The sequence below is a fragment of the Amphiprion ocellaris genome, chromosome 3, assembly GCF_022539595.1.
Source record: "Amphiprion ocellaris isolate individual 3 ecotype Okinawa chromosome 3, ASM2253959v1, whole genome shotgun sequence".
In the NCBI taxonomy this organism is placed as follows: Eukaryota; Metazoa; Chordata; class Actinopteri; family Pomacentridae; genus Amphiprion; species Amphiprion ocellaris.
The window spans coordinates 13,890,568-14,000,122 of NC_072768.1; the positions used below are offsets into that span (position 1 = coordinate 13,890,568).

At 40.2% G+C, this 109,555-nt stretch overlaps 8 protein-coding genes and 1 long non-coding RNA gene across 14 annotated transcripts; 5 read left to right on the plus strand and 4 right to left on the minus strand.

The window, feature by feature from the left end:
• Window positions 1-4,043: 4,043 nt before the first annotated feature.
• Window positions 4,044-10,387, plus strand: saal1 (serum amyloid A-like 1). The gene is made up of 13 exons (XM_023293368.3): window positions 4,044-4,202; window positions 5,798-5,997; window positions 6,347-6,448; window positions 6,600-6,683; window positions 6,788-6,867; window positions 6,959-7,018; window positions 7,099-7,214; window positions 7,399-7,564; window positions 7,707-7,789; window positions 7,920-8,105; window positions 8,545-8,699; window positions 8,812-8,904; window positions 10,026-10,387. Exons 1-13 carry the CDS (start codon window positions 4,199-4,201, stop codon window positions 10,101-10,103), a joined length of 1,407 nt encoding a protein of 468 aa, XP_023149136.1. The 5' UTR covers window positions 4,044-4,198; the 3' UTR covers window positions 10,104-10,387.
• Window positions 10,388-20,775: 10,388 nt separating this feature from the next.
• tph1a (tryptophan hydroxylase 1 (tryptophan 5-monooxygenase) a) lies at window positions 20,776-26,260 on the plus strand. 2 transcript variants are annotated; one of them, XM_023293358.3, is made up of 11 exons: window positions 20,776-20,955; window positions 22,937-23,071; window positions 23,256-23,439; window positions 23,534-23,634; window positions 23,722-23,789; window positions 23,878-24,074; window positions 24,179-24,314; window positions 24,407-24,533; window positions 24,637-24,732; window positions 25,038-25,171; window positions 25,328-26,260. In XM_023293358.3, the coding sequence occupies exons 1-11, from the start codon at window positions 20,866-20,868 to the stop codon at window positions 25,500-25,502; spliced, it is 1,443 nt and encodes a 480-aa protein (XP_023149126.1). In that variant the 5' UTR covers window positions 20,776-20,865; the 3' UTR covers window positions 25,503-26,260. The 2 variants fall into 2 exon arrangements, with proteins under 2 accessions (XP_023149126.1, XP_035814540.1); XM_035958647.2 differs by lacking the exon at window positions 20,776-20,955 and adding an exon at window positions 21,891-22,164.
• A 1,549-nt stretch (window positions 26,261-27,809) lies between these two features.
• Window positions 27,810-36,103, plus strand: sergef (secretion regulating guanine nucleotide exchange factor). Its single transcript, XM_023293357.3, has 11 exons — window positions 27,810-27,887; window positions 28,163-28,301; window positions 28,683-28,835; window positions 29,729-29,823; window positions 29,989-30,049; window positions 30,136-30,249; window positions 30,369-30,431; window positions 30,756-30,914; window positions 31,018-31,184; window positions 32,507-32,543; window positions 34,958-36,103. Exons 1-11 carry the CDS (start codon window positions 27,846-27,848, stop codon window positions 35,149-35,151), a joined length of 1,224 nt encoding a protein of 407 aa, XP_023149125.1. The 5' UTR covers window positions 27,810-27,845; the 3' UTR covers window positions 35,152-36,103.
• kcnc1b (potassium voltage-gated channel, Shaw-related subfamily, member 1b) lies at window positions 36,094-48,125 on the minus strand. Of its 2 annotated transcripts, none has more exons than XM_023293355.3 (4): window positions 46,384-48,121; window positions 42,324-43,239; window positions 41,539-41,712; window positions 36,094-37,765 (listed from the first exon to the last, which is right to left on the minus strand). In XM_023293355.3, exons 1-4 carry the CDS (start codon window positions 46,945-46,947, stop codon window positions 37,656-37,658), a joined length of 1,764 nt encoding a protein of 587 aa, XP_023149123.1. In that variant the 5' UTR covers window positions 46,948-48,121; the 3' UTR covers window positions 36,094-37,655. The 2 variants fall into 2 exon arrangements, with proteins under 2 accessions (XP_023149123.1, XP_023149122.1); XM_023293354.3 differs by lacking the exon at window positions 36,094-37,765 and adding an exon at window positions 38,259-40,455 and having other exon boundaries at window positions 46,384-48,125.
• A 561-nt stretch (window positions 48,126-48,686) lies between these two features.
• Window positions 48,687-60,973, plus strand: LOC111584107 (CD81 antigen-like). Its single transcript, XM_023293367.3, has 8 exons — window positions 48,687-48,879; window positions 50,552-50,666; window positions 57,402-57,499; window positions 57,634-57,708; window positions 57,928-58,041; window positions 58,168-58,266; window positions 59,959-60,042; window positions 60,158-60,973. The coding sequence occupies exons 1-8, from the start codon at window positions 48,814-48,816 to the stop codon at window positions 60,221-60,223; spliced, it is 717 nt and encodes a 238-aa protein (XP_023149135.1). The 5' UTR covers window positions 48,687-48,813; the 3' UTR covers window positions 60,224-60,973.
• A 4,008-nt stretch (window positions 60,974-64,981) lies between these two features.
• On the minus strand, window positions 64,982-69,165 carry LOC118471866 (uncharacterized). Of its 2 annotated transcripts, none has more exons than XR_008601178.1 (2): window positions 69,026-69,165; window positions 64,982-65,907 (listed from the first exon to the last, which is right to left on the minus strand). It is a non-coding gene; the product is annotated as an uncharacterized LOC118471866 (long non-coding RNA). The 2 variants fall into 2 exon arrangements; XR_008601179.1 differs by lacking the exon at window positions 64,982-65,907 and adding an exon at window positions 65,948-67,792 and having other exon boundaries at window positions 69,026-69,139.
• On the plus strand, window positions 66,137-84,632 carry pkp3a (plakophilin 3a). 2 transcript variants are annotated; one of them, XM_023293351.3, is made up of 14 exons: window positions 66,137-66,293; window positions 69,257-69,434; window positions 74,308-74,399; window positions 74,914-75,674; window positions 76,877-77,000; window positions 78,219-78,423; window positions 79,209-79,413; window positions 79,884-80,001; window positions 80,094-80,258; window positions 80,347-80,523; window positions 80,614-80,767; window positions 81,401-81,596; window positions 81,752-81,839; window positions 83,450-84,632. In XM_023293351.3, the coding sequence occupies exons 1-14, from the start codon at window positions 66,291-66,293 to the stop codon at window positions 83,489-83,491; spliced, it is 2,508 nt and encodes an 835-aa protein (XP_023149119.2). In that variant the 5' UTR covers window positions 66,137-66,290; the 3' UTR covers window positions 83,492-84,632. The 2 variants fall into 2 exon arrangements, with proteins under 2 accessions (XP_023149119.2, XP_023149118.2); XM_023293350.3 differs by lacking the exon at window positions 66,137-66,293 and having other exon boundaries at window positions 69,114-69,434.
• A 207-nt stretch (window positions 84,633-84,839) lies between these two features.
• Window positions 84,840-93,455, minus strand: sigirr (single immunoglobulin and toll-interleukin 1 receptor (TIR) domain). Of its 2 annotated transcripts, XM_023293353.3 has the most exons (11): window positions 93,218-93,455; window positions 91,457-91,735; window positions 90,982-91,189; window positions 90,760-90,887; window positions 90,436-90,576; window positions 90,195-90,338; window positions 89,792-89,894; window positions 89,474-89,624; window positions 88,014-88,191; window positions 85,411-85,600; window positions 84,840-84,921 (listed from the first exon to the last, which is right to left on the minus strand). In XM_023293353.3, exons 1-10 carry the CDS (start codon window positions 93,285-93,287, stop codon window positions 85,431-85,433), a joined length of 1,572 nt encoding a protein of 523 aa, XP_023149121.2. In that variant the 5' UTR covers window positions 93,288-93,455; the 3' UTR covers window positions 84,840-84,921; window positions 85,411-85,430. The 2 variants fall into 2 exon arrangements, with proteins under 2 accessions (XP_023149121.2, XP_023149120.2); XM_023293352.3 differs by having other exon boundaries at window positions 84,840-85,600.
• Window positions 93,456-95,444: 1,989 nt separating this feature from the next.
• LOC111584104 (anoctamin-9) lies at window positions 95,445-109,305 on the minus strand. Its single transcript, XM_023293365.3, has 24 exons — window positions 108,840-109,305; window positions 108,159-108,224; window positions 107,951-108,073; window positions 107,719-107,855; window positions 107,430-107,479; window positions 107,288-107,346; window positions 106,355-106,434; window positions 104,441-104,575; window positions 104,263-104,356; window positions 104,123-104,183; window positions 102,367-102,449; window positions 102,183-102,287; window positions 101,050-101,214; window positions 100,932-100,968; window positions 99,550-99,661; window positions 99,390-99,447; window positions 99,174-99,271; window positions 98,866-99,062; window positions 98,626-98,778; window positions 98,388-98,535; window positions 98,186-98,302; window positions 97,823-97,916; window positions 97,489-97,601; window positions 95,445-96,036 (listed from the first exon to the last, which is right to left on the minus strand). Exons 1-24 carry the CDS (start codon window positions 108,858-108,860, stop codon window positions 96,021-96,023), a joined length of 2,322 nt encoding a protein of 773 aa, XP_023149133.1. The 5' UTR covers window positions 108,861-109,305; the 3' UTR covers window positions 95,445-96,020.
• Window positions 109,306-109,555: the final 250 nt, after the last annotated feature.

A 109,555-nucleotide genomic window follows, 5' to 3' on the forward strand; every position in this document is an offset into this window, starting at 1 on the left:
CAAAAGATCTTGTTCTTTTCCAGGGAAGTTACATTCCACCCAAATTACATTCTTGTATGACAACACAACACTGAAAAGTTGTAATAATCTGTTTACTAGTACAAGATTTGCAAAATTATTTGAATTTTTTGGCAGCTTATGCTGGTCCTTTAATACTTCTGTCATGTAGCTTATTGTGAGGAATGAATTAGCAGGTCTGCGATTTTCAGTGCTGAGTGAAGTTTAAAACACAAACTAAGGAATTTAAGGTAAAAACATAATCAGTCTGAATGTATTTTGTAAGTTTTTTGTATCTTTGGGGGGACTATTTTTATTATTCTGACCATTTAATATCCGGATGAAACTCAGGAAATGTTGAAATTGGTATAAATCTGTGGGTGACTATCTAAAGCTATACAGTCCATTAAAAAAGTCTGATGTTTTACACTAGTAGCCACCATTGCCTGCTGAAACCAAAAAATTAACCTATTTTAAAGAAGGCACAATTATCAGTAACATTAGTCTGTTTATGTTTTTTTTTTTCACACACCCATTAAAGCTAATTGAACACAAATTAAAGGCAACACAGGGAGTTTTTTGACCACTAGACGTGCTGTGGAGCTACTTTAAGTGTTTACACAGAAAACAAGGATGCTAACAGGGAAGTTTCAAATTATTTAAATAAAGACATCTTGAAGGAACTGCCCTAAACAGAAACCAAGATTATAAACAACACAGTCAGCAAGAATCTATACATAATGTTTCATGTCAATTTCTAATAACCGCTTGATAAAAATGAATCATCATAAACTAATCATTCATACCGTTTTTTTTTGAGTGTTAATTAGATGCTACACCATGAACTCGTGAAGTTTGCAGCATCGTGGAGAAATACAGAAATAATGTAAAAATATAGAAAAGATATTGTGGTTAACAAAAATGAACAGTCAATAATAGAACAGACAATAATCAATAGAATATATTTTATAGGAGTTTAACTCACAAATATGACAGGAGATTATCAGAGAATGAAAATGTAGAATTGAAGAATGTTTTCCAGAAGTGTTGTCAAATTGAAAAATAAGCTAATGCAATTTAAAAACATGTGTTTTATAAGCTTGGTGTAAATAAAAGCCCCAATTTTTAACTGGAAAAGTAAACCATGAGGATGAAGGAGGAGAATGTTAATTACTCTAGAATCTAAAGAACATTTTTAGTATAGAGGACACAATCTTTGTGTTCGTATAAACATTCAACCGAGGCAGCTGTCCACTCAATAGAAAAAAGATTTATGTCCGACAAATGTTTATGCATATTTTCTGTACATCTTCTAACAAGATATTAAGATTGTAACTTTGAATTTGTTTGTTGTGTGTTTGCTTCATGTAGTTTCTGTCATTTTAATGTGCCTTTATTTGAGAGTGTATAACATGTAGTAAAGGTGAGACTTGTTGTAGTTCTTGATTAATACTTAACCCTTAGATCATCATCATCATTATCCTTTTTTTTCTCTTTTTGTGGTTGTCGGGGTAAAATTATGTTTTAGGGATTTGTGAAATATCAAAAACAAAACTAAAACCTTGCTCAAATAAAACCAGAACACCTTTAATCAATACTGAAACCCATACTCAAAATATATCATAAAATGATAGAGCCTAAAGTTAATATTTGCTTAATGTGTTCAGAAGATATGCTGCATTATCTAAATTGCATGTGGATCATGAATAGCACAGGATGTGCAAATGAACTGACTGTGCAACATCCTTGATGAGCGTCATCCTCTGACTGCAGTGTCACGTTAACATGCAAGAGAGAAACTTTCTGACTCCCAGACGAAGTCATGACAGCCCGTTTGTGTTGTGCCAACAGTGACCTTGTATTTAACCTCCAGTTTAACACCTGAAACTCTTTTAACAGCAATTGCAGTGTCACAGCAGTTACACAACTTCAGAGGATGTTGACTCCTCAAACTGGTGGAGTGATTCTTTGAAATCCCATTCCATACATTTAGCATGATAAGTATTTTTACCGACTGTGATTATATCTTTTGAACAAATATGAGGTTATTTTGCATGTTCTCACACAGCTATCCAGTCAAAGCACCTCCAAGTGCAAACAGGGCTTCATACCACTCCCTCAGCAGGACAGCTGCACAATGAGGAGGCTCTGTAGTTCTTCCTGTCTAAGACTGTATACTGTGTTGATCCAGGGAGGATAGTGCACTCACCAAATTATCTCTAGCAGGTTTGATTAGAGGCGGAACTTTTCAGAATTTGCAATCCTTGTTAACATATTACTAGTTAACATCCAACACGTTTACATTTCCCATAAGATGGATTGCGTGTCAGAGTACAACACAGGCTTTAATTTCCACAAACAACCCAGACAAATAGACAGAAATTTGCGGCAGTGTTTTTTCTACATTCATTTAAGCTTTGAAGCATATTTTACACTATAAATTATTAGACTGGTTTTATATTGCCTGTAAAGTGCAATTCATACTCAAGAACTGAATTTAATCAAATTAATATTTGCCTGATGAATGTGCTGGCTGTTGAGTTGTTTTTAAGTAAAACTGTTATTAATAAGTAGCTACAACAGAAACATGTTTGTTGCTTTCAGTCAGAACGGTTAAATTAAATCAACACCAATTATAGGTCCCATTTCAATATTGTTGAATTTGAATTTTTTGAAATTCTAAAGGCATTAGAGAAATGTTTTCATAGTACTACCCTCTGATACATATGTAACAAATAAAGTATTTATTGACACTGAATGATGAAGAAGGCAAGTATAATGTAACTACAATAAGACCTTGACATAAAGGAAAGCTTTGTGAAAAGACTTTTAAGATGATATAGAGACCTACATGCTGAAAAAACCCCATTTATAATGCCTACTTTTACAGAAGAAACTCAAATCATAATTCAAATAGCTTTCATGAAATCAGTTTGTGAGTAACTTTTATCTAGCACCTTGAGGCAGCAGATTTGCTCTGATATTATTTATTTGTAATATTGTGTTATGGGACTTTTTGGGTGAACTTTATCTCCTCACCAACAACACCACTTCGTCTGGCCAATATAACAGGCCAGTCATTCAAATTACTATGAAATAAGAGCATTAATAAACATAAAATTACAAGTAATAAACTATAAGATATAACAACCTCACTTCAGCTGGTAGCTGTAATTGCTTGCTCAGTGGTTATTAAACCTTTTTTCTCACCAGACACTCCTTTATATATAATTATAGTTGTGCAAATCATAAATAGGACTAATTGCAAGTCACACAGTTCAAGAACCACTGCTCTAGCTATCCTGCACTAGAAACAGAAAGAAAGTTAGAGGACCTTACTTCACCTAGAGCACAGTTTATATTTTCATTTTACTGTTAAAAATCTTGGAAATGGTGCAATTATCAGGTTAAATTTTAAAGATTTTTAGGCTGTGCTAAGCTTCCAATGTTGTAAGATCCTAACAGTGTCTCTAATCGATTAATGCAAGATGAGTTCAAGTATCCCCTGACAAAGAAATCTTGATCTTAATGGACTTCTTGATTAAATACAACTGGCCTTTCTTAATCAAACAGTAGGGACATTTGCAGTGTTAAAGCAAAGGGGGATAAATGCAAATATTTAAGAAACACTGGGAGTAAAATAAAAATGAACAAAGAAATATTGAAATGCACTGGTTCTTCCAAAATTCCTCTGGATGTGGAAAATATACATAGTGGTATTGCACACATTTTTTCATGGGTAGAACGGCTGATGGAGAAGTACTAATGTGACACAGATTTGATCTATATTGCACAGATTCTTGTAGAAAAATTGGTATCGCACAGTTTTTAAATGTGCAAAATATTCATAATGAAGGCTAAATTTAAGTTTTAAAAATCTAATAAATGGTTAATAATAGCTAACATTTATTTTTCAGGTTAAACTATAACACATAAACACATGAGTTAAGATATGCATTCTTCTAGATTTAATTCAGTTCTCTCTTCAACTGTTATTCCGCATGCGCACTACAGAGGGCGATATTCAGTTTAACAGGCGACTGCGCAGCGTGTTTACTCGTTCCACGCATGCGCAGACGGGACCTCCTGCTAAATGGAGGCTGTTTGAAATATTATTGTGCACTGGTTGAAAAGTTTAAACTACCCCATGGTATTGCAGCGGATATTTACCAACTAGTTACGGTCGTCCAGAGTGGTCACTATGGGTGAGTACTTGTGAACCTGAAGAAATTAATGTGTGAGAGCTCACGTTAGTTAGCAAACCGACCTTAACGATGTACCGCTGCTAGCTTAACTGGTGAACGTTACACGTACTGACTGTGCTACAGAGTTTAGACTCCTAGACACACACGTGTATATGTGTGTATAGTAATGCTGCTCTGTCGGTGTCATTGTTAACCGAGGTTGTGTGGCAAAATATCTGAGCCCTTTCAGTTTATAGAAAGCCTTGCTCATTGTTGTAAATATTAAATTAAGACGTGCTAAAGCGGGTCATTTTGCCATATACATCCAGTTACTATAGTGGAGCTACACCTCAAACAGCTTTTTTGTTTGTGATATTTAGCTGGACCTAAAGCTATCACGTAAATGGAGTTAACAGAACATTTTACTTCCTATGCAATTCAACAGTTGAATCTGAATTTTATAACCCACATGAAGATAAGAGTTATAGCAGGGCCAATCTATTTTTCCACATTAGTTTAGGCTTTGTGTAATAAACTGGCAGGGAGGGAGAGTACAGTCCACGTAGACCAGAGCAAGATAGTCACACATCAGGCACAATTTCTATAACAAATGAATCAGGTCAGAGGCAAAGGTCTGTCTTTCCTGATATGTTCTATGAAAGGTCCCCAGACCTCAAGAAACACAGGCTGGGCACCAGCCAGTGTAACGAACTTCTTCAGGGTTGATACATGAAACCATGTCATTTAACCACCTTTTAGAAGAAGTGGGTTAGGGTGCCCTCCATTCCTGCTAGATGACACATCAGAGTATCTTCAGAACAGCCAATTATCACAGATAGATCATTAGGGAACAGCTGCCTATTATATACGTCACTATAAAAATGAAAAATACTATCCCAAAAAATCCTGAGCTTAGGACAGGCCCAAAAGAGGTGGCCAAGCATCCCATTGGCAGACTTACATCTATCAATCACAGGCAGGAGATACAGTGGGAAATATGCTATTTAGTTTGGTCTTAGAACAATGAAGGCGATGAATGACTTTAGACTGCATGAGTTGAAGTCTGTCATTGATGGAGCAATTCTTCACCCTACCTAAAGCAACTGACCATAGCTCATCTGAAATGTCCTCACCAATGTCATTAATCCAAGCTTCTTTAATATGAGAGGAGGGGGCTTCGGGAGGAAAAAGATCAACAAAATGGGAAATCAAATGTTTTGCAGTAGGGGATCTAGTCTGAAATACATAAAAGTTGTGTTGATTGGGCATAGATTCAAATTGATGAAATGACTGACAAAGTCTCTCATTTGGAAATATCAGAATAAATGGCTAGAGGGATGATCAAATCTGGCTTGTAATTGTGTAAATGATGCAAAGTGATTATTAATATAAAGATCTGCAATAACGGACAAGCCCCTGTCCGCCTCTCATGTAAACACTCTGTCCAGCAAGCCAGGTTTGAAACCCAGATTCTGACATATTGAAGTATAGATGGAAAGATCCTTGAGACCCAGCACACCCTTAATGTGTATGTCTGTTTTTGCTAACAATTCCTGTCATGCCACATTACAGTCATATTGCCCAACTTTAACATATACTACTGTGTGTTGCTCCAGACAGTGGTACTGATGGTGCTGAGCAAGTGGGACAAGAAAGATCTCCATCTTCAGCTGGTTCATGTTCTCCTGTAATGGACCGTAACCCATCACCACCCCCGGACACAGCTGATGGAGCAGACGATGAAGATGTGGATGCCATTGGAGACACTGTTTACAGCAAACACTGGCTTTTCAGTACCCTGACTCGTCTCATCCATGTATGTTGTTATTGCTAATGTCAGATTTGAGTTACTTAAGTCATGGGTTCTGTGGAAAATAGCAGCTAGGTGTAATCTGAGCTCACTGGAAAAGTTTGACAGTTTTGCCAAAGTTGTTTCAAACACAGGTGTAGCATGGATCAGGCAGCAAAAACACAATTGTCTTCTCTGACCAAACAATTTTGAATCCACAAGTTAAGCGAGCTTGAATAAAACATCTTTCAGTTGCTCAGTTGCAGTTGGTGCTTAGTTGATGGGGGCTTTCATGCTGTAGTACACATTGTCCACTCTGCTCCACACTGTTACAAATAACATTTCGTAACGTCTGGAAAATCATCGTGTCTTGCAGATGGTCACAGAGCATTCAGAGGAGAGCTCTGAGGGTCAGATGCAGCTCTCTGACGATGATGAGGAAGATCTGTGTAGAGTTTGGGATATGGCAATGGATAAGGTAGCGTTTCTATCCTGTGTCCCACATGTGATGTTCCTCATTGTTTGATTGGATCTGTTTTACTGTGTTTTTATTGGTCAAAGATAGGTAGAACAAAATGAAAAAGAGAAATTTATGCATTTACTAACTATTTATTACCAACTGTTTGTAGGATGTCGCTGGTTTTCTGCAGGAATTCAAAGCAACAGATATCCTTCTTGGAGTAATAGCTAAATCTCGTTGTCCACGTCTCACAGTGAGTGAAATCTTCTTCAGTTCATGGTTTCTGTGCTTGAATATTATCCTGTAGGTTGTATTTATTTTCTGATGCAATATTTATAAGATTTTCGTCTTCTCTAGGAAATTAGTGTAGGAATCCTTGGCAACATTGCCTGTTTTCCTGAAACTTGTGTGACTCTCAGCCAAAATGAAGATTTAGGGTGAGTAAAAGTCACCATCTGTAAATGTTCTTTTATAGATGTACACTACACTGATTTATCCTGACCAATGTAACTCCCTGTTTGTCCACAGTGCTGTGCTGTTGCTTCTTCTTGGAGATAGAGATCCTCCAACCCTTCTGGAGACAAGCAGGTGATTTTTATAATTCCTGCAGATGTGTGAAATGGAGAAACTTATAGAAAAATATTCATCTTTTGTGATGATGTTTTCAGATTGCTGCTGACCTGCATGTCTCAGAAAGACGTCTGTTCCTTGTGGCTTCAGCGAATACGACAGCAGACTTCTGTGTGCTCCAGCCTTTGTTTCATCATGTGCAGTTCTACCAACAGTACTTTGCTTTTACTCATTTCTTTCCCACAATAAGCCAAGAATAAGCTGATTATGTGTGTAAAAAAATGACTGTTTGACATGCCAAGATGGCTTACATTAACTCAAAGTCCCTACGCTGCTTATCTGAACTATTTCTGACGCTGAAAATTGTTATTGTATGTAAATACTTGACTGTTTCACAGCGGACCTGCTTGAGAAGGTTGGAGAGCTGGTTGACAAACTGTTTGACCTCGATGAAGAGCTGATGAAGAGCTGGATCACAACTCCGCCAAATGAAGAGAAGGGGGACGATGGTGAAAGCAGTTTGGATGTGACCTCGTGTCTTCTCGAGGCAGCCAAGCAGCTGAGGTGGGAATCTGAAACTGAATGAGAGAGCGTTATCATGTTTGTAACAGTTTCAAGATTATTGTGGCCAGTAACTGCAAACCTGTTGATTACTGTCAGGCTGATCCTCATGAACAGTATTAACAGTATAAACATTTTATCACAGAACAGAGAATCCAAATGGCGTAGAGGTTTACCTTCACATCCTCCAACTCCTCACTACTATAGATGAGGGCATTCAGGTATTTGGTAAGTCCAATCATTATAGTTTCAGTTGTTGGCTGTCGGCCTAACATTGCAGTAGTTAAAGGTGTTTACTACAGCTGCGGACAGATGTGAGCTCTTAGCAAATAAGTTGTTGTTTAATTGTTTCTTCCAGCTGCCCCTGATGGACCTGGCAAAGCGGTATGGGACTTTGTGTGTGATGTAGTATGTGAGGACCTCTGCCAGCCAAATGATCTTCCAGTTGTCCTGCATGAACAGAAGAGTATTCTAGTTCAGGCATTTGCAGTGCTGCAGGCTCTTTATAGATGCCAGGATCAGTGGAGCAGCACAAGTGACGCAAGTAAGTTTTCTTGGGTCACCAGTTTCACCACAGAGATGATGTCATCACTGAATTTATTTTATTTTTTTATGAACTATTGGTCCCCCAAAAGGGAGCTTCCAAGGGAGTAGCCCAAAACCCTAACCTCTGAGCTACTGCTACCCCATTTCCCTGATCATAATATCTACAGAGCATGTGATGTAAGCAGAGAGATTTACATTTAATGGTCTGCTTGCATCACTTGCCTGGTCATATGTTCAACATCACGTTTAAAGTGCTGCTGTTTGTCAGACATGGAAGCTGCTTAACTCATTGTCATGTTGGACATGTGCATACTGTGCAGTTGCATTATGCATGAAGAATGAAAATAGAACACACGGGACAATATCTACTCACCCTACAGAATGACTGATTTTCATTTTGTGTCTTGTGTAAACACGTGTCTTTGTCATGTGTCTAGGTCTGCCTCTGATTGGGAGCATCTTGCGGGTGTGTCAGTACCACAGTGAGTGCAAAGACGTGACAAACAAAGAAGACACAAAAGATGAACAGCTCCAGACCCTTGCAGAGATCACAGCCGAGTTTTTAGCTGACCTCTGCATTCACATTCCCAAGGTAATATTTCATAACAACTGCTTTTCTCACTTTTTACAGTTCAGATCATTTGAAGAGATTCCTTACTGCAGCTGGTAAAGGATAATGATGAAGTGTTTTTTGTTTACTTTAGGACACGGTTGCAGATTTGGTAAAGAAAGGCTACCTGACAGAGAAGACTTGCCTCACAGCTGCAGCCAGTTTACTCCCCAAGTTTAAGACTTCAGTAAGTGGTATACTGTTTTAAGTAAAATGTTCCCTCAGTAATGGAGTAAATGAGGTAAAAAAAAAAATCCCATTCTTTATAGGAGTTTAAGGAGCAAGGCTTTAATCCTCACCTACACTTAGTAAGCCACACACAAACACATACAGATGATTGAACAGTGGTTGTCAAAGAACATACAAATACCATATTGACCCAAATATAAGGCAGCATTAAAAGTGATTATTCTTTAGAAGTTAAACATACAGGAATTCTCCTGACTCTCCCAAGAGATGGACCAGACACAGAATCATTTGTCAAGCCACTAATAATTTGCAGTGTAACTGACGAATGTCAAAATAAGGAGCTCCAACAGACACTCTGAAAATGACTGGAGGCTCTCTTTTCTTCGTCAGATTGCTTAAAGAGTCAAGAGTGTTGTGTATATGTCTAGTAGACAAATCATATACATAAAAATGGAAATATTTCATGTTTTCTTTTACAAAAGAAAAGGCCTCGAGAATGAGATCTATATATTATTAACAGGACAATGAAGTGCAGCCACAGTTTGATGACAATCTGAATAAATGGAGTCCATAAAGATAATCCTGTTCGCTTTTAACTGTAGAGTTCACTATAAAATCCTGACTGTTTCCACTTCAAACATACCCTCTGATAACAACCTGTACTTTTCCATTTATATTTTTCAATGATTAGCTGGATAAGAAAGTTTATTCTTCCAAGCAAGTGTATGAATACAGTTAAAGTTCTTTATCGGGCACACATAGCAGATTCTTAAGTTTTGAGTTTCAGATATTAGTAAAATGGAATACAGTATCTGTGTTTTTTACACAGAATAACCATGTTTAAAATGTCATATAAGCTTTTCAAGATTCCAAAAATAGACAGATGCATTTATTACTTGAAGATCATTATACCTTTAATTCTCTTAAAATTTCTTGTCATGAGTAGTATAACTGTATATAAAACTGCTCCTTGTGAATCTAGTGCTACAGCAAGTGCTTGAAGATTTATTTTAGAGCCCATGTGTGATGAGGATGTGTGATGGACTGCTGCCATGCACCACCAGCTCCTGTGGAAAATAAACACCGTGTTTCCACCCAACCCTTCTTCCCCTTGTGCAGTTTCAGCACCTGCAGCTCGTGTTGTCAGAGGCTGATCCCCAACTGGCAGATGTGGTGAGGACACAGTTTCCTTCCTGAGGTTCCCTGCAGATCAGTGTTCAGAACTCATTCAGACTCTCATCACTGCTTTTTATAGCAGACGGTGTTTCCCCTGCAAAGACCCTGTTTTAACTCAGACTATTTGCATTTCCACTGGAAAGACACCGCCACTAATGGCACGTGTTTTCACATTGTGAGCCGCTGCCAACTAAACTTTGGAAAATTAAAGTAGTGCTTTTGTTTAAAATTTTCAGTTGTTCTCAGAATGCTATTTTTGTATTTAGTGATGACAGACTTCTATTAAAATGATTTGTGCTTGGAAACTCTTATTGTATCATTATTATCATGACTGGATGTACAATTCATAGAGGGGTGACTCACTCATTCCCCAAAAAAGTTGCTTCGTCTTTACTATGGAAGCTTATCGCTGCCACACCAACAGAAGGAAAAATATCAATATCATGTTATAATGTGAAAAGGTTATTGTTATAACAAGGTGATTTTTACAATGTAACAGTATGTTTTTCACGTTTACAAATATACTTTGATGTTATTTTGACATACAAAGCACATTATAATGACCTTTTTTGTAATAATGATACTTTTTATTTCATCACAGCACAAAATGTCATAGCGTAATTACTTAGATTATTAGAACATTAAAATTCTCGTGTTTGAATGAGAAAATGATACGCAGAAAATTAATAAACTGAGGACGGTGGCCTATTTATGCAATTTAATTCTACTTCATGCTTGGTTTGAGATATGGTAAAATTTTGCTGATGCGTCATGAATCCATGGAGCTTCCTGTGCCCTTCCAGGTGATCAGGGGGAAATGACGCTACCTCCAGAGGTTCGGACCCCTCCTTCTTTCTCTATGTATACCTGTAACAGTGTCTTCCAAAGGGGCTTAATAGCAGAATCTTACCCTGTCTCAACCCAAGTATGAAGTAGAACTTAATGAAATTATATAAATTAGCCATATTCCTTCACACCTCACTCACCCAAGCTGCACCAATTTGTTCTAAAAATGACAGGTTTAGTCTTATAACAGGACAAAAGTACATTAGAAAAGTGTGTCATGACGTGATGTCTTTTTTTTCTTTTTTCTCTATTTTCTAATGACAAGAAACATCTTGTTATGACGTTCCACTTAAGTTGTTTTTCTGGTGTGGCAGTTGCATGTTGCTGTACTTTATCACTGCACTTTGATCAGCAAAATTCACCATAAATTTTCAGAGTAAGCTGTATAAAATCAGCCAACTGGCACCTCAATAGCTTGTAACCATGTATTTTTTTTTTTATTTTAAAATGTAAGTAAAACCCAGGTGAAATTCAGATTTTTCTGTAGAGTTGAACATTTAGCAATTGTAAATATACACTCCTTTGATAATGACGTTGGGTCACTATATAATTGAGGGACTTTTAAAGTCCATGGGATTTATCTTGCATATATTTTTATAAAAAGTAAAAAAAAAACAAAACAGTTTTTTATGTTCATCATGATCATGTCTTTACAAATTCCATAATTATTTATTATAGAAACAATCACTTATTAATAACAAATGACTGGATATCACCAAAATGTCAACTAAATAACCATCCAAATTTAAGAACAACCATCTTCTAATCAGCTTAACAATAATAAAATGAACTTATTTAAAAATAGTTTTGATTGTGTTCTTTTTGTTAAGTTGAGATAATCATGACAGATATTTCTTTTTTGGCAATATATCAAATTTCATATGGAAAATAACAAATTGTATCTGTGTCCAAGAAATCATTTTCAACTAAGTTACCCATTACAAAAACACCTCTCAAGGAAGTGTGTTAATTCCAGATCACATGACCTGCTCCACATGATGTCATTTCCTCCTGAAGAAAAGACTCCAAGGCTTTGAGTTATTTAATATAAAGTAGTGTGTGAGTCAAGTGTAGATTTATCGCATGTCAACAGGTTTACTACAATATCTTTATAAATAACTTTCAATTTGAATTTTACTCAATTATATATATAATATTTTAAAAGAATCTTTCTGTAAAAATGCCATGTAGTGTTTGGTTATAGGCGGCCATGTTGATTTTAGTTTTGAAAACAGGAAAACTATCAACTATGATGCCTGTCAACTATGTTACAAAAAGTCCCGCAATTTTATATTGACCCCATAAGTTTAGTCTGTAATTATTTTGTCCGTGATCGTTTTTCCTCATGTAGACAGATGTCTGTCAGACTGTCATCCACAAAACCAAAAAGTCTGTTTTTTTTGTCTGACAAATTATTTCTAACCAAACGTGAACAAAGCATGTTTATTTCTTATAACATTAGATACCAAAAGGGTATTTTTTTTTTTAATATAAATCCCCACATTTTTTTAATTAATTGAAAATTTCTACATTAGACAAAATTACATTGAGTCACCTTTTCAAACATATGAGTAATGGTGCTAATGCTGATGACCACATCAAGTGTTTACCAGAGGGTGACAGTCACTCGGTAAGGACAATAAAATTAGATGAAAGGCTTGAGCCTGGCAACAATGAACTCATTTGGTTTCCAAATGTGCCATTTCGCCCACTCATGAAGAAGAGCTGGACAACCTGCGCATTTCCAGCGAGCTTACGAAGGCTCTCTGAATATAGCAGCTTTTTAATTAAAGCTCGGATTGATATGTAGAACACTCTTTCTAATGGAAATCCCGAGATGGTTCCGAGTGTATGCGAGACAGTCACCCTATGGGGGGGGGGAAAGCAACATCTTTTAAAGTGTGCCATTTTTAGACACGTTTTGAGCCTTGACTAGACCCGTGATGCACATAAGTGACCGATGCCTTGATTTCCGAGTCATGTTCTGTTTGTGTTGTAAATAGCTACAATGCAATCATGCTTGGCCTTTCAAGGTTGCTTGTGGCCAGTGACTTGCACTTTGCCGGCTGCTCTGACTTGAGGCCTCGCTCCCAGGCGCGTCATGTCACAGAGATCAGGGTGAAGCCCAGATGTTTCCTGCTGCCCTGCCAAACTTCATTGTCAGTCTGCCAGTCTTAACGGCAGCTTGATATGATCTGACTCCATGAACACAACACAGAAGGCTGTTCCCGGTGCATCATACACATCACTGGCGCCGAGGCACGTCAGGTCTGTCTGATGCTGATGCTGAATGTCATTTATCCTTCTGTTTAACTCTCCCTGCACAATCTTCTGTTCTTTTTAAATGACCTGACATTTTGCCTGACAGTGAAGTGTGTTTTATTTTTTTCTTGTGTGAACAATCACATCTTCTCAGAGTTGTTATGTAACCTGGGAAAACTATGAAACTACATTTCACGTTTTACTTGACATTGATAAGTATTTTGAACCTTTTTATACGCTCATCGGGGGATTTGGGGGTTAATAAATGTCTCTTTGCATCAAGAAATAGACATTAAACTGTGGCATTTTCAGTGGACACCTCAGTGAGGATGATTAGGAGCCTGAACTTCTGAGAGTCTGTCATTAAATATCAGAGGAAATTTTTCTTGACATACCACATATTTTGCTCAGATGTCTTCTGTCTTCATGCCCCGAGATATGAATTGACCTTTCATATTAAGATAAAAATAACAAGCCTATTTTAAATATAGAGTTTTATCAAGCCCGGATTATCATGATTAAGCCCCCACGAGTGTGTAAAATGACGCCAGCGCCGCTCTGGGAGGGTTGCTGGGTGAGCAGCCGTGATAATGAAGGGATGAAGAATGCGTGTGCAGTGTCACGTTCCCTCTCCTTTTGATTCCAAGGCCTGGCCTATTCACAACCACCTGGTCAAGGCGGGCTAATAAAGACACATGATGCTAGTGGGTGCAATCAAAGCCCCCTTCAGCTCATTTCCTGAGTTCCCTGGCTTTCTATCTCCTGTCAACAGAATCACAATGAAACGTTCCCCTTACGTGATCCCCGAATATCAAAGACACTGACCTTTTTCCTGCTCACAAGAAAAGTGATGCGGTGCTGCTGCTATTTGCATTTGCCTTAACAGCCTGTTTTGCATCTTCAACTAGCTTATCTGTGAGGATATTGTGATGATAAAGCAGACGACAAGTTCAGCGGCAGCGCAGCACTGTTTTTCTCACTCTGTTGCCAACACAATGTCATTTATGCAGAGGTAGAAAGGTTATGAAACACCAATAATCTTGTTCGTGAGGCACACTTACAAACACATAAACACTAAATACATGAATTTTTATCAATAAAGTATGATGAATTAATCTACTTTCCTGTCTTAAGCATGTGAATGTTTCTGTTGTCCTTTATATGAAGGCATTAAACATGTGCGAAACAAACCCCTGTTGTGCAAGGCAAACATTTTAATACAACAAATTATTAAAAATAGAATCAACATCTTTTTTTTTTTCAAAAAATAACTCCTGTGTAAAATAGCTGCCTGAAGGTTTCCAGATGAAATGGACCATAGTTTCAGGGAAGCTTTTCTAATCTCCATCTTTTTCTCCATCACGTACGACATTTCTGTTTTGAATGCGGCAGGTGTTTATGGGTGCGGCTCGGCTCTGCTCTTGTGTACACTGACGCCTGTCACCAAGTGGCATATGCTGCTGTTTGTTCTGCAATGAAAGAATCGGAGCTAATTAAAGAGACGCAGTCCTGCCACAGGAAGTGTACGTAAGCTGGCCATTCTCTGTTCTGATTAGTTAGTTGTGCAAACAAGGCCCGGGATCAGGGGGAAGACTGGAATTCTATTGATGAAGTGCTATTCGAAGACCTTGAATTTCTGGAAATTTAAACACTGGTGTTACAATCAGGGTTGGAAAAGGAGGCCAGGCTTCCTACTGCAGTAGAACCATGATTTATTTTATATCTATTAAGGTGGATAGAAAACGGAAACTTAATTACGTAAAATATACGCACACTTACATATATACCTTCTTCTATGGCAGGGGTCACCAACCTTTTTGAACCTGAGAGCAACTTCAAGGGTACTGAGTAGTATGAAGGGCACCTTGTTTGATACAAACTTCCTCAATAGCAAACTTGTGCCATCATCTTACACAATAATAATAATAATGAAAATAATATGTAAAAAGACTGTCTGATCGCATTTATGTTAATTATTCCTTACAATAATTATTAACAATGATTTCCACAACAACGACGGTAGGAAACACACACACACACACACACACACACACACACACACACACACACACACATATACATATATATGGAAATCTGTTCCAATATTTAAAAGTCAGAGGTATCCCGTCTCTGAAACTTTTGTAAATATCTTTTTTGGCAGTTTTGTATGAATCAGCATATTTGCAGCATTTTGTTCAAAATCACACCAGTTAGATTTCTGTGCAAATTATCACTTGTAACATTTTTAGGAAACCATTAACTGTCATCAAATCATGCTTCATTTGTGCAAACCACTACCTTTGTAACATTTTTGAACAATTCGTAAACTCTGTCCCATGTTTGTACAAACTGTCAGTTATGTAAGAAAAAAATCAACTCTTTCACATTTTGAAATGAATCCTATCACATTAGTACTAATCACCAGCATTGCAACATTTTTAACAGATCATAACAACAAATCATTACACGTTTTCAACAAATAATTTTTCACATTTTTGTGTAATGGCACAGTGTTTTGAATGACAACATGTTACTTCTTTCTTTGTCTGTAAATGTGTGTTAGTGGGAAGCCTGGCATTGCAGAGCTTATCATGTCTTACCTTTACCTTGCAGCTCACAGTTCAGATGGTTCAGTTTCCCAGTGATGTCCGTTAAAAATGCAAGGGCAAGAATCCACTCAGTGTCCTCAAGCAGCGAGATGTCTTCCCCTTTGGACTGCATGAACTCTTTGATTTCAGCCAAAAGTGACAAAAAACGCTGCAAAACTGTTCCCCTGTTGATCCATGGGGTTTCTGTGTGTAGTAACAGGTCACCATGTTCAGCTGACAGCTCCTCCAGCAGCACCTTCAATGTCCTGGTTGTTTGGCTTTGGAGCCATTTATGATCTTCACGACAGGAGTCATCACATGATCAAATCTGGCCACTTTTGTACATACATATGTCCTGCTGGTGAATGATGCAGTGGTAATGTAGGAATGTTGGGAAGTCTGGATCACCTCTGCATCGTACAATGAAGCCTGCATGGCGACCCGTCATGGAGGAGCCCCGTCAGTCCTCACTGAAACAAGCTTTTCTAATGGTACATTTTTCTCCACGAAGAAACTTTTCGCCGCATAGCAGATGTCAAAGCTGCCTTTAAGTCCGGGGCTTTTCCTGTCCGTACTGCGCATACAGTCTATGTGCGCTAGCAGGTGGCTAGTTAGCATGGAAGCTATGTAGCGGCTAAAGTAGCATCTCTCCACATTGTGCCGCTTTGCGGACGCAATAGTCGCCCCGCAAATAGGACACATACATTTATCTTCCACTGTCGTGAAAAAGAACTCTTCCTCCCAGTCTTCGTGAAAATAGTGTTTTCTCTTTCACTCCTCTGTCATGTTTTGGGGGTAAAAACCACATCTAGCTTCTCAAAGTGTCTGCGCCCGGACGCTTCCGCAGAGTGACGTGGTGGTTTGACATGCGCAGTGAACTCTGACTCGGACAACGTCAAAGTTCATTTACACCCAAGACATTTTTGTTTTTAAAAATATATATAATAAATATTTAATTTAAAATCTGTATTAATGTAAGTATTTTTGATTTAAAAAGAACAGCAACTATAATTTTTTATAAGGAATTTCATGGTGACTAGTGTTATTTTTAGAACATGTGTGGTGGGCAACTCACATGGTCTCTGCGGGCAACCAGGCGCCCGCGGGCACCGTGTTGACTACCCCTGCTCTATGGAATACAAATGTTCACTGTAAAACAAATGAACCTGTCATTGCCGATAGCTATTTCAGATTAACTAAGAATAACAGTCACAAACTAAACTAGTTAAATGGATGACCTCTAAACTACTATCTGATTAATGTATGCCTCAATTTTAAATGCCGAAAAATTTGAGTAGTGGTTTTGATTTCCATCTCTACAAAATCTACATCTGCAACAGGTGAACTTACAGTAGATTAAAGAAAACAATAGTTTAGTTGCTGTTAATTTTTGTGTTAAACCGAACATTCGTTTCATCCCAAATTAGATCACAAGGCACAACTCTACATCATCTTTATATCTGCATCTTTTGCTGGCACACACAAAACCACGACCTGAACCACGATCCTAAAGTTAATCCTCATAAAAGGATCTTCTTTGCTTTGCTGTGTGGCTGTTATACACTGAGCATATTGGAAACGCATGTATTAAAGTAACAAGTGTGAATCTAAGTCAGTGTTGAGTCGAAGTATCAACAGGTGGCATCTTCCCACTGGCACTGTGACCTCTGACCTCCCTGTGGAGAATGAAATATGAATGCACATTGATGTTGTAGTAAATTTCCATCCTCCAAATGCTTAGTTAGATGCAGAACACTTCAAAGTTCTGACACATCTAATGCTCGTGTTGGGCAGCTTCTTCGTGCCAGGGTGAGATTAGTAAGAGGTCTCTTGCAGCCTGATGCTCAGACACTGTGAGTAAATCCCTCTGATTGAAGTGAACAGAACTGGGACAGACTGGCCACGGTGCAGCCATAATACACTCAGACATGTCTGTCACAAACCTCAGAAGTGAGACACTGTGCAATGACTTTCAGATGTGGCTTACTCCTTAAAAAGCATCGGCTGAGCATCTGAAGACGGTTTGGTCGCCTGGTTGGCCCGGCAGCCGTTCAGGAGCCTTCACGTGGCTGGTTTCCTCAAAACTAGGTTATGTTTGAGTAATGGGATGTGTGAATGCGTTGAGGACTCTCATTATCTGACTGCAGAACAGCATGATGAGCGTCAGCATGAGCCGCAAGGATCTAGTATTGAGTCTAACTGCACATTTGAGTGCAGATAGGAAAAAAAAACGTAAAAAGTTTATGTTCTGTGCACAAACATTTTAATGAAGTTACAATCTCATGCATGTTTTATGTGATTGGTGTTTTTTTTTATTATTTTGAAAAGAATATTCATATTCTTGTGTAGATTGACTAGTGTTATTGGGAAACACCTGAATCTTTAGAAAACAAGAGTCAGGATTAACTGCTTTAACATACTTCAATAGAAAAAAAATCCAACATAATATTATATCTGCTGCAGTTAACATTTTTAGCAGAAGGCATCAGTTTGCAGAAAAATAATGACATTATTTCTAAAGTGGATGCAACATGAAGTCTAAAGTGCTCTAACTTTAAATAAAGGAGACATGCTCCAGGAACTGTCAGATCAAAGACACACGTGCAGCAGAAAAGTGTCTTCTGGGAAAATGTATTTCTAAGTGAATTTTGTTGTGCTTTATCCTGCTGTGTAGAAGCCCACTTCAGTGAACAGGATCCATGAAAGGTGGTGAATCCAGAACAATACCATGAAGATGCCATTCATTAGGCTTTGTCCGTCCCTGTTTTTCTCTCCTCTTGACAAAGAAGCAAGTCACAATAATTAGGGTAGGAAGCAAATGCATGTTCTGAGGATTAGTCATAGGGTTAGCATGTCTATAAGGCCCACAATACTTGGCAAAGCTTTATTGGTGTCTTCAGCCAGCAGCAGCTTGGATAATTACCTGTGATTTATTCTGGAGTAAATAGATGGCCTCAAAATTACAGGGAGAATTCATCTAAAATGCACTTCTTGGTAAATAGTCTAATCTATGTAGTTATTATTTTTATTTTTCATGAAAACAAAGCAGGTTTGCTTAATCGAAAGTATAAAACAAAGACAACAATTTTATTGTTTTATTCCATTTAGGCAATTTTTTATTAATGAATTATAATACTATTTGAACTAATACTAATAATACTATGTTTGTTTTCTTGCTTCTCCTCTGTTTCTGCTTTGTTCTGTCAGAAAAATATCTATGCTTCTGTTTATTTGTTGTGCTGAATTGTATTATTATTATCATTATTCTGAATAATATTATTATTAGCATTATAATTAGGACTGCAATTTTATTCCGTTTTTTATTGTAACTCTGTAATATTTGAATGACCCAAATAAAAGACCGGTTTATTCAATAATATGCAGGGGTGGTCACATCTTCACACAGCTTGACTGATCTAACATTTAATTAATATATCAGAAAAAAAATCTCTACTTTTAAAATGCTGCCATTTCCAAAAGTTCCCATCAGTAACTGAGATCCTAAATAGCTGGCCACTGATTCTTATTTCAGTCTACTAATTAAATAAATGTTTCAGCCCTAATACAGATCATTATGTAATATGCTAATATAGGGATGTAGATTTTTAAAACTAATATGTACAAAACATTCATTGTTCATTTGTTGTGTTTTGTTGCTTGGCAGTGTTTATTGTGTTTGGACAGTGAAGCAGAAATGCTCACCTTTTGTAGGATGAACTGATAAGGAGCCAAAGCTAACAGTCAAGTAAACATGTTCACTCATGCTTTTCTGATCAAACATTGACGTTCTGTTGCTGGAAACTTTATGACAGCAGCATACTGCTACATGTGGACGCTACTGAAGATGCTCCCTGCAGCAGAACTCTGATTCCTGTTCCAGTGGAAAAGGCCAGATGTGTTCTTGATGAACACCAGAACAGACTGGATGCCCACGTAATTAGTGGTGAATTGCTCCTTTAAACTGCTCTGTTTTCACAGCGCTCTGCCATTCTGGCTGGACAATGCTACTGTCCAACACAACATCTGAGAGCAGATCTGGGTTCAGTTTCCTGAGAAGGGGAAGTTCCCTTCACTGCCTCCTGGGTTGTGTAAAGCATCGGTCCATGTCACGAGTGACAGCGGCCAGGACCACCTGAGACAAACAGCATGTGCTTCAGCCACATGTACCACTGCATTAGAGCTGCTGTGGGGAGCTGAAAGTACGGCTGACAGACAGACAGACGGACATCTCACCTGTCCTATTTGTAAGGTGACTAAAGCTTAGGGAACAGTGTTATCTGTTTAAAGTAATGAGGTCTGTTGGGTGTCAGGCTCCCTCCTGTTGATTCTGCTTGCAGTGGCCTCTGAAGCCTTTTCCACTGATTGTCTTGATCTTATTAAAAGGTGCATGGTGTTAAAGAAGGGAAAACATGCAGATTATGTGTGTTATGTGCACAGAGGTGCTTACGGTGCAGAGGAATGGATTTTGAAAGGGGGGCATGTTTGGATAGAATGAATGTGGGTGGGCTACACTAGAATCCTCTTAAACCGTGACCTCTCCTTTGTCTCAAGGTGTCAACAAACAAGAAGAATTAACTACTTGTCTGAACAGCAGGAGGCAGTCTGAGTCTAGGGTGAATTATAAAGGTCATGAATGTGTTCAAGTTGAATGTAACAGCAGTTTTCATATGTGGGATAAGCTGAGAAATGCTTGAGTCCGACCTGACAGAACAAAATACAGCATTATTCCCTGTTTTGTGTATACTTCCATGCAGTGCTTGCATCTTTACGATTCTCTCAAACACACTCAAGTATCTAATAAAATCAGTTTGTTCTATTCTCTCAGTAAGATCTGATTGATGTCATTGACGCTGTTTGAGGCCTTTAGGTGCAGTAAAAGACACGCTTTTCCCTCATGACGTGGGCGGCGCTGCTCTTTTTCCATTTGCTGTCCTGGCTGAGATTATTGCCCCCTCCTCTGTCTCCCTGTGGTTAAATAGCAAAGCGCGCAGCCTCTCGAGTAGACAACCCACAAAGAGGAGGTTATTTAGATAATCCAGCTGCAAGAAGTGAATAAAAAAAGGCCTATTTAACTGCTGCACTTTAACATGTACTCAAATAAAATCGAAGGACCACGTAGAGGAAGATCTTTTGACTCCATGAACATTGGTTTTGAAGAGAAACTGCTGAACAATGAGGTAAGAATTTTTTTTAAAAAGGCCAGAAAGAGAAAGAACATGTAGCTTTTATTACTTTTACGCACACGCTTTTACGCACGCATATCCAATGGGGACACTGCTGTTTTTTAATTGTTCTATGCGCCAAAAACTAAGAGAGTGAAAGAGGTTTTTCTTCTATGTGACATTTTAGGAGCACATTTTTGGACAGCGGTGTGGAGATCTGTCCAGGTCATCCTAACCAATAAGCCTTCACTTTGTCGTCAGCGCAGATTAATTTAAGCGGTTTGGTTATAGTGTAATTTGCGTCAAAGAGTTAAGAGGGTTAAACGGGTATACCTGCGAAATTTATGTTAATAAAAGACTCATTGTTGCGCAGGTTGTACATCCAGGAGAGATAAAAGATAACCCGATGAGCCTGCAGTGGCTGTGATGTCTCCATTAAAGTGCATGGGGGGAAAAAAGACGCAGACAGGTTCTCCAAAGGAGAGTAACACACTTTAGAAATGCAGATAAATGGGCTGCACCAGCTACATAAATTTAGATGTGTTTTTACAGTTTATAAAACCGCATTCAGGGCATTTTTAATTTCAAGGCTGCAAAATGTTCAGCAATGAAAATCAGGAAAAATCATGTGCAAATCGACGATTTTATTTTCTCTTGGCACCAGCAGATTTTTTTTGTTTTGTTTGCTTTTCGCTGCACACTCTAAATACTTTTAAACTTTATTTTCTCGTTGAGGCTGCACAAACATTTGCCGCAAAGTTATAAAAACTAAATTCAAACCTCAAATTGCGCTGTTTAAAAAAAAACACAATCATTAAAATAGTAAATACATTTTTTAAATAAAAATCTTAAGATTAAAACTTACTCGTGCATTTGGGGGGGAGGGGGGGTTAAATCTGCTTGTGTTACATTTACAAAGTTGGCATCAAGACACTGATGGATAAAGTATTTGTTGAGGATTAAACGGTGTCTAATGTCTGCTAAGATTTCACCGTGCAGGGAGCTAATAATAGGCTTCCCCGCTCTCTAAATGAGATTGCTGTAAGGCGATTCTTTGAGACAGAGACAAGTTCATCTTCGTTAAACCGAGACGCAAAGAGTTGACCCCGGGGAGCGTCCTGATCCAGACTCCATACACTAATGCTTTCAGGGATACTACCGACAAGAGTTCACCGAATACTGGTCTGCCGCGTGGTCTACACGATGCTCGAAAGACGGAATATGGTAGGAAGCGAATAAACTGAATTTAATTGATTATTTGAGGCGATGTGTTGCTTTACTCCAGCTGCAGGTGCGTACGTGCGTTTTAACCATCAGACTGTGGATATTTCATGTTTCCAAAGTAAACTGTAGCCAAATAATTTTGTGCGTAAAGTCTAAATGGACGAATGTGAGAAGAGAGAAAACGCTGCAGTGGGTCCCAACAGATTAGTCTTGCAGTGCTGCTGTTGTTGCATGCCACTGAAAGCTCCTGCTTCTAAAATCTGATGCAGGATTACTTTAATTTTCCCCTGGCGTGTGCAGCGCGCACAGGCACGCGTCAACGTGAGAGCGCTGTCCGAGGTGCTGAAGTGGAACAACAGGGCAGCTTCAGCCTGCAGTGATCGCTAATCTCAAACCTGTCCGTACCTGTATCTGCTGCTTTTACATTACTCATTTTGCCAGCAGAAACAGCCTTGGTGTTTCTTCTTCAAGGAATATTTGCCAAGCTCGCCTTGCTGTGACTCTCCCCCTCACTGCCTGTTAAAAATGGTGCATGTTCGTGAGACAAGATGTGATTCATAAGTGATTAGAAGCTGTGCATTCACGTCATTCCGTGTCCTGAATTGAGGTTCAGTCAAAGGAGAAGTGTATGAAGTGCGTTTGTCTCAGGCCAGGTATGAGCCACATCAGAACAGCTCATAAAGGCTGAATACCTCCACTGTTGGTTGTTGAATTTATGGCGGTATCTTGCTATTAGGTGCAAATCTAAGTATCTTTTATTTACTATTTTCAGATAAACAAATCAACCTTCACAAAAATTGAAGAAAACACTGAAAAGAAGAATACATCAGAGAAAGGGAGAGCAACAATCATCTTTTCCCTCAAGAATGAAGTGGGAGGACTTGTGAAGGCACTCAAACTCTTCCAGGTATGATCCAAATTATTCAACTGGTCCCTGTTCATACCGATTAGAAATACAGTGTATGCATTACAGAAGATTATTTTTATATCTTATATTGTCAGTGTGTTTGTCAGTATCTGTTCTAAACATAATCAGCTGTCATACAGATAAAGTAGGGAACTTCAAAGATTCTTGTCATTGTTTCTTCCAGGAAAACCATGTCAACCTTGTGCACATAGAGTCCAGAAAATCCAAAAGACGCAGCTCTGAGTTTGAAATTTTTGTGGACTGCGACAGCAACCACGAACAACTGAATGAAATCATCCAGCTGCTTCGGAAGCATGTGAACGTGGTCGACATGGAGCCTCCAGATAACTCGTGTCTACAAGAGGAAGGTGAGAAATCAGTGCATGAAAACCTCCAGACACTGTATTACAGATATCATAGGGCTGATTAACTGTTAATAAGTGTTTTCTTTTCTTCTCACAGAGATGTATAATGTTCCCTGGTTCCCAAAGAAAATTGCCGACTTGGACAAGTGTGCTAACCGTGTCCTGATGTACGGCTCCGAATTGGATGCAGATCATCCGGTAAAGCATAAGCCTATTGGAGGTCTTAAAAAATGCAAACTGCTTTAATATGAAGCATTCTAATATTTCTGTATTTGTCTTCATCAGGGGTTCAAGGATAATGTCTACCGGAAAAGGCGAAAGTACTTTGCTGATCTTGCCATGGCCTACAAACAGTAAGTTTTTGCATATTTAAATAGTTATTTGGAACATCTGCTTCATTTTTACTTGATATTTAAAGATTTTTTTTCTGTTTTGTTCCAGTGGGGATCCCATACCTCGTATTGAGTTCACAGAGGAGGAGGTGAAGACTTGGGGTGTTGTGTACAGGGAGCTCAACAAGTTGTACCCCACCCATGCCTGCCGGGAATACTTGAAGAACCTGCCGCTGCTGTCCAAATACTGTGAATGTCGGGAGGACAACATCCCTCAGCTGGAGGATGTCTCACGCTTCCTCAGGGGTAGGTTTTTACTTCCTTAATAAAGCATTCTTCTTCTATCTCAAAGGCATTTTCTTCACTTTAATACATGTAATTACTCACATATGTTTCAAACATCTTTTCAGAACGGACTGGATTTACCATCAGGCCCGTGGCAGGTTATTTATCCCCGCGCGATTTCCTTGCTGGTTTAGCCTTCCGTGTTTTCCACTGTACCCAGTATGTGCGGCACAGCTCCGACCCATTATACACCCCAGAGCCGTGAGTAATTTCCAGTCCTGCATTAGGATATATGATGCTGATGTAAATACAAAGCCATCTGTCCTAATATTTAATTATCTTCCGTTTTGAAGAGACACATGCCATGAGCTGCTGGGTCACGTCCCGCTGCTAGCAGAGCCCAGCTTCGCCCAGTTTTCTCAGGAGATCGGTCTTGCTTCACTTGGAGCCTCAGATGACTCAGTTCAGAAACTGGCCACAGTGAGTATCACTGCTGTAGGAAAACGTAATCAAATCTAAAGAAGGAATTTCATATTTAAAATCCTACTAAAATAATTGTGTTTTATCTGCTCCTGTGTTGCAGTGCTATTTCTTCACAGTGGAGTTTGGCCTATGCAAACAAGAAGGGCACCTGCGAGCTTACGGAGCTGGACTGCTGTCATCTATCAGTGAGCTGAAGGTAAATACATTTTAACAGGATTACACAGCAGGAAAGTTATCACACAGTCTGACCACTGACTAATCACGCACTAGGTAATACATTGCAAAAAAAACTGTAAAAACCTATAAAATGCCTTAATGAAGGAGATAGAACTACATTTTTTGGTGTTAATTGAGTTTTCTTTAAACACTGATGGTAAAACACTTGAATAAGAAACTACCTAATTTCTTTTTTGGAACATAAAAATATGAATTCTCATTCAATCAAATGGTCAAAAGGTGTGCGACTATGTTTTCAACACCTGCAATGTGTTTCTCTTGCAGCATGCGCTCTCTGGTAATGCAAGGATAATGCCTTTCGACCCAAAGGTTACATCCAAGCAAGAATGCATCATCACAACATTTCAGGACGTCTACTTTGTCTCAGACAGCTTTGAGGAGGCCAAAGTAAAGATGAGGTGTGCTTGATGCTCAGTATCATATCATCATTTAGCTTAAGATGTAATATATTGATATACCTAGCATGGGTCTAAATTATCTATAACCTGCATTGTTATACATTTAATTAGACGTTTAGTACATATTGTTTAGTTATGATATTTTGTTCATTTCAGGGAGTTTGCCAAGACCATTAAGCGTCCCTTCACAGTCCGATACAACCCCTACACCCAGAGCGTGGACGTGCTAAAAGACACTCCCAGCATCAACAGCGTGGTGGAGGAGCTTCGGCACGAGCTGGACATTGTCGGCGACGCTCTCAGCCGGCTGAACAAGCAGCTGGGTGTCTGAGTGGCCCCAGTTCAGTTGAAGTCATTCACCTACAGTCCATCGACGCTCGCTGTGTCGCCCCTGGCTCTGTTGTAGAGATGTCGCTTGTGTGTTGCCCTTTGTCAGTACAATGAATGTGCACCGCTTTTTGGCAAAAATGCTCTGTTGTCTTCGTTGCATATGGCTCATATTTACAGGTATGTTTAGCCAAAAGTTCCAGTTAATCTCACAAACCCAAAGAGCTACTTAATCTGCAGCACTATTTTGCTTCCATTGTACTTCTCAATTGCATTATGTATTGCAAACGATTAATATGCTTTCCTGGTACTTTAGTACTCTTTAAAAACACCCCAGGCTGTTACGAACGTGTGTGATCTCCTTCCCTTATCATTAACTCTGCTGTTGTACATGATCATGTGAATTTTTTTGTAATTCTTTTCATTCTTCTTCTCCACATTTAATCTTCCACACTTCAGCGATATGTATAAAATGCTCATTGTTTGTATTCTTTTGGTGTATGTATCATGTTCCTTTTTGTGTGCTGTTGAAGGAAATTATGAAAGTGAAAACTGCTTTCATGATGGATTATAACAGATTTGGCCCACATACGCAATTTATTTTACAGTGATGATTTTGAATACCTCCTCTTCCAGTGAATATAATTGTAGTACTCCAGAAATCAAAACATTATTTTTCTACTGTAAAGAAATATAGACATTAGGAGTAGGCTATGTATCAAACTGAAAGAAAATAAAATAAAATTGTCCATTGTGTCTTCATATCGTGTCAAGTTTTATATATTTGTTAAATTACTACTTTTTGTGGTCCTTAAAGCAGTAATTGGGGTACAAATACTCAATCCTGAACATGATCCTGCTGATAATAACAGAAATGCAGAATGCTGATAACGAAAACTGGGAATACTTAGTTATAGTTATGTTGAGGTTGAAGTTTTTGTTATCTCAGTCAAGTTCTGTTCTTGAAACACAAGAACAGGAACAAATGATTCTCCAAGATGGAAACAGGAAAATCCTAAATGAATTAATAGTGTCATCGAGTGACTGTTGAAGAAAATTTATGGACACTAAATTAGCAACAAGCTCTTTGTGCATATTCCAGAGTTTTATTTGAATGCAAGGATGACAGGTCAGAAAATTGATGGGTACAGTCATGGGTGTCATTATATTATAATATGTGACTTTAATTCTACATCTAACTGACAGTTTATATTTAAAGGTAAGCTGTAGTTTGTGGTGCTATTATTAAACTATGTTGCCTTATGACTGCAGTAGTGCTATTAGGTGTGTATATAGCTCCAGTGTTTTTTGCTTTGTTTAGTTTTTTTGTCTTGCTCAGGTGTTTTTGGCCTTAGGCAACAGTCAAATATTCTCTAACACATACATGCAAATAAAAACCATGAAAAGAAATGTTATGCATTTATAAACACTAAAGAGAGAAGTGGATGACAATCACAATGTATGTTAAAATAAACAACAACAAAAAGTAAAACCAGAGATAAAAAGATAACATCAGAGAGAATTTCAAAACTTTAAGAAGAGATTTGTTTCAATAACTCTGACATCTACAACTGGAAGGACCTGCTGTAAAAAATCTACATCAATAACATCTACTTTTAAAAAACAAACTCAAATCTCATTTTATATAGGCTTAATTACTAAATTCAAAAGAGGTAGCGGATTTGCTCTGATGATTACAGTTACGGATGTGTAGTAATGTGCCGTGGGACTTTATAGGTGAACTTTTTCCCCGCAGCAGCACCTGCATCTCTTCTCCTGGACTATTTAAATGGTAGGTCATCCAAATTACTACTAAATAAAACAAATAACTATTTAAAAACATTTTTTTAAAGGGCATTGATAACCTGAAAAATAATCACTACTGGTTATAAGTGACAACCCCAGTCCAGCTCAGTGGTTCTCAATCGTTTTTTTTCATCAATGCACACCTTAGCACATTATAGCCATAAATCCTATAAATAACACTAATTTCAAGGCACACAGTTAGTGAGTCACTGAACTAGCTGTTCTATTCTCACTGTGATTAATGTATAACATTACTTTCTTAGGGCACAATGCCCCGCACCCTGTATTATTTGAGAAATAATTCAAAAAATGTGCAATTATAAGGTTAAAATGTGAGGATTTGTGCGCTGGGCTAAACTTTAAATGTTCAGAGGTCCTAGCAGCGCCTGTAAGTTATAAAGAAGTCGTCCTGTGTTTAAATGAACGCTAATAATTCAAATTTCTAAACTATTTAGGTGATTAACAGGATAGCTCGCACAGACGGCAGGTCTGTGCTTCACGACAGTGTCGTAAAGCAAACAGGACTCTTGATAGGTGCTCCATGGAAACGCGCTCACGGCTGGAGTTTTGTTTACACTCTTGGGTAAGTTTGTTTCGTTCGTGGTTAAAGTTCTTAACTTATTTAAGTCCGGTCGTGTAGTTTATTTAAACCAAACACTCGCTACCAGCTTGGTGTCGCGGCTACGGGGAGCGTTAATGTAGCATTTTTGCTAGCATTAGCTTAACTAGCGAACCAACTGAGTAGTTCCCGGTACAAGTGCAGCGAAAATAAAGAGATGTTAGTGTGTCTGACGGTTACCTGAGGTGATACTTGTTCGTCTGTGGGGCTCAGTCAGTGATTCGTGTCCTTTCTGTCAGGGAGCCAACAGTTACGGCCAGCTGGGACAGCGACATGTGGAGGACCAGGCTGCGCCTCGGCTCGCCGACACCGCGGCTCTGCAGAGCAGGGCGGTCCGGACCGTCAGCGGCGGCGGGGGACACACCGTGGTTATCACCGGTACGTTACCGTTCCTTACCAGGCTGAACTGTTTAATACAAATCCACATGCTAGTTTAGAGGAGTTCAGTAACGCGAACGACTCTTCCGGAGGTCAAGTGGCGCCTCCTTATGGCCAAATATATAAATTGTTGGTGGTGTATCTGATGCACAACTCCGAGCAGCAAATAGTAGAAGACAGAAAGTCTCAGGGCTTGTTTTTATCCACGTTAAACTTACTGGAAAATAACAGCTCAGTGTCTTGTCTGTTTGAATCAATGTGTTGTTTAAAGTCAGTGTGCAAGTGTTGCTATTTTTTAAAATCAAGCTCCAAGTAACTGTCTGAATTACACACTTTCTAGCCAACTTTTCAAATGTTTATGGTGTGTTTTGTGCTGGACAGAGAGTGGAGAGGTGTTTGTGTGCGGCCAGAACCACAGAGGTCAGCTGGGACTCGGTCACAATGCAGATATTTCAACTCTTCAACTCTGCCCGGTCTTGAATCAGAGAATCACACACACAGCCTGTGGTTGGGATTTTACTCTTCTACTCACTGGTGAGCTCTGAGTGCCATTTCGTACCAAAAAAGTCATACTCGCATACTTGCATTTTAATGATGCAATAGTTAAAGTATTTCCTACAGATGCTTCTCCTGGTCACTGAATCATAAAAAGGATAGGATGACTTTTTTTTTATCCATTAAGGAATACTTTGTAGCAGCTATTATCTACACACTATTTGAATGAACGTATATAAATTATACAAAAAATATATATAAAAGACATTTACATTACACCATCAGAGTGTAAACAGAGGGTGAAATGACTATCTGACTACAGTAGATCGCAGTAAGTAAACATCAGGAACAGGCCTTTCAGACAGGAGTGACTGTTATTGCTGCTTTTGGACTTACAAATACCATCCGTGTCAACTTAATTGCATCTGGTTTATATCAGAGCTTATGATTTTTCAGAAAGTGCTGATTAATCTAAGGCACTCCTGATAAAGTGTAAACAAACACGAATAAAAAGGATTCCAGTAATGCCATTCAATGCAGTGAAACTTAGATTTTATCAACATGTGCAGCTAGGTTGTCAGAACACTTTGTTTTTGACAAAACCACCTCTGCAATCATGCAACTGCATTGCGCTGTCTGGTGACACTGACATGTGCATGTGATAAAAAGGGGAATGTTTCCCATCACACTCACATTCCAAAAGACTGCAGCTGTCTTAAAACCAGAAAGAGCTAGAGGGTGAATTGTTTATCCTCTGTTTTTCTACATCTGCAGTCAGTCTGCAGGCATTGCTGTAGCTACTTGGGCAAAACACAGCACAGAAATGTTAAAAATGTAAATGACAGCGGCCACATTAACTACCTCCCACCTTTCTAAAAGTTGTGTGTGTTATTTAAAGAGGTATTTCTTTTCATTTCACGTCTTACTGACAGATTGTGGTCAGCTACTGGCTTGTGGATCCAATGCGTTTGGACAACTGGGTGTTGCACAGAAAGTCACGTACTCTGCAGAGCCACTGGTTATTGAGGTGAGCATGTGACAAGGGTGCAAGTAAGTCACAACCTTGACAGTTTTTTTTAATGATTGTTCAATACAGCCTGGAGCGATCTAATCCTGTACAAACCACATTTCACCTACTGCCCAGTTAGATCCTCTCTGATTATTCAGATGTCATTGCGTCATTTGTTTTTAGAGTCTGAAGGAGCCAATATTGAGTGTAGCTGCAGGACTTAGACATGCGCTTGCTGTTACTGGTAAGGTAGCACCATACACTTTCCTCTTTTGTTTTTTTCCTTTTGTCTATGAAGTCATAAATCTTAATTTTCTGTCTGGTGTTTAGACTCAGGCTGTGTGTATCAGTGGGGAACCGGTCTTTTCAGTCATGCTAAGAGAGCACTCAGTCCACACCCTGTCCCACCACACCTCAGCTCTAAGGTGCCGTCTCTAGTACCGGGTAAGATCAACTGTACTGAGCAGAAATGATTACAGATAACAACGTCTTTTAGGCTTTAGGTTATTTATTTTGCCACTGGTAATTTGCAGATGTGACTGATGTCTGTGTCCATGTTGCAGGTCTGGATCAGACGACAGCACACCTGGTAGCGGCAGGCTCGGTACACTGTGTGTGTCTTACAGGTGTGACAAACTATCCAGAGTGTTGACAAAAATAGATAAGAATGGAAGATCCTTGCTTGCATAACACTGTGTTTTGTTAATCTCTATACGCATGTAAAGTCTCTGAATTGCTTATGGAAAGAGCAGGGGACAAACATAGGATCGACTGTAATCTGAAAGCAGATATGCATTTACACTTGTTGTGTACTTTGTGTTCATACATCACGTCTGGCCATCCTTCTGTCCTGTAATTAGTTGACCAGTACCTCTCAATTACTGTTCTGCCGTTCTGCTGCTGCTCACTGCGCTGGACGAAGAGTAATGTTGCTCCTGTTGTGTGTGCAGGAGATGGTGATTTGTTTCTTTGGGGCAGCAACAAGCATGGCCAGCTCACCACCACAGAGTGTTTCCTGTCTTCTGCTACTCTTCTGAGGCGATCTCTGTTGGACGGAGAGAAAATTATAAATGTATGGAGCGGCTGGACACACACTATTGCTCAAACAGGTAGCAAAAAAAAACACTTGCACATATCATGTTGTTGCCACTTACCTGTTTAGCAGGATTTACGACAGTTGCCTTATCTGAATAAGGTCATTACCCTTTTCAGAGAGTGGCAGAGTGTTCACATGGGGCAGAGGAGATTATGGACAACTTGGCCGACAAGCAACAGCCAGTCGGGACCCGGAGCAGCAGTCAGCTGGCCCTGTAACAGAAGGTGGCAGCCAGGAGGTCTGCCTCCCTGTAGAGGTTAAAGCCCTCCGTGGAGCGACACAGGTATTTGACACTTCTGCAGATGGAATAACCTACGGGATGTTGCAGTCAACAGCAATAAGTGTTGTTTAGATTTACTGCTGTTGGTTTGGATAATATATTCTTAATATCGTGGATGTCAGCCTTGAGATGAGTTTGAAAATGTCAGTGGCAGTCCAGCAGGAGGCAGCAGGCAACCACAGATGAAAAGGGTGGAACACATTGCCCCTGCAGATTTGTTCTTAATGATTTGCATCCCTATATCTGGGGTTGCAAAACACACTGTCGTTACTGTCCGGTAGAAAGAAGACCACTTACGTTTGGTGAAGGCAGAGGTCTGCTTTCCCATAAGGGAGGTTATGGCTGAGCATCATGGAACTGCAACACTTAACCTGTAGTCTAAATGGCAAGTGTATGGTAGGACATCGCTGCCAATAAAGTAGATGTCAGGGACGGGCAAGGGCAAGTGCTGGATCATTGTTCCACTGTGCACAGATCATTGCAGCAACACTGGCGTATGTCACAGCATAGCCGCCTTGTGTGTGTAAAGCAAAAGGCAAGATGAATTAGGTGAGTGGACTATTAATCTCTCAGCCCCCTCCTACCATGTTAGCCGTTCAAACAGTGGACATTTACACCCATGGAGAAAATATATACTAAACTGTCACATTTTTTTGAGACGTGAACATTACTGGAGGAACGAATTGCAGCCCGTCAGTGGTTCAGGAATCAGTGCATCTGTTTCTATTCATTGCTTGCCACAGCAAGAATTGCTTCATCAAAGCAGTTCAGACTGTATTATTAAGGACAGACTGCATATGAGAGGAACTGGTGGCAATCTAAAGAGGCATATTGACAGCTTTGTCTTCAGTATGTCCGGTTTTTAAATAGCATTTAAATGTGTCTGCTTTTCTTGTCAGAGTTACTAAGGGGAAAGAAGAAAAATATAAAAGCCATTAAATGTAAAAGGTTTTGATCAGCAAAAGCATGGCTGTGCAACCATCCTGAAACGTTTGCATTAGCTTCTCCTGCAAGCTCAGCAGTGGGTTTTAACTTTAATGATGGATGTGGCTTCTCTGCTACATTTTCAAGCTTTGCATTGTGAAGATTGTAGTGTCTAATGTATTTAAATATGAAATAATCCATAGCAACATCAGCATTTGCACTTTTCAATGAAATGTAGGTGACTTTATCGTGACACATGTAATTTTATTTCATTTTAGAGGAGGTTTTGTTACAAAGTTTCTCAGTATCCATGTTGCATCACAATTCTTGAGTAGTACAGTCTTAAAAGTGTCTGTTGTAAACATGTATTTGAAACATGGTTCAAATCTTTATTTTTACAGATTACATGTGGATCTGAACATAACCTTGCCATTGTTGGTGAGTGTCTCAAAATATCTTTACGCTTTCTTCGCTTTTCTACTGATTCTTATGTTACAAAATGCATATAATACACAATTGCACCAGAAAGGCACATTAAGAAAGATATTTTTATGAAGAATTATGCAGAAAGTCAGCTTGTGGCTGAAACAAGAGATGCCCTCTCCGGCCTGACATTATTCTGACTCTGACTACACAAAGAAATAGATAATACACATTGGTGAGGCTAAACTATTTCAACCCATGCTCCTCTCTGTATTTAAGAATTGGTAAGGGACCTGTCTAATAAATTACAGTTAAATATCAGTGTGAAAAATTAATCCTGCAGAGGACTTCTGAGGTCAGCTCATTGCTCTGTGGCCTTTGCATCAGTATGTAATTACAGCATAGATAGATGAGTATCATTGGCAGAAGCAATTACCCGAACAGGCCTGTAAAGGAGCCATATTAACCACACACTCATTTGCAGGCATGTTTTTCCAGTCAGATGTTTGGAGAACAATTTCCCTTTATCCACATGAGAAGTGCAGATAGACAGTGCAGTCACACACATCCCTGAAAGAGTACGAAACAAAGACAGGCATATACGAATATTTGTGATTCCTCATTAAAATTATGAATAAATTAAATGTGCTGTTATTCTTTTCATGCTTACCAAAAGTCTACTTTTCCTTTGTCGGTAACTAGCAATGTATAACATTTTGGAAGTAAAATCTTTCACATTAAATTTTGAACACTGACCCACTTTTTTACATCATTGTGAATATAAATGCCACAGATGAACATTGAAATACAAGCACAAGGTTCCATTGGAGAGGAAACATTGAGCATCGCTGATGTTTCTACAAGCATTCAAGCCAATCAACTTTTAATGTTGTGACCAAGTATTAGGATAAAGATAATGGACATGCCATCATAATTAGGAAATTAGAATGATCGTCGTAGCAGCAGTTCTCACAAAGCACTGCTCTGCACTTTCAAAAAGTTCAGTTATGAGACGAGAAAGCAGAGCCAGTAAAGGGAGTGCTCATCTGAACCTCCAGAACCTCCTCTGCCACGCTCTCCTCTGTTTCTTCTCCTGTCTTAAGCGTGGTGGCAGGAGCAATGAAATAGCAAAACAGGATTGGAAGCAGAGACCTGAGTGCTGCTATTTCTGGTGCTGAAGTAGGTCAGGCGGAAAGGAACGGAGAGCATTGCATGCTGCTTATGATATCTGTTGCCTGCTCAGCCTTTACCCATTTGCACCTGAGGAAGTGCTCCTCGTGTTTGAAATTCATCATCAGTGGTCAGAGGTGGGAGATAGGCCAAAGACTGTGTGGGCACAGCTCATCCAATCTGTGGAAAGATTTTTGTTTATGTGAACATTTTCAACTCAACGGGACTGTAGAAGCACAAGCACCTTAGATTAGATCATGGTTTAACTTGCACCTGCAGAATGATGTAAGTCGCGCTAAAAAAAGGCAGCCCCCGCAGATCGTGTCACTGTGGTATTGTTAATTAGGTGTGAAATTTTAAAGTGGCGAATGTGAAAACAAATGGCAGGATTTGTTTGCAAGGAAATGGCTTTTGGTTTGAGTTACTTGATTTTTATCCTTTTGTTGTGCAGAATATTTTGCAGGCACTTTGTTGCTATAGAAACACTGATGTGCTCTACACCAGTCAGTGAGTCCATGAATTAAGCACGGCACCAAAATAAGGCTTTTTCCTCCAATGAAAAAAACATTTCAACATATTAAGTTCACTAATACAGGATGTTTACTGAATACCCTTAATAAAAGATGGACACAAATGCTGTCCATTTCTAAATACATGCAGTATCTTAAAGACGGCCTACATGTGTGTTTGTAATGCATAATCTGTATTTGGCAGAATGTCACATTGACATAAGCTGCTGGCATGATATCTTGGTCTGTTAACTGGTGAAAGCATATGTGTCTATTGGTGAATCCAAATCCGCTGAAAATCAGAGAGGAGCTGAAAACAGAGAAAGACAAAGAAAGCCCTCGATGAAATAAATGAAAAGATGGCATGAAAGGCACACAACTGCAGGATGGGGAAAGCTTGAAGATGTGTTACCCTTGAGAAAGCAAGCTCGCTTCTGTTGCCATGGCAATGGAGCCTATTAGGTAACTGTGTTGCCATGGCACGTGTCTCCTCGGTGATGCAGACCTGACCACACCCACCAACAAGCTCACCAGCTGTGAAGAGCAGGGAGGCTATGTTACTGGTTAAGTGTCAGTAATGGGAACAGAGATGCGGTTTGTGCGACTGCTTACTCAGTTTTTTTTTAGGTGGGAGGGGGATTTAGCCAGCCTTTCTTTTCCAGGTTGCTAATTTTAGCCTACTTTGTCCAGTGGTGCAGCCCAGTCTTTATCCTGTCGGCTTCTCTGACCCATGACCCCTCTCCTTTTCAGGGGGCTGTCTCCTCTCATGGGGCTGGAATGAACATGGGATGTGTGGAGACGGTTCACAGGGCGACGTCTTTCATCCACAGCTCGTTCCGGGTCTAAAGCCTCTTCTCATTGCCTGTGGAGCCGGACACTCCATGGCAGTGTGCCCAGCGTCGACTGGCTCAAGACAAAACTCTGCACCGACTCCACTTGAGTAACGTTGGAGCAGCAGCAGCATTTATTGAGCAGGACAATCAGAGAAGAAGTGGCAGAAAAAGAATGATTTGGGGAATTAACACATTTCTGTTTTTTGGCTTGTAAAGCCAAAATCTAATCATTTTAAGTGCCGTTATCTATGCAGTAGCTTTCACCCTTTAGAGGCTACCTGAGCTACTTGAAAATGTCACACTTCAAACCGCAGTTATAAATACTCTTGTGTGTTTGGACACAGGCTGAGTTATGTTTCATGTGACAGAGGCCATCATTTTGATGGACATGATAGGGCCAATGGCTTTGCAGGACATGGCTGTGCCTATGGCTGCTGGTCCACCTGCCACACTTGTCTTCCTGAATGAAGCCACTATGGATCATGTGAGGGATGGGCTGGACGGGTGCTATAGCTCCATCTTCTCATGTCAGTTGGTTTATTGCTGTGATCTTGAGTGTCACAATGTAATCAATCTCTGCACTTCATAGTGAAAATCTTTCTCATCTTGTGATTTATCACTTACACATATAGGATAGTATTGTTTTGTTTTACAACTGTTCACCACTTATTTATGTTCGTCAGGCTGTGTCATACTCTTCCCTGTCCTGTTTGTGTCCTTTGCACCATTTTTGTACTCCATTAATCCCTCTGGGAAGAAACTCTTCCACTGCATTAGTCCCAACCTACATATTCATAAGCATAAGCTGTGGACATCCGCAGTGCAGCACCTGGGTAACACCTGCATTTCTCAAGTCAGCACTTTGGTCAAAGGCAAAGACTCAGAATGGCACGTCTGCCTTATATTTACTTTTTTATTTAAGAGTTTCTTATTTTGTCACTGTATTTTATGCAGATTATATGTGAAAAACCTTCATGGTATCAAAATTATGCATTAATGAAAGTTAAAGTACTTCTAACTGGGTTAATTTAAAAAAAATAAATCAACACTCACTGAAAAACGATCATTTCTGTGTTTTTTTTTATTTATCACTATTTATTGTACAAGTCTGAACTGTATTGGTCAAAAAAGACACAAAAAAATCCCTAAACAACAAACCAATCAAAAACGATCACCTTATCGAGATAACTAACCACAAAATGCACGGTGTTCAAAACACACACTCTGAAATCTCACTAAACGGCACACATTAGTTGCCTCTTGGTTGTGTTATTGATTCCGTTTCATGATAACAGCCGCTGTTTTATTATTAGTTGTATTTACTTCCATGTCGGACATTGACCAGCACACTGTCCCCCCCTGCTCAGCTCTATTGGCAGATTCGCATCTGCTGTACCTGACTGCACGCAGATCTCGGCAAGTTGTTGGCAGTGTGTTTGCAGTTGTTTGGTAAAAAGTTGGTCCCTTCTCACTAACTTTTCCACACAAACAATGAATCTGTACTTTGTCCTCAGTGCTTGTCCTTTCTGATTTTAACTAGGTAATGCTCATTGCTTGCCTTTAGAGTCTGATACATAAAGGGGTCCTTGTTGTGTGCTTTTGAGTACTGAACTGATGCTTCTTTTCGATGGCTAGTGACTGATAGCTAATTTAAAATAAGTGAGCATTAGTTCAATATGATGTTTAGGGTATATACTCCTGAATGGTAAGAAGAATTTACATAACATAGGCACTTGTCCAGTATGAGGGTGATAATGGTTTGGCATTACTTAGTATTACATACTAATATACCAATTAGCATGTGTCCAGAAAAATAGGAAAAATCCAATTCTACATGATTGTCAATCAAACTACTAATACTAAACAGAAGTACAACAAATGAATAGCAATGTCTAAGGTGTGATATGAGATAATGTATTTTTAAATATAAGCTGTCTTTGTTCATCAAAGTACAACTACATATGAAGATCAACATTCAGTTATTGTTCAGTATTATTTCCTTCGAAATAACCCTGCGTTAGATTTGTTTAACCAACTTATTATTTAACGTTCCTAACAGCGCAGCTTGCCATTTTAATGCCTCATTAATACAGGGTAAGAGTGGTGGAAAGTATGACCTTTTTTTCCCCATTTCTTTTTGTGGATGTTATCTCTTTGATGCCTAAAAACATATCAAAGGAATGTTAAAAGTTCACTGGTGCAAAAAAGTGCAAAAGTTTACAAAGATGTGACCATGACAGTGCAAAGTCATCGACTTGTTCTCAACTGTTTAGTCTGGCTGACATGACGGGTGACAGGTTTTTGCTGAAGGGGGTGTGATTAAGATCGGAGCAACATTTTTTTTTCTTTCAACAGAAGAAGCACACAGATATTTGATGATCACTCAGAAACATTGGTACACACAACTTCAGCACACAAAAAGCGTATTTACAGCACTGGCACACACCAAAAATAGGCACACAAATTACAACACAGTAACCAGTCACATACTGAGCTACATAAGGCTTGACAACAAAACTTTCTCAGTGCTACATCTATGCTGAGTTTGTGATGTACAGGTTGTCACTGTCACACCATTGAAAAATACTAATACACACAACAATGCTACAGAACTATCAGGTGGGTGATGGGCCATTATGGGTCATACACATAGTGGTTGGTACACCATGGTTCATAACACAAACTGACTCTGTTGGTTGTCTGCTCCGGTGCTGTCGTTGGGTCTCTATAAACATATAAAAAAACAATAACAAAAATAAATTATTACACAAATTATGTATAATGGTGGAAATGATGGCGGTGATGGATACCTCTGCGGTGCGGAAAGAGGTGAAATGAGACTAGCTTGGAGAGTAAAGAAAATGTGCTCCGTTAGTTCCTCATGGTAAATGGTGGGTTTACCATGTAATTCCCATGCTTAGCCAAGGCGTCAGACACCGATGTACTGTCTGTGTGCAGAGGCTGGACTCTGAGTCGGTTAATAAACATGCCCGGTCATGCTGTGTTTTACAGGTTGATGTACGGTAGTTCAGTCATTGTCATGCGTTTGTATACTTTGCGTCATGCTCTCACAGTCACCTCATTTCTTTAACGCTCTCTTTGACCCAGACACAGGTAGGCAGAGGGTCAAACAGCAGTAGAAAACACTAGCCACAAGCTAGTGGGAAAGGAAAGATGTATGTATGCATGTGCTGTTGAATAAAAACGGAGTCTAAACGCTCGTTGTGTATAAAATTTATTTCATGCAAGGACTTATATTTACATATTTTATTCGAATACTTTTCTGTTGCATAAATGTAAAATACATGCATTTACCTTTCCCCAAGTAGACCCACATCCCACACTATGTCGTATCGAACTTTTTCCCCCTCACTTGAATTGCATGAGCATATAATTCACCTGCATCTCTTCACATCAAATCTTCACAAGTTTTTTTTTTTAAATATAGAACGTCCATTAATTACCACAAGAGACATGACTCGAAATGTAAAACTGTGCTCATTCAGAATAAAAACAAAACTTAGATGAGTTGCTATAATTACTGTACTATAAGTTCTTCTCGAAATGAACATTTCAGATTGGTCAACAGAAAATTTGGTAAAGTGCCCTGAAAAACTTGTGCATAATTGTTGGGACAGTATCAATACATGTAACAGTAACAGTATTGATGTTTTAAATCATAGACATACATATTGTAGAAGTCATTGTGACATCTCTGGTTGATCATAAGTTATATATATTTATATCTATATATATTGGCTCTGTATTTGCCTGGTCCCCTTTAGTAATATTTTGTGCTTTATTATACAAAAAGATGGGGACTAATATGTCAATATTTTCTTACTTTTTTATTCTTTAATTTTTTGCTTGGTGCTAGCTATCCCTCTAAAGTCTAAATCCTACTCTGTGTTCAGTGGTGAAACAACAGTAACCAAGAGGGGTTTTTTGTTGTTTTTTTTTTTTTTTTTACCATGATTAAGGGTGCGAGGGTGGTGCAATAGGAACAAGTTGCACCTTATAAAATAAAGCTTTTATTACACTGTTATGAGCATGGTATAAAGTGTAATGATGCTACACTGGGAGCACTTACGTAATATCATGTCAATTTATTACTCACTTTTACTTTGCCTCACCAGGTATGAAGGCACCGTTGTTTTATAATTAATGAGTCCTGCCTTAATTTAGCAGCACAGCAGTAATAGAAGTTGCTGCAGTCTATTGATACTGTTTAAAAACTACCAGTAAATATATCTGTATAAAAACTATTTATGCTCATAACAGCATTAGTTGGCTTTATGACAGATTGTTCAAGTTAAATCACGCTATTTTAGTTGGAGGCCCCAGTCAAATAAATACAAGAAAAATAAATATATGAATTTGGGGAAAGGCAAAGAATGGCAGCTACATAAAAATCTCTGCTATGACTGAGTCTCTTGTAAAGCTGTCTCAAAATGCATAAAAATGACAAAGCTTTAGAAGCTTTTGAAAGAAAATTTTCTCTTTTTTTTCTTACAGGTACTGCAATACAGTTAGCTTCTTGTTGAACATAATTTCTCATGCAGTTCATGCAAATGAACAGACAGTTTTAGTTCTGTTAACATTAGATGTATTCATCACTGGTATCATAGGAATTGTCATCATCTCCATATTGCATTGGACATCATGAACATCATGTTCAAATACTTTTAATGGCCACTCAGGTAACATTGAGTCTTGTCTGGATTGCACTTTCAGAATGATAACGTCTCTACTTTGCAACGTGCAAAGCACTTAAGAGGAGTTCTCTTAACAGCTTTTGGATATGTTTAAAAGCCTTGTATTGTTAATGTCCAGCATATTGTTAGCAGGGGTTACATCTTATGAAAAATTATTTCACAAAATTGTAAAAAGCAAATGAGATAAAAGTTATTGGCAGAAGAGTATGAGAGATCAAAAGCAACAGAGCAACAGGCAATGATGTAAACACAAGGAAAAAAAGAGTGGGCTTAGCCTGTGGTAGAAGTAGAACAGTGCTTTGTCTGCAACTGAGGTGACCCATGCAGAGTGGCATGTGCCAATGTTTTCTAGTCTAGGATATGATGACACACCCAAGGAGAACACTTGGGAAGCTTGAGTATAAGCACAGTTAAGATACAGTTTTCCAGAAAAGTAAAGAAATAAAAATGAAGAAAAAAATGCAGGAGCGAAGGAAAGTGTCAAAGTAAAATTTGACAGGAAAGATAAGAAGGAGTGTGGACTGGCCTTCCAATGGCATTGTGTCTGCTACTCAACCATGCTACATAATGGATGGGATGGGAGAATGTGAGTGCTGCATTAGACAGGGTGGGCTGCAGGGCAGGGCGGACACTGAGGACACTCCAGAGGCATCCCCGCTCATGCCAGACATGCTGTTAAGGCTCCAAGGCTTTTCATAACCTTCAGTTGAAAAACAGAGAACGTTCTGAGTACACTGCAGCACTAAATCCATGACAAAATGTTTTGGTGTTCCTCACTGGTAATACTACACCTGTTGCTTTCTTGTTTTTGTCTCCAAAGAAACAGGTCAACACAGACTTGAGACAGATTATTATTCTCCATGCATTGAGTGCATCAGGAGTACAACAGCATGCACCGGGTGGTACTGGAATGGTTTGGAGTATAACACTGTAAAAGACTCAGAAAGGTAGGCACCTCAGGCAGGGAATGTATTTTTAGCTACAGGTAGAATTTCACGCTGTGTGCCATTTAATGCACACAGCTGGAGACTTACAGGACTGTCTTAAAGGAATGTTTTGAAGATTAATATCAAATTGTTTTTAAAAATAGGGGCTTTAAACCCTTTTATTCATTAAGGAGTAGAAATCAGTAAATTAAAATTTGGCTTGAAATCTTAAGAACAATATTCAACGTTCGGCTTCCTCCATTTGTGTTGTGCTCCTTCACCATACTGATAGCACCCATCAGCAAGACATTTCATGCACCGTTATGGTCAAGAGCAAATGTAGTCATAAGTCAGGATCCCGCATGGTATTTATCATTAAAACACATATACATACATGGTACACGCGTAGCACATAAATACTTTTTTAGGCATGTAAGACAACACAGTCTAGATCATATAAATCTCGAAAATAGCTTTCTTACTGGTAAATAAATAGGGGTATTACATTATGCATGGTATCAAAAAATATATTATGTTGATGTGGACAATTATTCTCGACATTTGTGGTGATTGTGCTTGGCCTTAACAATGTGTTTCTGTGAGTTGGAATATATATATATACAATTCCCAGCAGGATGATTGAGGAGAAGCAGCTGCTGTGAAAGTGTGTGAAAGTTGTAATAAGAGGTTTGTCGTTGTGTGTAAGTGTATGCATGTGTGCGCTTTGTGTGTGTGTGTGCCTGTGAAAAACTGAGGTGTAACGCTCAGCAAAGAGGCAAAAAGGAGCGTGTCCTGTCTACGGTCTACAGGGTGTCAGTGTCTCAGGGGGGCCTGTGATTGGCTGTTACTGTACGTACCCCTCCTCACTCTGCCCCCTGTGTGGTTGGGGCGTTCAGCAGTCGTGACCAGGAAGCAGGGCCGCTCTCTCTCGCTGGGGCTGAAGATTTCCTCCGGAGATATGGCCTGGTCTATATGAGGGCAATCTTCATTGGCCAGAGCTGCATTAGCTGCCTCACCATTAAGCTTGGAATCTTAAAAGGAAACCATAAAGAAAACAAAACCAAAGAAATCTGGATTCATATACCAGCTTTTTCACTTAAGCGCTACATTTTTAATATATCCTACTATAATGCACATAGGGATTAACATGCACAATAATAGTGGCTGTCTAATGTTTACCTTGTACTCCTTTGTGGATGCTCTGTTTGAAGCTCTGTTGTTGTATGAGTGTTTGAGCACAAATCGTATCAAAGGTCAATATATCTTTGCACTGGAGGGGCATCAGGTGACTTCAACATCTACTTACATTGTTCTTACCATTACAAATACATACTCTCAGTTAGTCTTAAGAGAGAGGAGGAGTGAATCACTGCATTAAGGAGTGCAAAATCAATAGCAAGATTACTCACGGTCTGCCTCAATCTCTCTATTCTCCTATCCAGAGTCAAATGTGCTTTTCATTACATATTTTATTGATTGTTTTCAGTGGGAAACTCATTTGTTTAATTTTCTCCTGAATCAGCAGCTGATTGAAGTGTGGGAGCAGACACAGTGAAACAGCTTTTCAGTGACATGACTGCTTCAGGCAACAGAAGTAATGAGACAACAGTTTATTGTGGTGGATGTCGTATGTGTTTCTTACCTTGAAATTTTATCTCAAAAACATCGTCATGGGGGATAGGGCTTGGATGCTGAGAGGTGATGCTTGTCTTGCAGAAGTTAGGAGAACCTGGTTGGGGTGCCCGAGGGATATGCCTGTTTTTTTTCTTTGGTAGTTTCTGTTTTGCCATGGCCAGCGAGTAATACATTCCAAAGTTGTTGACAATCACAGGGACGGGCATGGCGATGGTCAGCACACCTGCCAGGGCACACAGGGCTCCAACCAGCATACCGGAGGTCGTCTGAGGGTACATGTCTCCATAGCCCAGGGTTGTCATGGTCACCACAGCCCACCAGAATCCAATCGGGATGTTCTTGAAGTGTGTGTGGTCGCTGGCTCGTGGGTCGTTGGGGTTAGCTCCGATTCGTTCAGCGTAGTAGATCATAGTAGCAAAGATGAGGACACCAAGAGCAAGGAAGATGATAAGGAGCAGGAACTCGTTGGTGCTTGCCCTCAGAGTGTGGCCCAGCACCCTCAGCCCAACAAAGTGACGTGTCAGCTTGAAGATACGCAGGATACGCACAAAACGAACCACTCTCAGGAAACCCAGGACGTCCTTAGCTGCCTTGGAGGAGAGCCCGCTGAGGCCCACCTCTAGGTAGAAGGGCAGGATGGCCACGAAGTCGATGATGTTCAGGGCATTCCGAATGAAGTCAAACTTATTGGGGCAGAAAGTTATTCGCATTAGAAATTCAAAAGTGAACCACACCACGCAGACGCCTTCGATGTAGGTGAGGTAGGCTGCAGTCTCAGTCTCCTGGTAGGTGTTCTCCACTGTCACATTGTCCACCAGTTCCACCTCAGTGCGGTTGATGATGGGGTTGAAGGCCTCATGGGTCTCCAGACAGAAGGTGGTGATGGACACCAGAATAAAGAACAGTGAGGCCAGAGCCACCCACTGAGCAAGAGATATACAATGTGCAGGCAAAGAAATAAGAGGAGAGAGAGGAGAAGGACAGAGAGGAGAATGAGCACAGTAATACATGCAGAGTAATCAAGCTTGACGGCCTTGCAGCCATTCTTAGCAAGACACAATGCAATTCAATCTATTTTCTCAGACAATGGCACCTAGTTTGACGGTGACAGTGGCATTGACAGCCCAGCCCCGTCTCTCTCTGCTTTCTATGTGTCTCGACTCTGAGGATTAATTGTAAAAGAGGCAATCAGTGCGAGCTTGCTGTTCTTCCTTCATGTCCCCCTGCTGTGTCTCAAGGTCATGGCATTTTCAAGGGTATGCTACATGCAGAATTGTAAAGAGCCAGCAGCAGCAACAGATGGGACATTAGTGTCAACCCCCTTGACTAAATTTAGCTGGGGCTCTTCCCTTCAGCACCGTTGCTACAGAAGGCCTTTCCTAAACAAGGTCATACTATCCAGATGATCAACTCTTGGGAATCGCAGCAAGCTGAGAGGCTCGCTGAGCAGAGGGCAGACTTTCATGAGAAACCTGTATTTCCCTTAATGGCAGAAGAGTACTTCAGCCATCGTTGTGTATCGATTAGATGATCACATTTCATCACATTTAGGTTCTGATATATCTGATGCATACTACATGGATGTAACAGATACAGTATTCTCCTCTGGGTATTGAATGTCCTCATGTTATCTTCCTCTCATCTCACTGGGCTGGCTTACAGTATGTGTTACCGCTCATGCTCTTTGATGTAGTTTCAGATGAGATAACAAACTATAAAAAAACAGCTTTATCTTCAATGGGAATGTGAGTTCAGTAGATCAGAGATGGTGGACAGGAAGAGCAGACAGCTACTAAATCAGCCTATAAATTGCAAAAGTTGGATCGATAGCAGTTTTTTCATGCATGGAGATGTTGTTAAGTGAGGCTGTGTGTTACATCTCAGACTAATGCACAGAGCTGCTAAGCAGCAGTGAAGAGTAATGAATGACATCAGGGAGGATGTAAGTTGGACACGGGCAGGTCTGGACTTGAAGTCTTCTAGGTGTCCCGCTGGACATAGGAAACACTTCGTCCTTGTCAGTCAAGTCCATTCACTGTGTGTCACGGAGGGAGGCATGCAGCATGAAATGGAAAACAGACCCTCATCATAACATCTCATCAATGGCAATTCATTGCATTGTGTCGAGGAAATCACTGCTGCTTATGAATGTCTGCCTCCTGTCCATTTTAGAATGATGGCCCAGAGGGAAACTATGTGTTTCTGTGAGCAGGGATGCTATCTTTGCCCAAAGACATCACTACAGTTTACTGTGAGGGTCTTAGAACTTAAACTTTATTTTTAAGTGCAAAAATTGACACACTATAATATAACATAGGTCATGGCTGGTTTGGTGTTCAAACTGAGTATACAATGACCATCTTTTAAACATTCAAATGTAGTATGAACAGAAGAAGCAATCAAATGCAAAATTATGTAAAAACATACATTTGTCAGGCTGATGATACTCAGCTTTTGTTGATGTGGTGTAACACGGACTTTGTGGCAGTTTTTCAGGCATTATTAAGTGGTGGTGTTTTATCGGATTGCATAATATTGTTGTTTTGTCCACCCCCTCCACAGTATGTACTGTACAAAATAACAAGTACTCCTTAGACAATAATACAATCCAACTCAGCCACACTGCAAACACTGACCTCAGCAAACAACACAGATTGGAGTAACACCACCAGCTGCTAATTTTCTTAGCTTTATGTCTCTGTAAACCGACTTTCTTTGGGGTTTTTTTGGATTGTTGATCGGACAAGACGATCAGGAAGTTCTGTAAAACATTTATCACCATTTTGTCTCAACTATGAATGTAGACAATAGACAATAAATCCTTTACCTCATCTGATAGTTTCAAGAGAGATGAAACTGAACATCACTGCCATACAATCCCCAGTGTGATAAAGCCTCATTCTTATGAGCCACTTTCACTGCTGATGCCTCCTAACACCCAGGCTGGCTCAGCCCTGTCAACATCACACCGTTAAACAAACGCTGCATCTTATCAAACTGCCTGCTAAATTATGTGTCTTTGTGACAGTTAGGAACAGTGTGGCCTGAGAGGGAGCGTGACAGGCGAATTGTTTACTTCTTATTGGCTAATTCTCACCGTTGCCGGCTAACCACAGGCATACAGTGATATCCAGAGACAAGGGTTTTCCACTGATGTGTCCACCGTGAATACAGTCTGTAATTAACTGTGAAGCTCACTTCTAATTAATCTTCTTGCCAGCCTTGGTGGAGTTCTGTCAGTCTTTGCTCTGCTTTTGTCACGCTCTTTGACAACACATATCTGAGTTTTCTGCTCGGAGAATTTCTTCCTGCATAAAGGCGATGAGATTTAGTGTGTGTGGGGGGGGTTATGCTGCTTTCCTTAATGCTTTCTGTAAGAGTGGGAACATGTCAATACACTTTACTCCTGCCGGATGGGGCCTAATGGCTAATTACAGCAATCAGGCTGCCACAGCTGTTAAAGCAGCGTGCAGCACAGCGGTCTTTGTAGGGATCAGTGGTCAAACTAAAAAATCACAAGGTGTAAAAGTCATTTCATCGTCACCAATGAGAGGCATTACGTCCAGATGGAAAAATGCCCATAACAAAGACCAAAAAATGTCACCTCCAACAGCAAACTAATTTTTCGTCTGGATGTCTGCCACAATACTTCTGGTGGTGCCAAGGATCTGGTTTCCTAATGTGTAGCTGACCTATTTAACCAGCCTGCCCAGGGACACTTGTGTCCAATCCAAAGACCTGTGAGAGTTACCCTCTCCTGGAAGACAGAGGAAGGAGGCAGTGATGATTTGCATGTAAATGGTTTTTACACATGAGCCTGCTGCGTTTTTCCCCCTCCTCCTTTCTTGAGCGCTCATATCGACCTGCCATGGAGACCCCTGGGAGAGCAATTTCAAGGTCATCAAAAGCCTTTCTATACCTCCCAGACCCATCAATCTTTCTTTTGTGCAGCTTTGACTGATTCACACCAGTGGAACATTTCAGAATATTTGACTTAGTGTGATAATTCATTAGGCCTTTAGAGTGCTATGAGTAAAACAGGAGGAACAATGCCAAAAGACACTCACCCTTGCATATTTAGAGGAGTAAGGGTCCTCAAACAGAGCCCAGACACGCCTCTGCCACCGGCTCCACAGGCTTCCACTCCTGGTGTCAGGAGAGTCTCCCTGCGCCAGCCTCCTAGTCATTTCATCCACATCATCCTCAGCATGCTCCTGCTCCGGCTCCTGATCGTCGTTCCCCAGGTCTAACAGGCCCCCCCCGCCGAAACTATCAAGAGCCTCCTCTGCCTCCCGGTGCTGGCGATAGGTCATCCAGCAGCATGGCTCCACGTCTGTCTCATCAATGCCCCAGAAGGCCAGTTCCTCCTCATAGAGCGGCCCGCAGACATCAGCCGGGCAGTGCAGCTTACCTGTCCTGTAGTAATTAAGGATATGTGCAAAAACGCCAGGGTGGCGGTCGAAGAAAAATTCCTCGATCTTGGCATCATAGTCAAAGTGGTTGGGTGCATCAGGCTCGGCCAGCCAGGACAAGCGGGTGCCAGGTAGGGTGCGCAGGGTGCTGCGGTATGTCTGATGTCTGATCCCTCCCACGTTTATCACAATGCGATCCTTGTCGTCGCTCAGGCCCATTGCGTCCCTTAGGCATTTCTCCAATAAGTTCCCTTCATCGCAAAGGTAAGTCTAGGCGCAGCGTGCAGCCATGCACACAAGTGATCACACCGTAGGAAACAATTATATAAGGAAAGCTGCGCGCAAAGCAACCTGTCGTTTCTCACCAAGTGTGAAAGGAAATCAGGAGTGTTGGACGCGCATCAGGCTACATCCACTTTTAAAACCCTGTATTTTCTACCAACACCTGCCATGCAACTGTGAGGATCGTAAAGGTTTACAGCTGCCGGACTCGCTGGAAGGTATAGACTCGAAATCCAAAATGATTGCAGCCAATGGCATCACATTAAGAATGGACGTCACATCGTCGGTAAATCCAAGATGTCGAGATAAAAAGGACAAACGCTGGCAGTTTTCCCCCCGGCAGCAGGATAAATCCGGCTCATTGGCTTCACCAGGTTGCGGCAATTGATCAGATCAGTCCTGAGCAGGTTTATGACTTTCACAGCAAGGTGACTGCGGTGGTGCTGAGCGGACAGCGCCTGATGGAGACTCTTGGCGGCTCAGTCCTTCTGCTGCTGCCTACAGACTCACCTCCTTCACACTCAGCTCTCCCTCTCTGCGCGCAACGACACGCCGCCGCCAAACAGCAGCTCTTTGTCTCAGCACAGACACTTTCCCCTGTCAGGCACGCATAGCTGAGAGGAGCACATCCCCAGTCTGTCTGAAAGGAGGGCAGATCTTCTTCCTTGTGCTCTTATTATCATTAAACAAAGAAAAATCTGAAATGAGAGGGCGACAAAACCTCCTCACAAAAACGCCCAAACTGCCTGTTATTCAGCCCAGCTCCTCTCTCGGATCAGATGGAGCATGCCCAGTGGAGGACCCCGCATTTGTTAATAAAATATATTGGCAAATCCCCCCAATTACAGCTGCTGAAATAGTCACAGCTGCCTAATATTTTATTCTCGCCCTCTCTCTCTTTCTGCCTCTGTCTTTCGGTCGGAGGGTTATGGCACAGCTGGAGGAGTCAGAGGTAGGGAGGGACTCATCACCTTTACGCACAGCTGGCTGGAGAAGGTGCGACCCTGGAGACATGAACGCGCAGATCCACCCATCACATTAAAAACACTGCGATGAAATTCTTATGGCTTCATGATTCACGGATGCAAGAAGTCGGACTGCACTCTGCTTGTAGACGATCTACAGGTGCAGCACGGAGAGATGTTTTCAATACAAAGAGCTGAGAGAGTTTAATATGTGCGCAACTCTGTGCGTGCTCCACTCGAGCTGGGTAATAATTAGCCAATGAGGCCTCTACCTCTGTTTAATGTGTCAGCAGAGGGCGTAGTTGCGAAGAAGTTTGTCTCATGCATTTGTGTGTCAATTGTGTACAAGAAAAAAACGTATAAAACTGGAGATAGTTGGTCAATGGTGTAAAGAACGTGTGTAGTTTTTGGTGTTGATCCGGATCCAAGATGATGGATTTCTAAACATCGTCAGATTTATTATTTATTTTACACATTTTTTCACATGAGGCAGAAAATATATAGAGAATATGATGTTGTATATACTACGTTTAGTGTTGCCTATTGCAGATTTTTAATTTTAAAGATGTCTCTTCTTTCTTTCTTGGTCCTGGGCTCTGCCACATTTCCCACATATATCCTGCCGATGAGGAGCTCCCTGTTCCCTCTCCTCCTCTGCTGGTGGGCAGTTCTCCGTCTCGGTTTTCACTCCTGATTATAAAGGAGGAGTTAGCTGTATAGACGCTTATACCCCAACTGGCTTGAATGAACTGAGTCCTTCGGCTGAGCCTGTGTGATCCCGGGAGGTAGACTTTTCTCACAGACTGATTTGCGCAGAAAAGGACGAGCTGACAAGAACATGGCTGTTGCGGGCTGCACGAAATGCATAAAATATATGTTATTCTTCTTTAATTTTATTTTCTGGGTGAGTTAAACATGTTTTACTCTTAAGTTGATTCTGAATCTACCCTCTTTCTGTTCTCTTTAACATTTCTCACCTTTCTTTTGTCTGATAAACAGCTGCTCATTCAGACATCTGTAGCTCAGAGCTTAAAGTTCATAAATGATATAACCCTGGAGCTGTTTCCCGCCCTGCTCTGCTGTATTAATCATGCTGCTCTGTCTGAGAGAGGAGGGCAACGTTCATCCACACAGCCAAGGTGCACAAAACCTTGGACAGGCAGGAGTTTCATAAAGCTTTCCCTTCATCAGCACTTAATATCACAGTGCAAAGTGTCTGGTGGCTGGGTGGGCTTCCCCAGGCTTCTCTCTAGGATTATACTTTTTTTTTTTTAATCTTCTGCAGATTACTTCTGCTTCAGATCCACCATTCCATTGAATTAACTCCAAACAAAAAAGCTCTGATTTCTGTGGCTATTTTCAAAAGGGAAACTGTTCCTCACTGCTGGATGGTTCTTTGCTTTTTAAAAGCACCTAAAAACACGTTGAACTGAGTTTTTTGGGGGGAGGGTGAAGCTGTTTCCCCCTCACATTTCCTTTGTTTCTACATGGTCAGACTGGAGCATATTGCTGAATTTGAACCTCTAAAGTTCACCATTTCTGATGGTGTAGTTTATTAGTATGAATTCATTGTAATTCACCCTGTAAACTGAACTCCTCTCAAGCTTGTCTTGTTTTCTGTTTCTTCAGTAATAAGAGGCGTTAGGCAGTAGTCTAATGGAGCAGTATGGCTTCTATGCTTCATCACATCCCCTCAGACTTCCTGCAGAGGTGTCATTCACTTTATGTGGTCCCTGCTTGGCCTTGCAGAATTGATCAGTGGTTTGTGAATTTCCATGTGATTTGTCTGTACAGAACAGCCGTCTTTTTTAGGTGAGCACATACTCACCATATCCTGGACACACTGCATTTGATTGAATGTTTCCTCTGTTGTTTTTGCTGCTTCGCCTGTCATTGTGAAAACTCTAAGCCCTCTCTTCCTCGTTTTGCTATTTTTCATGTCAAGGATTCTGTTTCCTGTTACTTTGAGAACAATGGAGTGCAGCCAGGGCAAAAAAAAAGTGCAGATATCTCGATATAAACATTGAGATTGGCATGTGAACAATAATGTGCAACTACATTTGATGCTTACGCTTTATCAGCTTTTACATGATAACACTTGTTGGGGTTTTTCTGCTTTATCAGAAACAGAATAGAGGAGAAATCAGGGAGATAAAGTTGAACAGTAAGTTTGATGAGTTAGCTCTAAACACTGCTGTGAGGACATGGTCTGTGTCGCAGGTCACCGAGGTGTCAGGATGTCCTCTCTTCTCTCACAGGACAGTGGACAGGTCACTGTTGCACAGCAGAGCTAGACAGAGATCAGCAGGAAGGTCCGGACACTGAAAGTTGGGCTTTGTGCCCCGCCAGATGTCACATTTGTCTCTTTTGCTTTTATGCTTAAAAAAAAGAGAGAAAAAAAAAACTTGATAGGCCTTTTTTTTAAAAAAGTCTTAAAAATTGATGACTGCTGACCTATTTTAATATTCATGCTAACATTTCCAACACCTCAGTGGCTCTGATTGTCCTACAGGTTTCATCAAAGTGAAGAAACTCGAGAGAGAGAATAATTGAAACCTTCTTTCTCTTTTGAACAGCTGGCTGGAGGTGTGATCTTAGGAGTGGCTCTGTGGCTTCGCCATGACAGTCAAACCAGCAACCTCCTCATTCTTCAGTTTGAAGGCCACCAGGCACCGGGCACCTTCTATATCAGTGAGTAGACGCCAAAACCTTCCTCTTCAGGTTTTGAATCACACAAAAACAGTCATTATTTCCCCACATGGAACTAATGTAAAATTTATTTTGAATTGGTCATTAGCAAAAATAGATTATTCAGAATCAAGTGGCGTCACAATCATCACTTTTAATTGAGCATTCAGTTTTTGAAAACAATAGAAAATTGTCATGATTGTGTCACTAGATTTCAAAGCTTCAAGTGCGAAATGAGCACCTACTGTGGTAGCCTCTTACTGGCGTGCATAGTATCCTACAACATAACAAAGTATGACAAAGAAGGCACTCAAAAAATAGCATAAATGTCAACCACCTAGCTTCTTTCTGTCAAAGTGTTAGCAAAGATGGATTGTAGCTGTGGCAAAATAAGTATTTACTTGAAGGCTATTTTTAGAAAATGTTCTTTTATCCACCTCTTGTAATTTGCTTAGTGGTCGTCTTGTGTCCCACCTTTGACCTTTCTTGAGACACTTTTCTTTCTTTCTTACTTTTTGGTGTTTCTGTCCTCATTTCTCCACATGTTGAAAAGTTCACCGTTAACAGAGCAATGCAAGTTAACTCTTTCACCCGTCTCAGCTGTGAGTGATGTCCAGAAATAGCAAGCGCATCGTCCAGTGATTCTCTAAGAAAAGACCAGGAAACAGGACCTGCGTAAATCCGCCATAACGACTTACGAGACGCACAGTCAGAGTCTACACCTCAGTGTTATTACTCTGCTGTCGTTCTCTCACTGAGGTCCGCACGCTGTAGGAGATGATCTCTAAATCTGATAAATATACATGTTTGTGACAAAAAAATCCCAGCTTTGAGGGATCTTTGAGGAGAGCGTCCAGATGCTTCAGACAGATGTTGAGACACATGTGGCCTCGGTCTGTGAGCACGGTGCACAAATAAAGCCGTCATGTGCCTTCTGTCGCTCACACTTTAAAGTGTTTGATCCTCAGGAATTGTCAGGAGTTTTGCACTAATTCGGTGCAGCGAGGTCTTTGTGTATCCTCACAGAGCTCTTGTAGTTTCATCCAAATCACAGAAGCGGGTGTGTGCGTCTCAGGTTGTGCCCAGGACACGAACTGGAGTCCTAAGTTATCATCATGTGCTCTCAGCCATCCACAGATTGGCCCTAAAACCTACAATACATGATATGATTTAAATGTTTCAAAGGTCCATCATCTGGGTTTGTTGTGGTGGTGAACTCTAGTGAGCCCATTAATTTACATTTGGGCTTCAGCTGCTCTCCCATACTTACTCCTCAGTAAGTATACAGAGCGAAGGCGAGCCCATGCTTTTTATAGAGGAAAGGCACACTCGTGATTTTAAAGGCAGGGCGGCAAGAGAGGCCCACCCAGGCGAGATCAAGGGAACGTTTCTTTTTTTTTTCCCTCCCTTGAACATACGCCCTTGCATAATTCAAATAAGCTTGTACATCTGCACATTATCCCTCAAATTAGAGTTTGGCGTGGATGTTTTTAGCATGCTGGCTCACCAAAGTGGTATTTATGTAAGACTGAAAATACACATGCTCCTACCTCTGCAGCAGTGCCTGAAATCATTATTGGTGGCAGTTTGTCGGTCGTCTGGTCTGGTTGGTGCTGCAGCTCCTCATAGAGTAATATGTAGTTCAACATTTCTGGAACATACGATTATAGATGTACTTGCTTACATGAGAAAATTGATACAACTCTCATGTTTGTAGGATAAATGTGAAATCACAAACAGGAGATAATTAGCTTAGCTTAGCATTAAGACTGGAAACAGGGGGAAACAGTTATGCTGGTTTTGTCTGCAAAAGTGGCCATAAACAGATTTAAAGCTCACCAGTTAACACATGGTTCTGAAAAAGCTAATTGTCTTTATGTTACTCTAGCAGGTTTCTGTGTCCAGCTTCATACTTTATGGCCATTTACTGTATGAGAGTGGAACCACTAGACAGCCATCAGGGGCAGAAAGTCACAAAGCACATTTACTGACAAATTCTTCACTTCTCACTCCACTTTATCTGACATCTATAGGTCATAGTTGATTTTCAGGTCTAGTTTTTTTTTTACATTGAAACATAGGACAAGCTTCTAAGAAACCTGCCAATACAAGGAAACTGCATCTATTTGCGGCTCCCTGACACATTCCAGCTGTGTATTTATAGACAGTACTTCCACCAAAGAGACAATTCCTCCATAAACTTCTCAGGTGCTTTAATTTAGATAATAGTTTACGGTTAATTAGCAGCAAAAACACTTTGTTTTTCTCCTACACATCTAAAGCTCACAAACTGTTGTGTGTAAAGATGATTTTGTACAGTTAGACAAACTAAATCACATCACGTGTTAATTCTTGAGATTTTAGAGGTGCTGGTTTGTGGATTTTGTAACCTTCTGACTGCTTCCTCATGTTTTTAGTCCTAATGTGGTGGAGGGAGTATTTACATCCTTTACTTAGGTGTATATCACACTTTAAAACTGCTATTGAAATGAAAAAAAATGAATGTACTCAAAGTATTTAAAAGTACTGTATGCAGACCTTGTGACTGTTACACTATTAAATATCATATAATCAGATTATAATCAGTCATGTATTTGTATATTAAAGCAGGATTTTACTGTTCGAGTGAGCTGAGGTGGAGCTCATTTTAAACTGACGGTTATTTTCATTATGGATTCATCGGATTATTTCCTCCATTAAACAACTGATTGTTTAGTTTGTATACATTCTAACAATACTAAGATCTGCTGTCACAATGATATGTCATTTGACCCACTGATTAATTAACTAATCATTTTAGTTGTATTGTACAAACTGTTGGAAAGACTCAGTTATTTCAAAATGTATTTTATAAGTGTTTTGAGCTGAGCAGTTTTAATTGTAATGAAGTATTTCCCTATGAGATGTAGTGGGCTACAAAGACGAAAGTGGCATGAAAAGAAAAGACTCAAGTAAAGTACAAGGAGGTCCAATTCGTACGTAAGTCCAGTACTTATGTAAATATACTTAGTTACATTCCACCACTGAGCAAAGCTAACTGTCTCTGAGCACCAGCATCACATTTAGTGAATAACTTTTTTACCCAAAATGTGGAAGGGTTCATTCAAACTAGTGACGCTTGAGTTATTTCTGAATTGTGAATGATTTTGAGGCTAACATTGCCACACTGCAGGGAGTCAGTCAAAGATCCATGTCTTCTGGGCTCCTTTTTGTTCCGTCGTCTTTCTCTTACAGGAGGAAATGTTATTATGTGGGGCTTCTTTAATGATTAATTCTCATCTTTTATCCACCAGCATACAGTAGGACTGGGTTCATCTCAGTTTACTGGTGTCAGGCTCCGACAGCGCAGACATGGCGTCACTGCTTCTGGCATTTTTCTTTTTAAATACTGGATGAGAAGCGCAAAGTGCAAGCAGGCCTTTTAGCTGGTCTTCACCTCCTTTTTCGCCCCCTCTGGAGATTACACTGGCAGACAAGAAATAAATGAACTTCCCCGGGGGTATAAAATTGCCTGTCTCCCTTAAAGTCTCAATAGCCTTCAGACCTCAAAGGGTGTTGTCATAGTAATGGAAGGCAGTGGAAATAATGCCTGCTTTGCCGCATTGCCGGGTTACTGGCCCTGGTAGCCGTTTCTCGGTACAACAAAAACATCAGGTCCTGAAAGAGAGGGGGGAGGTGTGGAGCGCAGACAGGGAGAGTGTAGATGTAAGGATGGGGAATGGCTGTGTGTGATAAATGAGGTACAGTGTGAGGTGTTGGAGGACGGCAGCAGCAACAGAGTCAGAGTCTCTTACTGTCAGATTCCTCTGTCAGGCTACATTAGAGCCTCTGTGGACTTTGCGTGTGTGTGTGCAGGAATAGAAAACCCAGAAAAAGACTGTTCCCAGACTGTCTCTCTAAAGGCAATGTCAGATGACGTATTCATGTATTTTACTGAAGTAAAAGTACCACCACACTTGGTTACATACTAGTTTAGTCCTGTAGAGTCCAGCCTCAGAGATGGCTTCCCTCTAAAGGTTGTGGTGATTAATTGGGTGAGAAGGAAAGAGCTGACAGATTTGTATATGTATGTTTCATGTATAGTTTTGTAGAGTGAAAGCTCTGTAGATTAATCTCCATAAATAATCATGCTGTAGGGTCAAGCCATAATATTTATGTTACTTAGTCCAAGTTCAGTAATTTATAACACCATAAGGCCTTTGCTATATTATTACATTAGTTAGGGTATTCATCATAGTTATTCCTCAACTCACAACAACTTTTCTATTAGAAGTTATGAAATTGTGTATTAACACTGTAATGTCCCAGCTTTAATATGTATTATAGTCAGGTAAAGTAGTATTTTATATAATTTTTTGATGGTTTTTAGTAAACTCGAATATTTAAATTATTCAATTATGCTAATATTTACAGCTGTAAGGTTACTTTCTTAACGCCAATCATAACCTTTTTTACTGGAAGGTGCTTTGATGCAACAACTGCTGCCTTGAATGTGCTGTTTAAGACTTGACTTAACTATTTTATCTAGTTTATATTACAAGTCTGGGATCCTATTTGTTTGTTTGGATTTAATTTCAGTACTTCTCTGGCATTTGTTTTATAGTAAAGAACTTTTTAGCTTTGTTTTTTAAAGGTGATGTACAAAATGGTTAATATTATTGTGTTCATATTTTTGATGTGTCTTTTCACTGTTCTAATCTTCACTGCTTTGCAAAATAATTTGACCTCTTGGGGTCTCGAATGTTTCTCTAAATGAAGTATGAAGACTATGGGAGAAATCTTCACAACCGCCAACAGATTAGATCTGAAACGTCACAAGGAACCCTGACTAGCTTTTTTGTAAGGTGTCAGAAATGGAAAATATTACTGAACTGGTGGTTTAATATGTAACAATTCATTGCATATCATACACTTGTCTTGTGTTTTGGTTATTATGTAAAAATCTGCTCTGAAAAGTAAGTTGGGGCTATAACAGAGAAATAATATAGTGCAGTAAAACCTTTGATGTTAGTCTTTGAAATGTTTTGAGGTTTAACCATAAAGTACAAAACAAATGTAGGATTTCACTCGTAAGGATTTTTAGTGTTGCAGTTTACGGTTATAGTTAAAATGTGGATGAATAGAATTCCGCAGGTTATTATCAAACAAACAAAAGATGCTGTCCTTTAAGCATTTTATTTATGCAGATAGTTTCTGTTCGAGTGCAGCCACAGAGCCTCTAATCTCTGCTGCAGCAGCCTTTCCTGTGATCCCTCTGGAGTAAACACAAAGGACCCGATCACAGGAATCAGTGTTTTTGACCTGCTTGTATAGGATATGCACATTTTTGAAAAACATTTAGCTATAATTATCTAAAATGTGGGGAAAATAAATAACTCCATCTAATGAAGTATAGTACTTACTTGAGGATTTTACATTTGATGTTGCTCTATACTTCTGCTCCTCTGTAGTCTTTTGTGTAGTGAAATAAAAACTGTGCAGTAGAAATCATTTATGCTACCCTGCAGAAAAGCATTTTTCTGCAATACATATTCAGAGTTTCTGACATATACATACATTTCTGTACATTAAAGAGCCTGCAGTAACAACTGGGAGTCGACCGATTATCGGCCTGGCTGATTATCGAATCTCAAACTCTGCATTTTTCAGATTTTTTTTTAATGATTCATGATAAAAAATAAATTAATTTAAAAATGCAGTGTTTAACCTCTGATGCAGCTGCCTCTCTAAATGTAGAAAAGTATATTTTAAGTGGATTTATGTAAGACATAAATAAAGGCATTTCAACAGTTTTCTGTTGGAGGTTGGATTAATTTTGTTACTGAGATTTTAATTTTTACTGCAAATGTCTCAGTAATTGGTCTGCTTAATTCCTAATCATTGGCTTTGTATCAGCCCTGAAAAAACACATTAGTTGGGCCCTACTAACACTAAATCAAGTATTTACATTTTACATTTACATTTGCCAACTTCAGCATCTTCCATATTATCACACATTAGTAAATGTACCATATAATAGTATACTGTCCAGCATGATGACTACTTTTACTTTTGATACTTTGACTTTTCTTAATGCGAGTGCATTAGAGATTTTTGAACCACTACAGTGCATTTCCATTTAAGCTGCAGAAAACATAACACCAGACCTCTGCTGTAACTGGAGCTTTATTGCCATTCATTGACTTTTTCCAGCAGTGGACTCACTGGAGGCTGTTGCACACTTCTGTTTGCCAAATAAAATAAATAGTGAAAGGAGAGCTTTCGTTATCACCATGAATAATGGCCAAAAATATGTTTATTTTTTAAGAAAAACACATTGATCACGCTCTGAGTATAATTTTTTCCTATCTATGTGGGTGGGTGCTGTGTATTCACATGATGCCTACTGTTTCCTGGGGAAGGATAGGGCTCAGGGTAAGGGGTCAGTGCAGGGAAGGTAGGTGGGGGTTGGGGGTGTCCGGAAGGCATTTCCTCGCCTCGCAGCTGTGTGGAGTCACCTCCGCCTCTCTGGCACAGGATCTGGGAGCTGTTATCTTCAGGATGTTAATAGTGTCATGTCATCTTACTGAGAAAGCAGCAGAAACGTCCAGGAAGTCTATTACCAATAGACTGGATCACTTGCAGCTCTGCCACCGCTGCCCCCTAGCGGTGCTGAGGACACAGTGTTGTCATGGTGAACCACGTTTTCTAGAGCTGTTGTGTTTGACGGACAGTTTCCGACTCTGTCTGTGTTCACAGGTGTGTACATACTGATAGCTGTCGGAGCTGTGATGATGCTTGTGGGCTTCGTCGGATGTTACGGTGCCATTCAGGAATCTCAGTGCCTGCTGGGGACGGTGAGTATCTCACTTCTTCACTTTGCTGCTTCTGCTCCCTGAAACTCTCTTTCCACATAAACTGATTTATTTATTTTTTATCTTAAGGAGCCTTTGAGGTTTAAATAAATATCCTAAAATATTTTTTTCTGCAGTTCTTCTTCTTCTTGGTCATCCTCTTCGCCTGTGAAGTTGCTGCAGCAATCTGGGGTTTCATGAACAAGGACACTGTAAGACACACACACACACACACACACACACACACACACACACACACACACACACACACACACACACACACACACACACACACACACACACACACACACACACACACAGCTCTCCGCATGTTTGATGTTTGCGTTGATGTTGCACATCTGCTCCGGTGAACCTCTTGTGTTTGTTGTTGTGCATCTCAAACAATTCGCCCACTTCCTGATTATCCACAGATCTCCAAAGAGTTAATCAATTTCTATGACTCAGCGTACATCAAGGCCGTGGATGTCTCAGGGTCTCCCAGCAAAGACTCTGCCATCAAGGTGCTGGATGTTTTCCACAAAACGGTACGTCAATCTAGGAAAGGATGAGCCATTAGAATAGAGCAGTTGTTTAGTTTTGTCATTATAAGGGATAGAAATACATTTAGATTTTGAAAGACCTCATTTTCCTGCTTTGGGTTTCGTCTTCAGCTCGACTGCTGTGGTAAAGGAGACGACACCCCTCTCTTCAAACAAGTCACCGGCACCTTGTGTCCTACAAAGACTCCAGAAGATTTCCTGAGATCTCAAGTATATACAAGTTCTCCATAACATTCATAATAAACACTCAGGAGTGGGCTGTTTAGATTTTGGCCCCAGTGCCTGACAAGAGATATTTTTGTTGGCTTCGTTTGACATCCAAAATGTGTTTCAGTGGCAACTTTAGAAAGTAGTTAAAATATAAATTTCAAGTTTTATGAAAGTGCTACTTGAACTTGACATCAGTCTTTATCCTTTTAGAAGCAGTTTGATCAGTTACAGCATCTAAACATATTACTGTTGCAGTTATGTGATGTTTAAATACAAAGTCAGATTTGAGGTGGATGCCAAAAAGGAAAACAAACATTAGTTGTATTTATCAATAGATTTTGTAGTTTTTATGATAATCTTTGTATAAAGGACATGTGTGGAGGATTTAGGGGGATCTATGTGCAAAACTGGAATATTGTATTCATAATTTTGTTTCCGTTAGTGTATTGTCAGCTGTAACCTTAAATCCCTGTGGTTTATTTAGTCTAAAAAGAGGCCTTCATGTTCTCCTCTAAGAATGCTCGAACCACACAACTTTCTCCTGAAAGAACATAAAGATTCACACGCTTTCACCCATTTCACCTTATCAGTCTACCACAATCTTCACTCATCTTAGATAAACAAAATCCTGATTTAGAAGTTTGTTCTGACTGCCTTGCAGCATTAATGGCATCGCTGTACTTCTGTTTTCTGATGCTTTCTTCGTACAACAAAGTGAAACAGCAAAACTCCTAAATGACTACACATGTAAATGACGTTAATCTAACTGTATTTTTATTATTAAACTAGTGTTGCTTGACTACACTAGAATTTGCAACTTTTAAATCTGATTTTACACAGGTTTTACATAATTGCAGTGATAATTATCAATGTAATGGAAAGAGCTTCACAGCTCCTCTGTATCCTCTGTAGTGTGGAATAACTGAAAAATCACTCGTGCAAATTAATATATGAATGATTAATAATCTTGATATATTTTCAGATTTGTAATACATATTACAGTATACATACTCCGACCAGCGGGGGGCGATAATACTTAGGTGACAGTGGCCTGAGGACGGAGGTCTGAGACTGCAGCTGGACTCTCTTGCCTCTTCCACAAAGCCCACTGTGTCAATATCCAAACAGTAGCTCTGGAGAGAGGCTTTCACAAGATTTAAGTTTAGTATTTGTCTGAGGAAATATGGCAGAGATACAATTCTGGGTGAACTTGCTGTTTTTAATCATTGCTACTGTCTTTCAATTAGAATATTTACTCAAATTAAAATACAGCTACTTTGACCTGAGTTCATATTTAACCTCCAAACTAGCACAATCTTATTTCTCCTACATCATGTATATTTAACACTCTGAACAGCAAGAGGTGCAACAGCAACAGCACACTGTCTGAGGTGGTTTATTACCCATAAGTCTAGGTACAGTACTGTCCTGTATTGACCTGAAGTACTTACCGTGATAAATACTTTTATCCTTTTACATTTGTAGCTTGTATTTATGTTGCTATCAGATGTCATATTACGTAATTAATTATTCAGAAATGTGCGGTCAGAGGCAGCAGATATTCAGCACCATGTTTTGACAGCGGACCGGCTGTCGATTACATGTAATCCACTGCAGTGTGTGTGCAGCGTGAGCAGCACAAACTCGTCCATCACGGCTCAGCGTCCTCATGTCTGCCTCTGTCTCCTTTAGAGCTGCCATGACAAACTGATCGAGCTGTTCTCGGAGAAGCTCTACCTCATCGGTCTGGCTGCGTTGGTGGTTGCTGTCATCATGGTGAGCGTCACACGCTGACAAAATTTACCTGAAACTCCTGCTTTCGTCAACCGTCATAACAGCGCAGCAATACAGACATACTGAAAGAAGCTTTTCTTTGCTTTTCCCCCTTCAGATCTTTGAGATGATCTTCACCATGGTGCTCTGTTGTGGGATCCGTAACAGTCCTGGAGTCTACTAGAAGTCCAACAAACAGCAATCAGCTTATACTGGAATTATTTTATTATGTGTTTCTATGCATCGGCTCCTCTTCTTTATGCTTTTAGCACGAGATGGATGTTTCTCCATTTATTTTAGATTAGAAGATACTTTTTTATAAAAAAAATATTGCTAATCACTCATTTCTAGGCAATAATTTAGCTTCTAGCAGTGAGATGTTTTTGTTCTTATTTATCATACAACACTTTTTAGGAATCTTTTATACGTGCAGTAAGCTGTGTCTCTGTCAGTCATTAATGCTGTTTTTATGGATGTATAAATTGTACATATACTTGTGATATGTTAACAACCTTTAGGAGATTCCATGTATTCCCTGGTTGGTTATGTTGCATGTCGTTGCAGTGTGACAGTGTTATTTAAACCACAGGGTTTCAGTGTCTTACTCTAGTAATTATCAGAAGGAGGAGTATTTTTTTAGTCGACTGTGAGTACCTTTTGTTCTGCGAAAGCGTTCCCTCACTCAAGTCTCTTTCTGAGCTCCTCCCTGCAAAGATGAAAGGAGGATGCACCTGTGTTTCTTAATCTAAGCTCCTCCAGAAGCCTCCTGGTGCATTTAGGAGACTGGAAAATCCTCCATGTGTCTATTCTTTGCGCCTGATGAGCCATCTCCTGCTGTCTTTGTTAACTTGTGAAACACCACTCCTTAGGGACAAGGAGTCTTCTCACTCAACCTGTTTTAATAATGCTAATAAATTATGCCACCACTCTTGTATCATTGATTTCCATCCTTTTTTTTTTGTTTGTGATCCACAAGATGAAGCAATTTTTCCTCATACAGGGAGTTTCAAGCCTTTAACTTGTGATCAGTTCAATCAGAGAGAGATTTCCTCTTATCATATTATATAAAAGGAATCATTTCAGAACCCTAAAGAGGCAAAACTGGGAGTATTTTAGAGCAAAATAAGAAGCAGATCCAGAAAAGTCAGTTTTAATTGTTTTTAATTGCTTCATATGTGCTGCCTAGAAACCACCCATAAGACTCATCAAATTCCTCCCACTCTGCTACAAAGATGATGCAAGTAGTTGATTATCAACTTTGCACACTTTCATTAATAGATTCAAGTCCAAATCCTCATATAAAGACTAATTTGTGAGATTATTATGAGTAAAGGACCATTACCAGTGTTGGCTTGCGTTATCAGCTCTTCCTATTCCTTCAGCTCACTCACGATGGGTCACTAGTGTTAAAGGCTCACAGGCTTCAGTGTTTGCTGTGACTCACCACAAGGAGGCACTGTGATATGAGTGCAGCTCTTTGCTCACTCAGCACAATAAACAGCACAGTAGAAACCCATCTGACTTGTATTTCTGGCAGTGTGGCAACGGACACACCCAGTGCACATGTTTGTTCTGAAAACAGGTGAACGTTCTCATCAGATGACATGACACTTATGCGATGATATCACGTGTGACGGAGTTTAAATCTCACTCCCGATGACTCCCGGCGCAAAACTCTTACTTGTATTTTTAAGGAGATATGATTAATACCAAAGACGCTTTGCTGATCTCTAAATAAATCTGTTTTAGTTTTATTATATTCTTTGTTACTGTTTAATTTTAATGTGTGGGTTCTTATATATTGAAATAGAGCAGTCAGATTTAGAGTCCTGCCAGCACACCTGGTTTGGTTTTGGTCTGTTGTTCATGCTTTGCCCCTGGCCTCCAACTGAGGGAAACCTTAAAGCTACAGCATACAATGATATTTAGACAACAGCCTCTTATGCTCAGCGTGGTGGGAAGAATTTAAGGAAGCCGCCTTTCCTGTTGTAGCAAGACAATGCTCCTGAGGACAATGTGTTGGACTGGAGGGCCTTATCAGCCAACATCAGTGCCTAACCTCACTAATGCTCTTGTGGTTGAATGGGAGCAAATCCATGCAGCCAGGTTCCGAAATCTTGCGGGAAGCCTGAAACCAGGAGAGTGGAGGCTTTTACTGCCACATATCAGATGTTCAGCAACCACATATGGGTGCAATCAACAGCCATTAATCACACGTGGGCCGGAGGCGAGTTCGATTCAGCACTGAAGTTTGGCAAACAAATCAGATTCAGTCAGCTTTGAGCTCAGATCAGCTTTCTGTGTCAAAGTCCGTAGAACTTCTCCGTCTGTGTGTCTGACCTGGAAAAAATCATCCACACTTACTGTATTTATTTTGGCATCAGCCACACTTCCTTATCCTGTGTCCAGCTAGATAACAATGCAGCAGCTTTCCCCTCGAGTTGTTTGTCGTCTGCAGACCCCAGGTCCTCAACAGCTCAAAAACACACTCAACATTGTTTCACCGGGATGACACTTAATGACTTTTTCAGACTGAATGAGAATTCCTTCTTTCCATTTTAACTGATGATGAGGAAAAAGAAACATTACTTCATTTACAACTGAAACAAAGCAGCAACCCAACGGATTCAGACCTGTTTGAGGCTGAACTGAGTCCAATCATTACTAACTTCATTACGTAAGCCATCATACTGCACGTTTATAAGAATGTGAATTACTTTCTGGAAAACAAACAAAAAGTTCTATTTGTTTATGCATAGAAAGAAATACATAAAAGACGCTGAGTATCTCCACACACAATTCTGCATGTTGTAAGTTTCATTAAATGTGTAAGACAAAGGGAAATTGGATATATGATTTTATAAAGATCAAATGAGAAGATAAAGAAAACAAGGCAGATTTTTCAGTCAGGATTATTTCTGTACGTACAGCGGAGGGTCTGTGGGACCTAAACAATGAGGAGGTGACGCCAAAATCAATAAAACACAGGAAACAAGTAGAAAAAGGAGGGACTTTTCTCACTTCGCTGTACCAACTCCCTGTTAACTGTTGAATTAGTTTATAATCCTGTTGTATCAAGACACATACTGACAGCATTAAATAGTATTTAGATTATAAAACTCGGGGCTGCACAGTGGCGTAGTGGTTAGCACTTTCGCCTTGCAGCGAGAAGGTCCCTGGTTCGCGTCCTGGCTTTCCCGGGATCTTTCTGCATGGAGTTTGCATGTTCTCCCTGTGCATGCGTGGGTTTTCTCCGGGTACTCCGGCTTCCTCCCACAGTCCAAAAATATGCTGAGGTTAATTGATTACTCTAAATTGTCCGTAGGTGTGAATGTGAGAGTGCTTGTTTGTCTTTGTATGTGGCCCTGCGACAGACTGGTGACCTGTCTAGGGTGTCCCCTGCCTTCGCCCGAGTCAGCTGGGATAGGCTCCAGCCCCCCCCGCGACCCTAGTGAGGAATAAGCGGTGTATAGATAATGGATGGATGGATTATAAAACTCCCATTCAGACAAAATCCTCTGACTGAAGACTCCTGTCTGCACACGTGGATGACGTACTAACTTAAGTAACAATATCACAGTTTAATCTGTAGAAATGTGCATGTACTAACAGCTAAATGTACTTAGAGTATCAAAACAACTCATTCTGAGGAGAATTTGTCTCATTCTGACACAATGTAAAGTCCAGACCACAAGTATTTGGACAGTTATATATTTTGTTTTTGTCCTTCAGCCTCTCTGATTTCAAACATTCACATTTAACCCTCCTGTTGTCTTCATTTACGGGCTCCAAAAAATATTGTTTCCTTGTCTGAAGAAAAAAAAAAAAAAAGAAAATTTTTAAAAAATATTTCTTTTGTTCCACCAAATGTTTAAAAATTTCCCAAAAATGCTGAAAATGTGGACATCAGAAGTTTCACTGTGAAAATATATTTTTTCCACATTTTCAAACTTTAAAACAGGTCAATTTGACCCTCTGGACAACACAAGGGTCAAATAAATTAATGAGAACTACTTCAAAGTGTCGAGCCTCACTTTTATTCCAGTAATACCACTTATGAAAGAGTCGTGTGTGTGAGTTGTAATCATTTGAATACATCGTGCCCAAATTGCAGGGATTGAAGAATAATTGGACAGATACACACAAAGTCAAAGAAAATCCTCATATTTCAGATTTTGTGGATTGAGATGATGTGACTGACTCGGACAGTCAAGAATATTTCACCTCCTCAGTCAGAAAACTCTCTGCTTTGGCCTTTTGTTTTGGTTTCTTGTCATTCATGCTGAAAATGATGAAATGTCTCCCAGCTGTACACCTCTGCATGTAGCACCATGTTTGACAGATTATTTGGTGTTTTGGATCATCACCTGATTCCACTTTTCCCCTTCCTTTTCCTCTCCATAGCATTTTGAAAAAGGGCCTGATTTACATTTCAGCAGAAAGAACTTTGCTTCACCTTCCCAAAATGCCTTTTTACGTAATTGCAACCTATCTTTCTGTTTTCAAGGTTAACCAAGTGGTTTGTATTGTTTTAGAGAATGCTCTTTGACTTTGGTCCTGCATTTTTTCTTTGATTGTTGACAAAGAAACATGTTTGCCTCCAGTCCTCCTGCAGTCATAAAGAGAGGTTTGATCACCATGAAAATGATTTTATCCTGAAGACGTCAGAAACCTTTTTCTACTTTTCCGTGTCTGAACTGGATTTATCTCTCTGATAAACTGTTCACTCACATGTTCACCTCTTCACTGGTCATATGAGTAAAGAGAACGTCACCTTGATCTGAAATGCAATTCCCAATTTCCAAGAGACTTTAAGCCACATTTGAGCTCTTTCTGTGTGAACAAACAAGCTGCCCAGTGTGTCCAATTACTTTGAATACTTGGGTCAGGGGCAATATCTGAAACACAGTTCTTTAAAAACCACATATACTTAAATAAAAACTGAGAATTTAATGTAGTATAGATTACTGTATCTTAAAGGCCCTATAGAGTAAAAAGCTATTTCTATTGTGTTTGTGGTTGTTTTAAACTTGGAGGTGTACATTAAAATGTTCTACTATTCCTCAGCTCACTGGTTTCCAGAATTAAACTGCCTGTTTAAAACAGCTCTAAGACCAGAGGTTATAACAGTCAGGGTGAAATGAACCATTTTTACAGCATTTTAGGCTTGAAAACTGAAAGATACTTTGATGAATTTGCTGAAAAGGGACACAATGGGGTGTTTAAACTGAGACACAAACAACAGAAAGTGTGTAAATGTCCAATATTACGCTAATAACTGCTATTTAACCATTCAGCTATGACAATTATTTTCAGGATTAGCTGATTAATTATGTATTTGGTCAGTAAATGTCAGAAAAGAGTGAAAAAAAAACACTCATAACAACTTTTGAAAGCCCGAGGCAGCATTTCCAAAGGTCAAGTGCAGTTTTTAAACCAGACACAGCAGCTGGGGGTTCTGGGTCCTCTGCGAAAGGTCACCGAAAGACACAAACACAGTACAAATAATGTGGCCACAATAACATGTATTTATTCTTAGGCATTTGTAATACCTGGGTGTCCACATACTTCTGGTCACGTATCGTCATATCAGAGATTAGCTGAGACAGACGGACGGTCAGTGGTGATGCATGATAGCAGGCAGAAAGAGGGTGTCTCTCTCACACAGTCACTTTCTCTGACGCACACGCACACACACACACACACACACACACACACACACACACACACACACACACACACACACACACACACACACACACACACATGCACTGCCCTGAGTCAATAACCTTTAGGCTGCTTTCTGTCACTCACTACCTCCTCTGTCTGCTGGGACTAAATGAGTCATCACTGAGGTGTTGCAACATCCTAAAAAAAAAAAAAAACACCAAAAAATCAAGCCACAAACCAAAACAAACTACTATTTTATAGGAATTCATAATAGAAAAACAGTCTCAGGAGAAAAAAAAGCATCTCAGCTAAAAAACTAAATGTTCTGTTACCTTTCTACCTGCATCCTCCCTGTTCATCCCAGTCCGCCCCTCTCTGCTTTAACACACCCTGTGGTGTCATACTCTCCTTTGACTCATCTCTTTGTTTTGTGTACGTTGTGTATTCACCAAGGAAAGGGAATTATAATTTTCAGGGCGGTGACGGTAACTTTTAATACTTTCTAACTCCTACAAGTTCACATCAGAACAGGTGGCATCAGAGAGAGGAGAACATCTGCAGTCACTGCAGCTTCAGTTGTAATGGTAAGTCCAGACCTGTTCATCTCTCATGCTGTTTGGATCATAAAGTTAAATTATTATCACTTTAATTAATTTCATAGCATTTGTTGCCTCTCGCTGAGCTTTTATCTGCGGTATGTGAAGCTGTTTATTGTTTCTGCTGATAAAGACGCAATTACAACGAAGGTGAAGTCAGAGTGAACAGATTTGGAAGCAATGTGAGGAAATAAGTGAATGATGATTTGTCAGCTGATAAATGGAGGAAAGAGATTGCGCTTCTGTGGAGCTCCTTCTGCATCCGCTTCACTGTAAACCTATTCACTTTAATCTGCTTTGGGGAAATGAAATCTTCAGATATCCTCAAGGGAAATGACAGGCTGAGTGAATAACCTTTACATTTTTTTCCCCAAATGCATTTAAACAAAGGAAGGCTGACAGGAACTTGGGAAACAAAGCAATTTCAGTGGAGATCTTATTTATTTGCACCTTGGTCCAATTACACAGAATTGTTGATTGTGCTTACTCTGTGATTTTGCAACATTTAACTGAACAGGTAGGCATGCGGCAGGTAACATGTTCTCCTCCCACCCGGTACACCGCTTTTGTGTTGGATACGATGACTCACAGTTGCTATGCTCAAATAAAACAAACCAGATAAAACTTAGGTGTGGCTCCAACCTAATAGCAGAGTGCGACTGTGCCACACCTTGTAACAGTCCTGCGCTCATTCTTAACGTCATTTGCGAGACTGAACTTAATATCATGCCAATTTGTGAAAACACAGTGATCAAAGCTGTAGCGAAAGAGCAAAGATCATTACAGCTGCATGATTAGATAACAAAAACAATATAATGGAGCAACAGGAACATAAACAGCACAGGAAGTCTGCTTACAGTGTGTTGCCAAATCTACAAAAAAAACAAGAAGACAAAAAGAAACCCCACAAACATAATTCTATCCTATCATGTGGCGCACAAAGTATCCTTGACATTATCTGGTACTTACATTCTGCTCACAAACCACAGACTTTCACTTAAAGGCATTTACACTGAAACAGTGATTCTTAATCAGACTGAGAAAAAACAAATGATACTTTAAATATCTCCTGTACATGACGTTTCAGACAGGAGTTACTGGAAAACACAGCACAGACAATGGTTCAGCTGAAAAGATAAATTTACAAGGAATTTCTCCAAAATTATTCAGATCCTTTACTGAAGTGGAAGTAGCAACACAGCAATACAAAAAAAACCCCAAAACTCCACAGGAAGTTAAAGTACCACATTGAAATTCAGTGAAAGGTTTGTCCGCTAAATGCATTTGAAGTAAATGAGTTCATAATGCGGAAAAATGGAGCCAATTAGTGCTTTACAGTTATTTATTAGAATCCATCCATCCATTTCCTTTGGTTTATCTGGGGTCGGGTCACTGAGGTAAAAGGTGAAAGGAGGTCAAGGAGACGTCTCTCTTTGCCCAGCAACACTCTGGAGTTCTTCCTGCAGGATGCCAAGGCATTCCCAGGCCTTTTAGGAGTATATTATTGGAGTTACATACTGCGCTCGTCACACGTTATGGGTGTAAACTCTTAATCTACAAAGAACAGGCTGTCATATAGATGTGGTAAAAAATACAGAATGAAATGGAAATGTTTGGAGTGTTAGCAAGGCCAACACTTTGCAAATGTATTTACATGAAGTACTTGGTTAAAATTTATTGGTGAGAGTTGAACACTTTCTTCAAATCGACAGTGAAAATAAAATACAAAGTGGAAACAATTATAAATGTGAAAAGTTACAGTAGTGGTGGAGGAACAGTCACTGAAGTACTGTGCTTGGAGTACTTGGAGTTTACTTTTCCATTTTATGCTACTTTATTCTTCTACATGACATTTCGGAAGGAAACATTGTACTTTCTACTCCACCACATTTACCAGACAGACTTAGCTACTATTAAAATGAAGACTTTACATGTAAGATAGTGTACCGAGCTTTAAAAAGCAAAACACATTGTTTAAAGTGTGTTTTCCAACATATCTGGCTTCTTACAAAAAGTGTGTAGTTGGTTCACATGTCACACATTTATGAGTTGTTAACAGATCTTTAAAAATCTTTAAACTTCTCACTGGGCTTCATTTCCAATATTGTTCCTTTGATCCAATCTGAGATGACAGATAAAGTCCTACATCTGAAAGCTCGAAGATCCAAACCTTTTCTTCTTTCCTTTCTCATTAATCTTCTCACCAGGCCTCAGCTTTATCTTCTGTCTGTATATAAAACTGTACTAACAGTAGTTGTAAGAGGCTCCACCTGCAGCAGCTACTACACTAACATGACACACTGATGCGTCACTATTAATAATCTAATGACGTCATATGTTATAACGCATCAGTCACATGGTGCAAACCAGGACTTTTACTTTAATGCTTTAACTACATGTTGCTGCAATGTAATAATTACACTTAAGCAGGCCTTTCATGCAGAACTACACTTGTAATGCAGTATTTTTACCTTATTGTATCAATGCTTTTATTGCCGTATAGTGACAGAAAAACACTATAACATACTTGTTTCCAATGCTTTGCTCCATTTCAGCTCATTTCCAGTGAATTTGACTTCAAGCATTTTACAAACCGGTTCGACCAAACTTTTAATTTCTGTTTGCCGGTTATGGAAAGTTGATGTGAGTCGTCTGTGGGCAGCTGCCAGGGCTGTGATCGCTGTGTGACCGTTATCAGATGAGGTGGGGGAATAGCTCACCTGTGAGTCAGGTAATCGGTCTGGGCTCTGGGAGGCTCCACCTCCTGCGGATGTGCAGCTCTGTTCGCTCTCTCTCGGTGCGTCTCTCTCCCTCCGCTAGTGTCGAGTTGCCACGACGCAGAGCGCAGACAGACGAGTATCCAGCACACGGTCTGCGCGGGTTTCCCCTCCTGAACTTTTCTCACCATGAGTGTCGTGGCCTCAGAGAGCGTGTTTTTGTCTGCTTTACAGCCCAACACTTCGGTCACCACCTACGCCCTCCCGTCGGACACCCAGCTCGGGAATGGAGGCTTCGTGTCGGACGAGGTGGCGAGAGCGCGGCGCGTCCAGCAGCAGGTCCAGCTGAGGATGGCTGAGAAGTCCACGCTTCCGCGTCAGAATGGATCGGCCTCACAGTACGCCGTGTCAGGTAAACATCAACAAGTTTCTCAGCTGGCTTCCACTTGCACTGGCTGCTCTGCTTTGCAGTGTTCCCATAGAGAAATGGAGAGATGTTGTAAGAGCTGCTTCGGGTTCAGTGCGGGCAAGTGGAGGAATTTTAAGTAGACCTCTCCACGCAGATAGAGTCCAGGGACAGGTGCTGCTGTTGTTGTGTGACAATAGACTGGCTGATCTAACAGGGGTGGGTTTATTAGGCTTGTTTCTTTTGCCTTTACTTGAAGAAAACCCCAAATTTCTTAGAGATTGGGTCACTTCTGACGTCAGTGAGGGTCTGCAGCTCTGGGCGTCAGATACAGGACATCCCAAGTGGGTGGGGGGCTTTGTGAGCCTGCTTGTCTCTGCACGGAAATCCTGTGGGCTTGTTTCTCTGCAGCTTATTGGGGGAATTTTTCCTTTGCTCTGACCTGAGCTGAGCTGAGCTGGAGCGGCAACAATCTTATACTATGTCATGAGAGACAGTTAATGTGTAACAGGCAGAAACAAGCACTGCTTTCATGACCTCCCCTGATAGCAGGCCGAGGTGAAAGCCTCCCTCTGTGGGATTAGGTTTCAGGTCAGCCTAAAGAGAGGAGGGTTCAACAGATACCTTTGGAGCTGACAGTGTTGTGAGAACCAGCTGTCATGTTGTCTGCTTAAAGACGTCACATTATCAAAAATTTGTCTGAATGAACCCTGTGGGAATGCAGACAAAAGTCGGTGAGGTTGTTGCGTAAACAGTGGGAAGACACCCACAGGGGGAATGAAAGGTTTCCTGGAGAGTTGAGAATTTATTACGTCACATTTGATCCAGCTGAATGAGTGTAGAGCTACACCGGTGCGTTCTGTTGTTGTTTCTGAAATCCTTGTGGCTGGAGCTTTTGCATCTGCTTGTTGGTGCTTGATGCGTGAAGACATTCCTTCACGTCCCATAATTCACTGTGCTCAGCCAAACTGCGGGGAACAGGCCGAGCTGCTCGACGCCGGGTCGCTGTTTGTGTGACCTCTAAATTCCGGGTTGTGAGGAGGTAGCAGAGGAAGAAGAAGAAGCTCTCTTTGTTTTCCTCACTCTTCTGGTTTTAGCCTTTTCTCAGAGGCGCCATCAATACCTGCCTAAACAAGCATAGTGTTCGTGCCATTTTTAAGGGCTGGAATTCACAGGGACATGCAACACGTCTGTTAAATAGGCCGCTGCCTGTTTTTACTACCATTATGCTTGTCAAACACTAGTGTCCCTGCCCATCCCTCGCCCTGGGCTCTGCTCGGGAGAATTCATATAGTCATAAAATGGGACTTCGTATCTGTTCTCTTTTGAAAACCTGCACAAGAGAATAATTTCTTACAAAGCAACAGGGAATGCTGCTGTTTTGGTGGTATCTAGCATCAGAGAATTGCAATATGACTGCATAAGTGTTCGCACATGAGGAAAACACCCAGAGGAATCTGCAAGGAATGTTTCCTTCTCTGCATCTAGAAGCTGCTGCAGCTGTGCATTTCTGACAATAACTGAACGGAGCTCATAGGTGGACAAGTCTGAGCAGGAAAAAGAGAATATTTATGAGGTGTGTGAGTCCTGGCTTCATGATCAAAGTTACCTTTTCAATAGACAACAGAAGGAGGAAAAAAGTTTCCTCGCTGAAGGAGTTTTCAGGGCGTGTGTGTGTGTGTGTGTGTGTGTGTGTGTATGTGTGTGTGTGTGTGTGTGTGTGTGTGTGTGTGTGTTGGAAATGCTGGCAGGTGTGTTGGGCGTTGGCTGGGTTGGGCAGGGGTCAGGAGTCATCCTCCTCCATACCAGCTGGTTTGTTGTGTGTGAGCTGAACAGTCGTGAAGCGTGGAGCAAATTCAGACCTCCCCTCTGAGCACATGGGAAGTGTATAATACAACATGAACGCACATGTACAGCAGATTCATACACAAGCCTGGCTACACACACACACACATACGCACACACACACCGGCTTGTTTTTGTTTTTCTTTTTACTTAGAAATGTCTCCTCTTATTATTTTGTTATTTTACTTGGCACCTGTAGTTGCAGTCTGACATCATTCAGTGTTTGGGTTCCCTCGAGGCTGGGCAGGTTTTAAACTAGATTTAATATTGGTGACTGGCTTGAGCTGCGATTCATATTCCCCAGAGGATGAATCCTCCTGTTTTTATAGGCTTCCTGACTTTACCTTTGGCACCACATGGATGTTGACAAAGTAACTATTTAACCTTATAAAATGTTCTTCATTTTAAAGAATCACCAAAAGGACACCATTGGGTGACTATTTAATAGGAAGAAAACAAGGTTTTTTGTCAGAATCACTTTATTCTTCGTATTGTTCATACCTTTATTCAAAAAGTCCTCAAAAATAACTCATTTGTTCTAACAGCATTGTTTTAAATACAAAAAAATGTGCACTTCTGGGCACAGCTGTGAAGAAATTAGTGACTCAGCTGTCATCAGCAGTCATGTGACTAAAATCCAGGGACTTTCGTTTGAACTGCAGGCTGTGTATACGCAGAGCAGATAGTAGACAAGTATGGCAGTAAATTAAAAATGTAAATACTAAAATATCTATGCTATGTAGATCCACCATCTTTTTTACCAATATTGCTAATTCCTGTGGCCACTTGGAAAAATGTTGCTGATATCAATGCCAAGAAAATGCTTACGTTTCAGAGTGTTAATGTATTTCCATCTACAGCCACCAGGAGGTCAACATGCATTTCGAGATTCCTGTAAAACCAGTGACCCTCCAATAAACCTCAGAAATACCAGTTAAGTGAATAACAGGGTGCAACGTTGTCTCCTAATTTTCTGGCACATGATGAGAAATGTTACAGACATAATTACAGCCACAGTAGATACACTATAATTAACAGGCTTTTTCACTGATATATTCCTTCTGTTGACGCAGATATTTAGGTCAACGAACTGTTGTGCAAGCACCCCACATAGTGAACATTTTGGTACACATTTGCTATCACGCTCGCCACTCGCCTGTCAGGTCACTCTAATCTAGAACGAGACTGAAACATTCACACGCTCTCAGTGCCGAGAGAAACAACCCAACGTCTTTGTGTGTCGGATATAAAATGTTCTCCGAGTGACGGTAACCGGAGACATCAGGCCTCCTCACTGGTCTGGTTCTGCTGTTTGAGACTCGGCTTGTAATCAAACATTCAGTCTTCAGTGCAACAGGACACCTGCTTTGCAAACGGCAATGCTGTTCATGCAAGTCATTGTTAGAAATGAAAGAAGCATCCTATTTTGTCATGCTGTGATTAAATCTACCTTCACACATCAGAAATGTTCTGGATGCTTTCATTTCCCATTTTTCCATATTAGGTATTTAAATTAACTTATTTAAGTAATAATTTGTTGACTGTTTAAATGTGTTGATTCTGTTTTAATGAGATTGTGAAAGCAAAGGGTGTCAAATGTTCTTTGTATCTGTGATTGTATTGTTACTCCACCAGCGTTCAGGGCTGAATTGATGCTGTTTTATTTATGTATGAAGCAGAGCTCAGTGTTCAGTCACCATTAACATGTAAAAAGACTTTAAGTTATTCTATTAATCAAGAACATCCAGTTATCCACCGTCTATCCATTGTTTTACTTCTATGGGAAATCAAATAGACATTAATCAAGGAAGTTTAAAAATGGTACAAAACATTTGTTACTGCTGGTGGTCAGTGTGACCTCAGAAAATCAAGGAAAAGGCATTTGTCTTTTTTCCAGCAACATTTGGCCTCTTAGGAAAGCAGGAACAAAGTCATCAACATCAGAGTCAAGCTGCTTTCAAATTGACTCCCTGGTTCCAAGAAATGTGAAAGTGAAAATATTTTTGAACATTAAAAGGAGATGCACGATGGCAACCGCATTATCATCAGTTTCAGCAAGTATCAGCATCTCCCAGAATGAGGATTAGCAGGCAGATAAAGCCTATCAGGCCAGAGTTTACAGTTTTATTTGAAAATGTTACATAAAAAAACAAGAAGAGCACTCAGAGAGCGCAGTACGCCACCAACGCTGCTCAGACGTAGGATTTCTGATGGATAAGTCCTGATAAGTCCACAGTGGTGGATTTGTAGTTGGATCGCAGTCATGTGATTGTCAGCAGGCAGCTGATGTAGCGTTCACGTGTTGTCATAGTTACAGTGACGCTGTGCCACTATCTCGTAGTGATACAGAAATGTTTAACAAATCCATGGATCCAGACTATAAGCCGCATCACTGCCAAAATCTAATCACTTGGTCCTTGTGTCATTTCTGACTTTCCCTGAAAATTTCATCCAAATCCATTAGTCCATTTTTGAGTAATGTTGCTAACAGAAAGACAGACAGACAAACGTACACGCCACGTTCCTTGACGGAGTAATAAATATACACTTTTGTGCATTAGAGTTACAACGATAATCGAATAATTGATTAGTTGTCAACTAATGAATTAACATATTGCACAATTTTGAGAATTGATTAATAGTTTTGAGTAATCTTTTAAAGTAAAACTCTGATTCCAGCTTTATTCTTGTGAATATCTTTTACTTTCATTCCTTCTCTGTGACAGTAAACTGAATATCTTTGGGTTGTGGACAAAACCACACATTTGAGGGCGTCATCTTGGTCATCTGTCCAAACACTTCTGAGTCCACAAGAATTCAAACAGTGAGACTTTTTGGAAAGAGCTTTTAGTTTTCTTCCCCTGACTGCATTGGACAGTGTTACTAGTGTTTACAGAATTAACAAATTAAACATATAAATCTTTTAGTAAAGCATTTTACAGTTATATCTTATATACATGTGATATTTTATGTGGTCATCACGTTTCTTACTGACATTTGATTGATTGAATAATGTTTTGTTTCTTTATTTCAGACTATGGCAGTTCATCAACAGTAAAATACAACACCTTCACCCCAAATTTCACCGCTAAATCCGCCTTTATGTACAACGGCTCCAAAACAATGGTGAGTACAGCAGTATTTTTTTATTATTTTAGCATGTATTCATACAGATCATGGTCGTTATTGGTCATCTAATCTGTATTTTAAGTGGATGTTCTATATAAAAACTCTGACCGCTGACTCTGCCGGTGGGTCACGTAGAACACAGCATGTGTGGTATTTCACAGTAGGCTGTGATGAGATCAGCTCTGAGTTTTCAAGTCCACCCTCTAGATTCCTCTATTTTAGTGATTCAGTAGAAACACCCTGGCTGTGTGCCACTGGTGTTTGAGCTGTGAGAGACCTGAAAACACATTTTAGACTTCTAAATGCTCTCAGTTTAATGACTAATGAAATTACTGTGACAAAAAGTACTGAGGACATGACCTCTCTTACCATACTCAGATTCCTCAGAGTAAATTTAGAAACTATGCAATGATTCACAACAAATACACCCACACATGCAGTTCACTAGAACGTATTGAGTAACTTTGCTTACACATTTGACTGGAATGGTTCCTCCTCTCTTCATTGTCAGGGTCCACGTGTATCGCAGAGAACAGGCTTCAGTGCCCAGTCTGCTGGTGCAGAGCTGTCCCAGTACCCCAGGATGAGCATGGTGGGTGGAGTGGCAGGTGGCGGCATCTGCGGCGGTGCTTATTATCAAGAAGACATGCGCATGAGCAACTACCAAGGGAGCATGAGAACGCAGAGCCGAATGGAACCAGAAACCTTCTCTGTGCAGTCAATGCGACAGCAGACGGCACAGGTGAATCCCTGGATGCTCGATGGCAGCGATGCTGCCAGTATGGTCTCCGACCGGGATGCCGGCTTCAGCCGCCAGTACGCTCACAGCGCCGTCAATGGCTACACCAGCCAGGTGAGGCAAGGAAACACCATGACCTTTCAGTCACCCATGCGCCGATCTCTTAGTGGCACTCTTTCCCGTGGCGGAGGCATGTCAATGGGAGGGACGGAGATCGTCCAGCAGCAGTCCTTCAAAGGCCCAGCCCACCGCACCATCAGCAGGATTACAAACCGAAACCGGATGAGCATGGGCTCCATGTCTGGGACCATGCAGCAGCCGGCGATGTCCTCCAGTGGGAGCACCTATGGAGGAGGAGGAGGAGGAGGAGGAGGGTTCATTGTGTCCTCCGGTTCCCAGGGGAACCTAGTAATGCAGCGTCCGGGCACCCTGTCCCGTGCCATGTCTATCAAAAGCATGCACAGTGTGGGCAGGGGCATGGACATCTTCGACGGGCAGTTGGAGATGGGAGCCAGCATGGGCAACCTTAGCGGGTGAGAAGCTCTCTGATTTATTTCTGCTCACACTGACAAAAGTAGTGTTTCCTTCTACTGGATGTTTTCATACAGGGCTGACAGACCTTCATTGTTTACTGCTACATGCAAATCAGTGTCTGCAAAAATGCCTGTGTTCACATTTGACTGGTTCAACTTCATCACCCTCAGCAGCCACCCTGAATACACGTTGATGTTAACTCAGAAGATTAGTCTGGCCAAACTCTTTACTGTTTTTACTGTCAACAGATCCCTGGACATTAAACAACACTGACTACTAACAAGTATTGTCTGAGTAATTAAACCCTTCTGCGCCTTAGATGTCTTAAAACTACTAAAGACGCATCAGTGACATCATGATCAACATGGACGCCGTGCTTTATTTTGAGTCTGTTCCATGTACTGTTCCACCACTGCAAATACTCACTAGAATACCAAACATGGATTAACCCACAGCTGAAAATAGTCTACTACAAATCCTGTGTTTAGCCAGTGTTCACTAAAAATGACAATGCCCAGCTGCTTTAGGAAAAGATTTAGCCATTTTTCAGTAGGACTAGATGGATTTGGGGCAGGGAGCTGCAGACAAAATCGAGAAGTCGGACGATTTTAAGAGACGGACTAATGAATCATTTGGGTGTTTGTTTTTGTGGGATTTGTTGATAAGAAGAGAAATAATACTCAGTCCTTCACTAGTTTACATATTCAGTAACAGTAACAGTGTACTGTAACCATGCCGGTGACTCAGTTTGATATTTTTTTCTTGAACGTCACTGACATTTTAGTGACGGTGTTAAACCAATCTGATGGTGTCACAACTGTCATGAGTCAGGAGGTTTTCTTGAGAGGGGTGTGTGATGTGAACAACCTATTTCCTAAGCTGTGGATTGGGAGGTGACTCCATAGTGGCAGGACTGGTTTAGGGTGTGGCAGCTCAGTTTCAGGCCTCGCATTTCACACATCCCACAGCATGTGGTTAGGCGAGCGGATCTGCCGAGCACTGTGTGATTTGGAAGAAATTCAACAAGCTGAATTTTGCACATAAGCAACAAATCATCTGTGATTTGGACTGCTGTGGCTGCTGTGTTGTTGTTCATTCCGTCATCCAAATAGACATATGTTTGTGCTACCAAACATAACGGACAGAGTAAACAAATGCTTTAGATTCTTTGGCTTAATTTGTTCATTTGCTCCTTCCACAGGATCAACTCCTTGGACATGCCCACAGCCGTGCAAAACCTGAGAGAGCCTGACCCTGAGCTGCAGGTCCTGGGTGCTGCATACATTCAGCATCAGTGCTACAATGACAGCGATTCCAAAGAGGAGGTATTTTGCACAGATTAAACTTGTGGTTAGAATTCCTCTGGTTCATTGCTCTCTGCAGTCCCTAATTTGGAGACTCGGTCATTAAAATAGTTTTCTCCAAAGTGGAGACGTCCATTGATGGATGTTTCTCCACTTCTGGTGACATTAAATTGGCTCCAACTTTGCCTCTGTTCTGCTCCAGTTGTTTGACATGTTGCACAATTTTTGACATCGCTGAATCTGGACTCTGCACTCTGCACTGTTTGGGTGTTGAAAGATAGACATAATTTGCAGCATTTGATGTGAGAAACAGGAAACAGTGTTGCAAATGTTTGTTCTGTTTGTCTAAGTGTTTTTAGCCTGTTGATTATTTTCAGCTCTAAGAATACAATCTCTTGCGAGCCATTTATTGAGTTTATGTTTTACTGTGGCAAAAACTGCAGTTCCTTGAATGGCCACTTGAGGCTAGCTCCAAAACCAAGTCCATCCCCATAAATCCCCATGCTAAAATGTCCAACTTTACAACAGAGATAAACATGTTTACAGCCTGATGTAAAAACAGTTTTGGTCTCCATGATATTTTTATTGCTTGTGGCAATAATTTGGGTGGTGAATTTTTATATAACTCACCTGTTCAGATAGAATTAAGGCTTAATGTTATGCATAATTAAGGGTGTAGCTGGTTCGAGTAACATCTGGGTGTCATCACAGGACAGTAAATGACCCAGAGACATTTGCATGACCTGCCTCGGTTCCACCCACACTCCATCTCTTTGCTTATTTTTGAATTAGCTGGGAGTTAGCCTCATATAAACCAAGGACTCACCGCTGCCCATGTAGTATGCATCCTCACCGGCTCAGCTAACTGTTCACCTCAATTAGTTTCTTTTATCTTTTTTCCTTTATGAGTGTTAGATGAAAGGACTGATACCATTCTCATGTTTGTTTTTCAAATATGAAACTGCAGCCAGCTAGCTTAGCTTAGCATAAAGACTCCGGACACATTCAATAATGAGAGGGATATTTAATCTTCTCATCTAACTCAAAGCAAATGAAAACACAGTAGTACCCAAAATGTTAAATTACTCATTTAATGACCATATGCAAGAATTTGGTCCTACTGGAGGCATATAAACCTCCAACCAGAGGTAATTGGGTCGACTGAACCAACAAAAACTTCATAATAAACCAAAACAGTTACAGAAGCATTTCATTAAAATGCATGTTTTTTTTCCTTAGGTGCGTCGCCTGAATGGCATTGGTGACCTGGTGAAGCTGTTCAACAGCGACAACCAGGAAGTGCGGCGTTATGTCACTGGCGCCACACGCAACCTCATCTATGAGAACATGGAGAACAAGACGGCCCTGATCGATGAGGGCGGCATCTCAGAGCTGGTTAAGGCGCTCAGCGAGCCAGATGATGAGCTCCACAAAAACATCACAGGTAGGAAAATTCCAGTCAGCCAGTAAAATGAAAACCAGGACCTAACAAGTAGAGCAGATCTCCTGTTTTGGAGTTGCACCACGAGAAGAAATGACTGCAGATTGGTTTTATTTTGATGAAACGGGATCTTGCCAGCTTCCCTTAAAATTCCTCAAGCCTTTGAAATGGATATTATTCAAGCTGACAAGAGGACGGTGGAGATTTGCAAGGAATGCAGTGTGGCCTAGAAACTAGGAGGCGGAGCTGGTGTTGTGTCTATATGTCCATGTGTGTACAGGGGTATCAGTAAATGCGTAGGAGTTGTCTGGGCCTGTCGACCAGCAGTATATCTGCCCCTCCCTTTTATGAGAGAAGACCTTGTCACTTTTTCCTTTGAGCCGTTACACAATGATTTACCTCCGTTCTAAAAGATTAATGCCTGTGTCACGTGTTCAATAAGAAGCTTTAGGAAAGTGATAAATTAGCTGTGAACTGTGCCTGTTCACCTTTTATCTGGGTAGACTGCCAAAATGTGACACGGAGGTCTCAGGTTTTGAAAGGGATTTACATGTGCAAGCTTTTTGCAAGTTTTTTTTTTAACTCATGCAGGACAATATAATCCTAAAATGCACAGTTCATTATGAGAAATATGCTTGTTTGATCTCTTATTGAAAGTTAAAAAAGGAAATTGATACCTTTTATTTACCAAAACTATCAGTGAAGATGTCCACAATTCCAGAAATCAAGTTTAAGAGATGAAACAACAAAGAAGCTACAGTCAGTTTTGCTGCTGTGTTTTTGTGCAGGTATCCTGTGGAATCTTTCATCCAAAGACAACCTGAAGGAGAAACTGGCCAGGGAAGCACTTCCTGAGCTTACAGATAAGATCCTCATCCCCCTGTCCACCAAAGAGATGGAGGATGTGGAGAAGATTGTCGACGAAGAGTCCAAGAATAACTCGCAGTCCCATTCTCAGGCAGAAATCTTCTGTAACACCACAGGATGCCTCAGGTACGCTTGTCTTATCTGTGTCTTATCTCTGTGGTTGCAACATGGCTCCTTGATTAAAACATTTCTTTCTGGTTCAGCGGTGCCTCAAATTTCTTTCCCATGACAGCATTTGCATGTTCCTGCAGTCCACTCAACCTTATGTATCAGCTGACAGCTACAGGAAGTTTTACCACACCCATTTCTTTTTGCTGCTGATTGCAAAAAAAAAAAAAACCCTGCATCACTCCCTGCCTCCAGTTGCCTTTGTTCTACTGTCTTTATGCACACTGTGGAATGGATTTTTTCTCACATTAATTAACATTTGGAGAATATTGATGTGTGATATTTTACAAGTTTTAACGGTTTATGGCCGCAGGACAGAACCAGGAATGGGAATGATCTCTGTGTGCACCGTCTGCACAAATTAAAGGCATGCTTCAGTTTGACCTGAAGTAGCTTTCTGACTTCTCACTCGCTCTGTGTGTGTTCAGGAATCTGAGCTCTGTGAGCGAAAAGACCCGTCACATGATGAGAGAAAAAAGTGGGCTGGTGAGCTCCTTGGTGGACTACATCAGGGCCTCCCTCGAAAAGAACAAGGCAGAAGACAAGGTGGGATCAGGACTTAGTTTAAGCCGCTTTTCCTGTTCAGTTCAAATCTTGTTCTGTTTGTATTCATTCATCTGTTTGTGCGTGTGTCTTAGGGGGTGGAGAATGCAATGTGTGTCCTGAGGAACCTCTCCTACCAGCTCTACAATGAACTTCCTCCATCTGTTGCATTGCGTCTGGATGGAAACAGCAGAGCCGATGCCACAAAGATGGGGGAAACCGTGGGCTGCTTCCCGTCTCGGAGCAAAAACGCTAAAAAAGTACGCACACGTCACATAAACTATATCGACCAGTACTTTGCGTCCATTTTACCTGTCTAACGTATCTTCCTTTAACTGACTGAAACAGAGCCAGACCAACTTCACTTTCTCCGAGGTTTCACGGCAGCCAAAGGGTATGGAGTGGCTGTGGCACCCTCAGATCGTGTCAGTGTACAACCGAGTGCTGCAGATGTGTGAGACTAAACACGTCACCCGCGAGGCGGCAGCTGGAGCTCTGCAGAACATCACAGCTGGAGACAGGAGGGTAAGCTACTCATTCAACAGGCCTCATTCAAATGTAATCATCTTAGTTTGTCTCTTATTTGAGTCGTGCGTCTCTTTGGTTCTCCTGCAGTGGGCTTCAGCGCTGAGCTCGGTGGCTCTGGAACAGGAGCGGATGCTGCCGGTGGTGCTCGATCTCCTATCAACCAAAAATGAACTGGAGCTGCGCTCTGTCACGGGCTTCCTCCGAAATCTGTCCCGCCACACCAGCAATAAGGACAACATGGGTCAGTCTTCTGTGCTTTTCCTTCTGTTATGTGTAAATAATATAATGCAGTAGTTGCTAAGTTATTTTAGAGTGCCATTAACCTTTTTTTTGTGTAACATTTGTTGGTTGTGACATGACACTTTTCTCACTTCTGATGAGAGTGATTTGCCTGATTGCACCATGTATAATTCCTTTACTTTCTTTTATATAGAGGCCAATTTTACCCATAATAATGCATAACAGTTTGCCCAAACTCCTTTAGGTTATACTTATACTGTGGGATGTAAGATGAAATACAAAGTGGGACACGGCAGATATTTATTTATATAGTGCCAATTTGCAAGCCAAGTCATCTCCAGCCAGTTCACATAGTAAAGTCATGAGTGCTCCTGAATGAGATCATTCAATTATATAATTATTAGTAGCATGAATGCAACACTTTTAAACTCAGCTAATTAGATAATTAGCTCTTTAGATTAGATAAGATCTGTCCTCTTCGTACCCATGAGAGAACAATACCACAAATCCTCTCATGTGAAATGTACCTTTGTGTGTTTGTGTGGCATCTTATTACTAACAAAAATGATCTGATTGTGAACACAGATAATCGCAGCCCTGAAACACATCATTAATACTTGCTGTTTTTATTTAGCCACAAAGACGGTGAACCCACTGGTGGACAAGTTGCCTGAGGACGGACACCAGAAGGAGCCTTCCAGTGAGGTGGTGGTCAACATCTGTGGTATTCTCAATAACCTGGTGACCAGCAGCTCTCTGGCTGCCAGAGACATCACCTTCTTCAACGGCCTCCCCAAACTGATGTCCATCAAGAACTCACATGACCACAGGTCTGTAACAGCTGACTCTGTACTAGTTAAATGTGCTCTGATACGTTTGTCAGACATTTAACGTTAAATGTTACACAGAACATTACATCCTGTCTTCTTATGCAGAGCCATTTGTATCCAGTGTTAACCTCGGATGATGTATCTTTTTTTTCCAGTCCTGGGAAGCTGAAAGCGGCCAAAGCAGCAGCCACAGTTCTCACCAACATGTTCCACTACAAGAAACTGCACAAACAGTACAGAGAGGTAAGAGTCCGAAGAAGTAACTCCCCAGCTCTGCATTACTCATGACAATATGGCCAAAAATGACCAACATATCAGAAACTCAGCATTAGTTTTGAAAATTGCTCACCTTAAAAGTGGATCTCTGAGCTCATGTATGTTTGATGTTAATTCTAATTGAGTTATTTAACATTAAAGGCGGACAGTATACTGTTTAAACACAGAAAAGTTATTTTCAAAAAGTGTCTGGAGGCACAGAAAGCCGTTATATATAAATAAAAAAACCCACATCTTTCATCTTTTTATATGTGATAAACTGAAGGAACTTTTCCCATCAGCTTGCAGGGTGGGACTTTTCATATCATTATTCTTCTGGGAAACCAGTTTCAGGTCCCAACATGTGCGGCTGAGTTAGTCCTGTAGCACAAGTTGCCATTCTGCAGTGTAGAGTATCTTTACAGTGTTTGAACAGAGCCAGAGGTGAGCCGGTGTGCTTGAGATGGAGTGAGTAGAGAGAGAGAGAGAAGTGTAGAGTTACATCTAAGCCATTTTAAGATAGGGAGGGATTATATGGAAAAACACTATAAATATGTACTTTTTATTCACAGAGATGAGTTTTTAGGAGAGACTTGAAAATATTCTCAGACATTCTTTTCATAAAATGACAGCCCGTAATTTTCTTTGATTGAAGCTTCGGTACTTTTGTCTGCCATCGTTCAGCTTTGTTTCTCTCATTCCTCACATATTGTTTTCCCATTTAAACAAATAAAAAAAACACACCTGTCCATATTAACTTGTAATGACAGCGCCTTCGCTTCAGACACTTTAAAAATATCTTATTCCAGAGTCTCATCTTACGCTCTAAGTACGACATCTGTCACACAGAAGTCAAAGTTCAGCTGAAAAACTTTCCTGTCCCGGCGCCGCACCCTCATTCTTACATCTGTGTGACTCAATGTGTGTCCGAGTGTGAAAAAAAAAAGTGAGAGTGGCAGATACAGTGTGTATGTGAGTGAGAGAGTGCATGTCTCTGCATTTCCCTCATCAGTTGGCTGGCACAGGTTCAAAACTCATATCTCATACTGTTCACACACACACGCACACACACACACACACACACACACACACACACACACACACACACACACACACACACACACACACACACACACACACACACACACACACACACACACACACACACACACACACACACCCAGTCAGGCAGGTCCAGGTCTTGGGCAGGACCGAGCAGCTTGACTGCCTTGTGCGTATCGCAGCTTGCCACTCCCAAAGGTGTGGTGCTCACCTTGTTTCCTAAAGAACAAGTGCAAACAGAACAAAAAATGCACCAGTGTTTGTCCAGCAACAGAGTGTGGTGCCGTTTCTATTGCATATGTAAATGACCAGAGATTTTTTTTCCCCAACCATGTATTGTGTAACTCAATGAATGGCTCGCTTTTTGTCGTGGGCTCCAGGTTGAATTTCAACAACCTGGGGGAGCTTTTGTTAACACTGAACAGTTTAGTTAATATCTGATGACTAATAAAAATAAATCAAACACAATACATTTCTCTGTGTTCCATGTCTGTACAGTGTTGTAACTCCGTCCTGTTTGTGCTTTTGTGTTACAGAAAGGGTTTTCGAAAGAGGATTTTATAGACTCTACAATCTAAAACCAAAGGTAATGTTGTGCATGTTCACTTTCACAACAGTGAACAGTCCTGAACTCTACCAGCACTTTCTGGGAGAAGTCTTTTTACTACTCAAAGATAACATCAGCTCAGTCTTTATCTACCATGCTTTGTGATAAGAACATGAACACGTGTTGGATGGGGGATCTGCCTTAATGGACAAAGGATTTCTTGTGTGTTTTAAAACTCGATGGACATCAGTACAGTGCAAGATTTGTGGATCCAGGACGATTAATGGACTCTGATCAAACGTGTGCACCTTAAGCATTTACTCTCTTTGTTTGAACACTGTATGCGTGTTTAGTGTGTAATCAGGGATTTTTCTGTCAGAGTAGCATTTATTTCCACTACACAGCTGTCGAAACAGTTTTTCACACTGTTGATGGACAATATGGTGTACTCTTGTGCCTTATCTTCTGTCATTTCCCGGTTGTATGCAACACACGTGGTACTAACATGACATTTTTGTAAATATTGCTTTTTTCTTTTACACAAAAAATTCGACAAAATATTTTATATACCACAGTGCTTTGTTTTTGTAGTTTCCAGATAGATTATATCTGTTTATAAGAGTCAGAATTATAAGGTTGTTATGTTTGAATGTAAACCAGAGATTTATAGTAACTTGGATGTAAATAAATTAGCTTTAGGGGATTGTGATGCAGCCAATTTTGTATTTACTCATATGCTTTAAAGTTGCAAAATCTCAGTCTTGCCGTGTCTAACGCTGTCATTTGTAATCGCTTGGTTTGATAAATTGTGCGTATGAAACACAGGGGTGAAACAATGCCGTTCTAACTTTGCTGTAGAGCAAATTTTGAAAAGCATTTTAGTATTTGAGGTCTTTATGTGTGTATGATTGGTAAATTGCCAAGTAGAACATTTTTCAGAACTGGACCCCAGTAAACAGCAGAAATCAAGTAAGGCTTCTTTAAAAAAATACAGATTTATGCTTGGAGTTGAAACAACTACTGCCATGTAGCACTAATGGTGACCTTGTGTTTGTGTGGGTATTTAAAGACACTGGCAGTTGTTTTTGTTTTTTTGCCTTTATGTTGTATACAGGCAAATGTATAATTTGGACATTTTACAGCTAATAAAGAGACACATTTGGAAATTGTCATTTTGTTTCTTGTGTGTATGTGTGTGCTGCAGCATTTTCTGTTGTAACAGACTGACACTAATGTGGTGAAATGCCGACCACTCCCTGTTTACATATTTGTTCCTGCTCAGACAGGAACAATACCAGACCTTCCCTGCTGCACCTTATTTAGGCTCCGATTTCACAGCAGGTAATCATTGCTGTATGAAGACACTGATAAGCAGCTCCTTCACAGACAAAATGCCCAGTTTTTTTATTATTAATGTGTAACTGCAATGTGGTCGATTTTCCTCATACACAAAGCTTCCACCTGTATAGTAAAAAAAAGAAAGAAAAAAAAAGATATCTTCAGTCTTAGGCATCCTGCTTCTGTTGACTGTTGCAGAGTGAACAACTTTTCTGGATTCAAGTTTGACTTTCACATGCATTTTCCCACCATCTGTGTGTTGTCAAATGAAAAAATGCTTAAAAAGCACATTCCTTATTTAATCTTATCTACTATTGCTCTGCCCCCTGCTGGGGACTGAGAAAAAATCTAATGTGATACAAATGCATGAATGTAAAAAAAAAACAACTTATTTTCCTGAAATATTACAGATAATCTCTCACAAAATATTTTACACAACAGTAATAAATTCAAAAATATTTAAAATCAGTCTATGGTGAGGGTAAACACAAATTGGACACTCTGATTTCAATAAACACATTGTATAGAAAAGGAAAACATATTTAGCTATGTGACCCAGATAAATATAAAAAAATTCAAAGTATCTTCATATTGGTGTTAATTTTTGGAGACCATATCGAGAGGAGTGTCGCTCAAATGTCCTCGGTGACCAGGCAGTAGAAGTCTGAGCGCGCTCCGTAGTTGCGTGATCCCAAGTCGGACACGTCGATGTCGGAGGGTTTTGGTTCGGCAGCTGTGATGGGAGCAGCGGGGAGGACTGGAGCTGTACAGGCCAGAGCTTTGTACACTGGGAGGCGAAGTCCTGCAAAGACAGAGAAAATGTGAAAAACGGAAAAAATGTTTATTGCTTTTTACTCTTCTGCTGTGGCACCGATTAAGTTGTTGACAAGTGTCATGTCCTCTAAACAGCAAATTCAGTTTTGGTTCAGGTTATGCTGGAGGGAGAATGGACTGATTCAGTTACTTATATCAATCATGAATCCTTAGTAATAAAAAGTACAAAATGAAAAGATATTATGCAAATCTTAGACCATTGAAGGTACATACAGCTATAATGAATGACAACTTCTGAATGAAAACTGGCTGTTCCAAAAAGCTACACATCTCGAAGGCAAAGTGTGTGCAACAGAACATGAACCTAAATACAAAAAGGTGACAACAGGAATATAGGAAGCTGATGTTGGCTCAGTTGGCACATGAAACAATACATATTTGGACACTCTAATTTTATCTTTGACCCTAGTTTATTTTTTTGAGCTTTTTCCTCTGCTACATTTTCCATTTATACTTTCATTTAAATAAGTCTCTTGTATGCATTTTGTCTGGATTGACTAAAATGAGCTGTTATGTTCCTATAACTGTAATCTAGTACTACACAGACAAGTTGACAGAAATTGTTTTATTTTTATTAAAGGTGAATTTAAAACATATTTAGTCCATTAGGAACAAACACAGGCTACAAACTAATGTAGGCTGCTAATCTACAAACATTTTTTCCTAATGTTGTAAAGAAATATTTGAGACAGAAACTGAAGTTTAACAATTTTTTAACATCAATTATACACTACCAGTCAAAAATTGGGACGCACCTTCTCATTAGATTAATATTGAAGACATCATAAAAAGCATTGAATGAGAAGGTGTGTCCAAACTTTTGACTGGTAGTGTATATTAAAAACAGGTTTGGTTCACTAAAGAGAAGCTGTCTGTGGAAGATTTCAGCTGGATTTTCCTGTAAAATACTTTTCTTTTTACAAAGAAGTAACAAGACACCCTTATTTCTGTGTGTGTGTGTGTGTGTGTGTGTGTGTGTGTGTGTGTGTGTGTGTGTGTGTGTGTGTGTGTGTGTGTGTGTGTGTGTGTGTGTGTGTGTGTGTGTGTGTGTGTGTGTGTGTGTTTTTATTTCGGGAAATATGCATCTCACCTTCCTTGCCGATAATAAGATGAAACGATCGAGTTCACCCTCATATCTGTCCATTAAATATGAAACCCCAGCCAGCAGCTGGTTAACTTAACTGGAACAGGATGAAAAACTAGCTGAGCTCTGTCCAAAGATGATAATATCTGCCTACCAGCACCTCTGAAGCTCACCACCACCAAATCTTAAAAATGACTGGTTGTGATTTAATGTGAATGTGCACGTTCTACTGTCTACATGTCTCAGAAATGGCTGTGATGCAGCCGCAGACCATCTGTAGTCTGTTTCTGAGCTGTTAAAGAGTAGACTGGAGCTGCTGGTAGGCAGACTTTGGACAGAGACAGCCGAGTTGTTTCTCTTTGCTAAACAAAGAGTCTCTTCATTTCCTGGCTGCAGCCCTGTGAGAGTGGGATCAATATAAGCCCATTACTATTTAATACACTGTATGCTTGAAGTGTAAAAAAATAGTAACTTTCTTAGGAAAAATACAAATTTGACTTTTTATGGTTATATTTTTTGACTAATGTTCATATTTTTAGAACATATTTTCTTCTTATGTTCATCTTATATTTTTTTGTACTGCTTACATTTCTAGGACTTTGAATGGGAGCAACTGTAACAAGTATTTCTGATTCAGAATATTCTCCTGTACATCTATACAAGAAAACAGACAAGAGCAAAATCCAAAATCTCACACTGCAAGTGAAACATGAAATCGTTTGCCACTCATGTCTGTTTATTATCTTTTGGCGCAAAAAGGTTATAAAGCCGATAAATAAATGTGTCATGTGAACAAATGTGTTACGTGAAGTCCTAGTTACAGTTAAAGATTACCAGATGTTGAATGAGTGTTACCGTAATCCAACCCCAGATTATTACATGAAAATCAATAAATGTTTCATCAGCATTTTTAAATTCAAACAAACTGGACAAAGTCCAGCAGCTTTAATGCACTGTTATAAAAGAGTCTATCAGGTTGAGACTTGCATAGATGCTGTCATGTTTTATGTCCTAATTCTCATGTGACAAACACGTCTATCACAGCGTTGACACAGACTTCCATCTGTAGATCAGAATCAGTATATACAGGTACTAAACATGAGTATTTTCTATAGATACTTAATGTCCAGATATTTAAACAACTGTCATACAAGGTGCTGCAACTTCAACATGTATGTCTGTAATTTGTGTGTGTAAACAAGTGAATAGCAGTTTCATGCAAACGTGCCTGCAGTTATGTAAAGAGTTCACCTTTACAAACAGTGCACAGTGAGCTCATAAACAGAGCTGCTCTTACCCAGGTCTCCAGCAGGGTCAGCGTCTGAGCGGCAGTCCAGGTAGTCGGGGTCCAGGGTCAGCATGGGGTCTTTGTCATCCTGCAGCACAGTCTGAGGGTCGCCTGCAGACTCATTGTGGAAGACGACTCTCCGAGGCATCGCTAAAGCTAACTCCTTCCAGAAGGCTGAGGATGGAGTCTGTGGACACCAAACACACAGAACAACACATTACGACAGAGTCACAGTGAACAGAACTGTCTGAAGCTTTACTTGCATTTACGTGTTCCAAAGGTATTTGGAATGATTCATTAATTCGCACACTTTGTGTTGTAGCTCAAGCTTTAAATGAATACAGCCGCCAGTTTTGTCTTTCATTTTATGCTCAATAGTCTGTAAACACAAAGTTACAACATAAAGAAATGCAAGGCACACTTATTTGAAAAATTAAAATCCCTCATTCCAATCTCTTCATGTTGCTAATTTTAATTTACATGACAATTTTATTACATTAGAAGAATACATTTCCACTATGACAATTAGTCAGTCATAGTTTGTGGTTGCTGGTTTAAACCTCTGAACCACAAGCAGTTTTATGGCCCTTTCACAGCTTTAGTCACCGTGGGCTCATTTTTTACTGCAAGAGAGAACTCAAAACTGTCTTCTGCACAGTATAACAACACTATAATGCCATAAATCACTGATTATTTATTTCACAAAAACTGGAAAAAACCCAAGATCAACACATTCAGCATTTTCCCAAGTGACCACTGGTGCTTCCAGTACTGGAAAACAAAAATAGTGACTCTACATACAATAGATATTTTACTGTTTTACTGACATTTTTAATTTGTTTCCAATCTTGTCTCATACCTGCTCAGTGTAAACACAGCCTGCAGTTCAGCCCGGTTCAACAGAAAAGTCCCTGAATTTTTGTCATGTGACTGTTGGTTGTAGAGCTTCCCTCCTGAGTGCAACTTTACTGCTGCACTCAGGAGGGAAGATTTTTCAGATTTTTTTACTCAGCAAGTCAGATTTTTTTTTCTCCAAACAGCTCAAATATAGTTTCCACAGATAAAAAAAATCAACATTAGTTTTAGCAGTGTTATAATTTTGACCTGAAACACCTAAATCCTCAAGTCAACTTTTGGACAGGGTTAGGGTTTTATTGACAGATTTACGACTGTACTGTTTTTGTTGGAGCTCGTCTCTCTGCTTTTAAGTGGGTGATGCGAAGACTGAGAAAAGCAAAGTCACACACTTGAATGGACCAATCATAATTTAGCAACGTTTAAATAAAGTCATGACAGTCAGTCAAATCAGACGAAGCCACACCCACACTTCGTTGCACTCCTGGTAAGTGGTCACTGAGTTTACGTATTTGTGTATTCACAATATTTATATTTTCTGTGTGAGTCGACTGAAATAAAACAGAAACTTTAAGTTGTTTAAGACCATTTGGAAATAAAATCATGGATCGTACCACAGAGTTGTGCCTCCAGGTGAGTATAGTGAGGCAGTGCTGGTGCTCACTGAGCTGCTGCTTGATCTCAGGCCTCATGCGTTTGGACTGACCCTCCAGCATGATGAGGATGGGCTGCTGACACAACTCCAACAAGTGCAGGAGGCCCTGTCTGGAAACACGAACAATTACAGTACATCAGTACAGACACAGTGGAATATGGCTGCAACACTGACCTCAAGTGGTGAGCTGTAAAACAATCATTCTACTCAGTTTGACATTGCATCTCAAGTCAAGTTGGAACTGTGTTGTGTCCATAAATTCAGTTGTGAGTCTTACCTGAAGTTACCGGAGCACCAGTCCTGTTCAAGGTACGCATGAGAGAGCAGCACGATGAGACGGCGGGAGCGACTCATGTTCATTAGGAGCTCTGCAGACGGTTCTGCAGACACATATTATTGTAGGTACATTGTGAAAAAGAAGGCAGATTTGCATTTCAGTGGGCTAAAACAGAACAACACGTGGGTGAGTGTGACAACAGAGTCTAAAAAATCCTGCATTACAAAGGTTAAAAGCAAAAAAACATAAATTAATGAAATGACACATTCATTGGATAGCAGAAACAACAGTTAGAAATACAACAGGCAAAAAGCTGCAAAACATGAATGCGATTTTAAAAAACAGTACTTATGAAAATACGTCTGCCTAAAATAGCACATTGGTCTGTAGAATCTGATCTCACCTGTGCCAGGCAGAATATCGTTGGCATTGAGGTGCACCTTGTAGCCATTTTTATTTTCCAGGTGAGGTTTGAGAATAAAGTTAACAAACTTCCTGTCATAGTCGTTGTTCACATAAGAGATATAGGCGTCATATAATTTCCCATCTGAGGATGAAGAGACACAAACATACCGGTGATGTTCATACCACTATGGTCTTGTAATGTGTACTGCAGCCTCATGTCAGCTCAGCACAAGTCTCACCATTGAGTTCATAGTCTCCGTATTTGTTCCTGTACCACAGTTTGATGCTGAGGTGACATCTGGCGTACACGACAGCCGCTACACCCAAGAAGAGAAGCAGGATGGCGGCTGCTATAACAGGGACTGTGTGGTTGGGGCTGTCTGAACACACAAACAGAAAAAACTGATAAAAATGAGCATAAAGTAATAAAAGAAGACTTCTGCTCAAAACTTTAAATTGAAAATTGTAACTATTAGGGATCCTACAAGTCTGTGTTGCAGTTAGTATGTCTGTGATATTATGACAGAACATTGCAGACCCCCATGTGTCCCAACTCGTCTTACCTGAATTCTGCAGGCTGAAGTCAGTAGAAATGTTCCTCACTGAGCAGCTATAGACCCCAAAATCCTCCAGATCTCTGACGGTGATCACTAGCAGACTATTTACCATCAGCTGATCGGCACCAGGGGACCTTCAAAAATAGGACAGAGAACCTGATCTTACCTTTCCCTCACAAACACTGAAAATAATACATAGACTATTATTTTAAAGCTTGACGACGCTACCATGACGATGTGTTCAGTGAGTAATGAGTGTGGTTGGTGAGGGGCTGGCTGTCTTTACTCCACTGCAGCGTGGTGTCACACTGATCCTCAGACTGGTCCCAGAAGAGGAGAGCGGTGCAGTTCAGCTTCACAGTGGATCCCACATTCCTCCAGAGTTTGGTCCGGCTCCCGCTCGGTTTAAACTCTGGAGCTTTGGAGCACTGAGACTCTGTAAAGACACACCACTGTTATCTGTGCCCCAGACAACAGAGGCCTTCATGTGCCTCTGCCAGCTAGCGGCTGACATTGCTACCAGGAGGCATGCTGAAACTAAATGCCTCCTCGCAGGTGTATCTGTTCAACGAGCCCCTTCAACGCCCCACACAGGCTCTGAGTTTTCTGCAGGGCAAAATCATAGCTTACCGCGAGAGACACACAATTACAGTATCAGGTTTGGGATGACTCCATTACACTTACACATAGGAATCATATTTACCCTTCACAGTGAGGCGCACAGTGTATGAGGCTGTGCTGTTGCCCTGTTGAGCACAGGTGTAATTTCCTTGGTCCTCCAAGTTGAAGCCAGCAAACTCCAGGTAGGTCTTTCCCTCCTGGTTGCGGAGCTGCTCACAGTTTTTCAGCCAGGTCATCTGGATTTGGGGCGAGTTCTGGGACTGAACAGGCTCCAGGGGACACTGCAGTCGATAAGGAGGCTCCTGCCGCCCCACAAACTGCAGCAGCTCCTTGAACCTGCTCTCATCCACACAAGGCTGACCTGCAAATAGAGAGTTTGGTAACCTTAACAACAATCCAGCGTTTTACTTCCCAGTCAGGGCATCTGTTGGTACTGATCCCAAACCAGGGCTCTCTTTTCACTTATTTAAAATCTGTTTACCTCGCTACAAGAAAATCAGTGGATTCATTTCAATAAAAGGTAACATGAGACCAAATGTTGTTGTGGCACTAAAATCTGAATTTTGCTATTGGTTCCCAGCGGTCATGTGACACCCACACCGGCTCCCACCTGTGTTTCAGTGAAACTGAGTGAAGAGAGCAGGAAAACTGACTGAAATACATCTGGAACAAGGAAATAAACACTGATCAGCTACTTCTTTCTCATTTTACAGCCTGAGTTAAAGAGGACCTTACAAACACTGAGGTTAGAGGTCCGAAAGAGAGAATACCAGCTTCCTGATTGTGACCTTAACTGACATGTCCAGCAGCCTGTTCTAGTCTTTTGCGTCAATTAAACAAAGCTACATTTTAAAGAGGTCTTCTGTTGTCACTGGTTAAAGGATTGTCTGTTTACTGTCAAACTATCTGATCTTTTTCCTCTAAAGCCACACCTGACTATTGTGTGGATTAACTCAGTGTTTGAGAATTTGTCACCTACAGCAGCTAAAAAAGTTTCAGTGCACAATTGCTTAAATTCAACTCTTTTCTAACCCTGACAAGAGGAATGACATTTAACCTGATGCATTACTGAAATTCCCACAAACTGGCTTTACTTCCTGTTTAAGAAAACACTTTGTATGTAGTATGAGGATGCAGACAAGTTGTAAACATTTTGCGATGCTATAGAAGACTGTGTTCAGCGTTATTGTATCTTTTGGCCAAGACTGAGTGTTTAATGGAGCATGAAGGTGAACTTGTTTACTCTTTGAGCCGGGCAGAACAAATGGCTGCTTTGCTGACTTAGAGAAAAACAATGGATCCTCTCTGTTGAGGACATGTTCAGTTCATACAACAGAGAGAGTCCTATTGAAACAATCACACTTAACTTGATCCTCTGTCAGGGAAGAATTAAACAAATCAAACAAACTAATGACAATGACCCTTCAAATCACGACCTGTTCTGCAAGATATTCTGCGCATGCGCTGATGGCCAAACTAACAAATGACCTGCACAGATGCAAATGAGCTCTTCGACTCTTTGACTTTCCCTTTTGACTTAAAGCTTTCCTCAAACACCCGGGTCCAGAGTCCGGGTCTGGTCCTGTTGCCGGGCAACAGCATGTGATTGCATGACAGATGGACCTGCGCACTGTGACCACATGTGCACTGACCTGCTATCATTATGTACAGTCTGTCTGCTTTTAGCATCCTGGAAGTCTGACTATGACTCACACTGGACAAACACGGCAAAAATAAATACAGTAAGTCCTTTAGCTCCCAACAGACTCTTTAAAACTGGGGTTCCCAACTAACTTTGAAGCATTCCTCTCTGAATATTAAAGTTACATTTGTACATCCTTACCGTCTGCGAGGAGAGTCTTGTCCCAGAGCCCCGAACACACCAACATGAAAGCGACTAAAATCACAGCCATGAGCCGCAGCTTCCCTCTTACTCCTCCTCAGGTGAGAAACAAACCGACTGAAGACGCCTTGTTGACCTACATCACCAGCTTTACTGCCTCCGTGTTCCACTTTAGTTTCACCCAGAGCCGCGGCAGCGACTGCAGACGTCAGCCTTCAACAACTGCACCTGGAAGAACCTGAACCGCTGCTCGCTATTGGCTCCCCGCGGTCACGTGACGCCCACACCGGTTCCTACCTGCGTTTCAGTGAACCTGAGTGGAGGAGAGAGCAGGAAACTGGCTGAATACATCTGGGACAAGGAAATAAACATTGATCAGCTACTTCTTTCTCATTATACAGTCTGGGTTAGAGAGGACCTTACAAACACTGAGGCTAGAGGTCCGAAAGAGAGAATATCAGGTTCAAAATTACACACAATTCCACAGGATATATATTTGTTGTCATACGGGAAATAAAATTACATTTGCATTTCTTTCTTGTAATTTTACAGAAAAGAAAATTGTTCTGGTTAATAAATATTCTTCATTAAGCATTAAAATTTAAAACGTTTATTAAGTTACTTTTTTTTAAATTGGTGCCCCAACAACTCCACTATTGCTCCTGATTTTTATTTATTTATTCATTTATTTATTTACTTATTTATTTATTTGTGTTGTATTACAGCAGTGGTTCTTAACCTGGGTTCGATCGAACCCTAGGGGTTCCCCTGAGTCAGTCTCAGGGGTTCGACGGAGGTCAAGACACACACCTGACTCATATGAATCGTGATGACACGCCCTGCTGGGCCATCACTGGATGCAGGTGATCACGATACATTGCTTGGCCAATTTGTGCTGCAGGGAATTTGGTGCGCTCAGTAGTCGACTTGTGACTGTCGTGATGGTACGTTGTGTGATTTCTTTCTTAATATTTTAATCCATACTAACTATGTTGAGCAAAAAAAGAAAGTGGTCGGACGAATATGTACAACATGGATTCACATGTATAACGGAACGTGATGGGAGTCAGCGTCCTATCTGCATGATTTGCAATGCCAAGTTAAGCAATTCTAGTCTAGCACCGGCGAAACTAAAGGAACACTTCCTTAAGCTGCATGGAGATGGGGAATACAAGAACACAAGTGATGTTAATGCACGGTTCATTTTGTGCACCAGTAAAAGATATAACTATGTCTTGAATTTGAAAAAAAATCATTTTTTATTTTTCAGTAAAGAAGGGTTCGGTGAATGCGCATATGAAACTGGTGGGGTTCAGTACCTCCAACAAAGTTAAGAACAACTGTATTACAGTGTAATACGGGAAGTATTATGCAATTTCTTTAATGGCTTTGCTATGGATTATATTGTCAATGTAGATTTTTCCCTGAACACATTATAAATCTGTTATAATTGTGAAGAGGGGCAAAATTTGTTAACAAGTCTGATGTTACGTCTCTTTGATGATAATGCAACTAGAATTGTTGGTCATATTTGATAATGTTAATTTTATTTAATTTTTTTCTATTCAGTATTTTTTTAATAACCATTTAATACCACAGGTAAAATTGTTGTAACTGAAGTCAATATTAAATGGTTCTAATCACCAATTGTAATTAATGGTCATAGCTAATAAAAGGGATTAGTAAACTTAGAATTCCAGTTACTTACAATTAATATGCATGAACTTTAAAAAAAAATTATTTAGAATCAGAGAGGGGCATAATGTTTAACCACATAGGCCTTATCTTTACATAATTCTTTCTACATGATGATAAAACTCGTTTTTAAATCTTTTCCAGTTCCATCTTGTCAGGGATTCATTTCTCTGAGAAGTTTTATTATCACATTTTTGTGTCTCGAAGATACAATTTAATGTGTGGACAGTGAAATGCTAAAATCAGCCCAAAAGAGACACCATGTGTGGCTTTGATGTAACTGCAGAATGTAAAATCCCCATTAAAACCTCCAAATTACATAAAACATTAGCTGAGAAAAACATGACCTCTGAGTATTCGGTAATAGCTGCAGACCGAAACACAAGACTGATGCCGCTATTAGTGAAATACAAAAATTTCATGCAGCACAAAATGCCATTACTTTTAATGCTGTAACTTGTCAAATTTTAAATGTCACCAACAGCACATGTTTCAGCTGATAAACTTGAAGGAAAAAGATGTTTCATCAGGACAAAAGTTTCCCCTTTTATTCAATAATATAAAATATTATAATGCAAAACATTCTTCTGTCTGATCTACAAAAGACATGATCAGATTCTTTCTGTAATAAAGCAACAATCATCACAGCGCTTTTCTTTGACAATATAAGGCAATATGATAACACAATCAGCACTCTATTTGCAGTGGCAATATAAATTATCTTTAGGCTTTCAATAAAACACTCACATATGGCTCACAAATATAGAAGTCCAACAGCAAGCTATCAGTGCATTCTTAATATAGAATAAGAATAATCTCATGAAAGACATGGTCAGCAGTATCAGTTACTGTACACTTGTTTCGTCCAAGAAAAATTAGTCTGTCTTCAAAGTCCATTTTATGGATGAGAATCCAGATAATCAGCACTTAACTTCTGACGGCAAACAATAAAAGAGAGCCACAGCCTTCCATCTGAACCCCTCAGAGACATGATTAATGGCCTGGAAGTTGACTCAACACTGTGTAGTCTGGACACTTTAATGCACAAGGCAGCACTGGGTTTATGTTCTCAGGGTAAAATGTGTCTCATGGAGGTGTCTGGATGATGTCACGCTTCAAATGACCTGCAAGGAAGAATAACAACTGAATTTATGGATAATCATTTAGGCAGTCAGGATTCAGTTTAACATTTCAAATGAAAATACAGTTGAAGATGTGTGAATTTTTTTAACTGTTAATTGGACGACTCTCAAGTAAAGTCAAGAAAAGTCACATGGAAATGCTAAAACGCTGGGGTCATTGCAGGGTGCCCATGTGAGGGGGAGAATGTGCAGTGAGACCAAAATTGAATAGAACTTTTTCACGTCGTGCATTATGATTTGACAGACGCAACTAATAACAGCACTCATGTGCAGCATTGCACTGAGGTAATTGTTGTCACTGAGCCATTAATAATGTTATTAGTTCCTGCTGTGCTTGTCCTGATCTGACCTGCAGCTGTCACGGTCATTGGTCTGTAAATCGGCTTCATTTGAGACAAATGCAGGACCAAATGCTTTGAGGGAACAAATGAAGTCTATCAAGATTTATCTTAGCTTGACTTTTTAGACAGCAAGACAATGTCTGAAGCAACATAGGCAGAGTTTATAAAGGTAGTTATTCTCATCAACCAAACACAACAGTTATATTCAAAACATAAAGAAGCCTCTCTCCGACTTTCTCTTAAGACCATCGCAAACATACTGTAGCTGAACACCTTTTCTGTTGTAAAACTGGCACTCAGGGCAAAGTTTAGCTTGATGTGTTTAATTGCAAATCAGAAACTAGTAAGAGAAATGCCTGAAAAGACACATGGAGTTCACTGATTCAACTTTATTCTTCTGATATCAATTCTAAGACCAAGCACAATTCCTGTGCTCTCATTTTTCTATAATCTCACTGAGTGAAAATCATCAGTATCTTTTTCTGTAAACTAAGCCAGGGGTTGCAGAGGGTCTAAAAGCTGGGTCAGCATCCTGCTCTGACTGGAAGAAACTGTCTGGTAGCAGAAACATTCGATGTTGTGCCTCGTCCTGTGCAGCAAATTAATGGAAGTCTCAGATGTTTTGAGAATACATAAAAAACATCTAGTTTAGGCCCACTGATGCACAGCAGATAACATTAAAACACAATAACCCATAACTAGTTGCTCTTTACTGGTTTCAGATCAAAACATCTTTGAATGTCCCTCAACATTACAATTTCCAGTTAATGGTAATGTTAGCCACATTAGCCACACAACATGCTAACATGAAGGAATTTCACCATGTGGGACCTTCAATGTTCATAATAGAAGAACTGTATTTAGTGTGGATGATGCCCAATACCTGGTCCAATTAATAAGGTCAGGCATAATCTGAAACTTTTGGGAATGACTGCTTCAACTTATGTTTTCTAGTTGCAAAATTTAAACTAAATCATAAAAGGCACAGGTTACATCATGCTGTTGCACAACGGTTTTTAATGTAATGAGTAAGCTTGTACTTTGTTGGCAACCAGCTGCTTTGTTTTGTAACCGCATGGCATTTAAGACTCACCTGAGTTCCTCTTTTAGTCTTTTGAGTTTATCAAAGAGTCTGTCATTCTTCACTTGCATAGGAGCACTTGGTACAAACCAGGCTGCAATGAATTTGCATATGACGAGAACATGCTGCGAGCAGAGAGGACAATATTAGGAATGTAATCTCCTTTATCTGTGGAAATATGGAAAGGTTTCATTCACACACTCTCATTTAATTCCAGCCCAGCACTCAACTCTGACATGTTGAGTTTCCAAATACACAGAGCTAGAAGGACATTTTGGGTTTTGATGTTGCACTGAATACCATAAAAGCTGCTTGTCTTGCTTTGTCAATGTTTATAAAGGCTTACCTCAAAGAGGATGACAAATGCAAAGCGCACAGCTAAAATTAGCCAGAACTGTGGGGTTAAACTATAGTCCTCGCTGCTCCTGTAGTCTTTGTAGCTGTGAGAAGGAATGGACAAGATGTTTATCTGTCAGTTTTTACATACCTAACACAGGAGATAAATGTGTGGTCAAACTGCAGTGATGGTCAAGAAGAATACCAACTTTTCTTACATAGTCTTTTCAAGACTGATAACCATGTAAAACTACCATGACAATAATAGAACATCTGTAAAAATAACAAATTACACTGAAAGTAAAACTCTTGTGGCTTTTGATTGTATGTTTTGACTTCAGATTTAGAAAATTACAGTAAAAACAGAACAAACCTGCAATAGGTGACATTTAAGCCAGTAGAAGTGATCATCTGGGTGGATGGAAACGTATTGTTCTTGCCATTCATCTGTGCGATGGAGAGAGTGTTGTTGATGTAGCCAACCATGCAGCTAGAAAAGAAGAACACATTGAAAGGAAGTGGTGCCCCAATCATGGACAAACCTAAACAATTTCCAGAGAAATGCACTTTCTCACTCAATATCTGTTGCTGTCCCATTGGCGCATGGCCCATAGCGATAACGATACACCAGTCGGGGGATGAAGTCTGAGGAAACACCAATGACCAGCCCATTTGCGATGACAGCTAAGACACCAACAGCTTCCAAAATGTCCATCCATACACCTGAGGAGGAGCAACAGAGATGTGAAGTGAACATCTGCAAACAACATCACAAACAGTAAATGAAAAATAAAGTTCACAAAAGAGCCTCACCAATATCGTTGGTTTTCTTGGGAACCATTCTGCGCTCCAGAGTGACCATCTTAATGGCATCCAAGCGTATCTCAATGACATTATTAATGAGGGCCAACAGAGGAGCAAGAGGAAAAGCTGCCACAAATATGGTGGTGAAGCTGAACTGGATCACTAAGGAGAGAGTCAAGAAAAACACCACTTGCCAAACTACTCCTTTAGTTTCATGTATTTTCTGTCACAGCATTGCAGAGTACATACCCATCTCCAGAAACTCATTGAACAGGCTGAAAGAATCCACATCATTGAGACGGTAGTTGTTGTGCCAGTCTCGAAGCTTGCAGTTTTCGCAGAGTTCGGACCCATTTTTGAGCTCTGAATCGTCTTTCAGGTAGCAGTGGGCACATTTCCTCTGCAGCTTCTGGGCTCTTCTTCTCTTTAAAAACCTGCAGAACCAGCTGTTGAGAACAAAAGAAAGATGTTTTCAGCCCAGGCCCAGCTTTGGCAAAGTAGATTATACTTTACATTGTACATGAAGTATATAATTAGAACAACTTCTTTATACTTACGGGCCAGTGAACTCAAAGACATTACTGATGGTTTGCTTTAGCACCATGATAATAGTCATTTGGATGAACAGATCAGTGAGACATCCACTGGGGTGACACTGCACAGAACAGAGGCAAGTGTTTAGATGGAAATCAGATATTTTATGTCAAAAATGTATGTGACAATGCACAATACTGTTTAGCTGTCCTAAGTTTGATACAGATTAGTTTGCTCACTTCCTCAAGCCTCCATTTTCCTGCAATCCGTACATAATCACCAGGATGGCCATTTATCCTGTCAGCAAAAAGAAGCCGTGATTAGTTAAACAGGCTTCAGTAGAGGCAGATAAGTCAGGACAAAAAGTCTTTTGGATCAAACATTTCCACAAGTTCTTACCTGCCGAGAAAAAAGGCCACATAGAAGAGCGAGGAGAAATAGGTGAAGAACTGGAAGGTGAACATCTTGACTGTGAAGCTCTTCTCTGTGGCAGCAAAGGACCTGGTTTTCTCTGACAAAAACAGGATGAAATTAACTGTGAAGTAAAAGCTCGACTACTTAGTTCTTCTAAATTAGAGGCTTCAAGTCTTGGACCTTCTACTGTGAGTCTTTTTTATTGCGTCTATCAGTTTCTGTGGAAATCTCCAATATGTCACTGTGCCTGCACTTCACTGTCTGGCCAACAGATGGCACAATATCACACATCTGAAGAAACTGCATGTACATATTATTATATGTACATATACTATTATATACCTTATATATAAGGGAAATCATTGCATATTATTAGCTCTATTTACGTCTAACTCACCTTAAGTAACCTATATTTGGTGGACACAATAATAACACAAGATAGGTACATGTTGAAATCTAATATTTTTGTATTGTCTGTCATAATTGGGTGAGTTTTTATAAACCCCTGTCAATTTGACACATTATGGTTGGATTTAAGGCCTCAACCATGACCACACAAATCATTTTCATACATTAAGCTGACAGGTAATAGAAGGTAAATGACAAGTGTAATTAATAATCTTAATGGTAGCTGCATTTTAACAACTTGTCCCAGTTCTTGAGCCCTGATAACAGGCAGACTTGACTTATAACAATTAACTGGTATTAATTATACATGTGCTTCTCCTGCCATGGCAATCATAATAATTTGTTGTGAAAAACACCTGCTAGGTAACTAAGGTGACTCCAGGTATCAGGCTATTTCCTTTGCTTTCATAGTGCACCTGGAACAGTTTACATTCAGTCGTGTTTCAGTGTTCCTCAGGGTGTTTCTCTCCTATGAACCTGACCTATCATACACCTTTACAACTGCTCATATATGGTGTCCCAGTTCCAATGTCCACCGAAAGCACAAAACTCTGTTGTTGTCTCAGCAGTCAAACTGTCTAATAAATCAGTGTGTTTGTGGATATTTGTTTGAGCCAGCTCTGTTTTTGTTTGTTTTTAATGACAGTTTGTGGGCCAAGAATCTTTGCAGATTTGCAGAGTCTGAGCCAGTTTTGCTCTGAGCTATGATGAACTGAATAAAAATGTGTGATGGAGTCTGCTTATCTGTAACACTGGTTCTGGGTCACAGAAGGCAACTTTAGTCCCTTTCAACTTTCCTGCATGAACCTGTTTTCTGCCTGCTGTCTGTGTGTGACCTGCTTCCTGTCTGATTACCCGCCTCTACCCTCCTGAAGCTGACTGACTGATATTCATGATAACAGCACTTCTAGACAACCTGGCACAGCATGAAAATGGAAAAGGAAAATAAAAACAGCTACCTATTCCACAGAGCTTCATGGCGACAATCCTGTTGACCTGCAAAGAAAAACAAGTGACAAGCATCACAGAGAATATCACTAAATGCTCACAGAGACACACAGTTAGAGATGAGCGTACCCGTGTCATGACGGTGATGATGAGGTAATGCATTACGGCCCCCAGCATCATTGCGCCGGTGTTGGAGTGGTTGCTCAGAAATTCCCATGATTCTTTAGCCAGAAATCCTGCCGCGATCACCCTGAACACCACCAAGGCATGTGTGAGGCCGATTATCACCAGTATCTGTGGAAGCACAAAGATACTCTTTCCACTTCTGCCAGTAATGACATCTTATTGCAACGCTTAATTCTAACCTGAACGCATTCAGCTTCATGCCAAAGCCTGAACTTTACACCACTTCAACCTGATTCTTATTTTAGCTGAACTCTGAAGATGCATTGCAATCTCTTTAACCTCTTGACTGGTCTAAATACAGACTAAGTTCCGCTACGATACTTTGTTCGTCATCGGTAGTTTTTTGAATATAATTCACAATTGTAAGACACCATTTTCACAGCAGTAACCACAGCAGCAGTAGGAATGGTTTCAAACCTGTTCTTTCGCTTTATTTTTTGTATACTTCACATAGTAGGTAGGTAATTTAGGTAGACTGATACAACTGTTTTCCTGCCACTTGTCAAAGTCACTTTAAATCACTCGAATTCACTTTAAATCAATTTAAATCACTGTGCCTTGAAATGTGTAAATATTGTATATTGAATTTTAATTACATTTAGCATTTCTATAGATTTTAAAATTAAAAGTGTTTTTAATAATATTGTGCAGCAAGTTTTTCAGAGTATATACTAACCTTTAATGTTAATGTTACTAACCTGCCTGTCCTGTCTTTTTGTTATTTATGTTGCTGTATGTAAGCTGCTGAACACTTGAATTCCCCTCAGGATTATCTATCTATCTATCTATCTATCTATCTATCTATCTATCTATCTATCTATCTATCTATCTATCTATCTATCTATCTATCTATCTATCTATCTATCTATCTATCTATCTATCTATCTATCTATCTATCTATCTATCTATCTATCTATCTATCTATACTTTTTCAATATCTACATATGTGCTACACAGTCTTTTTTGCTGCAAGAGTCCCAAAAAAATGCTTCCAAACTTTCATTCTTTTTAAGGAGGTGAATGTTCAGAGGTTAAATACATTTGTGCAATAAGAGTAAAGATGACAGATGTCCCACCATCACCGTGACGCAGATCAAGACAAGAGTGCTGCGCAGATATGAGTGCCTGAATTCTTTTGGTTCACAGTGGGCATTGTTCACAATTTCCAGTATCAGTTCCTCCTGTAATTGAATTTAAAAGAAGATGAAACACAAAATCCAGCATAGAAATGAGCACTGTTTGGTATTAAACTGATCGAACCTCCTCCTCACTCCAATCAGACACTTTCCATTCGCACACGTAGGAAGCTCGATGTCTCTTCCAGAACTCCAGAAACAGTGTTGCTGTAAGAAAAAGGAAATTATATGAGGTGATAAAGTCTTTTCTGCAATGATATAGGCACTGAATAATAGTAACAGTTAACAAACAAGTGCACTGTGGTAAATGTTAATAACATTGTTATTATTAGATTCATTTACTAGACATGTTCAATTCATCTTTTACTAAATGCTGACATGCTCTTCTTTAAATGGTGTCACTTCCTATGAGTTTCTTATTTGACCTCTACCCAGACAGTTAAACAGCTGTCACAGTGTTGAAACAACGTGGACATGACGTTACAGTAAATTCCGATGGTTTGGTTTTGGGAAGTAAGAGTAAGAATGTGGGTTTTGTTAAAAACAGAAATTTGACTGGCAGCAGAAAACTCAAGAAGTGTTCCCTCCTTCTGTGGTCTGACTGTAAACTGCTGCTTTGATGGGAAACTGTATTATATAAGCTAAAACCATTGTTGAACTTTTATGTTGTTTAATCCCAAATTATAGTGAATTATATTTTGTTTTTAAAAAGTTTTTGAACTTGTCATGTAAGGGGACTTCCATTCAGCTGGACGCATTCGGTCCTCCAGTAATAATGTTCCATATTTCTTGATGCTTTCTCTTCCTGTATTCCTCCTTCACATACTTCCTCTCAGCAACGGCTGTTCAAATTAACTGTCCCACAGCTGTGATGACAAAATTTACTCTAGTAAACTGTCATCGCCTAAATCCTTCTTTTCAACAAACAGTAGGATTTTGGTATGAGAAGAGGTTTGATATCAAATTGTTAACATTTAAATATCCAAAATTCATAGAAAGCAGAACATTTGCATAAGTCAATGAAAAGCATTTATATGTTCTTATAGATGGCTGCTCGACCACCCCCACGGCCAGATGGCCTGGGCTGATTAAGATGTGAGCAGCCAGGAGGAGTAGGTTCTCTCAGAGATGTGGCATCTCTTTGGCAGTGCACATCTCAGTGACCATAAAAACTGGCACTTGGATGAAATAAATTTGAAGGAGATAAAAGATTTGTTTGTACAAAATGTCTAGCTCAGCCAAAAATGTTTAGCCAAATACACAACAGTATTGGAGAGGAGCTTTGTAGGCTGATTTTCAGTTATTAAATGCACTATTACATGAGTTTTAATGACAATGATAAATCACACTAATGCATCTTAACCCTCCTGCTGTCCTCATTTACGGGCACCAAAAAATATTGTTTCCTTGTCTGAAAAAAATCCAAAAATTCAGCAAAGAAATTCCCCAAATTTCTGAAAATTTGCGAAACCTTTAGGAAGAAAATTCCAATAATTCCTGAAAAATTTCCCTTAAAAGTATTATTTAAAAAAAAAAAAATCCCCCAAATTTGGCAAGAAAAGTCTTTGAAATATTTTCAAAAAAATGAGTAAAGATCTTCCAAAAAATCTTAAAAATATCTTAAGTGATTATATATATCAGTAAAACTTCTAATATTTTCTTGAAGAACATTCACAAAAAATCAAACAAAATCCAGCAAACTTCCCTGGATTTTGGTTGATTTTTCTGTGTGAATGTTCTTAAGAAACATTTTTAACATTTCTTTTTTTCCACAAAAAAATGTTGAAAGATCTCCCAAAAATGGACATCAGAAGTTTCACTGTAAAAAAAAAAAAAAAAAAAGGAAGGTTAAATGTGGATCTGAATATGAACAGACTCACCCCACACTGCCATGAACATCGCAAAGAGCACAGTGCCGTTATTGTCAAACAGCAGGCTCACCTGTGGAGAGAAAACACCAGCACTGAGCAACACCAACACCAGATCAGTCACTTATTGAACAGCTAACCCACTGATGTACCTTGGCGTAGGAACAGGTGTCGGAGAGCCGCCACACTTTGCAACCCTTATCACAAAGTGGACACATGACTGTGTCAGCCTCACACACCTCCTTTCTATAAGACAGTAGGTGCAGTTATCACAGAGGAGATGATCTGTTGTCACACACAGATGCTGTCAGAAACTTGTGGAAAACTTACATGAGTGGTGAGGTGCTGAAGAAGGAGAGGCCATAGAGGAAGACGACGATCCCTATGAGAGCAGGCGCGATGAGGAGATACGTGTACCAGCCCAGCCACAGGTAGTACAAAGCCACCTTCTCCCCAAAGTAGTTCCTGACATGAGGACAGAAGCATACATGGTGAGAAGACGAAAATGATTCAATTCAGAGTGAGCGTTATGCTTCATCATTCCTGTATAAAAACTGCAACTACTGCAAAATGTACAGTATGTGCCCAATTTGTAGACACTGCATATAATGAGATTATATTTCATCCTCATTTAACACATTATTGTCACAGTATCTGATTTTTTCATCATAACAGAACTGATTTACTTTACTGCATATGTGAAGGTTGATCAAAAAGTTCCAGGACTGTGGTGGTGCATGTGATCGTAGCGAACATGTGTGAGCAGTGACTGTCATGAGCCATGACCTCTGGTATGTGTGCATTTGTGATTTCTCAATGGAAATCAAACTGGAGCGGAGAGCAATCATCACATTACGTGTGAGACAGCTACCCGGACGATCCAACCTTCACATGGAAGATCATCACTGGTGGGTCTGCAGCTACCACCAAAAGAAGGAACTAGCATCAGGTCAGGAGCACCAGGAGCACACTCGTTGTTTTCTTCAACATTCATGTGGCCGTGCACAAGGAATTAGTTCATCAGAGTCAAACGGTCAAAGCAGAGTTCTACTGTAACATCCTGAGCTGAGGGTCTGAGTCTGAGGGAGAATATTCATTCATTCGATATCATGTGGGTGCTCCAGTGCCTTTTGTGCCTGGTACATGGGTTTATCACAATGCAATCGTCACTCCACAACTTCCTTTCTCACCTCTTCCTGAATATGAAATTAAGTGGAAATGGTTGCACAATTTAAGACTCAGTGCTCATCACAATGGTGATGGTGCTGTACATGGAATAAAAAACAACAGTTACTGCTCACACATGTTGCATTGTGCACAGTCCTGAGACTTTTTGATCAACACTCATATGTACATTGTTTACAAGATTTATGCTCCAGACAATATATATATCACACAACTGATTGAATGAACAGAATACAACACGGGGTAGATATGTTTGTGTGATTTTGGCCAGTAGGTCGACCATGTTAGACACTAGTGAAATATTTCTGCTATTAGACTGATTGACAGGCAATTCATGTTCCCAGATGACGAATGGTACTGACTTTACTTAGATGATCCCTTCTCCTTCATTTAATGTCACCAACAGTCAACATTTCAACTTGGTTTATGATCAAACATCTGCTAACTTTCCCATCAGCCCCAGCTGCTGTTTGTGTTTAGTGTTAGAAGGTGTCGGCAAACACACTGAACTACGGCAGCGATCTGAATAAACCTTGTGTCAGTTAAACCTCAGCATGTTACTGGTGAGCATATCAGCTGACATTAGCTTTAAGTGTTTCCACGCAGCAAAGCCTCAATTACCTGCTGAAGTGGCTGTAGACTCTCCAGGTATAGAGTCCTGTTTTCATTCGCCTGTGTTCTGACCTCGTGGTATTTAGAATAATTGCACTGGAAAAACACGGCAACAAGCGCTCGACTGATTGTAAAAAAGCTGCATCTTGTCACTGCGATCTTGTGAATGACTGAATATGAGAGCCGCAATAAAGATATAAAATTTTTATCTCTGATCATATCTTAACAGCCTTATTAAAACGGATGTGATGTAGATAACAGCGGTGCTGGAGATGCTCTGTATGTTTGCATTACATTCTCAGTATTCTAACTATAAATAGTGGATCCAGGCTGCATCATGTTGGTGACATGTGTGCCGTCATTTTGTTTTCACAACAATAGCGCTGCCATAACTGCAACTGTATAAAAAGCGGAATAATGAATAGGCTGTTGTGTTGCAGTCCAAACCTGACAGCAGTTATGGGTTGCCCTTGGAGACAGGCTGTCCATCGTGCCCAGCTCTCCTTCAGCTCTCTCTGTTTCTTTTTCTGCACAAGCACAGAAAATCAAAGAAAAACTACCAACAAGAATAGGAGCTTTGTTCAAACCGGTTAACACAACGCACAGTTACACTGAGAACAGAAGCATACAGAGTAAATACATCATCTACTGGCTTTTTCAAAACAGAATTTGCTGTTTGATTTATAGCATTAACAGCATGAAAGAATCAATGCTGCCTCACATTACAACAACAATAATCATTCACTTTTAAATCACGAGGACACTTGAGTTAATTGCATGTGGCTGTGAGCAAACAGAAGAGCAAACATGTACATGATTACATGCTCACATATGTATCAGCGTAAGCTCTCACACATGCCCACTTACTCCCAGCGCTGCATGACTCATTGCATTAATATGGCTCGCACAGCGGCTCTGTGAACAAATACTTTTTTGGCACCGAAATATTGTTGTGGTAATCCGATGCCAAGTTTAATTTCATAATAGTAGAAGCCTTTTACAAAAGCAAACCACTCAACAATGTGAAAAATTGAGATTTATCAGTTAACATCAGTGTTGCTGTCTTTAGTGCATGAATGTGTGGGAGAAAACAGTGGCAGAAACTGATTTATCTGATGGTTCACACTTGACCTGAAGAAATGACTGATACCGTCTCCCACAAGGACGATTAAAGTCATGTCCACTGTTGTCACGCTTAACTCAAACAGTTTTTATAGCAAAGTTGATAGCTGTCCAGCTCCTTTATAAACTTTGGTTATTACCAGACACATTACGACAATAATATTTGTATATAGGACATTATACGTATATAAATAGCTACAAGGACAAGGTTTAAAAGGCAGCATTTTTTCATAAAGGTAGATATTTTAGGGGTTTTACCTCATGTAAACAGAACCTTGCTTCAAAAACCTTCATCTTCATGAGATCCCGTAGACCCTCTGTGAATATTAACAGGTTAGAAGATGAAATCAGATGTTCGGTTAAAAAAGAAGGGTCTGGATTTTAAATGGTTATTTCTCACCTCCTGAGCGGATAGGGGTGTGATTTAAGATGAAGTGGACAATCCTTATCCTGAAACAACAACAGGTATCACTAGTAAAGCTGACCGTGCAGTAAAAATGTGATGAATTCTAGATCTATTGAAAATTTGCCTTTTATTGATTTAGAATATGACATTCAAACAAACAGACTTAGAATTAATCTACATATTCTAAACAGACAATTGGCATGAGAACAACAATGATGCATTCTTTAAATAGCCTCAGAGATTATTTGGATCTGCCAAAAATAGCAGCAGTGACATAGCTTACCTGGTACTCAGAGGAACAATGTTCTGATCTGAGCTCCAGTTACAGGCGTCAGACACTTTCAGCAGATACCTGTACTTCTCAAATATTTCCTTAGGCGCTTGAATCCCATAGAAGATGAGATCATCATCTATTATTTTCTAAGAGGAATAAAATCAGACAGGAAGAATGAATGAATGCACTGTATAGCCTCTGTAGCACTAAAAGGACGCTTTATTTATTAATAGAGACTTACTGTAACTTTGAAGTTCTTTTTTTTCAGCTCATCAATGTATTCAGTTTGCTTTTTAAAAGCTGTTCTCTCCTGGTCATCGATCGTTTTGGCAACCAGGACATAGTCATAGGACAGAGGAGTGTGCTGTGTGACAAAAAGTCAGACTTTCAGATGTCATATCAGTCAATCTTAATCTGTGAATTAAGAATTAATACTTAGATTATCTTACCACTGGAGGAAGTTCATTTCCATTCTCTCTCACCACTCCCATGAACTCCAGCAGTTCAATACTGGGCTTTATCACAAAAACAGTAAAAGAAAATGTTACGAGTAAACACCACCCACACAGATGTAAATAAAAAACACATGACTCAGTTTTATTTAAAATGATTTGAAAACCGTGTGATAATGCTTTTATTACAGGGGATAATTATCCTTCATGAGTCCACTGATATGTGATAATATGCAGAAAGGTCACCACCTTCTGTGCTCAAGAATCCCGTCCAACTATAACCTGGAGGTGTGTCTGCGAATGCCACAGTGCTGAGAAAAACCTGAGGTGATCCTGACTCACCGAGAGGACTGAATCTAAGCTGCATGGTATGCAAATATCACCATCATGCCAGCCTGAAATATTCACTCAGAGAGCAGTTCTAACTCAGAACAGTGAAGGTGTGGCAGCATTATGATACCAGTCATCTCATTCAAACTTGGGATCAGATCAAGCCTTATTAATATGTGGATGTGTGTAATCTGTGAGGGTTTCCACACCTCGAGGCTGTTCACACTGACAAATGCACGACTGGCTTCAATACACAACACTAGCCATTTAGGTAGAAGCTGTCAAAGTGAAGCGGCTCCTATTTGCATCGGTGTAATCTCAGCATTGGTGTGTGATCAGATCACCTACCTGCCTCCTGTGGACGGGCATGATGACTGATCTGAATGCACCACCAGAAGCAGCACCACCAGCACCACCAGCAGCAGCAGCAGCAGCAGCAGCAGCAGCAGCAGAGACTTCCCGGATCAGTAAAAGGCTCCAGTCACCATTCACAGATCCTCTCAGTCAGATCAGTCGACATGAGCAAGTAGAAACCGACATGCAGCTCCTCAGCAGGCAACTTCCGTATCTCCTCTGGGAACAATGTGGTGTTGTTGCAGGCGCAGGTATGTGAAAGCGACTCTACCTGTTGCTGATGTCACAACATTTATCTTTTACTGCTGACGCCTTTTCCCCTCCCGATCAGTCAGTCAGTCAGTCAGTCAGTCAGTCAGTCAGTCAGTCAGGCAGGCAGCAGAAACCCAGAGTGAGAAACACAATCAGCAGCTGATCAACACAGACTGAATATGTCGATGTGACTTGTCAGGTGCGATGGAATGGCATATTTTTGTTTCCTCCTCCTTGGAGATGCACAGTGACGTTAATCCACCGCTAGATGGCAGCAAACACACTGATTTCAACCAGAAACCACTGACTTAGCTGCGGCTGATGCATCCCACACATACTGACTGACATTTATTAAAATACAAGAAATTACAGTTTGACAGCACCTCCGGGTCCATATAATGCAGAGGCTGAGCAGCTTCACTACCAGCTGAATATAAGGGTTAACTCAGGTGAAACCC

What these genes read in the sequence shown, in the direction of transcription:
- saal1 (XM_023293368.3), top strand. An exon ending in CCCTGACTCGTCTCATCCAT is followed by an intron (nt 5,998 to 6,346) that starts GTATGTTGTTAT and finishes CGTGTCTTGCAG; the next exon opens with ATGGTCACAGAGCATTCAGA. An exon ending in TCTGCATTCACATTCCCAAG is followed by an intron (nt 8,700 to 8,811) that starts GTAATATTTCAT and finishes TGTTTACTTTAG; the next exon opens with GACACGGTTGCAGATTTGGT.
- sergef (XM_023293357.3), top strand. Translation starts at nt 27,846, where the DNA reads ATGGAAACGCGCTCACGGCTGGAGTTTTGTTTACACTCTTGG. An exon ending in CCCTCCGTGGAGCGACACAG is followed by an intron (nt 31,185 to 32,506) that starts GTATTTGACACT and finishes TTATTTTTACAG; the next exon opens with ATTACATGTGGATCTGAACA. An exon ending in ACATAACCTTGCCATTGTTG is followed by an intron (nt 32,544 to 34,957) that starts GTGAGTGTCTCA and finishes TCTCCTTTTCAG; the next exon opens with GGGGCTGTCTCCTCTCATGG.
- LOC111584104 (XM_023293365.3), bottom strand. Translation starts at nt 108,860, where the DNA reads ATGCCCGTCCACAGGAGGCAG. An exon ending in GATGTTCATGGCAGTGTGGG is followed by an intron (nt 102,450 to 104,122) that starts GTGAGTCTGTTC and finishes TTTTTCTTACAG; the next exon opens with CAACACTGTTTCTGGAGTTC. An exon ending in GGGACAGCAACAGATATTGA is followed by an intron (nt 98,303 to 98,387) that starts GTGAGAAAGTGC and finishes CTTCTTTTCTAG; the next exon opens with CTGCATGGTTGGCTACATCA.
- kcnc1b (XM_023293354.3), bottom strand. Translation starts at nt 46,947, where the DNA reads ATGGGCCTGAGCGACGACAAGGATCGCATTGTGATAAACGTGGGAGGG. An exon ending in ACTCCTCTAAATATGCAAGG is followed by an intron (nt 43,240 to 46,383) that starts GTGAGTGTCTTT and finishes TCTCTTGCTCAG; the next exon opens with TGGGTGGCTCTGGCCTCACT. An exon ending in TTTTGAGATAAAATTTCAAG is followed by an intron (nt 41,713 to 42,323) that starts GTAAGAAACACA and finishes TTTCCTTTTAAG; the next exon opens with ATTCCAAGCTTAATGGTGAG.
- sigirr (XM_023293353.3), bottom strand. Translation starts at nt 93,287, where the DNA reads ATGGCTGTGATTTTAGTCGCTTTCATGTTGGTGTGTTCGGGGCTCTGG. An exon ending in CAAGACTCTCCTCGCAGACG is followed by an intron (nt 91,736 to 93,217) that starts GTAAGGATGTAC and finishes CTCTATTTGCAG; the next exon opens with GTCAGCCTTGTGTGGATGAG. An exon ending in CGATATTCTGCCTGGCACAG is followed by an intron (nt 89,895 to 90,194) that starts GTGAGATCAGAT and finishes ATGTGTCTGCAG; the next exon opens with AACCGTCTGCAGAGCTCCTA.
- pkp3a (XM_023293350.3), top strand. Translation starts at nt 69,212, where the DNA reads ATGAGTGTCGTGGCCTCAGAGAGCGTGTTTTTGTCTGCTTTACAGCCC. An exon ending in CTCACAGTACGCCGTGTCAG is followed by an intron (nt 69,435 to 74,307) that starts GTAAACATCAAC and finishes TCTTTATTTCAG; the next exon opens with ACTATGGCAGTTCATCAACA. An exon ending in AGAACAAGGCAGAAGACAAG is followed by an intron (nt 80,002 to 80,093) that starts GTGGGATCAGGA and finishes CGTGTGTCTTAG; the next exon opens with GGGGTGGAGAATGCAATGTG.
- tph1a (XM_023293358.3), top strand. Translation starts at nt 20,866, where the DNA reads ATGTACTCAAATAAAATCGAAGGACCACGTAGAGGAAGATCTTTTGAC. An exon ending in TGTCTCACGCTTCCTCAGGG is followed by an intron (nt 24,075 to 24,178) that starts GTAGGTTTTTAC and finishes ACATCTTTTCAG; the next exon opens with AACGGACTGGATTTACCATC. An exon ending in CAGTTCAGAAACTGGCCACA is followed by an intron (nt 24,534 to 24,636) that starts GTGAGTATCACT and finishes CCTGTGTTGCAG; the next exon opens with TGCTATTTCTTCACAGTGGA.
- LOC111584107 (XM_023293367.3), top strand. Translation starts at nt 48,814, where the DNA reads ATGGCTGTTGCGGGCTGCACGAAATGCATAAAATATATGTTATTCTTC. An exon ending in GTTTCATGAACAAGGACACT is followed by an intron (nt 57,709 to 57,927) that starts GTAAGACACACA and finishes GATTATCCACAG; the next exon opens with ATCTCCAAAGAGTTAATCAA. An exon ending in AAGATTTCCTGAGATCTCAA is followed by an intron (nt 58,267 to 59,958) that starts GTATATACAAGT and finishes TGTCTCCTTTAG; the next exon opens with AGCTGCCATGACAAACTGAT.